Consider the following 144,179-nt stretch of genomic DNA (forward strand, 5'->3'; position numbering starts at 1 on the left):
AGATTGTTGGACTGTTTGGCCTGAAAACTGGCAAGTATCGGTTCTGTTTCAGCCCCAGACTGTTCTTTTAAGGCAAAACTGTTGAAACAGCGGCTGGACTGTATAGTGGCCACGGCCATGACTTGTAGCGTTGAGCCGGGGACCATCACTTGAGTTTTTTCAGTTTATCACTCTCCGTTTCTCATGTTTGATTCAAGACTTTTTGTTTCTCCCTTAAAGACTATGGAGTGGTACCGGCGGCCACCACACCACTTGCCGCAACGACCATGACTTGCAGTGACAACCACCAGGTGACATTTTAGTTTTTGTTTTGTTTTTTTTTTTTTTCTTTTTTCAAGTAGTGTGAAGATAGATGATCCCACCCCTTTTCCCAGTTCATCTAAAAACCTTATGATTTCTAGTTTTTTCTTTACTTTTCTTTTCTTTTGAAGTATAATTCCTGAGTTCTAGATAGATTCAAGTAACCAAATTAAATGTGTAGTTGTGACCCAAATATTATATGCGGATGTATGAATCGTAAAACGAAGCATGAGAATGCATGAAGGAAACTGGGCTTTAGTTTGTTCCTACATCACCCGACCACCTGGTGTCCTGGTGGTTTGAAAACTTTCTTTGTCAAATGTCTGGATTTCTGGATTTAAAGTCTAACAATCCCTAACAAATTGATCTCTGCAACAGAGTCTACCTCTTGCAGCGGCGACCAAAACCGGCTAGCACCACTTGGCGTGGCAATTGGAAGTTTGGAACCATTGAACAGGAATGTTTTCTTTCTTTGGGAACATTGCAAGGTTCAAAGTATCAACACGTATTGGCCGACCCGTATTGACCAATACGTATCATGCCAATGGCTTCCTGATACGCCCCTCCAGAGGTTGTATCAGGTCAGACCATGGTTCAGAGGATAGCCGGGACTTAAACCGACCCCTCTGAACCGGTTTTGAAAAAATAAATAAATAAAACATAAAAAAAGCACTGTTACAGGCCAATATGCCCTACCGATACTTATCGGCCTGTGTCGATACTTTGAACCTTCCGAAACAGATCATGGGGTTTTGGTCTCACTGTAACTTATCAATTATATATATATTTTTAATTATTTATATAACTATATATTTATTATTATATTTATTTTTTTTATGTCATTGGTCAAATCATTCAACCCAGATGGTTTAACCAATGACCTGAAAACCGGAGGCCAAAACGGTTCTCTTTCTGGATCAGTTTTTCAAACTTTGATCCAGATATTGGTCCACTGACAGTCCTACATGTATTCTTATCTTTCAAAGATCCCCAGGCTGCCTTCTTATCTTCGTTTTGCCTTTTGCCAAGAGCCAAGAATACGCATCTAGTGCTGAACAAACTACATGCATTTAGAAATATTAACCATTTTTACATTGTCCAGTCATTGAGCAATCTCATTTTATTGGTGAAGAAAGCCCCTCAACAATCAATTGGGCCGTGGTTGCCATTTGGTTATATCATGGCATAGTAATTGAATTTCGGCCTAATTTCAAAATATCAATACAATACATTCGATACATGGGTGGCATGGCATGAATCCGTTGAGAACCTATGGCAGCAATAATAACTGTTGTTAAAAGTTTCTAATCATCAATGTTGGCATAGGTAAATGAATTACTATTTAGACCATGTTTGGTTCGTTGCCCGTAGCTTCATTCTTTTAATTCTTTCCGATTTTATATTTAGACCATGTTTGGTTCGTTGCCCGTAGTCTCATTTTTTTTAATTCGTGTCGATTCTATAAAAGAATGGGCAAGAATAAATGAGATACAGGTGTTTGGATATTCATTTCTTGCCACAGAACCCTCTCGACTTTCAATGAACCCTCGCTCTCTGTACAAGGTAATCGCTCGCTCCTCTCTCTCTCTAGAAGGTAAACCCTCGTCCCTCTCTCTCTCTGTACGAGGTAAACTATTGAGCTTCATCGTATATTTTCATGTATCTATTTTAGGATGTAATCTTTGTGCTAGTTTAGGATAGTTGTCAAATTGGTTTTAGTTACCATAATTTTAGGAGTCGGTGATTTGTTTCCTAGTTGCTAGCCGATATCCTTGTGAGGGAACTTTGTATATATGTAGCTTGTAATCGTTGGCTGAAAGGACACAAAAGCTTTCTCCATTATCTTTCTCTTTCACCTAAAATTTCTCATGGTATCAGAGCCGTTTTCAAGCTCTGGTTGATTGATAATGGCGGATGAAAAAGAGAAGAAGAATGAAGGTGAGGGCAGAAGCAAGAAGGTAGTCTCACCATACTACTTGACTGCCAATGACAACCCGGGTAATATAATTACCCAAGTTCAATTGAAAGGAGACAATTACGAAGAATGGGCTCGAGAAATGCGGATGACGCTCTGAGCTAAGAAGAAGATTGGATTTATCGATGGGACTATATCTCAGCCCGCTGATGATTCACCAGAATTGGAAGACTGGTGGACCGTAAACTCGATGTTGGTTTCATGGATTCTCAACACGATAGAGCCAAGCTTGCGTTCTACAATCACGTATATGGAGGTTGTGAAAGACTTGTGGGACGGCATCAAAGAGCGTTTTTCAGTGGGCAATGGGCCAAGAATTCAGCAACTCAAAGCAAATCTCGCGAATAGCAAACAGGCTGGTCTCCCAATCATGACTTATTATGGCAAATTGAAACAAATATGGGAAGAGCTTGCTAATTACGAGCAAATCCCGACATGCGTTTGTGTAGGCTGCAACTACAACATCACTGCGAAGCTGGAGAAGAGACGAGAAGAAGAAAGGCTCCATCAATTTCTGATGGGCTTGGACGACGCAGTGTATGGAACAGTGCGTTCCAATATTCTGGGCTGCCAAGCTTGAACAAAGCCTATGCCATGGTGATACAAGAGGAGCGCCTGAGAACCATGACCGTGGCAAAGAAGAAAAAAGGGAGGCAATGAGCTTCGTTGTGCAGGCGCAAGTTGGAGCAAAAAGAATGGGATATGACACAAAAGAAGAATCTGGAGTGTGCACGAACTGCGGACGAACAGGGCATGAAGCTGAGAGTTGTTTTCAACTCATCGGCTACCCAGACTAGTGGGGAGACCGACTGAGATCTACTGGAAATGGGAAAGCACGAGGCCGAGGAGCACAAGGCAAAACTGGTCGTGGATGTGGAGGCGTACAGAGAGCAAATGCTGCACAGGCGGTAGGGCAAACTTCTGAACCAATCCACGCGACAGAAGGAGATCGTGCAACATTCAGTGGGTTGACTAATGAACAGTGGACCACATTTCTTAATCTCTTGAATTCTTGCAAACCCAGCACAAATGAGAAGTTAATAGGTATGAATTGGATAATTGATACAGGAGCATCACACCATATGACCGGCAACTTGAGCCACTTGCATGATATCAAAACTGTGACTGGTTGTCCGGTTGGATTGCCCGATGGAAAGCATGTCATGGCAATAAAGAAAGGGACAGTCATTTTAAATAAACACATAAAGCTTACTAATGTGCTTTATGTTCCTCGTTTGAATTGTAACCTGATATCTGTATCGCAATTATTAGAGGAGTCAAATTGTAATATCCAATTCACTAATAAGTTTTGTGTTATACAGGATGGTGATTGGTGCGGGTGAACTACGCGAAGGGCTTTACTACTTCAAGGGCGCGGGCTCAAGCAAGGTTCACAAGGCAAATGTTGAAGCTTCATATGAGTTATTTTACAAGAGAATGGGTCATCCCTCCGTGAAAGTAATTAAATTTCTTTATGATTTGAACATTAGATGTGGGAGTGGAAATAAGATTTGTGATGTTTGTTCAAGAGCCAAACAGACAAGAGGTGCATTTGATTCTAGTGAAAATAATCTAAAGAAATTTTCGACTTGATTCATTGTGATTTATGGGGTCCTTACTCTGTATGTTCGTCTTGTGGTGCCACATATTTTTAGACTATTGTTGATGACTTCTCAAGAGTCGTTTGGATTTTCTTGCTTAATGACAAAAGTGAAGTGGGCAAAACTTTACGTAATTTCTTCACTATGGTTGAACGCCAATATGATAAATTGGTAAAGATAGTTAGAAGTGACAATGGTACTGAGTTTACATGCTTGAAAGAATATTTTTCTGAGCAAGGTATAATACATCAGACCTCATGTGTTGGAACACCGCAGTAGAATGGACGTGTCGAGAAAAAACATAGACATATACTAAATGTTGCCAGAGCTCTTCAATTTCAGGCTAATCTCCCTACTGAGTTTTGGGGAGAATGTGTTATGACAGCTGGATATTTGATCAACAGGGCCCCCTCCACTCTTCTTTTGGGAAAATCACCGTATGAGATGTTGTATGGGCAGAAACCTAGCTACAAACATATACGAACGTTTGGGTGTTTGTGTTATGCACGAAACCTAAATCGTACCAGGGATAAGTTTGCTAGTAGAGTCAGACGTTGTGTCTTTGTGGGATATCCATTTGGCAAGAAGGGGTGGAGAGTTTATGACTTGGAGAATAATGAATACTTTGTTTCTAGGGATGTGGTATTTTCAGAAACTGAGTTTCCGTATGCTGTTGATGATGAAAAAGTCAAACACAACGATAGTCATCTTGATTATACCCAGGTGGAGAATGAAGTGTATGACGAGGAAGAATGTGAAAGCAAAAGAGGAAGGGGTGATAGTACTTGTGAGGCCATGGATATAAGACCGGCAGAGCTAGGTTGTAGCAATGGGGATAGTTGTGGAAATGATGAGCAGGATGAAGTGGAGCATGATGTAAGGGGGGGGGGTTCTATGATAGAAACGAATACAGGGAGTGAGCAACTTGGACGAGGTCATCGAGTGAAGCAACCTTCCACTCGTCTCAAGGATTATGTTATACACACAACATGGTGTTCCAACCAAAGTCTAAGCCCTTCTGCTAGTTCATCTCGCCAATCTCACTCCTCAGGTACTCCCTATCCCATAACACATTATGTGAATTGTGATAAATTTTCTTTGCGACATTGCTCTTTCTTAGCAGCTGTCACAGCTAGTCATGAGCCACAGTATTATTCAGAGGCTGTCAAGGACCCTCGTTGGAGAGAAGCAATGAAAAAGGAAATTGAAGCATTAGAAAATAATAGAACCTGGACAGTGGTGGACTTGCCACCAGGGAAAAAGTCTCTTAGAAGTAAATGGGTCTACAAGATAAAATACAACTCAAATGGCACAATAGAGCGGTACAAGGCGCGTTTGGTGATATTCGGAAGCAAACATGTTGAAGGGATAGACTATAATGAAACGTTTGCACCTGTGGCAAAGATGGTTACAGTTCGTGCATTCGTTGCAGTTGTTGCGGCTAAAAATTGAGAATTGCATCAAATGGATGTACAAAACGCATTTCTTCATGGAGATCTACAAGAAGAAGTCTATATGAAGATGCCTCCTGGATTTCCTTCGAGATTGCCTGGAAAGGTGTGCAAGTTGCAAAAGTCGCTCTATGGATTGAAGCAGGCCCCTCGTTGCTGGTTTGTTAAACTGACGACAACTTTGAAATAGTATGGTTTTTCCCAGTCGCAATTTGATTACTCTTTGTTTATGTTTCGATGTAGACAGGTACAGTTAAGTATTTTGGTTTACGTGGACGATCTTGTCATCTTTGGAAATAATGGCGATGCCATTTGGAAATTCAAGAAGTATTTGAGTCAATGCTTCCACATGAAGGACTTGGGAGTTTTGAAATATTTTTTAGGAGTGGAGGTCGCAAGAAACCATGAAGGTTTTTTTCTTTGTCAGCGGAAATATGCTTTGGATATCATATCAGAAACTGGACTGTTAGGAGCTAAGCCAGCTGGTCTTCCCTTAGAACAAAATCATAAATTAGCACTAGCAGATGGTCCTTTGATGATAAAACCAAAGAGTTACAGGAGGCTAGTGGGTCATTTGATTTACTTGACCATTACCCGTCCTGAGTTGTCCTATTGTGTGCATGTGCTCGCTCAATTTATGCAGACCCCCCGTGAAGAACATTGGGAGGCGGCTTTACGTGTGGTGCGATATTTGAAAGGTAACCCGGGATAGGGAATTTTCCTTCCAGCTGACAGTGATCTTCGATTGTATGCTTATTGTGATTCTGACTGGGCCAGTTGTCCATTGACACGACGTTCTCTCACCGGATATTTTGTTTTATTGGGACAATCACCAATCTCGTGGAAGACGAAGAAACAACATACAATGTCCAGATCATCGACTGAGGCGGAATACATGTCTATGGCAACAACTGCATGTGAATTGAAATGGTTGAAAGGGTTGTTGTACTCATTGGGAGTTGGTCATTCTGATCCTATGAGATTATACTGTGATAGTCAAGCAACTTTGCATATTGCTGCGAATCCGGTTTTCCATGAGAGAACTAAACACATTGAAGTGGATTGTCACTTTGTTCGTGATGAGATTCAGAATGGGAATATATGGCCCTCCTATGTCCGAACCTCCGAGCAGCTTGCTGATATATTTACAAAGGCGCTGGGCAAGCAACAATTCGAACATCTTCTTCGCAAGTTGGGCATTTCCCATTTGCATGCACCAACTTGAGGGGGGGTATTGAGCTTCATCGTATATTTTCATGTATATATTTTAGGATGTAATCTTTGTGCTAGTTTAGGATAGTTGTCAAATTGGTTTTAGTTACCATATTTTTAGGAGTCGATGATTTGTTTCCTAGTTGTTAGCCGATATCCTTGCGAGGGAACTTTGTATATATGTAGCTTGTAATCGTTGGCTGAAAGGACACAGAAGCTTTCTCCATTATCTTTCTCTTTCACCTAAACTTTCTCATAAACCCTCGTCCATCGGATGATGGACCAGACGGTTCTACCTGTTTTCTATGATGTAGATCCATCGGATGTTCAAAAACAAAGTGGAGGCAAGCTCTTACAGACGCTGCCAATTTGTTTGGGTGGGATCTCCGAGATGTTGCTAATGGGTAATCTTTCTAAAACCTGTTTATTTGCTACTTAATATCAATACGACATCATCAATTTTTGAGAATTGAGTAGTTGCATGTTCTCATCTCATCATAATGAATAAAGAAAGAAAAAAATGTTATTAGAGTTTCGTTTGCTTGCAGTTCATTTGCACTGTATAAAACTGCAAATGGGCCGAGTACAAATTGAGTGGAATAAAATTGAAAATAAAACATTTAAATGAGAAAAAAAATCAAGAAGAATGCTTGTTTTTTTCTCTTTTTTGTTTTTTGGAGAAGTAAGTTGGGAAGCAAAATGATGTGGTCTGCACTTTATATGAGAGATAATGAAGGTAGAGGAAAGTGGATCAAATTTCACATCTTCCAATGAGTGCAAATAAGGCAATAATCCAAGCAAATCATAGTTATAAACAAACACATGCAAATCAGAACCATTGATATTTGATTTGGATTCGCTCTGCAAGCAAACATGGTTGAAGTTTTCTATTATCTGTTAGATATCCAAAAGAAAATGAAAATTGATACCAGTTTTTTGATGAATAAAACTGATAAACAATTGAGGTAGAAGAACATTCTATATTGAAATAAGATCTAATATCGTAATCATATTCTGTTCTTTTCTATTTTGCTTTCAATCCATTATTAAGTATTGATATGGACATTAGCATTTGGCTACAAATAACCAAAATAAATGCCTCAATAGATTTTGTTTCTTGGGTCTTAGGCTTCATTCAATTCCATATATTTTTATCCTGTTTGTGTATTTTCCATCACATTTGGCAAGCGTGAGGCAAAGTTCATTCAAAGAATTGTTGACGAAGTATCTACTAAATTGAATAAAACGATGTTGGATGTTGCTATCTACCCAGTTGGAATAGATTTACGCGTAGATCACATATATTCATTGTTAAGCGTTGGATCTGATGATGTCCGTATTATAGGGATCTGGGGCATGGGTGGAATAGGCAAGACAGCCATTGCCAAAGCTGTTTATAACTTGATCTTTCACAAAATTGAAAGTAGTAGCTTTCTTGAAAATGTCAGTGAAGTTTCACAACAACGTAATGGTCTAGTTCAGTTACAAGGCCAACTTCTTTTAAATATCCTAATGAGAAGTGGCTTTAAGATTAATAATATTGCTCGTGGAATAAATTTGATTAAAGAAAGTCTTTGCTATAGAAGGGTTCTTCTAATTCTAGATGATGTAGATGAAATGGACCAATTAAAAGCATTAGCTAGAGAACACAATTGGTTTGGTCCTGGAAGTAGAATCATCATAACAACCAGAGATGATCATTTATTGGATGTGCTTCAAGTGGATAAGAAATATAAGGTTAAAAAGTTAAATCATGATGAATCTCTTGAGCTCTTTAGTTGGGATGCCTTTAAATCAAATCATCCTATAGAAGGTTATGTAGAGCTCTCAAACCGTGTGTTGCATTACATTAGAGGACTTCCTTTAGCTCTTGAGGTTTCGGGTTCTTCTCTTCTTGACAAAAGAATATCTGAATGGGAAACCGTGTTGGAGAAACTTGAAAATATTCCACCTGATAAGTTCAAAAAAAAACTTGGAATAAGTTTTGATTTGCTAGACGATAAAAACAGAGATATATTCCTTGATATTGCATGCTTCTTTGTTGGAAAAACAAGGATAATGTAACTGGAATACTGGATGGTTGTGGTTTCTTTCCAGAAATTGGAATAAGTGATCTTATTAGTAAGCCTCTCCTAAAAATCAATCTGAGAAATGAGTTGATGATGCATAATCTAATATGAGACATGGGGACGGAAATTGTTCGAGAAGAATCTCCAGAGGAGTCTGGGAAACGTAGCAGATTGTGGTGTCATGTGGATGCTCATTATGTATTATCGAAACACAAGGTAAGAGCTAAAACACTATTTTTTGGTTTCTGTATCAAGTTTATTGGTAAATTATAAACATGGAAACTATTAGTTGGTTTATGTTATTTAGTTGAAGCTAGAAACACATGCATATGCATAGATAAGCCCTTATAATAGTATAAAACATTTCAATTTCTAGCTTCCAATCTTACACAGCCCACCATGTATATATATATAAAGTACAACTGCCACCCTCCCAAGGAAAGGGTGTTGAGCCTCAAAGTATCTTGGTATTACAACTTTGCCCAAAACAGTTCCTCCTTAGTAATCCCTTGCTTTGCTAGAGTGTTGGCTAGTCCATTTTCTGATCTTCTAGTCCACCTATAGTATACCCAACCTTCCTTTTTGTTTTATCAGCAACACAAAAACAGAATTTGATTAAAATGAAAAGAAACATATCTATTGTATCTGAACCCCATTATGGAGTTAATCCCCCAAGAAATTACAAATGTGCCCAACACATCTATTGTATCTGAACCCCTTGCTTAGCTAAACTATCTGCCAAACTGTTAGCATACCTCAATCTCCCTTGTTAGGCACTTGATTTCCCTTACAGTCTATCTATGGATCGAGATTCCCAAGCTATTTGTTTGCACCCACCCTATTACCAACTAAAAATCCCCCTCCACCTCAATTTGTTGGAGACCCATCTGTTTAGCCGATCTCAAATATTGGAGTAGGGCTATTACTTCATCTTTTAGTGAATCACCCACCTCAATTGTTCCTAAATATAAAACCGGTATTCTTCTGTAAAAGCAGACCTGTAAACTACCATAGACCCAGCAAAGTGCATATGGTCTTGTCTGGTCTAATAATTAGCCCAGGAAAGCATGTATTACAAGATTCCAGAAACATTTTATTAAGGAAAATATAAATAGTTTATTCTTAGATCTAGAGGGCCCTATGACCGACATTTGTCAGACCTCATTTTTCTTTCTTTGTCTCTCTCTTTTGGAGGCTCTTTCTCAGACCTTCCTCCTATTCCAGGTCTCAGATAACTGGCTTACAAAAGAGCTACGATGGTCTAATCCCTCACCAGAGGGTACATAGTGTAGCCCCTTGGGGGGTTTGGCCATTTCTTGTCTTCTCCAGCCCATTTCTCCGTAGACTTTTGGAGTCAACCACCATGGCCATATCCATGGAACTTATGCCTTCTCCTTCTCTTAACACACCTCCAACATTGGATGAACCTAGGTTACCTACATCAGTTTCACCCTTTGCTGTAGTGAAGGGGTCCCACTTTTTTCAATAGTAGGCTTTGAGGAAAATGAACCTGCTATTGCACTCCAACCTTTGATATGTCATCAACTGAAAGATAATTAAATAAATCAAGCATTTTCAACCAATGTACAACCTTGATGGTCATGTAGTCAAATAACTTCCTCTTTGTAACTCCCCAAATCGATCTCTCTATCTATGGTCAAGCATTTTAGAAGCTATCTTATGGCCCATCTTCTATGGTCAAGCATTTGACCATAAGGTATTTGACCATAGATAGATAGACCATAAGATATTTGACCATAACTTCCTCTTTCTTTCCAAATCGACCATAAGATAGCTTCTTTTGTAACTCCCCACAATATTCTTCCCTCTTCTTCAATTGTCTAAAGAAGCTTGCTTCTAAAAGGCCTACCACATCTAGGGGAGGTGTCTACCTGCATGCAAAGAAAGAAGAGAATTAATCCTAATATAAGACAAAAAAGTACAGGAGGTTAATAGGTGAGTTTCTGTTTCGCCCCAACCCAAGTAAAGGCTACAAATATGAGTTGAGACGTGCCAATTTGGACTTATTCTTTGAAGCACATCCATAATGTTGATTTTATTGGCTATCTAAAGAAAACCACTACAAATTATTATACAAGAAAATAAGGCTTGAAAACATAAAGCTAGAAATAAGGGCAAATTTACCCATGTCTTGATAGGCAAACCTTTATAGATTCTATACCAAGAATATTGCAACTTGAATGGGACCAAATCAGACCTGGCTCCATCCAACCTAAGCTTTAGGCTGTAGTTTGAGATGGCTTTGTAAAGAGACTGGGCTGAATGGGTCCTAGTATCTTCTCTTGTAATATCTTTTCTTTTCTTATTAGCTAATGGGCCTCTCTTGATGGGCCTGTTATTTCTTTTTGTTTAATCTCTTTATGTTACTGCCTAGCTGGCCACCCACTTAAGGGCATACTTGTCATTACTCTAACATTAATTCTTAATAAAAAAGGATTAGAAGAGAAAGGGAAAATAATTCGAACCTTTCTTCTTCTTCCTTCTTTTTTCGCCATCTTCTTCTCTTGTACTGCTGCTCTTACTTTTCTTCTTCCTTTTTTCCCTCTAATATTCAAATTTACACCTAATATTTGAGGACTGATTTACATCTTGGTATCAGAGCAGGTCTATTTCTTCCTTTTTTTTTTCTTCCTCTTTTCCCATACATCCTTAGATTAAGAGAGTGTATGGAGAGATAGGTTCTCTATAGTTTAGAGGATCTCTGGCCTAGTTGGTAGAGGGTTTGGAGAGTTTAAATCTAGCTGGATATTGCCAAGAAGTGGTGTTGTTTTATTGCTACCCAAAACCCTAGCTGATTAGAGATTTTTGAAGGTACAAGTAAAGGTGAAGCTTTGGGTGTGGTGCTCTATGCTTGGGAGGTGTCTTTTGACTTCTAAAGGAGGGCGGTTTAGGTTTGGAAGAGATTGGGAAGCTCGAGTAGGAGCGGCTGCATCTTCTCTCTTCCTTCCCAACAGTTGGATAGAGTAAAACCCTAGTTTTCAAGCATCTGGGTTTTGGTTTGACTTCAAGTAAGTTTATATAGATAAAATTTATGGTTCTTTGATTTTTGTTTGATTAATGGATCCATACGGAAGTGAGTTCAAGCAAGTGTTGGTTTCCGGCCTTGGCTTGGTAGATTCTGTTTTGACTGGTGTGACCACAATCAAGTTAGATGGGACAAATTATCTTGCTTGGGCATAGTCTATAAGAATTTATGTCTATAGTAGAGGAAAATTCGGGTATCTCATAGGTAGTAAAGTGAAACCCGAAGAGACAGACCCTGAATTTGAGAGATTGATGCAAGAAAACTATATTGTCATAGGATGGTTGGTCAATTCTATGCAACCTCATATAAGTCGGCATTATCTCTGGATGTCTTCGGCTAAGGAGATATGGGACAGGGGGAGAAGAGTGTAGCAATTTACTACTCTATACTGAAATCCCTATGGCAAGAAATTGATGTTATGGAGACAGTTGTATGGGAGAGTAAGAATGATGCTGAAATGTATAGGAAGTTGGTGGAGAGAAATAGGGTATTTTAATTTCTCATTGGACTCAACCTTGAGTTTGACATCATTAGGCAAAATATCCTGGCCAGAGATGAGGTTACTCTTTCTCAGGCATACGCTATGATAAGTAGTGATGAGAGTAGGCGGCAGGTTCAGTTGCAGAGTCCACCTACAGAACACTTTGCACATGCTGGAATAAAGCCAAAGGGTCCTACTGAGAAAAAGGAGCAGATATGTGAATATTGCAAGAAACCGAGGCATACAAAGGACACTTGCTGGAAGCTTCATCATGAGCTTCTTCCTGATAGGTTTAAGAATAACAACAGCTCTAAGAAGGGCAGTTAGGTAGGAAAGCCCAAGACAGCTAATGTTGCTATAGTACCTGAAGGAGGAAATCAGGAGAGTGAAGAAAAATCAACCATTGAGCAATTGGCAGCAATGAATGCGGATTTTGAAAAGTATGGGTAGCTACTAAATCACTTGGAAGCTACTGTTTCTTCATCTCACTCTTCCAACAACAACACATCATCTTCATCTGCATTTGCTCACTCAGGTATTCGTGCTTCTGCAAATCATGCTTCAGTTTCAGGTAATCATAAAATCCCTTAGATTATTAATTTCGGTGCATCTGACCATATGACCATCCTGTCTAATCTCTTCTGCTCATACCACCTTCTCTCTAGCAAAGAGAAAATATCCCTTGCTGGTGGGTCTCTTGCTCCCATCTCTTGTAAAGGGGATATAAAGACCTCTGACACCCTTTATTTATCCTCGGTCCTTCATGTCCCTAAACTTAAAACAAACATTTTATCTGTTAGCAGCTTAACTAAATCCATGAATTGTAGCATAACATTTTTTTCCACTCATTGTGTTTTTCAGGACCTGCAATCTCAAAGGATGATTGGGAGTGGCCATGAGGCAAACAGAGTATACTTGTTGGACACACCGGATAGAGCTTTAGGACCACCTAATGGAGTTGCCTTAGAGTCAGTTTTGTCAGAGTCTGTTAACAAAGTCTTGTTATGTCACTTTTGGTTTACTCATTTGTCTTTTTCTGCTTTGAGTCATTTGTTTCCAAATATGTTTAAGGGAGTGTCTTTATCGAGTCTTCATCGTGAGTCGTGTGAACTGGCAAAGCATTATAGACATTCTTATTCAGTAAGTAATAAAAGATCTCTTTCTCCTTTTCATATTGTTCACTCTGACGTGTTGGGGCCATATCATTTGCCAACTATGGGGGGTTACAGGTAACTTTATCCTTTTTATTGATGACTACTCTCGTTACACTTGGATTTATCTCATGAAATCTAAGGATGAAGTACCAGTTATTGTGCAAAAATTTCATGAATTCATCATCACCCAATTTAACACTCGGATCAAAATATTCCGTTTTGATAATGCTAAGGAGTATTTTGAGAAAACCCTCTCCGCCTATCTTGAAACTTTTGGGGTTATTCATCAAAGTTCTTGTTCCTACACTCCACAACAGAACGGGGTGGTGGAAAGGAAGAACATGCATGTGGTTGAAGTTGCCAGATCCCTCCTGTTTGCATCCCATGTTCCTATAAAATTTTGGGGAGATGTTGTTCTTACTGCTACTTTTTTGATCAACCGTATGCCCTCCCGGGTCCTTAACTTCAAAACCCCCTTTAGCCTTCTCTTCCGAATGAGGATATTTTTTCTCTTCCTCTCTATGTTTTTGGGTGCACTTGCTATGTGCATGTTCACAATCATCAAAGGCACAAGTTTGAACCTAAGGCTTGTAAATGTGTTTTTTTTTGGATATGCTTCTACACATAAGGGATATTGCTATTTTGATCCAGTTAGTGGCACCCGCTTTGTATCTCGGGATGTCACATTTGCTGAGTTGACTCCTTTCTTTAGCATTTCTCCTGAGGGGGAGAAATCTGAAGAGCCCTTTGCTATGTCTCCAGCTGTAGCTAAGATGACCTCAGTCAGGGTTTTGTTATCTCTAGCCGCTACTTTTGATTGGCCCCTACACTAGTTTGATGTTAAAAATGCCTTCTTGAATGGGGACCTACATGAAGAGGTCTATATGTCTTTTCCTCCAGGGGTGTATAGGAAGGAAATGCAAGGCAAGGTGTGTAAACTACAAAAATCTATTTATGGTCTCAAACAGTTTCCTCGGGCTTGGTTTGAGAGGTTCAGGGCTGTTCTTGTCTCCTTTGGTTACACACAAACTCAATCTGATTATACCCTGTTCTTGAACAGAAATGGCTCTCTGGTGACCTTAATAGTTTATGTTGATGATATTGTGGTCACGGGAAATGACACTCAAGAGGTTAATAAACTAAAAAAATTTCTTAACTCTGAATTTGAGATCAAGGATTTGGGAGATCTTCGATATTTTTTGGGCATTGAAGTTGCTAGATCTAAGGATGGTGTCTTCATTTCTTAGCGTAAATATGTCATTGACCTCCTTGCTGAGACTGGTAAACTTGGAGCTAAACCAATCTGATAAGGGGGTGTTTGAGAGACTGTTTGGGAAGTTGTTATATCTTTGCATGACTCGGCTAGATATTTCCTATGCAGTAAGTGTTATTAGTCAATTTATGCATTCTCCCAGAGATACTCATTTAGTTGCTGCAGAAAGGGTTCCGTTTTACTTGAAAGGTACTCCAGGGAAAGGTATTCTATTTGCCAAACATGGACACATGAAGCTTGATGCTTTTACTGATGCTAATTGGGCATGATGTATTGATGATAGGAGATCCACCTCAGGTTATTGTGCTCTAGTTGGTGGGAACATTGTGTCATGGAGGAGTAAGAAACAGTCTGTAGTTGCTAGATCCTCAGCTGAAGCAGAATACAGGGCAATGGCACATGGTGTGTCAGAATTACTATGGCTACGATCCCTTTTAGAAGAATTGGGGGTTGACTGCGAGAAGCCAATGATGCTCTACTATGACAACCAAGCAGCTATCAACATTGCACATAATCCTGTTCAACATGACAGATGGTTGATATCTTGACCAAGGGAGTTCGAAGAGGGAAAATGAAACACTATATAAGCAAGTTAGGCATGATTGACATCTATGCTCAACTTGAGAGGGAGTGTAAAGAGACTGGGCCGAATGGGTCCTAGTATCTTCTCTTGTAATATCTTTTCTTTTCTTGTTGGCTAATGGGCCTCTCTTAGTGGGCCTGTTATTTCTTTTTGTTTAATCTCTTTATGTTACTGCATAGCTGGCCGCCCACTTAAGGGCATACTTGTCATTACTCTAACATTAATTCTTAATAAAAAAGGATTAAAGGAGAAAGGGAAAATAATTCGAACCTTTCTTCTTCTTCTTCTTTCTCTTTCTACCATCTTCTTCTCTTGTACTGCTGCTCTTACTTCTCTTCTTCATTTTTTCCCTCTAATATTCAAATTTATACCTAATATTTGAGGATTGATTTACATCTGGCTCATATAAGCTTATATTAGGGATCAAACATTAAAGAGAAAACTAATGAAAAAGAAAATAAGATATTACTTAGCTTGGGTTGAGCTTAAAATTAAAGTTCATGCAAATATGAAAAACATATATTCCAACAATAGACATGTTTTAATGCATATTCTTTCATGCATTTTTATGGGGTTCAGTTGTTAAAATCTTAATTTCTCACTATAGAAAAGAAAAAAGAACTCAACTTGTCATTAGAAAGCACTAAATGCAAGTCCTACTTAACCTGCCTAAATTGCACCCTACTTGACTCTACTACTCAGTTACACTTAGATTGAGGAATTATACTTGAGCAAGTTGCTAATATGTAACCTCTAAGACCAAAAGAAAACATTGCTAAAACAAACAAAGAACCTGATAATATGTAACCTCCAAGAAAACAAATTAGGATTTGCTTCTCAATAAGAGGGTAGTACATCTCTCTCTCTCTCTCTCTCTCTCTCTCTCTCTCTCTCTCTCTCTCTCTCTCTCTCTCTCTCTCTCTCTCTCAGGTCCAAATATTGCTTGGTAGTGGGTACATATGCAAGCTTAAGAGTGTTAATAAAATACAGAATCCTAATACCAATTTAAATAGTTTCTACTAATATTAGCTTGAATGTTTTTGAAAACCATGTTCATGGTTATTTTTGTTTGCATATTGAGCTGAATTATTTATCTTTAAATTTCCTTGTAAGCAAGTAGTATGGATGCATTTTTGTGTAATGGATATGTCACGTAGCAATGTAATTTTTTTTATTTGTTTTGTTATAAATATGTCACATAGCACATCTAAAGATGCATTTTTGCAGCATGGCATGGGCCCGCATGGGCTTGGGCCGTGGGACGTGCCGGGCCGACACCCAAGTTATCCCAGGAGAGGGCATCACGGCACAACCCGCACTTTATGTGGACCCGACACTGCACGTTTTACACCGCTAACCCTTATATTATTATTTTGATTAATAAAAAAATGAATGAGAATGAAATTTGTAACCAAACAGGTTAAAATTTTACTCTCATTCTTGCCGTAAAAAAAATCATTTTTTGGAAAAAAAGCGTTTGGTTCGTAGCAATATTTTCTCATTCTTTCCATTTTTATTCATTTTTTTCCATCTTAGAATTTCATCTTGGGTAAGAATGAAAAAGAATGAGAGTTGAATCAAACATGGCCTTAATATTCATCCAAACTTTTTGACCTTTTTAATAGGCTGTTCTAACAGTTTCGGTCATTGACATATACCGGTGATCTAAACTCATTATATTTATGGATTTTTTTTTCAAAACTTATAAAAAGAAAATATGTTTTACATTGTAAATGATTTTCATTGTAGGAAAGAACTACAATAAGGATCCATGAATGATCTATAAATGCATTGATCTAAGAATAATTTATATCAAAGATGAATTTTTCTTAATTTTTAAAAATCAAAATTTAGAAAAAATGATTCATTTCACATGTTCTAAATGATTTTCATGGTAAGAGAAAACTATAAGATGGATCTATCGATGATTCATCACTCATTGATCTAAGAAAAACTTTATGTGGTTTGTAATGATTTTTTAGTACATTGAAAGCTCAAATATTGATGAATTATTAGTAAAGTTATTGTATGATATCTATATGTTTTAGAATCCCGATGTTGTTCATTATAATGTATTTCTTCAAATAAAATATTAAAATATGTAGTTCTTGTGTGTTTATATCTTATCCATAAGACAGCTTTGTTCTTTACCCATTTTATCTCCATTTAATATCCTCAAAGGAGATGACCATTATATTTGAACCAACATTCTAAACCATTGAATTTGTGCCTCAAGATCAGTCAACTAATATTGAAAATCAAGCGATGTGCATTTATTTCTAGTAATTTTGGCCATTGAAGTGTTACAATGATAGATGTATCATATTAACCCAAAGACCTTCCAATCAAGTTGTTTTTTAAGTCCACTAGACCAATGTATTTATCTCAACCATCAAAATGATGCACCAATATTCAATTAATCTGAGCCATTCAAAAAATAAGGGTGCACCTTGGACTGAACGTCTTGACTGATTTAGCCTGTAAATTTATATGGGTTGGGTTTGAATTTTTTATTTTTGATTGGACCTGAATGCAAAACCCCAAGTTGGACTTGAGCTTAACCCTTAGGTAACTTGAGCAATTGAGCCTAACCTAACTTTAACTCAATCTGAACCAAATGTATGTAAAGTTTCTCATCAGACCTAATAGTCTCATCTAAACTTGATTGACGAACCCAAGCTTAGATTGGGCCTTCGCCCAATTCAAATATATGAAATTTTAGTTTGAACTGGGTCCAAGAGTTGGACAGATTGGGCTTGAACCTTAAGTCCAATGCTTAGGATAGGCTTTTAAGTTTTAAACGTTGATTTTAATGGAATAACAAGAACAAAAATTATAAATTAGAATATAAATATAATACGGACATTATAGGGTTTATTTCTCAAAAATTTAATGTCGTGGGTCAAATTGTTCGGTCCAGATGGTTAAACCGTTAACCAAAAAATCAATGGTCAAAGCGATTCTGTTTTTGGGGTGGTTTTTAAAACCTTGCCAAAAGCCATAATCAAAATTGTGGAGCCACACTCAAAATCCACATTTTAAAATCATTAAATAATGACAATTGGGCCTATTTCTAAAGATGATCAAATGACAATGATTTTGTTCAATATTAATTAAAAGAGAGATACATCTACCGTTCTAGCTAAAACTCCATTAAATTTCAGTTACAATTCATTTAAGTAGCTTATTTAAAACAATCAACAAAATATTAAATTTGTCCTTAAATTGAAATCTGAAAACATTAGCACAGGGACAAAATTTGTCCAAATAAAATTTCAGAAAATTTTGAGGGCTATTGATACTTTTTAAGTAGTGTAGATACATACTTATTGAATCAACACTGAAATCTAGGCTATCAAAGTGGTCACTTAAGAGCAAACAATTAATTTTAGCCATCCAAATAATGTACTAAATTAGTCTAAAAATTAAGGCCATTGAAGACCTCCAAAGGCTAAAGCAATGGACTAATCTTATCCATCCAAGCGATGTACAAAATCTCAAACTAATCAATCTAGTTTGCAAGTTCCCTGTTCTAGAACTGGTTCTTATTTCTTAGCCATGCAAATATTTATTCTGCAGCTATATCATATTAGGCCCAGCCTAGACTCTTCTGCCTTATGGGCTGCAGATATCAGGGATAGCTATAGGTCTATTGCACAAGTCTGGATCTCTTCCCAACAAAAAAAAAGCAGTCCCACAATATCCCAACAGCATCTGTGTCCATACATCTAACCACCATGTAGAGGTGTAAGTCGGCTGTGCCGCCCGTGGCCTGGCACGATTTGGAGCCGGCCTGGCCCGGCCCAGTCCAATTGTCTACGGGCTGTGCCATGGCCCAGAACAATTGTATGGATTGGTGGGCTGTATCAGGTTTGGGGTTTTAGGTCAGTGGGCTGGGTCGGAATGGCCCGCTCTATCATGTCGTGCCACCCGTGGCTCGTGGGTTGTCACGACACACACGCACACACACACACACACACACACATATATATATATATATATATATATAATATTAATAAAATAAACAATTTTTTAAAATTTATTTAATTATCGTATATATAAACAATTATATACATTAAAATTCATATAAAATTAAAATTTTTTAAACTTTTAAATAAATAGATTTGGCCCGATCCACAGTCATGTCTTGCCCAAGGTTCAACCTACAAACCAGCCCGGCCCGTTTTATACCTATACCACCATGTATAAGATGTACGGACCTGATTCATGTTGGAATGGCTTTTGTTGGGAGTAAATCTCAACTCCTATTGGACAATGAACCTTGTCATGGAATGCAAAATCTAAGGCTGTGTTTGGTTTGAAGAAAAATGTAAAAAAAGGAAGGAAAAAGTAAAAAAACCTTTATAAACCTTGTATAGGTTTTCCTGTCTTTCTCTACCTTTTCCTTCAAACCAAACATTACCTAAAAGCTTCTAACATCAATCCAAGATCAATGCGGCCTTGACCCAAGTTCACGAAAAAGCTTAAACTAAAGCTATCAATCAGTCTTGAATCAATTATTAATGGGTTCTATAAAATAGATCCAGAACTGTACCAATTATTTATCCCAATTAGACTTTGACATTTATAAATATAATTAATATGAATAACAACTTGAAACTCCATTTTTTAACAATATAACTATTCAATGGTTCGAAGCAACAAGAACCGATCTTGGTCCAATTAATGAAACCACGAAACCATAACCGACATAATCAAGTCGGTTGGGTTATATTGAATAGACCCAACCCATTAACACCTCTATCCGAAATTGGGAGAAGAGAAGTGGTCTCACTTTTTAAGCGTGGTTTAGGATTGAAAACGAAAATGTTTCAACCCTAACTGGATTAATGCTAGGGACTGTGGAAGCCAGAAACGAGCAACACAGACCGAACTGACTTTGTTGTGATGGAAGACATGAATTTGCAACCCAAACTTGATTAGTGCAGTGGCTCTAGGAGCTCGTTGGGTGAATTGGCCATGGCTGCAACTATCTAAGGAAATCCGTCCCAAAAGTGAACAAGTATATCACTTTAGAGTGATTGGGTGTTCTGTATATGTTTTTTTTTTCTCTTTTTGCTGCATCTTTTTCAGCATATAGCCAATAATTGCCCAGTTCTGTCTCCACTCCCAAACTAATTTCTCCACCTAATGAACCAACGTCATAAACCGAAATAATTGATGTTGAAGCCCATGCATCTTGATCGACATATACTTGGATTATTCCAAGAACCAATGTAGTAAACTATGAACCTGGGCACTTTGGGTCAGCATGACCCAGGAAAACGTTGTCAATATTGGGGGCTTCATCTAGATAGTAGTCATGGGCTCCTAACAAACTCACAAAACAATTTAAAAGGAATATTTTGGGTTGATGCACAATCTTTTAGGAGTGTTTTTTATGTATTAATTTGTGTACTTTTTGTTTTGTCATTTATAATGTATAATGTATAATGTAGAGAGAGAGAGAAAGGGAGGAATGGGTTCATTCTGAGATTGAATGATTTCAAGGTCGGCCTTTATTTTCCTTAAATACCCAATAAATTGAGATATAATATAATAATAAATAGAACTAAGAAGATGTCGACAAGTACAAAGATGATGGTTTTTTGGAAACAATGTGCTAGGATTACTGTTTGGGAAATGGTGGTGTCCTCATTTCATCAGAACTGCATGCACTGCAGTTACCATTGATTTCATGTATATAGGACCTGGACCCACCATCAGTTTTCATTGATTTTCAGCTCTCATTTCTGACTAACCTGAAATTTGAAATTTAGTTGAAACCCGTTTGGAATAAATCCTGATTTGATACTTGAAATTAATAAAACTGTTTCCTTTACAGTCTCATGCATGTGGTATTTGAAACCAAAGAATCTTTCAGTAGAAAGCCACAATGAAACCCTTTCCAGCTTTCAAACAGCCTACTGCAAAACTAATGGCGGAATGCCTGTGGCATCTCAGACAAATTTTATCAAATGATGGAAGCAGCAGCAGAGACACATCAATCAAACATCTTTTCCTTTCAAGTCTGACCATGCAGAATGCTGCTGCTGAGGATGATCAGTCTGGGACACAAGGGAAGTTAAGGCTGTGGATTATTTCTGCTTAATTACATACCCAAAACACAGTAAAAGTTGATGCATTGTCTGTCAACAACCGGTTTTTTTTTTTTTTTTTGTAAAAAACGAAGATATAATATTAACGATAAGAAAAATGCACATGAGAGTTTTGGGCAGAGTTATAGCAAGTCGAGATATATACCAGATTTACAAGCTAAACATATAAGAATATGAGCAGCCTGATTCTTTTCTCTATTTACAAAAGCAAAAAATAATTGGTTAATCTTCTTAGCTCGATAATCTTAGTTTGGTGAAGGCGTTCAACCCATGTGGTAGGATTTGTTGGACTGCAATAGCAGGTTCTGTCACCAACCGGTCAGGGGTCTGGTTTGGGACATATCAAAGGTTGGAGTTTAATAGCAGGTTCATTGTCCTCAAAGTCTACTATTGATGAACCTAGGTAACCTAGGTTCATCCAATGTTGGAGGTGTGTTAAGAGAAGGAGAAGGTATAAGTTTCATGGATATGGTCATGGTGGTCGACTCCAAAAGTCTAAGGAAAAATGGGCTGGAGAAGACAAAAAATGGCCAAACCCCCAAAGGGGCTACATTCTGTACCCTCTGGTGAGGGATTAGACCATCGTAGCTCTTTTGCAAGCCAGTTATTTGAGACCTGGAATGGGAGGAAGGTCTGAGAAAGAGCCTCCAAAAGAGACACAAAGAGAGAAAAATGAGGTCTCACAAATGTTGGTCATAGGGCCCCTAGATCTAAGAATAAAGTATTTATATTTTCCTTAATAAAATGTTTCTGGAATCTTGTAATACATGCTTTCCTGGGTTAATTATTAGACCAGACAAGACCAGATGCACTTTGCTAGGTCTATGGCAGTTTGCAAGTCTGCTTTTACAGAAGGAAGAATACCGGTTTTATATTTAGGACCAATTGGGGTGGATGATTCACTAAAAGATGAAGTGATAGCCCTACTCCAATATTTGAGATTGGCTAAATAGATGGATCTCCAACAAATTGAGGTGGAGGGGGATTCCAAGTTAGTAATAGGGTGGGTGTAAACAAATAGCTTGGGAATCTCGACCCATAGAAAGACTGTAAGGGAAATCAAGTGCCTAACAAGGGAGATTGAGGTATGCTAACAGTCTGGCAGATAGTTTAGCTAAGCAAGGGGTTCAGAGATAATAGATGTATTGGGCACATTTGTAATTTCTTGGGGGATTAACTCCATAATGGGGTTGCTCTTTTCTCACAACTCCTGGTTGTACTCTGTTTCTTTTCATTTTAATCAAATTCTGTTTTTGTGTTGCTGATAAAAAAAAAAGGAAGGTTGGGTATACTATAAATGGATTAGAAGATCAGAAAATTGACTGGCCAGCACTCTAGCAAAGCAAGGGATTACTAAGGATGAACTGTTTTGGGCAAAGTTGTAATAGCAAGATACTTTGAGGCTCAACACCCTTTCCTTGGGTGGGTGGCAATTGTACTTCATATATATACATGGTGGGCTGTGTAAGATTGGAAGCTAGAATTTGAAATGTTTTATACAATTTTAAGGGTTTATCTATGCATATGCATGTGTTTCTAGCTTCAACTAAATAACATAAACTAACTAATAGTTTTCATGTTTATAATTTACCAATAAACTTCATACAGAAATCAAAAAAATAGTGTTTTAGGTCTTACCTTGTGTTTCGATAATACATAATGAGCATCCACATGATACTATAATCTGCTACGTTTCCCAGGCTCCTCTGAAGATTCTTCTCGAACAATTTCCCTCCCCATGTCTCGTATTATATTATGCATCATCAACTCATTTATCAGATTGATTTTTAGAAGAGACTTACTAACAAGATCACTTATTCCAATTTCTGGAAAGAAACCACAACCATCCAGTATTCTAGTTACATTATCCTTGTTCTTTCCAACAAAGAAGCATGCAATATCAATGAATATATCTTTGTTTTTATCGTCTAGCAAATCAAAACTTATTCCAAGTTTTCTTTGAACTTGATCAGGTGAAATATTTTCAAGTTTCCCCAACCTTTGATATATGTCCCAAACTGAACCTCTGATCAGTTTGATCACCAAGTCGGTTTTAAAAATCATGTCCCAAGCCTATAAACCCCCTAACTCAGGTGTAGGAAGGATTTGATCCCAAATCTCTACTACAACCAATAGGAGACTTCACCAAACAGTCGATTAGCACCTTGCGAATATTATCATCTAAACACCATTAAAGGAGTGTTTGATAATATAATTATTTTTTGTTTTTAAAAATAAATTCAACTGCCATATCAACAAAAACATGTCATGATTTGGCTTTATTTTTAAAAACAAAAACAACTACTGTATCAGCAAAAACAATTGGTTCATATTCTATTTTAGGATCACTGACAAGTGAAATATGCAGAGCTGGACCAGTTTAAAACAAAACCAACAATGTTGTCAAATACCGCCTAAATTGGCCCAACTCTAGGTATTTCACATGTCAGTGGTCTTAAAACAGAATGCAAGCCAAACATTTTAAACCTTGAATAAAATAAAAAATAATAAATTTCCTTCGTAAGTATCGACTTAATGAAATGGTCCCATTAATGTGCACCTGGGAATTCATGGTTGGTACAGGACTACATGTGATGTGATGTGAGTGCTCCTTACAATGTACAATGCCAAGTGGGGATGCAACTGATTGGGTTGGGTTTGAGATAAACCAAAGCCCAAATACAGGCAAAGAGTAACTTAACCCTAATCCAAACCAGATTTTAGAATTTTTAACAGCGACCCAACCTGAGTTACTTCAAATTGGATGGATTTGTTCACAATATTTTCAACCCATCATCGATCCGATGACTAATCACAATTTTCAATTTGGGTCAACAATCAACATTTAATGTGTTCTTTTTTTTTAAATCTTGGCCAACGAACTATCAACCCAAATGGTTGAATTGGTTAATTGGGCTTTTATATTTCATTTTTAGTTTTTATTGCTATTCGTTACGGCTTGACGCCTTGACCATTAACCCTGATGAATGAACCAGTGACCATCCACTCGGAGGAAAAAGGGGTTCGATCATGGAACTGGGTTGTTGCAAACATTGGTGCATATATGACAAAAATAAAAAGACAAGCATTTAATAACACCAATATATTATATACTTTATATCATAGCACTGAAAATGCATGTACTAAACTACTCTGCTTAGGATGGGGACGAGTTTATCTTCATGTGCGCTAACCACTAAGCCATAAAGTACAGTTAAAAGTAAATTGCATTTCATGGCTAAGTACCAAGTTGAGTCATGGGTATTCTGTCATGGACCCCCAAAAAAGGAAAAAAAGAAGAGGAATGGGCACCTTATGTATCTCTGATTGGCTACACTCTGGTCCATGATTCATCACGGAAAGGAACTGAGTCAAGACTTTCTTTAGGTAAATGAATCTGGATCAACAGTTCTGTACTTGGCAAATTGGAACCCCTTTTCTGAAATTTTGTAGGCTTGTAGATAGTACAAAATATATAATTTATTACTTCCAGTTCATTTAGGTTGTAGTTGGTTTGATAGAAAATAAGAGAGAAATAGAAAGTTGAGGTGACCCGGTACAGTTTGTTTATGTCGTAAAATTTCTTAAAAACTTTCCCTCAATTCTCTGTTTTTTTTTTTCTTATTTATCTATCACTAGTGGAATGGCCCGTGTAATGCACGGGGTATTTGATATTGATGGTGATGTTTGACTATGCTTTTAAATCTCGGGTACTGATGAAAGTTCACATACCGTTCAGGTCCTAAGGCAATTATATAATACATAAAAAAAAGACTATCCTCACAAAATGGCAAGATCTGAATTTTATAATTATAAAATGTTAGTTGCAATTCTATGATCCATCAGATTAAAATATTAATGCACAAAATCAATGATAAAATTACATTCAACAACATTATATATAGATACAGTTCATCCCAATGAAACGCAAAATTTATGGAGAATTGGAGATGCCACTCTTAATCGATCTCCTGTTTTGTAACAACTTAAAACCTATAAAATAATTACTATTAATGGTTAGAAGTAAATTAAGCTATTATGTTAATTTACTTGATTAATTATTGAATAGCAGAAGCCATTATCTAAGATGACTATTAAATAACTTACATTTAAGCCTAAAAGCATTTTCTTCTTACTTTTTAACTAAAAGGAGATAAAGAAATTAATTGGAAACAAAATTTATCAACCAAACACTAGAATAACATGTATGCGAACACCTTTTAGGCACGTTGATCACCTCCACACACATGATAACATATAGTGCTAGTGGCCAAATGCCCTTATAAGATGTGGGCCCAAGTGGCAAACATGTCTAGGGCCCATGGAATGAAATTTTTGTATTTTGTGTAATTTTTGTCATATTTTTTCTTTTTTTATATTTTTCTATAATTTTTTGTTTAATTCTACAATTTCTATTTGTTTTTCTGTAATTTATGGTTTTCTTTGTTATTGTAATTTTTGTTATTTTTCATCAATTTTTATGATTTTCTACATTTTTGTGTTTTTTTTTGTTTTTTGTAATCTATATTATTTTCTTCATTTTCTATGTTTTTCATAATTATTTTGCATTTTTTCTTTAATTTATGTTATTTTCTACATTTTCTATCTTTATTTGTATATTATGTATTTTTTATAGTTATAATTTTTTAGAATGTATGTGTTATGTGAAAAATTAATGGGTTGGGCAGGTTGGGTTGGGTTGGGTTGAACCCAAAATGGGTTATTAACGAGTTGATGGGTCAAGTGCCCACCCAATGGCTTTCTAGAAAGGATAATGGTTTTTTTTTTTCCTTTTTGCCAACTACTATCATGCACCCTCATATAGAATTGGGATATGTTGGAAAAACCCAAAAACTAAGGGGTAGAATTGTATGGTAGTAGATATAAATTCTTATTTTATTCTACAGTTTTTGTTCATTTTTCTATAATTTATGGTTTTTCTTTGTTTTTTGTAACTTATGTTTTTTCTTCAATTTTTATGATTTTTTATATTTTTTGTAAATTTTCTCTATATTATTTTCTTCATTTTTTTGTGTTTTTTTTCATAATTATTTTGCAATGACAATATATACAATAGAAAAAAAATAAGATAGTTGAGGGTAAAGTTGGAAAATCAAATCAGGGTCTTTTGACCAAACCAATTGCAACATTCTCATTTTTCGATATGGTATAGATTTATAATTTATGTTATTTTTCTTTGACTTTTATGATTTTTATATTTTTTGTAAATTTTCTATGTATTTATTTGTTTTTTGTAATTTATATTATTTCTTCATTTTATGTGGTTTTTCATAATTATTTTGCAATGACATATATATAATGGGAAAAATAGAAAGTTGAGTGTAAAGTTAGAAAGTAAAATCAAGGTGTTTTGACCAAATCAATTGCAACATTTTCATTTTTTTAGTAATAAATTAATATTATGCCTATAATAGGATTCTTATTATCTAACTAAAATTAATTTTAATTCAATAAGAAGTGTCTTTTGTATTCTTTTCAAGTTTTGGTGTTTATATGATTTCACATGCACTATGTTAATCCTAAGTGAGGTTCATGAATTTTTAATTTTTATTCTTAATAACAAGGTGAATTTATAGAATAATTGATTGATATATGATTTCAGAAAAAACATAAATAACGATAAATTATTGGTTATGAGATCTCCAATCACCATTTAGTAGCCCTTATGTTTCATGTATGTAATTGATGAGAATTTATACACAGTTGAAATGAGTTAAATGAAAATAATAGGTAGCAACAAGGTCACCACCAGAGAGCGTACGTGGCCATTTATGATAAGATCAAATACTTAAATGATAAAAAAAGAACATTGGAAAACAAAAATTGTTGATGGTAAAGATGGAAAGTAAAATTAAGATACAACCACGTTAATGATTTGCATTCTCATTTTTTATTATTGGAAAAAGTTTGATGGACAGCGTACGGTTCATGAATCATAGTATACTGGAAAAACAAAAATCATAAAGGGTAAAAATGAAAAGTAAAATCAAGCTTTTTGACTAAAAATTAGCGTACGGCCTCATGGATATGGTAGTCAAATAAATTACTGGGAAAACAAAAATATAGAGAGTAAAAAAAGGAAAGTAAAATCAGGTTTTTTGGCTAAAAAGTTGTTAGCACCCTCATTTTTATAAATGGTACGAAAATGTATGGTATGATATTCTTTGATTTTTAAACGTTGTGATATTGTATATTGGGAGTGTATGTTATCTCCTCCTATATTATCTAACCCTTAAACTTTCTTATGAAAAATAAAAAGAAAAAAAGAAATTAAGAATATTGTGTATTTTGTTCATATCGATATTTTGAACCTTGACTTTTGTATTTAATTTTTTATTTCAACGGGGGAGCGATTAATTGTTGATTTGGTTTGGATACGATCTTCATGCTTTGATTAGGTGTCAAATTTTTTCACATTCCAATTAACTATGCCATCATCATCGTCATCATCCTATATACACGTGGCTAATATACCCATTTGTTTTTTTTTTTTTGGTCTTTGTTATATTTTCTTGAAGGCCAAGAATAACCACAGCTTGTTTTAAGGAGCTTGTAGCCATCATCATTCATCATCAATGGGGAGATTTGATTTGGAAATGTTAAATAGGTGGAGTTTGATACAGATAGGCCTTGACCCGAATCCATCCCAACTTTATCAGACCTCAACCCGAACCACCCCGTCCCATGACCAAATGAGGAGATAGATGTATTGGGCCCATCCTTGAAAGGTGTTGGCCACACTGAAGCCCAAATTCACAGTATTAACAAAAACAGGAGACAGTGCACTTCACTTAATATAACTACTATAGAAAAGGAAAAGCACAAATCCTTGGCTAAGAATCACTGATCAGAATGACATTTTCTGGACCCAAAAAACATGGTTCAGTGGATCAATGTATCTGTATCTGGCCAGTAATTATCAGGCCCAACTTTTTACTGGTCCAGGTCCAGGTCCTAGTTTATTCTCACAATGGTTTCTATTAAAACTGTGGAAGCGAAAAAGAACCGGATTGCCCTAAAGATAGCAGAAAGGTGCCAAGATATCACATGAAGACAACCGCTGAACAGCCTCACGGGGTCCAAATCCCATGTATGAGCAAAAGGTCCTCTTTGCCTTGGCATTCGTCTGGCACCGTACCACTATCAATGCTTTTTCAAAACACTTTCTTGACTGAATGATTCCACCTTCTCACATTCAAATTTCAAAATACTTTCTCTTCCTACTAGTCTGCTGGTTATATTTTTCAAATGAGATTAGTGGGTGGCTTCATGTTGAACAGTCTCAATCTGCTATGTAAGCTTATTGGGACTTTAGGTTCATTGAGCCTGCCTGCACATTAAATTCATTGACCTAAATTATATTCTTGATTCAAAATAAAGCAATTTCATAACCTATGTAGATTAAACATGGTTCAAAGTATCAATACGTTCAAGCGTTTAATTGCTTCAATACTCAATTTTTTTTCTTCTCATAATTTGCATATATTTTTTTAACCCCAAACTCCATTTTAGGTGAAGGGGTGGTTCAGTTGACATGTTAACTTGTTTGTTCCAATATAGACGTGGATTTGATTCTAATTTTAAGGAAGGGAAAGAATTGTTAGTGGTGTGTATCACCAAATACACAAAAAAAAAAAACATCTAAAAACCCATTAAGTATTACAAACAATTCCGGGTTGATGAGCATAAGCCATTGTTTTCAAAACCGGACCGGACCGGACGGTCAGACCGGAAAAACCGAGAACCAATCACCTGATCGGTTCTGTTTTCCTCCAAAACCATTTTTTCCCTAAAACCGTTGATTTTGGTCAACAAACCACTAAACCGACTGATTAACCGTTTGAACGGTTTGACCGCTTTCCAATTTTTTAAATTTTTTCATTTTTTTATCAAAATGGGCCGGCCATTCAAATCGAACGATTGGACCATTCAAACCGGTAACCGGACCCTAACAGGTTCGGTCACCGGTTCGTTTTTAAAAACCATGGCATAAGCTTTGGATATCTTATAAGCTAATTAGCGATGTTTATATCCTAACAACCTAAACGAATAAATTAATGCTGAATTGGTTGGTACTTCTAACCAACCTAAACACGTACTATGAACCTGGCAATTGTCGGCAGCTGAACTACAAAATAGAAGAGAATTTTTGTTGAAACTTGAAACACACAAAGTAATAAAGAAATGCTTTGATATAAAGGTTGTTAGCTGTTTCCCATTTGTCATTTAGTATTTGATTCAATGGAATTACTTAGAATTGCTGTACAATTGAATTAGAATTCCCTTTTGTCATTTATTATACAGACTTTGGTTTCTGCTGTCATTTCTCGGGCAGTGTTAGGGCTGTCAATGGATCGGGTCCGACCCAACGAACCTGCACCGATTAGACCGGTTCTGATTCCAGAGTTTGTCCTGATGGGTTGGTTCCGGTTCAACCATGTCCCGAATTGATTAAGACCGAACTGAGCCTATATATATATAATAATAATTAATAATTAATAAATTATATTCATGTTGTAATATTTAAACAATATGTCTAAAATGGTTATTCCGGCAAGTTTCTTTCAAAACCCTACCAAAATGCCATTTCACATTTGCTTGCCCCTTTCATTTCTTCTCATTGAAAGGCAAATTCTAAAACTTGGGAAAATAGAGAAAGAAAGTTCGAGCGCTGACCTCCAATGCCAAATAGTGAACTGTGATTCTGTGAACAGAGAAAGACGGACGCCGAATAGAGAAAGAAATGCCGACGTTGTCCGTCCATTCGTCTGTCAGCAATCTCTCATGGTCAGTGAGTCACAGCACAGGTATGTATCCTCATTCTCTCTCCACCATTGTTCATAGTTTTATACGATATAAATTGAATGCATTGAATATCTTATAATTGTATCTGTTCAATTTATTTAATATTAATAATTGATTATCCTTTTATCCTCATTTTTTATCAATAAATTTAAATATAAAAAGATAAATTTTATCCTAAAAAATTATAGAAATATTACTGAGGCTATTCGTACTTTTTAAAGTAGTATAGATATGATTCCATCACCATTTTAGTTCATTAATTTGCAAAATATAAATAGAAAGTTTATAATTAACAATTTACTATTTAAAATTTATGCGCACTTAAAATTGGGGAAAAAAGTTGGTTGCTTGTAACTTCTTTATTAGTTCAGTAATAGGGATATTATTATCTTTTTTTTCAAAATACTTATTATAATCGGATCCATCGAATAAGACCCGATTATCCTAAGAACCGATCAATTCGGTTATGAGTCCCAAATTACAGACCCTATAGGGTTTAGATCGGTTTGGAGTTCATGAATTCTTTTATCGATTCGGGACTACCAGGTTCCGACCCGTTGACAGCGCTAGGCATTATTTGCCCTGTTAGCTAGGTTTGAGGTCCACAATTGAATTAGCATGCTTGTTGGGTAAGGAGAAGATAAACAAATAAATCAAAGTAACAAATTAAATAGAGAGTGTAAGAGCTTCCGAAAATCAAAGGATTTACTCTATTATGATGGAGAGAGAAATTGTTCAATTCATATAATGTGCAATAAAGATTGTTCAATTCATTTTACAGTGGTAGTTGGTACTGAATATGATGGAGAGAGAAATTGTTTATGATAGCAATTCAACTAAAAGTGGACATGAACAGTCCTTTTTCTTTTTACTTCTTTGGGCAATCTTAAAAGCTACACCCTTTGGAAAGGGTAAGAGAGAAACTTGGTCCCTCAATTAGGGTTGCAAGTCAAGTTGCCTAACTTGAAGAATTTCAACTTTATTAAGTTTGATTTAGGGTTTAGGCCCAATGGAAATTTGACACATCTTTAATCCAATCTTACCCAGGTTGCACCCTTACCCTCAACCATATTGCTACATTTAAGATTCTTTGGTCATTTATACTTTTTCAACAAATTCAGATTTAATAAATCCATCCCCTATTTCAAAATTATTGGATATTAGAATACATTTTATATGTAAATTAATCCACTTATAGTACATAGAAGGTAAACCTTGGGTTTCGGAAGGATATGATACCGTAATAAGACCGAAACTGATTATATACAATTCAATCGTGCTATAATACTGAAAAGCATGATGCCGTAAAAATTAATAACCGATCAACTGGTATCATAAAAGTCATAGAAACCAATTAGCTGCTATTCATCAAAATTCACAAGGTATTGTGATTGGTTAGATACTCCAGTATATATAATACCTATTTTTCTTATAATACTCCAGTATTCATCAAAATTCACAAGGTACCAAAATTTACATGTATGTATGGTTTTTAAAAATGAGCCAGTGATCGAATCGGTCAGGGGTTCGGTTACTGGTTCGAATGGTCTGACTGTTCGATCTGAATGGCCGGTTCGTTTTAATAAAAAAATTAAAAATTGAAAAACTGTCAAAACCGTTCGAACGGTTCAAACGGTTAATCGGACGGTTCAGTGGTTTGCTGACCAAAATCAATGGTTTTGGGAAAATAACAGTTTTGGAGGAAAACAGAATCGGTCAAGTGACCGGTTCCCGATTTTTCCGGTCGGGTCCGGTTTTGAAAACAGTGCATGTATATATATATATATATATATATATATATATATATTGTTATATTATTAAAATACTCCAGTACAATACATATTTTTCTTATAATATTATCATATTATGATGTTCAAATTAATACGTTAATTTAATAAATAAGTAGGTTTATTATCAAATTACAGGGTAGAAGGATAGTGTCTAGTTTGGAACTGATTATGCACATTTACTTATAGGATTGAGACCAAGTTTAGCCAATTCTAGAGATAGGGTCTGGACCAGACCTGACCCATTGACAGCAGTAAGTCAGGTAGCCAATTCTAGAGATAAGGAATAACCCGTTAACCAAATTTTTTTGAAGGTGGGAATAACAAGTTTAGCCAATTCTAGAGATAGGGTCTGTTCAAATTAATACGTCACCTTAACAACAAGTTAACATCTAGATTAGACTCTTAGGGTTACCACTTGAGTTCTGGACAATCAATCATTTACATTTAGCGCCTGTTTGGTATTGATGTCGTTGCTCAGAAAATGGTGATACATCAACATTATATCAGAAAAACAGTGCTCTAAGAAATGTTTGTTGGTTTAAAATCATTTTCCATAAAAAACTGTATTCCAAGCCACATCTTAGAAATCGAGAAGGCATGGTTTGGAGCAATACTGAACTTTATGTTTTCTCAGGTTGCACCTCATTGCTGCCGGCGAGGATATGATGTGGCAGTGACGTGAGCTTCTTATAATGGATATTAGTGTTGAAAACAGACATTAAGCATTGGTACCAAACAAAAAGTGTTATTGTTGCTTTAGGAAACGTCCTACCTAGTAGCAACATTTCCAAACAAAAAAAAAAGATACTTCCAATGCACACATCAACAGCACTGTTACTAAACAAGGTGAAGGTGATGGAGTTTTTTTTTTTTTTTGATGATGATATCAACATTGGTGACAACATGGAACAAGAATAGATCAAGTAACGAGTAGGACAAGGATTGTGCTTAGGCCAACAAATAACCAAGAGAGCTCCTCTGATTGACTTTTCATCAGAAAGGTAAGATGGTGGAGCACACACTGTGGGAGGATTGGATCCTGAGAGAGTCACTTCAAAAGAAGTAAATTTAGTGATGAAGATCGATTCTACTGTGGAATTAATGTATAGTTCAAAAAAATATTTTTCAGAAAAAAAAACATATAACTAAATATCAGCCATTATTAAAAAAAAAAAAAAGAACGGCATAACCAAATATCAGCCATTATTTGAAAAAAAAATGGCATCGATTTTCATGTGGAGATGTTTTTGGAAGAAACGGCATCAGTTCCAAACACCAGCCAAATGACTCGGTCAATTTCTATTCAAATCTTGCCAGTAAACTTCTTTATTGTTACAGAAAATGAACATTTGATTCATTAATTGTGAATACGAGGATTTGAACATAAGAATCGGGTGAGTGATGAGTTGGAAGGCACGTACAGTTCACATGGGTGAGCAGGATGAGTTGTATTCTGGTAAATGTGTCGCTCGTACGTATGCAGTCGTTTGGTACATCCTCCACCGTACATGTGCCAGGTGACGATGCTTCATTGGATCCAGATTCATGTCAAGGTACATGCATCCTACGTAGGAGAGATGAATGGTATTGATTATTGATGGGGTACGTACGTACTCCTGGCCAAAAAGTGAACAAGAAATTGAAGCATGGGCACTTTATGTACCTTCCAGTCGTTAGTACATCCCGGTCCAGTTCATCATGGATTGGGACTCTGATACGGCCCAATACTTTGAAAGCAAACCCACATATGGGATTGTAGTTGTATTTGCATTACTTCTGGTGTTTTGCTTTATGGAAGTTCAATTGAGCTGAGTTCAAATTCTGGTTTGCTTTTGTTTCATGTTTTGTTTGGATTGGGTGGAGTGAGATTGGAAACGTAACCATGTGGTTCCCACTTTTTCCAATTTTTATATGGCCTTTTCGAGATGCAAAATTCGCATTATTAATGGATACAAATAAGATAAGATATGCAAATTTTGAATATGATAACAAGTACAGTTTTTTAACTCTCTCTCTCTCTTTCACAGGTAAAAAAGGTGTGGGAACTTTCTTTTGGAATAAAGGACAGAAAAGAGTTAAAGCATAAATATATGAAAATGCAATTTCTCGGAACCTTCTATGTTGAAACAAACAACGCCTTCCGACCCTTTCATCAAGTAATTGGAATTTATCTGAAATATAGATTAAGGCTGCATTTGGTATTCCTTATTTTAATGATTTATCTCCTTTTTGCTATTAAAATGCCTCTATGAATACGTCTTTAAAATAAGAAATGTCAAATGCAGCAATACAATTTACGGCCGAAGTAAAATAAAACGGCCTAATCCTTCAATGGTGGTCTCACTCTCAGTATCAGAACAGAAGCTCAACATCGCTCCCTACAGGCCCATTCTACACCATCAAAAAAAAAAAAAAAAAAGAAATCATAATGCTCAATGGTTGGTCCACTCTTGATTCTTCAAAAGCATTTTACTACAAAAATTTTAAATTGTATAATTTGAGAAAACATATTTACTGGTCTAGATCCAATGCTTTTCATTCGTGGGCTCTATTAATCATGTCTAAGAACCAATCAAATATCATGGTTTAAAGTATTGACACTGCGATATGCAAAAGTTCATGTATTAGGGATATTCCCAATGTATGGATGGATGTTATATGCATACAGATTTTTCTTTTAGGAGATTTGGGCTCGTGATATTTATCGATAAAAATTGATCTAGGTGTGCAGCTTTGAACAAGGCCATCTATGAGAGACTGTTAAGCATTGAACATGACCACATGTCCTAAATCTTAGTATTTAGTATTCTGGAAATACTTTGAACCATGCTAAAAAGAACAAGAAAGACTGAAGCGGTCCATGAAATGCGTCGTCCTACATGCATCCTTCGTGGTTCTGTTTCTGGTTAAGTAATCAATTTATACTCATTGTAATAGGCCAGCTTGTCCGGACTTAATTAAAAAAAGAAAAAAAATAATAATAATAATAATAAAAGACGAGAGTCGTCGAAGACCTCGGATTATTATGCGTCTAATCTTCCCAAGGGTCCATTTTCCACCACAAGTCCGATTTGACTAAACCCACCAAGTTTTCAAAAAATCAAGTTCTGTTTTGGACCAGATCCACTTCACCTAAATGCCTTAATTAATTGGAAGTTTTCAAAGTTCAACTTTCTTCATCTGGGCTTGTTTTTCTACCACAGTCAATGAATTAGAACCAAGGAGGGATTTTGTGTGGCTATTGGCTAAGCTCTTCCCACCTGGCCAACCTAGACCCAAGTGATAAATTTTCAACCCTTTCATTTAAGAGAGCATAATAATAAACTTATCGACCTAGGCCTCATTTTTTTCAAAATAATTAAAGCTAAAAGGGCTCCAGTCCACCAATCAGAGGACGAAACGTGACCCAAGCCCTGACAAGAGGAGTTTTCTTAATAATTGTGCAACTCCTTGTAATGACAAAAAGTAGTTCATGTATAACCATAACACCGCCCTTCTGGGTGCTCTTTTTTGTAGGAAGATTCCTTCTATGCTGTGGTGAGCTTTCAATTCAGTTTCCATCTATGGAAAAAGTCAAAAGGACATACATGTGAAGGAGTTACTGGGGCATCTGGATGTCGGGCGTACCCGAATCCATTTATACCTAAACCCCGATCAGTTTATATCTATTTATGCAATGCAATTCTAGAATTGGAGCGGGTTGATATGATTAGGTGCCTAATGCCTACCCAATCTTGCCCACTATTTGGTCTGACTTTTGTAGAGCCTAGAAAAGTTAAGACTAGATATATTAGATTAGGTATTAAATTTAAGGGAAAATTTCCAATCAATACCTTTTACTTTGGCTCAAGTGATAATTTGGTCTTCCATCTTTAAAATGCGATAATCCAGTATCTGAATTTTCAAAATGTGACAATCCAGTACTTGTCATTAACTATTCTGTTAATAAGCCATTAAGTGACATTTGAAAATTTAAAAATGTCCTTTGAATGTCATCTAATTCTCTTTATTAATCATCCAAACATTGACAAAGAACTGAACAATTCCAAATCCTAACCTCTTCTGTTCAAACAAGTTGGAGATTGTTTAGAAAAATCTAGAATTTGGGATTGTTTGTTTTATTATCAATGTTTGAATGATTGATAAAGAGAATTATATGGCATTCTTGGGGTATTTTTGACTTTTCAAATGTCACTTAATGCCTTATTAACGGGCTGGCTAACAACAGGTACTGGATTGCCACATTTTGAAAGTTTGGGTATTGGATTGTCACATTTTAAAGTTCGGGGACTAAATTGTCACTCGAGCCAAAATAAGTGATACTGATTGAGAATTTTCCCTAAATTTAATTAAGTTTCAACAGCCCCCATAAGAGCCAAAGCTCAGGTATGGAGCTGCATGATCTGCATAGCAGTCTTGGTGCCCATTACTTGTCATCTGCTCCATTAGTGTGCAACATCGATTTGAAAATAATCCAACTTTTTTTTCTTTCTTTGAGCAACATGGCCGGGTGGAGAAGTATTACAAAGCTTAAAAACAAAGTTCGAAATATTGATATGTATTGTAGCGTTACATATTGGTTTTCAGGGTCATGGATACTATAAGGGTTCATTTGGTTTGTAGGAATAGGGGTCTGGAATTGAAATTAGAATGGCCTATTCCGATTTCAACCATTTGATTGGGTGGAATTGGAATCCCATTCCCTTTATTCCCATTCTTGGTGGAATGGTATTCCCTCATTTGAGGGAAAGTTCATTCCCTCCCCCTCCCTTTGGAATGAGTTTTCAATCCAGCTGCTTTCAATTCTAGTTTGGACTCCTATTTGAACCAAACAGGTTGTGGAAATAATCATTCTTATTCCAATTCCAAAAAATTCTGATTCCGATTCCGATTCCGCAAACCAAATGCACCCTAAATAATAAAAGTTAGATTATTTTAATTATTTTAAATGCCAAAAGCTAATGTGATAGTGCTTAGGGAGCAACTTAGCATTGTTTCGCCTTTGAGCTGGGCCCATTCATATTTGATAAAAGCCCAACCTGAATCCGCTCAAATTGCAGGCCTAGGTGTGTCCACTGCCAAATTATTATACAAATTTTGCATATCAAGAATATCAGTACTTATAACCTTGCTGACTTGCTCAAAGCAAAATGCATAAGATCATACGGCTAAAAACCATTTGATCATGGTATTATATTTCCTAATCAAGACCTATTGAAGATCATGGCAGTAATGAGGGTCCCCGTTCTCCAAAAACCTAGGTACTGTATGAGCATCTATGTATTCCCATAGTTGTCTGAACTAGGTCGGGTTCCGGATGACCGGAACCATGTTTGACCCGATGATGAAACATTGATGAAAGTATAATTATACGATATGTGCTGGATTAATTAGCTGAAGACACCGTCCACAGCAGTAGGTAGTGACAAAAATTAATCTCCTCTGGATTAATGGACCCTGGCACCCTGCCTCCACTTTTGCAGGGTAAAGGGTGGGAGTACTGGACCGAGAGTGGCCCATCTCATGGTGACCCATCACTTTTACCTTTTTGTTGGATAATTGTGACCCATCACAACGTCATTATCTGGGGTGACAAACTTGATACGTGGCCCGTTTGGGGAACACTTATTTCAGTACCGGATTCACTGTTATGGGATAATTAGGTTCCATGAATCTTTGCTACGTGTCGAGCTACCAAGGACTGTGGAGTCACATCAGAAAATGTCTTCATTCCTAATCCAAACATACTTGTGAAGCTGGCAGAGCGGAGGCCCTCCAGCTTCCACAGCATCTCGGACCAATCTCTGGTTCACATTAAAACAAGCCCCTTAGACAATATAAGATGTCTCCTTTTTTGGTAAGCAAGGTGGCTGGATCTTCACGTGGGCACCATGTCACTATGGGCCCACATGAAGACCCAATGAATATCTTCACGTGGGCATGTCCAATGTGGCTTTGGGTATCCAAAGGGATGGCCCATTACTACCTTTTCTTGGTTCAGGTACCCATTGAAGAGCCCCTGTTGGAGACCCATTACTACCTTTTCTTGGTTCAGGTACCCATTGAAGAGCCCCTGTTGGAGACCCATTACTACCTTTTCTTGGTTCAGGTACCCATTGAAGAGCCACTGTTGGAGACTTGGAGAGAGAGAAAGAAAGATCTGAACCCACAAGCCCACAACCATTGAAGAGCTACTTTCTGGGTTCCATTTATACAGATTTTCTCTCTCTCTCTCTTTGGGAGACTTTTTTAAGGTTTCTGATACTAAATGCTTCTGTAACTATCACCTGGGGATAAATTATCCTCTTCGCCAGATAAACTTCAGTAGCTACAAATCTGCAAATTATTCAGTTTTTTCCCATCCAAATTAAAAAATAAAAAATAAAGGTTGTTCTTAGAAATTAATTTTCAGTTTAGTTGTTCAAGAGAAATTCCCTCACCTACGACGTGTGAATGCTTGAAGATCGACCAGAAGACAGTCAGAGTGCATAAATCAAGATTTGGGCCCGATACATTTCAGCTCAGTTCTCGAATTGGATAAAGACATTGAATCAGCTCAATTCCTGAATTGGCCAAATGGGTTGGTTGACCTTACCAACTAAAACATTGAATAGTAGTAGTTGATTAAAGGAATTATATATAAGCTTTAAGAGAATAATAATAATAAGATAGAAACTAAAAAAAAAGTTTTATTTCTAGTCCAATTATGTGAAAGAGTAATTCTCATAAATTTCTTCATACACAACGTTTTCAAGGTAGACCAGATTACAATCAAACTGGATGAATCGAAATGGACAGCCTAATTGTTTAGGCTCAGTTTGAAAAGAGTATAAATACAAATATATACAGTATAAATACATATAAAATAATATTAAATTCAAAATTTTGTACTCTACGAATTTGTATTTATAGCCTTAGTGTAATTGCATATTCCTTACATGCAAGAACCAGTTAACGAGTTAAAACACCAATGGTCAAAAGAGTTGATAAACCAAATCAAATACATTGAATCACAATTAAGAATTAAGGTGGGGGAGGGGTGTTTGCCAATGTCAGCAAACAATGTTTTAGTTGGTTTTGGGTTTTTTTAACAAAATAAACCGCCATGTCAGCAAAAGACTGCGGTTTTTTCTGACATGGCAACTGTTTTTATTTTAGAAAATAAAATCATTCACATTGGGAACACCCCCTAAATCAGTATTTTGTATTTAAGGCGAGATGGCACCAATGTGTTGCATCTTTCAGCCCATAGATTAGTTCTTTGCTGGTCCAAGCTCTTATCAGTTTGACAAATATTAAGATTACAGTCTGTAATCATCCTGTTCATTGGCAGCTCAACTTGCAGCTAATCATCTATTTTCTATATAAACAAATTTCCATCATACTGTTTATTTTAATTAGTAACCCCACAATTCAGAAATAAAATTAAAATATGCACCAACCTACATACTTGCATGAACTTAGAGGTGGGTTGTCATTCACAGAGAAATTAAAAAAAAAATACTAGTTGGTTCATCCATATGTCCCTTTAGAAATAGTAAGAATTGGCTTCCCCATAAGTAAAGAGTCGTCGAATTCATTGACACTTAAGGTGGTGTTTGGAAGTGTGGGCATTTTTTGGAATTGATTTTTAAGAAAAAATGTTAATGTTTCTAAAACCCGTTTTTTATTAAAAAAAGAAACGCTTTTATCACGTAGGCAGTGAAAAATACTATGCTGTGGTAAAGTGATTTTCATCACCATGTGCTGACAGGTAGGCACCATATAGGATATACATCAGTCAACAATTGGGGGAAACAGTTCACTGAATTTGGCGTTTCATGCATTGATGGGGTCCCAATCTACGAGACATGCCTGATTTTTCAATAAACACCTGAACCAAACATTCATATATATAAGGGTTTGTTGAAACACTTATATAGATCCGACATGATACCATTTTTTTAAAAAACAACTACAATTCCAAACATCCAATAAGTGAATATATCCCACAATCACTCAATTTTCATGGCTGATGTGGGGCATTATTATTGGTTAATTAAACAGCTCCTAACACAACCATTTAGTGCAACTAATCAAGACTCGCTCAGGCCAGCATGGTCGGGGCTGGTCATCCAGATCGATTGATCGGGCGGTTAGCCTTTAAGTTATATAAATATTCAATGGTGGAATATAATTTTTTTTAAAGATGTGCATGGTAAGCTGGATCAAGCACGAGAACATAATTGCATATTGTAGTACTACACACTTGAACTAATTGAGTTACAGAATGGAGCCTACAGTAGCTTTTGTCTTGGCACATGGCCAACTAGGGAACCTAATCCAATGACCTTGGGCCAATATGTGCGTTGGGATCCAAACCCAAATGCCAGTCCAGATAGCTTGTTATTGCTCAATTTTGGAAACTGTTTTGCTTCTACCCATCATGTTGATTTTCGTGCTTGGCATTGTGAGCCAGCCCAAGTGGCTTTGGCATTGGCTCGATGTGTTTGGTTTGACGAATCATCATCCCCATTGTCTTAATTTCCTTCTAAGGGGTTAAGGGTGGATAAATATTCTAAGTACATCGTCTAAAGTTGGTATAATAATTCAAGTTGAGGTGACTGTTTTTTTTTTTTTTTTACTTGGTTATTCAATGAAAAGGGCAGAGTGGGGAGTGAGTACCACCTATTTGTGAAAATGGGTAAAACGAAAAGAGCCTTGCCCAAGTGGAGATAAAAGAGTGGTTCAAGTGGAATTACTTATTCATGCACATTTCATTTGAATAGGTAAAAACATTAGTAAAATAATTCAAGTTGGAGAGAGAGAGAAAGAGAGGAATTAAGGAAGCTAACAGGCCAAGAAGAACCAATTGGATGTCCTATGAAAGACATTCAATGCAAGAACCCAAGTGGGTAGGAAGAGTTAAAAAGAAAACATGGAAAAATAATTGGAATAAGTGTGTTAGCAGTGAACATGGGGAGAGATTTGTACGACCATCTCCTCAAATTCTAAGTAGAGAAGTTAAGGCTGTTGGCAACAAATATAAAATAATCCCAAGTGGGATTTATTAAGGGATTTAATCTTCAACAGCTTCAATTGCTTCTAGTTCTCTCTTCTTTCTTCTTATCAGTATTCAGAAAGAAAATAGAGAGAGAGAGAAAAATAAAAAGGATGAAGCTTCTCTGCTTCTCTTTATTTCTGCCCACACGTCATCGTTCCTACATGTAATCCACGCGGATTCAATGCACGGCCCAATCCAATGTTCAAAAGAAAAGAATCGAAGTGAAGACCCATGAACGAACAACGTACAGGCATGGGTCCTTTGCATCTGGGTCCCTTTCACTCGTTTCTTTTTGTGGGCCCCATTCTCAGCCCAGGAGGTTGACTAGACCCTAATAACCCCGACCCCAGTACAATATTCCTTCTTACGCTTTTGTGTTTTGTCACCACGCCACAGGCCACACAGCCCAGCCCAGCTTCCTCCTCAAAACTCAAAAGCTTCGGCTATTAGATCTTTCTAACCCAACTTCTGTTGACTCTTATGCCCAATCCATTAACCTTACGTGTATGTGTCTGATTTAAAATAACGGCTGAACTGGCTGAAACTGAATTACTTATATTACTACATCCCCTACCCCTTATAAGACAAAGCAATAAATCATGCAGTTTAGTCACTTCAGCCATTGCTTAACAAAATTCATTACAATCAACTCATCATGTCAATTCCAACGGTCAAGATCTCACAAAGTGAGAGCCAAAAGAAGAGTGAACCCTACCCTTTGGTGCACATTAGAATCTGCATTCAAGGTTTGGTAAAAGTTTGACAGGGCTCCTAACCTTAAAATCTAGTCCTAACCCTAACCCTAATATCAATCCCTAACCCCAATTACTAGTTAGTCAATCCTAACATAAATTTTATAGTACATCTCAACTGTGTATTGAAAACATTTCATGTACTTGTTATTGAAAAATGCTCCCAATATACGATTGGGATGTGATGTGGAGCACTTGTGAGGCGTAGATCTGAATTCACCCTAACATCAATCCCTGATCACATTATCAGTTAACTAGCTACGTCTAGGTCACCTCCCAATATGTATGATATATTCATGATGTGAATGCAAATTTGGCCAGCTAGAAGGACATAACATAAACCTAGTTTGCTTTTGCATTCGTTCATTTACAGTGTCCTGTTTGGTTGTAATGGGTGCTAATATAGTCAACCTATTTTACATAAATCAACTTTGAGTGCATAGTTTACTTTGCTCTTTTTTAATATAAAAACAGTTGAAAAAGTAAATTTGTTTTTTTTTTTTTCAAAGTTTAATACACAAATGTATTCTTACCAAACACCTAGTATAAAGTCACTTGGGTTCTGCATTTACACTCTTACCAAAAGCAAGTAAAAGTTAAATAATTAACCCAGAAAAACAAGTTGTTTATTGTTAAGCTTGAGGAGGGTTTCCTCAAAACCCTGTACTTCATTCTAAAATCTGATGTCTGAACCAGGGGAATAAATAAAGAATGATCCACCATTGCCAAAGAACAGGGTGTAGACAGCTAGGTAAACTCATTAAACAAATCAAAATTGCTTAATTACACGTTAAGCACGACTAAGTACAGTTGATCAAGATTACAAAATGCCCCACTTGGACAACTTGATCCACTTAATCTTCAACTAATTCCACATTAAACAAAATTAAACAATAGCCCTACCCCTATCTAACATTTTTCTTTCAACAAAGCAAACCCCATTAGGCCATTACCCCAACTCAACGCCCAATGAAGGAAAGGAGTAAAGAAGTAAACAACCTTTTCTTTTTGTCTGATTTTTTTTGGCTGAAAAAACCAAACACAACCCCAAAAGAACAGAGGTTTCCGGTTTCCGGTTTCCGGTTTCTTGCAGTATAGTAGGTGGGGAATAACAGGGAAGAGCGGTTTTGGGGACGGATTCATTGCATTTGGGAGGTGGGGGATTGGGTGTAATGTATTTGAAGGTGACGCCTTAAAAATAAAAGAGGTGAGGGGGAGAGAAGTGGCTCAGCCATATCAAATCAGACACCGTCTCCTCCCTTCTTCGTTCTCTCTTTCTTTCTCTTCTTTTTTCCCTGGGTTTTCTGGGGTTTCTGATGAACATCGGCGTTTCACCTTTGTAATGCATTCGGTTGTTGAGGAGGGTCTATACCTGCTTCTTTGTGTGTTCTTCTTGGTGGGTACCTGTGTTTTGGCTCTCGGTAGGGGGGTTTTTGGTGGGAACCAGTGCAGATTCTTCTCCCCAGCGGATCTTCAACTATACCCATGCCGACCCTCGTCAACTACGCTGGTAAGCTTCGGATTTCTTTTGGGTTTTCGTTCGAATTTGTGGTGCTAGCTAGGTTGAAATGGAATTTATGGTTGTTGAGTTTTTGTTCTTGTGGTATGAGGTAGCTTAGGTTTGGATTGTGTTGGGTTTTAATATGTTGTGATTTTAGGATTCTTATTTGTAGTTGGGATGCTGTTAGGGCTTTGTTTGTAGATCGCGTTTGTTTTCTTGGTGATTTTATCTTCATTGTGGATTGAATTCTTTGCTGCGTTTTCTCTCGAATTTTATGATCATTTTGGTATTAGATGTGGATTTATTACAGAAACCCTTTGAAATTGTTGTTTGTAGAGCTGGGATTTAGTTATATATTGATAATAACAAGAAACCTGAGGGGGTCTTCCTACTATGGCTTTCCTGGGTCATGATATGAGCTCTGTCTTTGAGATCTGAGCATCGTTTACCCCTCTTTTCTTCCAAGAAAAGAGGTCTTAAGATTATGTTTTGATAGTTCTTTTGGTTGCATATCCTTGTAAGAAACTCATTATTTGATAGTTTCAGGTCTTCTTTCTTAAGTTTGGCTTGTGAAAAAAAAAAAAACAAAAAACAAAAAATCTTGTGGAGGCAAGTTTATCTGAGTCAAGTTTCATTTTTTTGGATTCAGGAGATGAGGATTTCTGCTCTGGGGGTTCTTTATATGCGAATCCTATGGATTCAAGTCTGCTGTTGTCTCTTGGTCCTCATGTGGACGTCTACTGCCCTCCTCGCAAGAGGTCTCGTATCAGTGCGCCCTTTGTTTTCAGATGTGATAAGTTTGAGCAGCAGAAGCAGTCCTCTATTGAAGTTCTTCCGGATGAATGCCTCTTTGAGATCTTCAGAAGGTTGCCTGGAGGGCAAGAGAGGAGTGCCTGTGCTTCTGTGTCAAAGCGCTGGCTTGTTCTTCTGAGCAGCATCCGGAGGACTGAAATCTGTACCAGTAAAACTACACAATCTGCAAAACCTGAAGCAGGGTTGGTTCCAGATATGGGAGACGAGTCTTCAAAGCTTGATAAGGAGGACTCTCTTCCTGTTTCCAATGAGAATGGTGTGGCCTCTGTCGATGTAGATTTGGAACTTGAGAGTGAGGGACACCTCACCAGGTGTTTGGAAGGGAAAAAGGCCACTGATATCAGGCTTGCTGCCATTGCTGTTGGAACTGGTAGCCGCGGTGGGCTTGGTAAGCTTTTGATCCGAGGAAGCAACAGTATTCGTGGAGTCACTGATTTTGGCCTTTCAGCCATTGCTCGTGGTTGCCCTTCACTCAAGGCTCTATCCCTGTGGAATGTCTCCTCCATTGGGGATGCAGGTCTATCTGAGATTGCTAGTGGATGCCACATGTTAGAGAAGCTCGATCTCTGTCAATTGCCCTCGATATCTGACAAGGGTTTGATGGCAATTGCCGAGAACTGCCCCAATTTGATTTCCTTAACAATAGAGTCTTGTTCAAAAGTCGGAAATGAGAGCCTCCAAGCAATTGGTCGATGCTGCCCAAATCTGCAGTCCATTTCAATCAAGGACTGCCCACTTGTGGGGGATCAAGGAGTTGCTAGCTTGTTATCTTCAGTTTCTTATGTTTTGACAAAAGTAAAGCTCCAGGGTTTGAACATCTCTGATGTCTCTCTTGCTGTTGTGGGCCACTATGGCAAGGCTGTTACTGAACTAGTCCTCACTGGCCTACAGAATGTGAGTGAGAGGGGCTTTTGGGTCATGGGTAATACTCATGGTCTGCAAAAGCTGAAGTCTATTACAATTACCTCTTGCCGGGGGGTAACAGATCTAGGTCTTGAAGCTGTTGGCAAGGGTTGCCCTAACCTGAGGCAGCTGATTCTTCAGAAGTGCTTGTTTTTATCTGACAATGGGTTGATAGCTTTTGCCAGAAATGCAGCATCTCTGGAGAGTCTGCAGCTGGAGGAGTGCAATAGGATCACCCAATCTGGAGTTCTTGGTGCCCTCTCAAACTGTGGAGCAAAGTTAAAGGCACTTAGTTTGGTAAAGTGCATGGGTATTAAGGACGTAGTCTTGGGATTGCCACAGCTCTCTCCCTGCAATTCCCTACGATCTTTTTCTGTTCGTCACTGCCCAGGATTTGGTAGTTCTAGCTTGGCTATGGTGGGGAAGTTGTGTCCACAGCTGCAGTACGTAGACCTGAGTGGACTTTGTGGGATCACAGATGCTGGAATTCTCCCACTTATTGAGAACTCTGAGCTGGGTCTAGTGAAAGTTAACCTTAGTGGTTGCATGAATTTGACAGATGTGGTTGTTACAACCATGGCTAGGCTTCATGGTGAAACACTTCAGCTGCTGAATCTTGATGGTTGCAGGAAGATCACTGATGCTAGCTTGATGGCAATTGCAAGCAACTGCTTGGTGCTTCGTGACCTTGACATTTCTAAATGTGCAATCACTGACTTTGGCATTGTTGCTCTGTCTTCTACAAAGCAGCTCGACTTGCAAATACTTTCTCTGTCAGGTTGCTTACATGTATCTGACAAGAGCATGCCATTTCTTAAAAACATGGGCCAGAATCTGGTGGGCTTGAATCTCCAGCGATGCAATTCAATCAGCAGCAGCACCATCGAAATACTTGTGGAACATCTATGGAGATGCGACATCCTTTTCTAGGTATGAAGGAAGTAGAACACCCCATCGCAGAGTTAAAAACACAGTTGTGGAGGATGGGGTCAATTGCATCTTGATGTTCCAGATTTCCAGCACCACTTGCAGATAGTAGCAGCAGCCATACATTCAGCTTTTCCACGTAGTTTTTGGGCCGTAAGCAGCAGGCCTTCTGGTATAGTGGGGACTCGGTTGTTTCCCAGGGACAATGGCCAATCACCCTCTCCCCTGTTTTTTGCAGTTTTCCTGTTCATAGGAAATCTGTTCCAACACTTAATCCCTGGTCATGAATCCCTGACAATAACAGTTACCGGGTCCTCTGGTTAGGATTTCTGATTTCACTTTAGTAGTTGGTTTCTTTGGTTTGAGTCATGGTTTTGTGTTGCTGGGTGATGTCACCTGGTGTTTTAGCGTTAGCCGGCGTTCTTGGTCATGCTGGTGTGCGTGGGCTAAGCTTTCTCTGTTCAGGTCTTTCCAAGTCTGTTTTCGAGTCTGTCCACGTTGGTTTTACCGAGTCTGCCATGTGTTTGAACCAAGTGTTCTACGTGATGGTTGGGTCTCTGTTTTCCTTTAGGATGGGTCGGTCATGTTCTTGTGGTTGTAGTTGCTTTTGGCAGTTCTGGGTTTAGCGCCTGAGATTCGTGGGCTTTGGCCTTGGCAGCAGCTTCTTTCGGTCTGCTATGATAACCCTTCAGTGGGTTGTTTTTTTTCCCCAAGCCCTAGTTTTGCAGGCCCCCCTTGTTGTGGACTTGTACTATGCAACTTCATTATGTAAAATGGAATGAATATTTGCTCTTCTTGTGTTGTATATTTTTGCTTGCCTGAATGGTATGTGTGCTCTGCAACTCCAAAATTTTATGATTACACCTCATCTCCAATATGACATGACATGGACAGATAACTGAAGATCAAATAACAAGGTTAAATTGAATGAACTTCTCTAAAGACTACTTGATTCTTCTATTCTGTCAAGCAATTGATGATCTGGGAATGGAAGTGTATATATAGACTCTAGAGTTGGGTTAAGCCATTCAATCTGTTTGAGACGAAGGGTCTTCCAAGGTTGCATCTGGGGTTCATCTGCACTGCATTTGCAAAATTGGCCATTACAAATATTATTCCTATTTCTTACCCAGTAGGAGTGCGCATTGTCTTCTGAATTTGGGATTGGAGGCTGTCTTCGACTTCACTTCCTGTGCCGATGTGGGAAAACAGATGATGAGATGAAAGCCCGTAATCTCTTCCGTGAAGCAATTGGTGTTTCATTTGGCTTTGAAGCTACAGCTTGATAGGACGTTCATGTCTTTAGAGGAGCCAGGTGTCAAGCACAAACTAACTGCTTTAAAGGCAATAGCAGGTTAAGTAGAGCTCCATTTCTCAAACTCCACATGGCCAGCCAAAGAAATTCTGCTCTCTTCCAATGAATGAAGAGCCCATCTTGGCCTTTCAGAGCCTTTCAGAGAAGGAAAGAACAATGGCTCCTTTGTGGTCCCTTGCTAGAAAAAAAAAAAAAAAAGATAAAAGAAAGAAAAGAAAAGAAAACTCATCTTCATATCATCCATATTCCACAGAAGACAAAAACCCTCTAGAACCCAGAATCATAACCCTGTATACAGAAATGGTTGTCCAGCGTTCAGTGAATAAGTGGTGGTGGGGCTGGTTTTCCTCTCTAAAATATACTCCAACGTTTCCATGGAGGAAAGGTAATCGCCCATTATCCGGAAAAAAGAGGCCCAAATCCGGACTCTGGAACAAACCAACCCTCTTTTTACCATAAAATAAACATAAATTCCAATCAATGGATATGAAGTGCTGTGGACGGTGTTGACCAGAACAGAGATCCGATTGGGTTGTGAATGGTGGTGGTATTTCACTATTTCTTTCCTAATGCAATCTCTAAAGATCCATTAAAGATACACAGTATCTATAAAAGAAATACATGAAACATAGTCCAAAGATGTCATCTTCAAACTCTCCATTTCTCCCCAATCCTGAAGTCATCTTCAATTATAGAGTCCCCGGAGCTGTAATCACTTCTCACCTCAATGGCTGGTGGTGGGGGAGGTCGAGCACCCCACCTTGTCATTTGGTGCAGACTGCTGGTTCGGTACAGTCCAAATAGCAGGCCTATTTAGGTCGACCCGGATCCGGACTCATAGCATTGGTTCACCTAGGCTGGTATTGAGTGTTGAGGCCTCTGATTTGGGAGAACCCAGTTCAACCGGATGGTCTAGCCAGTTCCCAAAACATTGCTTACCCCCACTGACCCATGAAAATTCCTGTCAACGCAGGTCATGTCATCATCATCTACCAATCCTTGTCCCAACTAGATGGGGTTTGGCTACATGAATCCTGTTTCAGTGCTATATCCGTTGTAAAATCATGGACGTTTAAAATTCATATCTCATTATTTCAATCCAAGTCCTTTTCGGTCTGCTCCAAGCTCTTTCGGCCACTAACTTGTAATAGATCACTTTTTCTAATAGGCGCCAAGGCTGACCATGTATCGGTATGAGTACCCTTCCTATGGTTTAACCACATGTCAATCTCTTATCCACATCATTCCATACAATGCAATTGAAATATGTTGAGGGTTAACGGGCTGCGTCAAACAGAGCCTCTACCACAGAATGACAGAATTGTCTCTGTTTTCAAAGCTATAAGCCGCTTCTTTTGACAACAGGGCTTTGTGTCCAACCAGGCTCATAAAATAGGAACCTGAATCACCTCTTACCATGGAACAGCAAATCCCAAAACCCTGTTTTCTCCAACTAAGATTGCAGAATCACCCTTGACAGCGATGTTAAGGTAAAAGTAAAATATCAGATGACAGTTTTGTAGTTATATGAATTCTAGGACGGTATCTTAGTGAAACAAGAATGTGATCCTCTAACCTGATTGGAGGCTTTAACATACATTTTCCCCGTTATCTAAACTCTAAAGAGTTCAAATCAGCCCCCCACAATGTTCCACAGCACATCTCCACCGTGTATTGAGAGCATGGTTTGGCTGGCCAGAGAAAGGCCCACAATTTGCTAGACTTGATGCGGGCCAAGACTTATAGCCCAGGCACAGGACTGGAAATTTCTAGAATACGTTTTTATGTTCAGTTGGACTTGAACTTAATACCATTAAGTTCACTTACTGAAGTCATTCAGTTAAGGCATTTAGACAAAGCCCCTGATCTAAGGCAAATGTCGTTGATTACCCATCAATGCATCTAGTTTCTCCACGTGCTTCTCTACTCAAAAACAAAAGTTTGACTTCAAAATATTGCCCTGATGCAGGCCCAATTAGTTCTTTTAAGATTCCGACCTTTTTCTTTTGGGGCCAATTCCCTCACTAAGGTCAGGACCTCTTAGCTTGGCACATATTTGGACAAATCATTGGAATTAAAGTAGGAGTTGAAGAGAACATCCTAGGAATGTATTTTAAAATTATTTTATTATTATAAGTATGGTTAGGGTTTCCTTTCTCTTTATTAATTAATGAATTACATTATCGTTTTGATTCATGTTAGTAGATAATGATATTTTGAATGGAGTTTAGTCACTCCATCTCTCTCTCTCTCTCTCTGAAGTCTGAACCATATCCATGATAGACCAGAACAATTTGACCCTATTATGCAAGGTCTGGGCCAGGCCCATGTTGCAATGGGTTGGCTTTGGGTCTAGTTTTGGTCTCAAAGGACCAGATAATAGTTAGATAGTGACCATGCCCACTCTGTAGTCTGTTCCTAACTGGTAAGGAGCTGATCAGATTGCAAATGGGCAATGGGTTATGGGCTCCTTATCCAACGACTGAACAAAAGTCAAAAGGCCATGGATGGCACACCCACAAGAGAACCCAGCACCACTCTTGAAGACTCTCAGCCCATCACATACATCTGTAAACAAAGTGGGGCCCAACTCATGATCCAATTGTTCTAATGGGTCCCACTTACCTTCCTGATCATCATCTAAATCTTCTTCTATAGATAAAAAAGCAGCAGGGGGCATGACAGAGTCACAGAGAGGCAGGTGAAGAAGAAGTAATAAGGGTCAAATCAAAGTTACGGCCTACGGTGATGCCCATGCGCAAGTCTACTGCTTATCATCGCCTGCCAAGCAGCGTCTCTGATTGTCTAAATTTAGACAATTAGAGTACGTACGCTTAAAAGAAAAGACTACGTGATTAGACTTCTCTCCTCTTCCTTTTTCATGCATCAATCTTTGGGTTATGGGTCCCATGCAAAGGCAATGCACTAGATCGACGGTGTAGAGAGCATTCGGGGTTCTGTACGGAGTTGACCAAGCCGTACGTTTGGCATTACTCTGCTCTTTTAATTGTTGTTATCCCACTGTTATTACGTTCACGTTGGGGTTGGGTAATGAATGGGTTAGCTGCTTACTTACAACTACAACCTCCTCCTCTGCCGGTCTGCCCTCAGACCACCAGTTGGTCTTTTATAGAAAGAATCACTAACTTGACTGGCTGACTGGGACTGATGTCTCCACGTTCACGTTCACAGTTCTAACTATAGATTCCAGTAATACTCAACCACTCTTTGAGTCTTGGCTTATTAGAATCCTTCTATCCTCGAGATCCAAAACCCTACTTTTCCTCAGACTTCAGTACCATGTTTCGGCCCACAAACCCAAAAGCATTGGATTCCAATCCAAAACTTCACATTCAAATCTTGGCCCTGGCCCCCTGGGCCCATCTCCCACAGGGTTACCTAATTTACATTTTTCACATTCAAATCCCTATATTATTTTTATTATTTTTTTCATTTTTAATTCGAGTAATGAAAGATTTATTGTGTTTTTTAGGGGTAACTAAGCAGGACTATTTAAACAGGTTTCTGCCAATTTTGTTATCTAATTAAGCTCAACTTCCAGGTATTCAAGGTTCTTGTGTCAACTTTGGAGTAAATTGATATATATATATATATATATGGAAAAGAGTAGCTAATCTGTTTTAGATTTATGTTTGTCAAACAGATGCATGGATCAGGCTGGCATCTTTTGGCACAACCCAGTCAGTAGTGTTTGTACAAGTCACTTTAGTCCTTAGTACTGGCATTTCTTTTTTGGTACAAAGAAAAGAAAACGGGGTTTGATGGTAGCTTAGCTTCCTTCAACCCTTGATTCCTCGAGTCCCACCCACAGAGAGAGAGTCCTCTAATTCTACGTTTCTTCACTGCACCAAACCCATCTCTTTTGATCTCCAGATTTCATTCAAAACCCTCTTGAACTGATTAACTTTTTTTCTCTCCTTTCTATAAGAAAAATAGTTGTTGATCTGCTGAGTACTTATTTATTGTATTCCATCTCTACATCTACATCTTTTAAGGAAAACGCAAGCAAAGTGTAAGAAATGACAATTGATTAATCCCTTTTTGTTAAGAGATATTACCATCCATAATTCCGTATTGCATCCAACCATTCATTACCCATTCAAGGATGCATCGTTTGCAGCATATTTTGACCATCCATGACCCATCAAGACTGAAGAGAGTTTGGTAGATAGTTCATCACCTGCCCTCAAAGATCATACAGGTCTCAGATTAGAAAAGAAGAAACCAAAGAAGCCTCTACCCAGAATCCTGTTGATCACAGACACAGTTGATGTAGATACTCATTCCACCCATTTCAGCTGGATGCTTCCCTACTCAGTACCCACTGTGTACACCACGTCCCTTCTGTTTTGAGCGTACAAGGAGACATCTTTCACCATTTGATTAACCATCGCTAGGCTCTTGTGTTGGAAGCATGAGAGGAGCAAATAGGGAGGGATGGAATTGCTGTTTTTTGAAATCAGGAATATATGGTACGAAACCCAAAAAAGAGAACTAACGAAACAGTACTTTTCCTGTTCAAAAAACTGGACTATTAACTGATTCTAAACCTTCCCCACGTACTTACTACTGTTCCTGAGGAACCCTTTTATGGTGCGTACACGTTGCCCTCTCTGAACACCTGAGAACTGAGACTGAGAGCAGAGAGACTTGATTGCAAACACCTTCTCCATTCTAGATGCCAAAGCTATCCCTATACATTCTCTAGCTTAAATTTCTGAAACATATATTTACATGTTCATGTCAAGCAAGCACGTCAAGATCTGCTAGAAAGACTGACCCATCCCTCTTGTCCCCTCAGACCCAAGCTTTCGCTAGGCCTAGGGTAATGGGTAATACAGGCCAATTGCCTGTTAGGCATTCCCCTTAGGAGGGATGAATGCTTCAGTCTCTGTAGTGGTGCTTTTCTCTGTTACACGGATGATGCACCGTCTTCCCTCCACCTATTTATTTCACCATGTGCTCCTCCTTCTGTGAAGTAAACCAAGAAAAACAGGCAATATAAGAATTAACCCCAGATAGACAGATAGATATTTCTTCTTAAACAGACTGTTCATTGATTGAGGAACTAAATGATCAGTTGTAGTTCCGATTATTGTGGCTTTTTCCAGATTAGTCTAACACAAGGTTTCAGATGGGTGGCTAGCTCTACTTATTGGGTTTCTTGTTTCTTGTCATATATGGGTGTCGTTTGCCTTGAAGTCCATTTCCACTTAATAGAAAAATGTTCTATATATATATATATATATATATATATATATATAGGCCGATTAATGTCAGTTTGGTCATTACACAACTGAGGCCACTGGGTGGTCAAGTCAGTTGGAAAAAAGGATCAAGACTCTCTCAGTCACTCCTCATGTCCTCACTAAAAACCGAATTTCAGGTCAGGAGCTACACTTTCCCAAAAAGATATATACATAGATTGAAAGATATTTCCCTTGGGGGCCCCCTAAACTGAGATGCATTTAATTGGTGAACGAGAAATATTATCAGAGAAATGTCTCTTTTACAGGCAACAACCCTCACCCATGTCTCAACAATCTCAGTATCTTTCATCAAATTGCTCGCTTCTCAAGTACCCAATCCTTTTTAAAGTTTTGATGAGCCTCTTTCACCTCACTCCTTCCTATCCTATATCTGTTCTTCTGAAATAAAGCATCAAAGACTGATGGCTTCATCGAGAAACAATGCAAATGGGCTTAGTACTGCTTTGCTAATTCTCATCCTATTTGCCACTTTTCTATCCTCCGAACCAGGTAACAATTAAACTCAGAACAGTTCAGACTTTGTAGGTCTCCTATTTCTCATTTTAAATGAAACTGCAAACTGGGTTCTTTTTTTTTTTAGAGATTTGATAAGACATAGAAAGAGAGGATTTGGATTTCTTCCACACAAGTGTTGCTTCAGTTTCGTTGTCCTTGCTTTATAATCTCATTCTTTTCTTTTGCTTCTCTTTCTGTATTTGGCTTACGGATAGCTGAGTTAGAGTTCTCAAGCTATGATGAGAGCTTGAAGCAAAGAAAACTGGTGTTGGGTTCAAGACCTCCACGCTGTGTTAACAAATGCCTGAGCTGTAGGCCTTGCATGGCTACTCTGGTTATCCCTCCTCACCAAAGAAGGGATTTCAGGACATCATCTCAAGAAGAAAATGGCAGCTATTATCTGCTCTCATGGAAATGCAGATGTGGAAATAAGCTCTTTAAGCCCTGATATCTATGCAGTCGTTATGTGATGTCTATATTGCTAATTAGTATAGATACTGGAAAAATTTTTCCATTTTTAGGACTCTCTCTCTCTTTCTTCTTCTTCTTCTTCTTCTTCTTCTTCTCTGGTACGTGTATGAAACAAGGTACATTTTGTTTTGAATGGTTCCAATCCATTGGATGGGGAGATCTTGGTTCATATCTATTGTTTTCTTCTATTTGAAGACATTGAACTGAAATTTTCTTTAATGTAATTTAAACAAATTAATTGCTTATCCAAGACATATACAACAAGTGACTTTCGAGTAGTATCAAACCTCTGAGAGCGCTGGTTGAAGTGAAATTGAATTAAACCATCATTTTAAGCCCGCTTTCTGTGTCAAAACGGAAAAGAACTAAAATGAAACTTTGTTTTTTGGGCCTAAAACTAAGAAGGAACCTTGTTAAAACACTGCATTAAGATCTCTCAAGAAGCACTCCAAAAAGGTATACTGCTTGCGCCTACTACTACTACTCTGTGTGTGTGTGAGACAGAGAGAGGGAGAGGCTTCTTTCTTTAAACTCTAAAGCTACATTATTAAGAACATCACTGCTGTGAAAGTGCTCTCTTTTGCTCTCTTTTTCTCCCTCATTATTTTAATTTTAATTCTTTAGCATTTGATTTCATATGAATCATGGGATTTATAAGCTTTGGTTTAATGGTGTTGATTCCTAAGGAGAGTTGTCGAGCAGTTTTACATTAGTTGCCTTTGAACACCAGCACCATCTTCATTTGGTTGATCAAGCTCTTTTCCGGTGGAATAATTAAAAACTCATTTTGTGTGGCCAATTCAGAATCCACGAGTGAACATATAAATCAAACATCTAAAGCCTGTTCTATTCATTGTATTCCCATGCAAGGTTCAAAGTATCAATACGTATCGTATCGGGAGCTTCTCGATACGTCCCTACAGAGGGTGTATTAGAGTTTTGACCGGTTCAGGGGGTGGATGGACCTTAAACCAGCCCCTCTAAACCGAATTTGAAAAAAAAAAAAAACTAAAAAAACTAAAGAATACCCTTATATTTCCATATGTTGATTATGACATTTTTTCCATCAAAATTACTAAAGAACGTGATTTTAAAGTATATATACCTCGTTTAGGCCCTATATTTAATATTATTGATGTACATTTATGATTTATTGGAGTATTTATATTGTTTTCATATGTTTCCATGCGTATCTTAATTTTTCGTCTATATCCATGCATATCTAAGTATATCCCAATACGTCTCTTAAATTTAACTTTCTAACACACTTAGCATTTTTGATACTTTAAACCTTGGTTGGGATAATGAATGGATAAAGAACGATTCACCTTGATCTCATTGTCCACTTTATCAAAAGTGCACAAAAGTCAAGTTGGGATTGAACTCAAACCTCCCCTATTAACAGAAATACCACACATAGGCAATGTTAAAAATGAAAAACAGTGTTCAGTGTACATTTGCAACAAAGGCATAGTCATATTTTCTGAAGGCAATGGCTAATTTCATTAAGAATGCTTAGAATCTCAAATACAATCCATGAGAGTGGCTAATTTCATTAAGAATGCTTAGAATCTCAAATACAATCCATGAGAGTACAATCAGCAATAGTAGACAAAAAAAAAAAAAAGAAAAGAAAAGATAAACCCAAACCAAATTGCTGACAAAGAAACAAATCCTGAGCATGGGAGAAAATCTCGTAAGAACTCTGCAAACGGCGCAAAAAGATGGAAACGCCAATAAATGAGGACCGACCTCCAACATAGTCAAAACTCAGCAAGGAACTCCTGAAAACGGGGATACACAGAAAAAATATTGCCAAAGTCACCCCCTTCCATGGCAATCACAACTAAAACTTCAGACTTGATAGGTGAAAAGGAGAATGCCAATCATTGTCTCACCCAGGCTTGGACGTGACAGACATCTTGCAAATGTAAACTCCATCCCAAAGGAAAATTTAATTAAAATAGTTGGCAAACTGTCCCTAGGCATGAGGCAAGAAAAAGGCCACCTCCCCACTAAGTGATGGTGGTCCGAAAAAAGTGCGAGAAAGGGCTCCTCTGATAATTGAAAGGATGGATAATGTCAGAGACTGAACGGAAAAGATTAGGATGCGTCAAAAAAATTTATGCCAGAACAAAGATATTCCTTCTCACGGAAGAACAACTCACTAGAATACACCACACCAGAATGCATCCCATGGAAGAAGATACTCCCAAATATAAAAGCATCCACATATATCTCCCTAGAACAGACGTCACCATACAGATCGATGTTAGTAACGACAACATCTTCAACCGTTTTGAAATCAAAGCCATTTAAGAATAAGTCGTAGAGGAAGAACCACTTCTTAGAACAAAGATGGAGTCATCGTATCCAATCCATGCATGGAGAAACCAATGGAAAAAGACAACAATCAACTAACAAAAGAAACACAAAAAAAAAATCTCCACCATGTCCAACAAAAACCTGTTATAACAGAGGAAAAACTCTCGCATTTGCGAGAGGAAGACTAGCATCAAGCGATGCAAGAGGGATACTGGCATCAGGCGATGCGAGAGGGAGACCCCTCCTACACAGGGAGGGGTTTTGAATCGACTTGATTACTCTCTCTCTCTCTCTCTCTCTCTCTCACACACACACACAGAAGTTCACTTTCGCTCTCCTATGACTTACAGTTTAGAAGACGTCATAATTTCAATGTCTATGCTAAGTATAGTTAACATAACGGGTATGTTTGCATATTCATTTAAAACGTGAAGGGAAGTTTTTTGCGGAGGTAGAAGTACATGGGGGAGGATTTTAAGTAAAAGGCAAGAATTATAACCGATCACTTTGTAACTACTCAGTTATTAAGCCTCAATACTAAATCAAATGACTGTGGTCATCAGGTCAAGATGAATTTATTGTCACTAAACTAAATGGACTTAGCACAAAGTGGAGATGGTATCAAATGAACCACCAGCAAAACGTTTTAAGATTATAAAATATGAACTGCCATTACCCAGTTATCCCTATCCTCTCAACCATGTGTTTCTGTATGATGAATTGTCACGTAAAGATGCATCATGGGCCTTGTATTCCATTACATAGCTATGGGGAAGCTTTAACTGTCTTTTGATTGCATCCCTTAAAGCCATCACAGCCTGAAAAGACAAGGAAAGACAAGATTTTACATTTTAAAACCAAACTTCAATGCTTGTCATATACCAGCCCAGAGCCAGCAATAGCACTTTTGTATTACTCACCTGGTGATCAGATGCATTCCGATTCCAGACACTCAAAATGTCCTCATTGAAGCGAACACTTAACACTGCACCACATATGTTGTCCCCATAATCAAGTTGATCTCCGACCAATGCTAGAACCTAAGCAGACATCCCAAAAGAATGTTGTCAGCACCAATTTCATAACTACATGAAAAAGAAAACAGATATCAATAACAAAAAGGTCAAATTTTCAGGTGCTGGAGTTTGTGAAACTACTACTGTTCAAACAGCAATTCTATTGGCACACAATAGTGGGAAGTACCGCCATCAAAGAAAAAACAATACAGACATTATTACTTCAAATTATCATCAGATGCTGAGCAATAAGGACAAAAATCTAGTATGGTATTTCTACATTATGCAATTGAGGAAAATAACCAAAGAGAGCATAATTACAAATTTACAACCATAAAATCTATAATAAGCCCCAATTTACTTCCATTAAATTTTCAATTTATTGTTAGAACATATGCATAACATGATTTTGACTGTACCTATATCCCATCTTAAAGGGGATATTGAGTTCTCACAGAATCTTGAAGATTACCTTCTTGCTACCAGCCTAAATTTGCAGGTAGTTACAAGTAAAACACTAATAAGGTTAAACCTATAAACCTATCAGATTCTCAAGGAACACACTAAGTTGCTGATGATGAAATTAATTGTTTAAAACCAACTTGCCTTCTTTTTTCTACTCTTTTCCACCTATGAGAGGAAATGACAAGGGCAACCTTCACGCTAATTAAAGTGCTAGATCACATGGTTATATTTGCTAAATGAGCAGTTGTTTTTCTTGGACAAGGATCCTATTGCTTGGCACCAAACCACAGTTTTCAGGAAGAATACATTCTTCTAACATGATAAAATTAATTTCCTGACTACTGCATGGGAACAAGTTCATCTCCCTGTAATTTTTACTCTTGAAATTTTAAATCATTATCATACTTGGATTGCTAGGATAGTTGGACATCAATAACAGTCAAGGTGCTGCCTAAACTAGCTTTAGGTACTTCACCACAAACAGCCTTTGAAATAAACAACACATCAGAATTTCATCTTACCAGATCTTCCCAGAAGCGACCAGACGCTGCCTTTTTGAATCGTATTATCCACTTTCCACCATTGCAGTTAGCAGCATCCTAACCACAGAGTAATTTTCAAGTTGTTCAATATTGAAAAGAGTATAATTCAAATAATCTCAACAACAATTGATGCAGCATCTTTTAAGGAGGGAAACAAATAATATTGATGAAGCATCATTTGTGAGATCTTCAAGTTGAACAATTCAAGAATAACAACAAACGTTATGATTGGAGAGAAAAATAAAATGGCATGGCCGGGTTTTAAATTCTTACCTCCCACAGAGGGCGGATACCTTCCTTGAATAGATGCAAGTCAGTTGGACTTGGCAAAGAAGAAGGATGAGCCAGATGACAGTAACAAACCCAAAAACCTTCAACCTAGAAATAGTATATCCGTTTGTCAGCAGGAATATGTGTTAAAAGCTTATATTTTCAATTAGTGGTAGCTAGATCCACACGGTGAACCAAGAGGAAAAATCACTTGCATTAAGGGTAGATAGTGACCACATCATACCCCCATTGATGCTTCAACAAGGAACTTACCGTACTGAACTCCACAATTTTCTTTATGTTGTCCTCATATGATGTTTGGGACCGAACTCCAGGTGTCCGACGGGTGTACCAAAATACAAACTTATGCTGAAATTTTACACAATTAGAATAGAATAGTGAGATCAGTTAAAAAAAAAGAATTATACACAATAAAGAAAAATATAGAAGTAATCCAAAATATAAACAATGAAGGGCACAACACAAGCCCATCAGTACTTAGTTGTTGATCTCCACCACCCTTGAGTTGGATTAAACTTAATTTCAATGGTTGTAGTTTGGGTAATCCAGGAGCATCAGGTGTGGGGGGGACTGGGAAGTTCTTAGAAACCAGGAGGGTGCGATTATGACCATCTACTCAAGGCCTATGAGTCAAGGAAATTCAGTGAAAGCATAATTAAGGGCTCTGTTACATGGACTAAGATTAGGGTGATTTTTCAACATTACAATTCTGAACTGTCATCAGATGGTTAAGGCAAACAAGGTTCAAAATTTTGACACAATACACCCTGTATCAGAAGTATCGTATCGTATCGGTGGGTGTCCAATACTCAAAATACAAGGGCTTTGGCCTTTTGATCCATTTCAGGATCATGGTGCTACAGACACAACATAAGAGAGATTAGAACTCTGGCAAGGAAGATGAATGCAAGATTCACATGGATTCATGGATCAGCCAATGGAGCTGCTGATTCTCTTGCAAGACAAGGGATGAACAGATATCAAATGTTATGGGGACCATCCAAGGGACATACTAGTAATAGGGGGCAACAATGTAAGGACTATTAGTAATCTGGGATACATATTCTCAACAAATTGTACATAAGTTCTTTTTTTTAACAAAGTAATAAATCAATTTCTATGTTATCCATCAAAAAAAGGGCACACCACATCTTCAGCACAATTTTCTAGTGAAAATTATCACCAGTACAAAAAGGTACACATTAGTAAATACATAAAGGGATGTGAAAACTGAGGTTCATCAAGAAAAAGGAGAATAAGAAAAACCCTCAACCGAGGTCACTAAAGGCTAATAGAGCATGAGAATTCCCAGTATTGCCCACAAAAACATGCCTACCTTCTACATGCAGAAAGGGATGTGAAAACTGTAGCTATGGAAGAATAAAGTAAATAGGGAGAAAGACAACAGACATAATGTATGACCTTAACAAATTACTCTTCCATCCAACTTAAAAAAAAAAACTCTTCCATCCCTCTTACCTCATGTCTGTTGAATATCCAGAGTTCCAGACTTCTTAATGTGTCACAGAATTGGTATTTGTGTTCTAAACCATTTAAAAGAACATTGGCAGCACAGAACTATAGAGGAGAACCCAAAAACAAAGCTTCCAAAAGATGCTACTAGCTTAATAGCATATCCTTGTGAAAGTACACCATAAAGCATGAAATGAGATAAGAAAACCAAGAAGTCTTTGAGAGGTGCAATAAAGCCTCAAAATCTAACAAGTCTTGCACTGGTTGAGATACAAGTGTTATATTTGATTTTGACAAGGGTTCACACCTGCTAATAAACCAAAAGTTTATAAAATTCATTAGAAGTTTATTATTTCTGAATTTTCTCCTATAATAGTACTTCTCTTTCTATCCATCCTTTACACTGTTTTGCCAGGTTATAATAACTCAGATACCATACAGCCTTGCCATATGTATTGGACACTTCAATTTTTAGTCTAAATTGCATGTCTGACACCTTGTTTAGCAGTGCCCTTGCAGTATCTGGGTATTGTAATTGCTAGGCAACTCAAAAAAGAGAGTCTAGGCATATTGAAACTTGGTTACCAGCTGACACTTAGCATGACACTTTTAGTAGCATCTCAATGACTCTGCATGCTGAAGTAAGCAAGAACCTTGATGCTTAGCACATGCAAACAATATATCATTAGATAAGTCATGTCCAATAATTACTCAACTAAACCTTGGCCCAACCATGTTTTTTTGATCAATTTTAAAATTTTTGAGATTACCAATATATATATATATATATATATATATATATATACCTTGGCCCAACCATATGGGATCAGCTACATGATTCCTCTTGCACCATTCCATTCCATCTTGTTAAACGCCAAATCTGTTGGTAAGTTATGGGCGATTGGGCTCTCAAATCATTTCTCACTACTTCAACCCATCCTTTTTGGCCTTCCCCTAGCTCTTCTAGACACTTCAACTTGTAACAGATCATTTCTTCTCACTAGTGCTGTCGATAAACTTCCCTACCATGACAAATCCTATCTTAATCAACTTTCAATCAATTTATCACCTAGGCTCCTAGAAATATGTTCATTTCCAATCCTATCTTCTCTAGTTTTCCCACTCATCCTGTCATCCATCTCAATACTCACATTTCTGCTACACTCATTTTTTGGACATGTTATTTCTTGACTAACCAACAAACTAATTCATACAACATTGCTGGCCTCATGACCACTATGTGGTATTCTCTTGTCACATAGGATTCCAAATGCACCCCTCCATTTTTCCATCCAGCTCTAACTCTATGGGAGACTTCCTCCTTAGTAAAAATAAAATAATCATTGGGCATTACTAAATATTTGTGACATGTCCTCGTACCATGGTTTTGGAGGTTTCATGCAGACAACCATGTACATCCAAATATTGGGTACTCATAGCATGTATCAAGTAATATTACCTTTATCTATCTTATTTCTTCTCAAGAAGTGTTACAGTGAGGGTGCCTTTCTATAAGAGATACGAAATGCCCTCTCAACTGTAATTTATTGTACATACGGTGGTTCAGGACAACTCTGCCAGTGTGAGCTTGTCTTACACCACCAGTCCCAAGCCCAGATAAAGGAGGAAGGTTGTGTTAGGTTGGTAGTCAGCATATAACTTTTTGCCAAACTCTTGTGGTCATGGATCCTAAATTGTCTTTTCATGCTCATGAATAAGAACAGAATAGTTAAGCAGAATTCATGTAGTCATCCCATATAGTTGAGATAAGGTTTAGATGATATGATGACGATGTGGTGATTTGGGACCCAGAACCTAATTAGTCTTGCTTCAGAAATTAACAAAATGATTAGTAAAATCAGATAGCATAAGCTATAAATTAATTTTTGGAACTCTGATAGTATCTTTACACACAAATACACAGTTATAGAGTTGGGGCCATCTAATCAATCTATTACTGATCTTTCTTATGTATTACTTATTAATCACTCCCATCATGCACAGACGGATTTGTTCCAATAACCCTCAAAACCAGAAAAGAAATTCGAAAGTTTCAATTTATGACACTGAATACAGGATTCCAACTTCACAGAAAATTGTCTCTTTGTTTATGTTCTTTTTTCATCTCATTTTTGTAATTGTTTTGTTGAAACACACTCTTATTCTAAATGCTGCAAACCACCTCAACCTAATAAACTCTTAAACATAAGTAGAAAAGACCAAAAGACCATTATTATGTATTATACTCAAAAGTCCTAAATCCTGATGAATATAAATTTGCCTTCCCAGACTGCCAATCTGCACTGATTGTGGAAACTTCTTTAGCCAATGTCTTCCAGTCTTCTTCAACAAAAAAGTGAAAATGCCTTGAGCGGATAGTACTTATAAACAGTGTGCTTAAAGTTCCTTAAAAAACATTATTCGTCTACATCTGCAGGCGCTTCTCTGATTCACCTAATAGCATATTTTTTTTCCCAAAAAATCTACGTAGAAAAACTAGTCTACTAACCTCCAGGAGAAAGTGCACACGAAGACTATCAGAGAGAGAGAACACAATGAATGTTCTGAAAAATGTAAAGGTACAAGAAGTCAGAATATTAAACTAGGAATCAGAAACTAGCTTACTCAGGGGTAGAACAGGTCAAATCTGGAGGCCTATCCATATGATGATGTTCATGGAAGTTTTATAAACGTTTTCAGAAATTTCAAAAAACCATGTCAAAATGTACATAAGGAAATTCATTCCAAACCAAAAACAATTAAATAAATAAATAATAACAGAAACAACTCCTGGAGCCCTAGATTCGTTGTCCCGAAGAGAAATGGCATAAATTTGAACGAAAGCAATTGTGTGGAGATAGAAAAAGACCTTTAAAGGATGAAAACCGGCTTTGAGTTCGCGTGCTTGCCTTTCTCGCTCTTCTGCTTCTTTTTCAGAAGCGGCCAATGCATCCACAAGTGTCTGACTCTGAGGATTCGAACCCTTTATCTCCGCTTCCTTCTTCTCTGAAATCTCCATTGGCCTCTTCACCGGATCTTTATCCCAACAACCCTAAAAACCTAGCCTCTTCTTTTCCCCGCCGATGAAGAAGAAAAAGAAGAAGAAGAAGAAGAGAAGAAAGAAAAGGAGCTTCCGTTCCGAGCTTAAAGAAGAACGAGTCGAACTCGGCGTCAGTAGCGAGTTTTTTCGGGTGAGATAGTGTCAGACTGTCGATGCAGCGCGTATTGCTTTTTGTCTTTCCTGAATCCTGACCAATGTTCCCATGCCACATGTCCAATCCATCGGCGCTACATCATACCGTTTGTTGTACATTGACCTTCAACAATTGAACAGATGGGGTTATCCCATTCAATCGGCAGTACATCTGCTCCTCACACTTGACGCCTCACAGGCGCCTCACACTCACATCCTATCATGCAATGGAAACATCTCCAATACTTACTAGTTATTATTCAAGGGAGATGTTCCCAATGCACGGTGGATGTGCCTGTGAGGCGAGCAGATCCCATCACTTTAACAGCCAGCCAAAAGGTTATTAAATCACCCAAAAACATGGTTCAAAGTATGATAGAGGTGGAGGTGGATTAGGGTAAATCACATCTTCACCCTACAAAGATCCACTCCATAACGCCCCACAGCACATTCCCGCTGTGTATTGAGAATATCTCCCAATGTTGACATCATCAGGGCTGGTACTATCATCAGAAGATGTTCTCAATACATAGCGGAGATGTGTTGTGGGGCGGAGATATGAACTCGGATTAGGGTTTCAAAAAGTATGACAAAGGTGTATCGGTTCGATACTATACTCTCTTTTAATACAAATAAAAAGGAGTTTCTATAAGGGAAAATTCCTGATGAGTACCCCCTATTTTGGCTCGAGTGATAATTTGGTCTTCTAACTTTAAAATGGGACAATCCAATATTCGAATTTTCAAAATGTGACAATCCAATACCTCGAACTTTTAAAATGTGACAATTCAGTACCTGCCATTAATCAACCGTTAAGTGACACTTGAAAAGTTAAAAATGCCATCTAATTCTCTTTATCAACCATCCAAACATTGACAATAAAATGAACAGTCACAAATTTTAAATTCTTCTAAACAATCACCAACCTTTTTGAATAGAAGAGACTAGAATTTGGGACTGTTCAGTTTTTTGTCAACATTTGGATGGTTTATAAAGAGAATTAGATGGCATTCGAAGGGCATTTTTTGACTTTTCAAATGACACTTAACGGCAGATTAACAAACTAGTTAATGACAGGTACTGGATTGTCACATTTTGAAAGTTCGGGTATTGGATTGTCACATTTTTAAAGTTCGGGTACTGGACTGTCGCATTTTAAAGTTTGATGACCAAATTGTCACTCGAGCCAAAGTGCAGGGTACTGATTGGGAATTTTCCCTTTGTAAAAATACATGTAAAGGCCAAAATCAAATGTATCGTATTGATATTTTGAACCTTGCCAAACATCTATGCCTTTGCATTTTTCTGTTTTTTTTTACATTAAGACTACAGGGAAATTATAACAAGCAATACAAAGAAAATGAATTGAGATGCCAATGACCAAGGCCATTGATGCCATTTTTTGAGAAAATTGTGTTGCATTGGAATGTTATTTTCTTAAAGAACAACAAAAAAGATGTTTTCTCATACCACACGCTTTTTGATTTTCAAGGTGTGGTCTGAGAAAATGTTTTTTAGAAAAAAACATATAACTAAATAGTAAGAAGCATGGTCCAAAAATCAAAGGATTTCAAATGCCACATTGATGTGGCGTCATTTTAATTTTCAAGAAAATGGCTTGCAAATGGCATTGGTTCCAAACATAGGCATTTTTTAATGCCACATTAACATATTGTTGCTATGTTGTTAGCAATAGTGAAAAAAAAGAGAAAAGAACAAAAAGGATGTTTTTAAGACCACACCTTTCCCTATTTTTAAGATGTGGTATGAGAAAACGTTTTTTCAGAAAAAAAATATATACATAATCAAACAACAAGCGTGATCTGAAAAACATATTCTAGACATGGTGTTAATGTGGTGCCATTTTTTCAGAAAACACCATTGATTCCAAACACTAGCCATGTATGAGGTATAGAACAAGTTAATGAGCCACCATACACCAACCCTTATAATAGAGATCGCACCATTAAAGTTAACTTTCAGCCAATTAACAAGAGGCCTGGACCAAGAGCTCTTATGGCTTGGAATGGGCACTTGGCACTTCAGTAAGAGAATGCAGAATAGTCTTTTGCAAGCATGGTTTTGAAAATCAGGCCGGACCGGGCAGTCAGACTGGAAAATCTAAGAATCAGTCAGGTAACTGGTTCTATTTCACCCTAAAATCATTTTTTGGCCAAAAACTGTTGATTTGGTCAATAATCCACTAACCCGAGTGGTTAAATTATCGATTCAGATAACGGTTTTTAGCTTTTTTTTTATTTTTGAAAATTCAGAACAAACCATCCATTTGAATTGGACAATTGGACCATTTAACTCGGGAACCGGTCCCTCAGAATGGTTTCATGTCTGATCCGGTTCTAAAAATCTTGCTTGTAAGTCAAAGAAATATGCTCTAATAGAATTAAGAGCATGGGGGTCAAACGAAGCATTGTCCATCACCAATTTACAACGTGCCTTCAAAAAACACATCAACGAGCAAGAATTTGATTTGAAGTGGGGTCATATATATGGGTTTGACTATGATACTTGAAGGATATGATATAGAAAAACTTGCATCCAATGAAACAATATCATAAATATCGTAAAAGAGGTAAACAATCAGGTGGTGCTTATCACAATTCACGGAGGTGCTTAAGTACTTTGATTGGTCAAAGCTTACCATAACTTTCCGGTGTCATAGATTTTTCCTTTATATATGTTTTGGTGGGGCTCCAAGTCTAGATAGGATTGTTTTCTTTTTTGGTGGGACGCTTTGCCTTTGTGTTTGGAATAATTTGTAATTTCTATGAAGCAAAACAAAAAAAAAAAAAAAAAAAAAAAAAACAATTTGTAACTTCTCCTCACTTTATAATGTAAAAATATCAATCCGTTCTACAAGCTAGAATTTACATATAAATGTTTGTTTATCCATTAAAAAACCATTATTTTGATATTTTCAAAAACATATATATATATATATATATTTTTTTTTTATTTTCAAAACAAAAAAATACGATGTAAGTCTTTAAGAACCTGTTTTTCGCTTTTTTTTTTTACTGATGTGGCAATTTCAAAAACAAATTAAAACAAAACATTCTCCTATAAGCATCAACTTCAGTGAATAAAATGTAAAACCAGCAAGAAGAGATTCAATTCTGCACTTGATTAGTAGAGATCTAATAGAAGTACATATTTATGCTATTATACAGTGGATACTTGCCTTGGTTTTGGTGCAAATCATAAAAAATAAATTTGATTATATAATGTTAACTTATATCTTTACTCTTTTCTTGTACATGTACCCTTATACTATTTCATTTAAAAGAATAGAGACATTGATTCACATTTTTTCTGCTCCTTTCATCTCCAACTGAAATTGGATGCTTGCAATAAAGATTATATTCTAATGCTTTTTCAATATTGGCAATTTCTACTTGATCATTCTTGCAGGTATAGAATCACCATTGTAGAATCTGGACTGAATTTGCCAAATGAGGGGTGGCTCAGTTGGTACTTTAGCTAGTCTGTCCCAGCAGAGACGCAGATTTGATTCCTACAAAGTGACTTTGGGGAGGGGGTTCAGTCATCAGTGTGGTGCTGTGCTATTTCAAAGGGCCCCCATGGGGGATTAGGGCATATACCAAAGAAAAAAAGACAGGTGAGAGAATAAATCTAACACAAATAAAGGGTGTGATATAGGAGGATAGGTGGAAAATAAAAATTTATGAGGTGGAGTAAAGTGACAAATTCTCTATTAAAATTGAGGTTGAGTCAAACCCGCGCCAAATTGACACATCTACATCCCTACCCTGCAATAAATTAAATAGAATGCCAGCTGAGGCTATTTACTATGAAACTGGGGATCCCTAGTTGTCTGTGATCCCTTCAGTAAATAAAGAAATATGTGTGTCCTTCCTTCTGTTGATTGAATAAAATACTTTTTCTTTTGTCAAATTCAGTGGACATATATACTTCTTATATTGCTTGATAGCTTAAATCCACCATGAGAAAACTAGGCAATCTGCAGAAAACAAACCACCTGCATTTCTTATTACTTGGTAACTATATTGGAGAAAAATGGGTCAATGGATAATCTTGTACTCTCTCCTATCTATCCAATTTCTGGTCATCTCCTTCATCCAGATCTTGCAATTAATAGAAGACCCCATTGGGCATGGACTAACAGAAGCTCCAAATAAGACCAACCAACGGTCCTGTCTAAAAATTGCAATGTTAGCAAAATGATCAAATGCATCGATTGGTTATGATCTCCCTACCAGCAGGCCAACATTTTTGGCTGTACTTTCCTCCAATGACAAGAAAATAGAGGCAGTAATATCAGAAAAGCAAAAGCAATAGAGACAAGAGAAGGCAATTTGATGAGCAAATCTTCTATCATTTCCCATTGAAACATCAAAATTTGATGCAGTATAAATATCATTTATGGATAGACAAATAACAAGTAAAGCCCCAATATGCATGCTGCAACTTTGTCCCTCCCATCTCTTCACCTCCAAAAGCAAGTCCAGCCGTAGCAGACAATGTTTTTCACATACCTAAACAAGTAAAACTGACTACACTTGAGATCCAAACAAAAAAGCTCTCTTTCTCTCTCTCTCTCTCTCTCTCTCTACTAATCAGAAAGCCTGTCAGAGCATCCATAGAATGTTGTGAGAAAATAATAGGAGCTGTGGAGAAAAGGACTATTTCAGGGTATCCATGCTGCATTTTGACATGCATGAAAATGCTATCTAGCCCTGGAGGAACAAATAGAAAAGACTAAATCATAAAACCCAATGAATGTCTTGGAAATTAACTTTGTTCGCTTTCGTGTGTGCGTGTGCGGGTGCGGGTGCATTTACGTGTGCATGTTTGAGGGGGAGGGAGGACGATAGGGCATGCTTTTAAATTGCACTTAAGAAAGAAAAAAATGAAAAGTAAAATTACTTCCTAACAGGATTAGAGAATATACTTTTATAAACAAAAAATTACTAAACAATATCAATATTATAACTACTTTAAAATAAACATTCACAATAGCTATTAAATTTTCAAGCAAAAGGGTATATGAATATATGGAATGATAACTAGTATAGTTTTTTGAAGAGATTTCATGTGGCCTGGTATTTAGAGAGGCTGCAACCATTTGGCAGTTTTAGCTCTGGAGAGCTTATATAGATGGGCATACCAACAATGGTGGTAAAAATAATTGATTGGCAGAAACTATCTTTAGGTTTTTCATGTTCTAACATGGGTGATGACTCTCAGTAACCTGAGGGGACAGAGAAAACAGTGGGATCATTAATATCAATATGTTGTGAGAATGTGCAGGCTGAGATTAAAGAAATGGTGGATAACAAGATACTGAAGGGAATGAAAACATTACAGTTTAGCATGTTTTCAAATGAAAACCCGTTAGTTCTCCTGCTGAATTGACAAAAACAATGGGTCTATTCCACCATGAAGTTTATGATGGAGAGATTCAGGTTAGACCTGACTAGACAATGATATTTTGGACCATTAATGGGTTAATAAAACTGTAATTTGGTAAATAATTGTTGTCTTGGGAAACAACTGCTTATATATAATCAAATGGTATCCTATGTATAAACCAAAATGGATAAATTTGCTGTTAGTTTTTCTTTTGGGTAAAAAATATGATAATTAGGTTTATCAGATAGATTTCATCAATTACTTAATTTTCTTTTCTTTTCTTATCTCTTATTCATCTTCCTCTTTATTAATTTATGGTAGGATCTGAAACCATAGACCAAATCATTTCAACCCATTGAATAGTGAACCCACTACTCCACAATTGCCATCTCAATCATGTTTGTTGGATTATCAACAAACTGACTTAGCCTGGTCATGCCAAAATGAGCCAAGCTTTTCTAAAAGCATGATGTACATATCTAAAAAGCCAGATGTGATCTGATCTCCAAGAAAATAGAACAACTTCTTTCTTAGGTATAAGCAAGGGATAATAAAACCAAAGTTAATTTAATTAACTAATTTTCACAGTTCCATATTCCCTTGATCCTTTCAAATGATGGCATCTTTAAACAAAATAAATAAAAAAAAAAGGAATAAGATGGAAGAAATAAAGAAAGACTGAAAGAGAGGATTTCCTTGATGTGGTAGAGTTGTCACAACATTCTTTTCAAGGGGACAGGCTGTTCTCTTTTTTCAGTGTTTTTGTTTTCCTCTGGGCTCACACCCCAACCACCCCAGACACACACAAACATTGATAAATTTGCTTTCCATTCTAATAGTAGGGGCTAAATAATCCGACCCATGGATCAATGTGGAATTGACAAAAGTGAAGCATTAAGACCATAGAACCAAGTGAAGGGTGAAGGGTGTGATTAAATGAGGTTGTACTATTTGATAATAGCAGAAGTGACTGAAATGAATTACTTATTATTTCATCTTTTAGTGGAATAAATGAATCAGGATGTTAATATTAGCCATTTGGTCGATCCCAAATAATAAGAGTTGCAATACCTGTTTTTGAAAAAAAAAAAAATCAAAATCATAAAAAGTATCTCCAACAGATGATAAAATGAGAGAAAATAGATTAAAAATGTTAGGCCACGAGACAAACACCCGTAAGAAAAAAAATCATATATTGCAAATTGATAGGAGGTTGAAGGGTTAGAGGGTAGAGGTAGATAAAAAATAAATAAGGAATGACTTGGGGGTTATTGAACAACATGGCTAGTTTTATTCACAAAGACAAAAATATCTGCCGCATGAGCAAATTTAACAATAGATGTTCATGTACACGACCTCACATGGTTGGGAGGCTTGGATGGATGATGATAATGAATTAATGATGCTTCTATTTCTTTATTATTTCTGTCTATTTCTTATCATTATACCCAGCTTGATATAAAAATTAAAGTACAAATTCAGAAATGCTCCTTGTTTCCCCATATCCATTTTTTCTTTCTCACGTTTAAAATTATGGTGGGACCATTTCAATGGTAGCTTGCGACCCGTTAAGGAAGTCCACGTGGCAAGTTAGAAGCCCCCTAATAAGCCTTTGCCATACATCAAATGCGTTAATGCAGTAGGTCTCCGTCTACCAAAAGGCCCATGTCGTTTCTCAAAAATCACCATCCGTACTAAGGTTTGGTCCACCGAAGTGTGAGGGCTATTCTGTCAATTCCGGGTTGCTCACCTATTTCCTCAGCTGCTGCAACGAGGCAGGCTTTGGTAGGCGAGAGGTCGAAATCTAAATATCGAATTAGCGAGCGTCGAGCGGACGAGCGAACTACGAAGGAGGAGAGTGGAGAGGAGAAAAATAAATTAGAAATTTATAAAGAGAGGTTCATTTTTCTTTTTCTTGCCCCATTCTCTCTCTCTCTCTCTCTCTCTCTCTCTCTCCTTCATTTACCGTTCTTTCATGGCGGCATCTATGGTTTCGATTATCCTTCTCTGCATCTCAGTCATTTCTTCGCTCCGTTTAGTCTCGTCGTCATCTCTTTGTCCTCCCCAGTCTTATCTCTTCTTGAGCAGTCTTCAATCTCGGTGCCCTCTCTCGATCTCCCGGTCATCAGCTGTCGAGGTAAGGATTTTTTTATGTTTTCATTTGATGTATGTATTCTTATTGTTCTTGAGGGATTATGTTTGGACCTTGATTTTTTGGTTGGATTTGATTGTTTGGCTTGTGGGTTCTCTTAGAATTCGTTTTTTTTTTTTTATTGAATTTGGTCTCCTTGCGTTTGCAATGAAAAACGAAAGACAGGAAAATAATTTCGCGTTTGGACACGTTTTACCGTTTTCAATTCAATTGTTCTTTTCGGTTTCTTGGGGGGTAACTGTCATTTTTTCTATGTTTTATTGGGTTCCTAGATTTTGAGGCAAGGTATTGCGGGTTCCGTTTTGGGGTCCAGTTTTCTTGTCTCAGATTGGTGGTTTTTATTTGTGTTGACAGAGGGAATTCGGTGCCTGGAAAATGGAGAATCAGAATAAAGTGTATTCATTGACTTTACAAGGGTTTTAGTATATTTGCCTGTTTGAATATCTGTTTTTCCAATTAAAATTTGAGATTGTGATGAGATACGAATGCACCTTTTGGTTGTTGCTGAAGTGTGACTTCTAGGTTTTCGTTCCCTTTCATATCCGTGGAGTTAGATCTCCAATGAATGATCAGAGGTAAGGGCTTAATTGCTTATCAAACGGGCCCTTTTGGTGGCTTGTTATGGAAGATTTGAATTGAGCTCCTTCATAACAATATCAATATGTGTAATTTCATCTAATTCAATGAGTGCCATTGAAGTTCTCAGCAGAATATATTTTTAATATACCCATGCGTTATACAGCCAAACTCTACATGTAGTTCTTTCTGAACATTAAATGGCTAGATTTTATAATTAAGCCATTCACATGTAAAGCTGTGCAGTCCTTAGACAATTGGATGATAAATTGTTCCAGTGCTAGATGTGTTTCGACCAAAAAATTTAGGGGACCTAAGTGTTTAGGAATAAGTTTCTCACTAGGATTTGTTTTATTGTGTTTTGAGATATAAATGTCAAGATATGTTGTATGGATCAGAGTGTTGGGCAGTCAAGAAACGATATGTCCAAAAAATGACTATGGCAGAAATGTCTATGGCTCTATGCTGAGATGGATGAATGTAAAAACTAGAAAGGATAGGGTCAGAAATGAAGTCATTCAAAGGAACATAGAAGTAGCTCCAATAGGTGATAAAATGAGAGAAGTAGACTAAGACGATTTGATCATGTGCATAGTAGAGTAGAAGCTTTGTGTAGTAAGAAATGGTTGAAGGGGCTAGAGTAGACCAAAAAATACATGGGGCAAAGTAGTAAGAAATGGTTTAAGCACTAATAATTTAACAATGTATATGATATTAAACAGAAAGGAATGGCAAAACAAAATTTGTGTAGCCAACCCCATATAGTTGGGGTTGGAGGATGATGATGATGGTGTCAAAATATCTTTAGATGAAAATTCTTATACACACATTCCCTAACTGTTATACGGCATTAGGTTTATCCTTGTATGTTTTGTCACTTGTAATGTTTTGGCATTTCTTGGATGGTCCAGTACCATTTTGTTGAATAACTGACATCAAACCCACTAATGTCGTATAGTTCTTATGTTACCTGGTTACAAGATTTTCAAAGGTGCTGCTCTCTCTTTGGAATCTCTCTTCACTGCTCCTGCTTTGACTTTGAGATCTCAGAACCTTTTATTTTTAATATTGCACACCTTGATTTTGTAATCTAGATAAATCTATAATTGCTCACCTGATTCCAAGTCAGTCATTGGTTCAATCCAAGTGATCAGTGTTATGGAGTGGAAGAGAAGCCTGAAGCTGAACTAAATTATTGGAGTGTCAACTGTTAAGTTTGAATTTTGAAATGTTCCAATCTTCTAGATCATTTCAGAGACAATATTTATATTGGTATATGTATAATTTGTGCATTTACACAAATACGAGTGCACATGTCTACTTTTAATTTTTTTTTTTTTTTTGCTTCATGGGGCTACACAACAGGGGGTAGCCCATCCCCTTTCCCTTAACCCCCCCCAACCCCTGTCTACTTTTAAATTTATTATGGTGTGAATTACTTTTAAATTTGTTAAGGTTCCTCATCCTTATGTGAAAAATTTCTCCAACATATTCCAAATGGTAGGAAATGAAGAGGTCTTAGCAAACAAGTATAATGAAACATTAAAAGGACAAGTGACTAGAGACTATTTCGCTGTTCACTCGATTATTGGGAGGTTAATTTTCTATTAAAGTTGCTAAAGTGCTTATTGGGGCAATATCATAGTACCATGCAAGGACATGCTAGGATATGGCTAAATGACTCAAGAGGGGCTTTTACAATTAAATTCTTGGGTTCCCTCCCTAATGTTGGTTTCCCCCATACATTTATTCTTGAAGCCGTGCTGTCAAATGTGCCAGCCAGAGATTTTACTGTTACACCAACAATCATTGCAAGGATGTTAATCAAATCTATTAGATAAATGCTTTGCTTAAAATAAAATATAAGTTTAAAAATCCTAGGTGTGCTAAAATATTTTTTGATGAATGTACGATATATGAAGTATCAGTAATTAGTCTAAAATAAAAAGAGGGTCAGTGGTATACTTGAACATATGTGTACACACACATTGAGAGCCTCATATGGCACTTTACTCCTCCAGGTGCTAGGAGGCCCACTTACCTTTGAGGCTCTTTGCTTTTAGTTACCTTGCAACTGATAAAGTGAGATTATGAATATGATCCAAGGCGCAAAAAGTGAGCAAAAATATGTATCAGGAGTTACAATAACATGGTATGTGAAATCAGATAGTAATATCATGCAGTATATGTATTACAGCCATGAAGCCATGAACTTTAAATGAGCCATATGGTCATCCTTCTTGTATGGAAGTCCGAATCATTAATTCAAGTCATGTGAAAGCTATAGTTAATGTTCATAGGCTGGTTTACATTGGCTTCCTATATACCAGGGTCATATTAATTGGCTATTAACTTAAAGTTTTTTTTTTGTTCTCTTTACCCATCCCTTTCCTCTATTTTCTAATTTGAATATTATCTTTTACTTTATTAGGTTTGTTATTATCTTTAAGCTATTGGTTCATCATGTTGTTTCAGTATGCATTTGGTATGGTGGCCATGCAAATGTGACAAATAATAACAATAAATAAATAAATAACTGAGTTTTTAGCCTTGTAGGAGGATTTTGCAGTTGTAACGAGTTCTTCTAGGCATCAGATCTGAGATTGTTGTTTCTTTACAGTGATATGGACTGAACCTTCTCCTGTCCTTCTGGAACACCATGTCAAGTATGGAACAAAGGGGAGGGGAGATACTGAGTTAATGTAACTACTCTTTTGGTTGGGGAGATGTGCTACTGTATCTATTTATTAAGACAACTTTGAGGAGGCTGATCCTGAATGCTAAGGTGTTGAAGTGATCTTGGTTGGTGAAGACAAAGATGGTATATATTTATCTAAAAAAGAAAAAAAAGACAAAGATGGTATATTGCATACAAGATGATGCTTATGCAATCCTCTTAATGTGTCACAGGTTATTCTTAGATGGGGGACATGTTGATGCGATGTTGCTAATCATGCCTGGAATTGCAATGGCTGAAGATGGTCCAAACATGGCATTCACAAAAAATCATATCACTGCTATCCAATTATCTACTCCAGTTCTATTAGCTGTCTCATTCAGAAGGCCTAGCCTGTCATTCATGTTTTTCAATTCTAGGCCTTCATCTGAGTTTTTTGCTAACTTTTTCACCCAGTCTCAGATGCATTAAGGTGCACCTTAATCTCATTCAACTCTCAACTGGGTTGTCTAGAGTTCTTTTAATTCTTTGACTACCTAGGTGCTTGCTCTGGTAGAAAATGCTGAAATAAAGGAAAAAAAAAGAAAATATTTTATAAAGGTTGCTGAAAATAAGTACATTATGAGTTAATGTGAAAGCACTAGAACATGGTACACCACAATTACAACATCATTAACTGCCAAATAAATGTAATTACATGGATTCTTTACTGACGCCTGGGTAATACCAGCAATTTGAATTCAAAACTTATTTTTCAGATATCCTATACCCGGTAAAGAGTTAATGGGTATCTTTCATTTGCCATCTGGCAGCAGGTTATGGGGCTAAAGGTTTGCATGATCAAAAGTTCCTGCATGGTCATGTTTTTTTTTTTTTTTTCCTGATAGTTATTTTAGTAAGAGAAACAAGAACAAAAGAGATTATAAGCAGTGTGCCACCTTATGGTTTAAACAAAACAAACCCGCACATGCTATACAGATATACAAAGTGCCACTGTTTGTCAATCCTAAAAAAGAGATGTGACAGTGCAACCCCAAACCAAAACAGAGAACTACTATTCATGTTAGACAATTTGGATGGTTGACTAACCCTTACCTAGGGGTGGAAACGAATCGAGCCTTTCACGAGCTATTCGATCTCGGCTCGTGAAAAGCTTGATTCGGCTTGGTCTAAACCAAGCTTCGAGCCCAATACATAGGCTTGTTTTCTAATCTAGCTGAGTTCAAGCCTAATATAGCTCGGCTTGTAAGGCTTGCAAGCCTAATCGAGCCTATATATAATAATAATATTATACATATAAAAAAATAATATATACATAAAAAATAAAATATTATTATATATAATATTTTTAGTTTTATATGCATAATAATAACTAGCTTTTATAATTCTTAAATTTTTATATGTAAAATAAAAAAATAATTTTTTATATTTATAATTTTAAATTTTATAGGAAGTTTGGCTCATAGCCGAGCTTGAGTCAAGCCGAACTCGAGCTCAACTCTCTAGCTCGAACTGAGCTCGAGACTCATGGCTTTCTGGCAAGCTGAGCTTGAATAGCCAAATATTCGGCTCGGCTCGGCTCGGCTTGAATCCACTCTTACATACCACAAAATATCTTCCCTCCTCCACAATAACTTGGAGCCAGAGCCCCCACCTCTTGGGTCTACCATTTCTTGCCCTTTCCTCCCCTACCTCTCCTCTAGCACTTCTCCCATTACCTCTAGAAGCAATGTCAGGGAAGCAGTCACCCAACCAGTGCTTAGTTCTTTTTTTTTCTTACATCTTCCTCTCACTTTCTCTGGTTCCTCAGGGAAGCTCTCAATAGCATTAGCCTCTCTAAGTATCTAAGCAGTGCCCACCCTATCTTCACCAACTGGAAAGATACACCCATCAACTTCTTTCCTCTGCATCCAGTTGCAAGAATGTAGCACATGCCATCTCCCTGCTGATAAAGAAGACCGTCCAAAGGTTTGGCACTTGCATTTTGCAGTAAACCACCATTTCTATAGGGAATGATTTTATTTGTATCATGTGCATCTTGTCCAGTTGGATATTCTCACTATCCTTACTCTCCCCCTCAATTTCCTTGGTGGTTTCATCCTATTTTCCCAACTGCTGTTAGATTCACCAAACAAATCCACCCCTTCCTGGCAAGGATCAAAATATCAATATGATATTGCCCCATTTCAGGCATATTGTATCTGTATCCAAGGTCATGGAGACTCATTGGTTCACCAAAATACTAGGGGTTTGGGGTTTTTGGAAGTTTGGGATGATGGAAAGCATCCCTCTCAGACTGTTAAAAAAAATCAGTTATTGATACACACCGATACCCAATTTTTGGTATGTATATCGATATTTTGATCCTTGCTTCCAGAAGGAAAGTTCCATAGTTGGGTCTGCTAGCCTTCTTCTTTGAGTCAGTAATTAAACATGAACCATCTGTAGCAGGTTCAACCTCGTCTGCAATCTCAATAAGCCTGAAACTGCAATGTCCTCAGTTGGAGGAGTTGAAGACCAGGGAAGCAGCCTAGTTTCTTCAATGTTTCACACCTTGGAACAATTTTTTTTTTTTTTTTTTCTGTGGATCACTTATCACATAGAGTCTATCTGTAAGCAGTTCCATGCTCATATTAATTCAGCAGTATCATGGGGTTTTGTTATTTTTTATTGATCAGAAACACAGAAAATTTTATAATGACTTGAGAACAGATTCTTTTTTATCAGCAACACAATTTCATGGAGTTTTGTTCTCCAGATTGTGATGGATGAGTGGTCTATAGTTTTTGCCATGGATATTGGTAGTAGTCATTGTATATGGCCCCTTGAGGAAGTACACAAGATCAATTATAAAGGTTACTTTCCAGATAATTTTTTGATAAGTGCTACTCTGAATAATTACAGAGTACAGAGTACAGACTTTCAGGGGTTGTAGTTTCTTTTAGAAGCCATGCTGATGAGGTTTTTCTGGTATACTCCAACTCCAGACCAATTGGCAAGGATACTTCAATTGGAATTAGTTTTGGGCTTTTGTTTCAGGCTCTTAGGCTGGTGTCCTCATTGAGTGATTCTTGGATATGCAACATGCAGCATTTGGACCTAAGATTCTCATAATTTGGAGTGAACTTTTTGTTCAGCTGGATCCCAATAGTGCATTATACTACTGCAGACAGGTTTTCTAGGAAGAGTACAGGGGATGGAATGATGGATCTTCATTGAAGATCCCTGGTGGGAGATGTAGTTTCATTTTGCTGTTTGTTTTCAGATATTTGCTTGTTGGTTTGTTTTTTGGTTCTAGGCTTATAGTTAAGCTGCCTGAGCCTATCTCATTCTTCCCTCATCAGGGGCAGTAGTATTGTGCTAATATTTTGATCTTTTTTCTTTCCTGTCACTTCAGTGTATTCTCTTTCATTCTTCCTGATTAAAAAAGAGAAAATTTAATATTCATGCATGTGCCAATTCAGATTCAATTACCACATTGTTGATGGGTTTGCATGGTCCTGCAGCCCCCTCTTTGGTTGGAATATTACACTTTACAATTTGGGCTCAACATTAGACTGTTTTTCTTACTTTTTTTTTTCTTGTGGTGATAATGTTGAAGCTAGAACCTTAGTTTAGATATTTATCTGAAGAGGAAATGAAAAAATGGATCAGCATGTGTTAATTCTGAAGAATGTAAATCTTGTTGTATTGGTTGAGTGCAAATGGAAAAGATTCTTAACATGATTTCCCCCTTTTTCAAGGCTGATGGAGAATTCCTTGAAAGAGTTTTAAGCTCCAGCCAAAGGAATATGTACACTTCTGTACTCTTCTATGGTTCCTGGTGTCCATTTTCACAAGGCTTACGATCCACATTTGACACCCTCAGTTCCATGTTTCCTCAAGTAACACATTTGGCAGTCGAACAATCTTCAGCCATGCCAAGGTGGGGATCCTTGTCCTATTTTATTTTTAACACCTTAATGTTATTCATTTCTAGCTACTTGGAATTCATAATTTGATGGTATTTGATGTTCTTCAACAAGCTTATGATAAATATTGATCCTTGTCCTATTTTATTTTTACACATGATATTTGATGTGTTTCAACAAGCTTATGATAAATTGATCCTATCAACCATTCCATTCTGGACCTTTTTGGCAGTTGACCTACTTATATGGTAGCCAAGAAGTTGTAGATTGGATAACTACCATAAACCAATCATAACAGTTTTAGGGTGTAGAAGTCTCCAAAATTATTTTGGTAATAGTAGAAATCTCTAAAATAGGTGCATAGGTTAGTGCTTCCAGATGGTTGGTACAGTTGTAAAGAGCCGGGAGGGGGGGAGGGTGACTATCTTACTGTTTAGATACTATTTACACTTTTGGGTGTTGATCTTCTGAGAAAACTCAACTTACCAGATTCTCCTGTACTGTTTGCAATGTAACAGTGTATTTTCACGATATGGAATTCATAGTTTGCCCTCGATAGTGATTGTGAACCAGACAGGAAAGCTGCGGTACCATGGTCCCAAGGACCTTGCATCCCTTGTACACTTCTACAAGAGTATTACAGGTAGGTGGTTTATCCAGATGGAAGGGGATGTATGGATTTAGTTTCTCTACTTTCCTGGTTGTATGGTGCAACTCATTCAACATGAATTCTCTAATGCAGGACTTAAGCCAGTTGATTATTTCACCGAGGATTGTTCTAGCACCCTGGGAAGTGAGAAATCCCTTCTTCAATTCTGGGGTGGTTCTTCTACTAGGGACATTCTAGCAAGGGAACCATACCTAATGTTCTCTATATTGTTCCTTTGCTTAAGGGCAATCGTATACTTCTTCCCTGGGATGTTATCCCGTCTTAAAGCTTTCTGGGTCTTGTATGTTCCCCGACTAAACCTAGGAATTTTTGGGGAGACGAGCCAATTGTTAGAACGTGCCCTCCATGTGATTGACATGAAGAGGGTGTGGAGCAAGCTGAGATTGTGTAAGACCAGGAATTTTCATAAAGGGGCCAAGAATGCCTTGTATGGGCATCTTCATTAACATCTGTCTCGTTGGGTGTGCCATCTTCTGCAAGAGTATCCTTTGCAGGGGGAGTTGTGAGCTCGTGTAAGTTAAGCCTGCAACCTCAAACTCAACTACGGTGCTAATTGGGGTCGAGGAGGGCTTCATGGATTAAATGTGATAGAAGGACCTTATTGAATGGAATAGAACAGAGGCTGATCATGCTCGAGGGTAGGTAGCCTTTTGTCCTATACTTTGTTCTTGTCTGCCTTTTCCCCTTTCTTTTATACCTTTCATTTACCTTGCCTTTTATTACTAGTGGTTAAAATTGAAGCTGTATTTTTGAGTTTGGAGGACGCAAGCAATCATGTAAATCTGAGAACATCCATATTCTGTATAATATTTCTTTCTTGGAAATCATCTTTCTTTTGCAGTTCACACTTTAGAAGATTGTAAGAGAACACTGTAACTTGGGGAGGATCCCCAAAACATCTATGCGTTGTTTTTTATAATTAGTCTTTGCCCATCTCTTTTTTGCATGTTTACATGTTAGTAAAACAGCTTTCTTCAGGGCACTTGATATGATGAGGGATGGGTTAGCTCTAGCGCCCCGCGCCCCGCTTGCACATCTCGGTGTGCATTGTTAACATCTCCAGATCTCCTGTACTTGTCATGGGGAGAAGTTCCCAATGCACGGTTGGGATGTGCTGTAGGGCACGCTCTTATGAGAAGCCAATGCAAATTCACACAACCGGGTAGCCCAGCCCCCATACCTATGCGTAAAGCTCTGTTAAGGATATCGAGATGTTTTGGAACATAATATAATGAAATGCATAATAAGAGATAGGACACCTCAAGTGGAAAATGGAAAATCTTCTGTTAGGATTAAGAGATAGGACACCTCTATGAATACTCTACTCTTATTTTATAAAGTAATGAATGCACCTAAAAAAAGAAATTTCTCTCAAAGCCTTCATGCAAATAGAACAAACATTTGTATATATTTCATTTCTGTCCAATCAAAAGAGTTTTTTAGTTTTTTAGAAGATAAAAGTCAAAATGCTTATTTGATGCCCTTATTGAAATTTAAAAGGTCTGCAACATAATGCAATACTATGGTCCCAAACATCCTCTTTGTTTCTAACTTTACATGAGATGGAGAGAGATAAGGTGGGGGAGTAGTCTGAATGATTTGTTCAAATTTAGATTTTGTTTTTTTTTTTTTAATGTTTTTGGAAAAGATGCTTGAAATGTAGGATGGGTTTTTGATGCGAGAGAGAGAGAGAGGACTGTGCCTATGGTTTTCCTTTAATGGGACAATTCCTTTAACCTCCCTCCCACATACTAAAGGAATAGTCCAGCTGATTTATATATAGTTTTATACAGGTCAAGTGTACTTGTAGAAATCGTCAATAGTTGGGTGGATAACTTGTGGGGACAAATCCTTCTCGGTGCAAGCTATAAAAGTAAATGTAAACTACGATCGATGCATGACTGCATTTGTTTTTAAGGCTGCGATTGGTTGCAATGCAAACGCAAATATGTACATTACATATTTGCCCATTTTTTGGTTCATGAATGTGAATCGTGTTTACATTTTAAACCGTTTTTGGTTCACATTTTAAACCGTTTTTGCATTCATCTTGTTTTTTTGAAATCAGTGCAAAAGTGTGGACCCATCATTAAATGCTCCAATTATTTTATGCTCCAATGTCTTAACTTTGGTCAAAAAGTTAATTATCAAAAGAACACAAAATTGTATCCAAAAAATAGGTACAGTAATGCTCTCTTCTCAGAGTACAAAAGTGTCAGAAAATATATTTTTGCTCTGATAATCATTATTTTTTTACGTATCAAACAAACGCTCGCAAATGCAACCCCGGTTCGGCGTTTATATCACAAACAAACAGAGCCTAAGGCTCAGTTTGGAAGGAGTACAAATACAAATATGTACAGTGCAAATACATACAAAATACAAGGTTTTGCACTCTACAAATTTGTATTTGTATTTGGAAGGAGTATACTGTACATATTTGCATTTATACTCTTTCCAAACTGAGCCTAAGTGTACTAGATAAGATGTTAGAGGGGGAAAAAGGAGAGTAAACTTTTGGCTTAGACTGTTGCCTTATTTGCTTAGAGAGTAATAAAATGGTGTGGTCCTCAGTCCATAAGCAAAAGAATAAAGGAGGGAAGAAATGGAGAACAATTTTACATTGCTTTTTGTAATTCAAAATTTACACCTCAGGGAGATGCAAATGGCACAATTTTGACATAATTTTACTAAGTGTCTTCAAACCGTTGTTGATCCGGGCTGTTGAATGGTTTGAGCCACCCATGATTTGTATTTTACCTCTTCTACCTATTCCCCCCCCACCCCACCCCATCACACCCACCCACCCACCCAAAAAAAAAAAAAAAACGAGAACACTTTACCGCCACCCAGCTCCGCCGCAATATACTAATAACTCTCCTAGTTTACTAGAACAATCCAACTAATGTACCAATTGAGCCATCTCTCAATTAGGGGTGCTCACGGTTTGATTAACCGAACTATGGAGTGATTTTCTGGACCGAATCAACTTGTTTGGATTTTACATTTAACCGAACTGAAACTGAACCGATGCAATCAGTTAACCGTGGTTTGGTTTTTCGAGTTTTTTATATCCTCAAAATTTAAAAAAAAGGGAACTGGGAGATAGGGAGAGTGGGAGTCTGAGAGAGTGTCACCGAAGCAGGAGGGGTCACCAGTGTCGGAGGCCATTGGTGATTCGGTTGGAGGGCGGAGCGCCGAAGGCCATCGATCCATTGGGGAAGAATGAAGAAGAGAACTGAGAGAGAGAGAGAGAGAGAGAGAGAGAGAGAGAGAGAGAGAGAGAGAGAGAAGGGAAAGGCGTGGCGGGTGTCAGGCTGTTGTGGAAGCAGGAGGGATCACCAGTGTCGGAGGCTGTCGGTTATTCAATCAGAGGGCGGAGTGCCGAAGGTCATCGCCCATGAGTCCGTTGGGGAAAAACAAAGAAGACTAGAAGAGAATTGGGACTAGGAGAGTGGGAGTCTGAAAGATTGAGAGTCCGAGAGAGAGAGCTTAGAGAGAGAGAGAGGGAAATAAAGGGAAAAGGGAAAGGCATGGGTGTCAGACAAGCTATTCGCTAGTCTGGTTGTCAGTCTGCTAGACTAGCGAACTGAAAAGTCTTAGTAGATTTTCAAAAAAAATATATATAATATAATATATAATATATAATATTAATATAATTTCTATAGTATTATATAAATATATATTACTGTATATATATCGGTCGATTCGGTTAACTACCATTTTTTTTAAATGGTTAACTGAAATCGAACCGAAACTATTAGTTTTTTGAAAACATCGAACTATTCGATTAACCAATTTTTCAGTTCGATTTTGATCGGTTCGATTTTTCGGTTTTTTTTTTTCTCACCCCTACCCTCAGTTGAGAACTTGTTAAGTGTTTGTGACAATAGAAAAAGTGAACCAGGTTTAGTCCATTTTTGTGTTGGGTTCCTTTCTTATGAGGTGGGGCCCACTCACTTTAAGTAAAGACAAAAAGAAAAAAAGTAAACAATAAGAGAAGGAAAAGAAGGGGTTAAGGAAAGACCATCATTCTCTCATCTCAACACACTCATTCATTGGGTGACTTTTGGGCTTGAGATTAGGGTTTTCTTGGAAGGGTTCAAGTAAGAAGAAGCTGCTATGAAGGCCATACCCACACTAAGATTTGTGTTGCTATTCATCTCCGAAAAGATTGTCAACAGTTGTTTGTTCTCTCCGAGGTGAGAAGATTATTCTTGTTTTATTGTTGTGAACCACTATTTTTTGTGAGGATTTGAGCTGAACCAAAAAGGTTTTCTCTCGATGATATCATCTTCTAGTTGTTGCTATAGAGGAATACATTGTAATCCCATTATTACTGTCAGAGAGGTTTTTCATGTTAAAAATTGGTGTTGCATGTTGATCTTTTGTAGCTTTGATGTTTCTTTATTATTCCTACCTTATTGCTGTTATTCTGAGTTGCTGTGACTTGAGTCGACTACCTCATGCCTGGGTTGTGTAGAAGTAGTCAATTACTAGGAACAAGGTACTACGACTCCAAAATACGGCATTTTACCATCATAATAGCATATTCTAAAGATGCAATTAGCCTACTAGAAAGCTTACTTGAACTACTTGATGTAGCTCTGGAATGGGTTCAAACATGATAACATGCTTGAAAGAGCACATGCATAAACTGCACCTTTTCATCTAAGGATTAAGCCATGAAGATAGGCATAGGAGAAGTCTTATATATTATGAATTCACTACACCTAAAGGCAGAGCTGTCATGGTGTTCAAAATTCAAGTGTATCTTCTTAGACTTGACAAACTGAACATGGAAAGAGTCATGAGCCAAGGGAGAAAACTCTTGGAATAATGGATCTTGTGGTTATTTATTAGCTTTGAAGACTGGAAAAGCTGTTATTTCTTTGATTGTTGTCACAAAAATTGAGCCAATGAATGAGTAATAGGATGGCCTGCAAAAAGTGTTAAAATCTTATCATTATTTATTCCAAAGGGAGATAAATTTCAGTGGAAACGGGATAAAAGAAGGAAAGAAAAAGGGTCTTGATTGTATAGTGGCCCCTCACATGAGAAAAGTGCCATCTGACTGATTTGACTGATCGACACACAGATTCAATCGGTAAGGGACCCTCACATTAATTATTTTCCCTGATTAAATTAAGGGATGGTGTATTGATACCAAAGAAAAAGCAAAAGTTAAAGGAAAATAACTGATTCTCTATATAAGTTGTTTATTGTTTTTATTAGTTTCTTGGATTTATAGAGTTTTTCTTATTATTGAAAAGAAAAGAAAAAAAAATGTCCGATTGTAAAGTTTGATTTTGCAAATCAAGTTTCAAGGTGTTGCAAAACCAAAGAGTATTGATTATTGGAAAGATAATTTTAAGAGATGTATTATAATATGTTTTGAAATTAAGATACACATGAATGCGACATGAAAATTCGAATTAATCCTAAACAATATATTAATAAGGCTAAATATGAATTTTAGATTACTATAAATAAGCTATTACACATAAGATATGCATACTTACTTTTATGTGATGATGTGAAGTGTGAAGTACGGGGACTGACTTATTAAATGTTGCAAAATGATGAATGAAATAAAAAATACATGTATGATGAGTATTTCTCAATTCTCATAAAATCAATATAATTTGGGTTAATATTTATCATGGTTTTAAAATTGGATCGGACCGGAAAAATCGGGAACTAGTCATCTGATCGATTCTATTTTTCCCTAAAATCGTTGATTTTGGTCAACGAACCGCTGAACCGGGTGGTTAATCGTTCAAACCGTTTGAACGGTTTTGACCGTTTTTTATTTTTTTTTGAAAATTTTTATTTTTTTATTATGTTGTCAAAACGGGCCAAGCATTTGGTTCAAACAGTCCGACTGTTTGACCCGATAACCAAACCCCTGACCGGGTTCGGTCACTAGGTCGGTTTTAAAAACCATGATATCTATAGATACATAAATTTTAATAGTCATTTTTTTATATTAGTTAACAAATATCATCTAAGAAGAGAGAATGTAAAATCTAAGATCCTGAATACATATAAATGTGACAAGGAACTAAAACATCGGGGTAGGTTTATCATCTTTCAATCTAATGACCAGTGTTTAGATTTACTTATTTGTAGTTTTACACCAACAACATTATAGGTTATGCCAATTAGGCCCCGTTCACTTTTTGGTAAGTTATTTACCCAGGTAAGTGTTTCCTAGGTAAGTACATTTACCCATTTTCTTTTATTTTTCAAGTAAATAAGGTAATAACTGTTTTAGCCACAAAATTCCATTATTAAAAGGGACATTTTTGTCCCATTTAAGTGTTAGAAACTTTACCCCCAGGTGGAAAAGTTATTTACCCACCTTGGATATGGGTATCACTTAGGAGTGAGCATGGGTTGGTTGGATTCAGTTCCATGGCAGAACTTGGAACCTACCCTGTAGGGGTTAGTTCCAAGTTTTTGGAACCAGAACCTACCTTGCAAAGGTCAGTTCCAAGGTCGGTTCTAGCCTTGGTGGCTCTGGGGTCGGTTCTAGGGTCTACCCGTGGAACTTGTTCTTTCTTTAACCCCCTCCCTTTCAAAGAAAAAAAAAAAATAAGAAGCATGTTCTTAAAAACTTGATTTTCAATAAATATAATATATATTTTAAAACTTATATTATCTTTATTGATTACATTGAGTAACTTAATGTGTAGATTATTATTATATGGTTCAAAACTTATAATTTAAATTTAAACTTTGTAAACATTAGATTTTACATTACTTATTATACACATTCAAATATTAAAATGAAAACAAATGATAAAATAACTTAAGTAACTTAATGGTAAAGTGAGACTATGACCTTTGTAACCATCAATGCTTGGGTTCAAATCTTCACATTTCCAAAAGTATTTTGGGGTTTATTCCAAGGCAAGATCGATTCCAAGGCAGATTTCACTAAGGCCAACCAAGGTCAGTTCGGGTAGGGGGCTGGACCTTACACTGTAACAAATTGGGTAGGCTCGGTTCAAGGCCGATTTGAGGTTGGTTCCATTTGGTTCCGAGTAGAATCTACCCATTTACTCACCCCTAATATCACTTACCTAGCGGGGGGGGGGGGGGGGGGGGGAGGAGTTTTTTACCCACCTTGGAGATGGGTATCACTTATTTGGGTAAGTGATACCTAGGAAAATAATTTTTTCCTAATCCCCACATAAATATTAAAAGAGAACCTGGGTTTCTTGGCCAATGGAAACCAAAATCCCATTGACCAACTTTCCGTCCTCTCAAAATCCCAAAAAAGAACACCCCCTTAGGGTAATTTAATGGCATTGAAAATTCAACTAACTAGACAAATTTGAATTTGAAAATTTGTCATAAATATATGAGTTAATAAGAGAAAAATTATAAGAGTGAATTATAGATAATAGTGAAAGAAATGGTTCGACTATGATATGGAAAAGATATGATATCTGAAAACATCTGATGAGTCAACTAGAATCATAAATGTAGTAGTTAATTAGGTGTTATTTATCAAAATTCATGGGTGAGTTTTGATTGGTCAAAACTCTTCAATACCATGTCTTTCATACATCATAGATTTTCCCTAAAAGAAAATGTAGGAGAGAGAGTGCATTAAAAATTTGTAACATTTTGGTTGGAAACTGGGTGGAATCAAGTGGAGTTTCAGCCATTCCACGTGCTAGTAACCTAAAAGCCGATACATATAAGAGCCAGCACATATCTATATTTTAGATATTGTTGCAAATAGATATACACATAGTTACAATTAGGGGGTGTTCGACAACATGGCTGGTTTTGTTTTTGAAAACAACTACCATGTCAACAAAAACAATGTAATTTTGCTGATGTGGCAGTTGGTTTAAAACAAAACCAACCATGTTATCGAACACCCCCAAATTGAACTCCAATTTTATTAATGTGAATGGGGTTAAAATCATTTTCCCTTCTGAATATTGCAGTTACAATTTCATTCCTTTATGGCAAAAAACAAGGTATCTCAACCCTTTTTACACTTTAGACAAATGTAGCCTTAAGAGAAGAGTATATGAAAATAAATCACAATAACACCACATGTGTAAAGAAGAAAAGAATAAAGTATAAGGGAAATACTCTCTCCAGTCTCCACAAAGAAATGTAACTCTTCTTGAGAGTGGTGCCTCTATTAATGTGACCATCTCTTCAGCACTCCTCCAATGGAATGACAAAGAACAACTTTTCTTACAAAAAACAGTGAAATAAAGTCATCTATATATCCAACAGTTTTATTCAATGGATCATGAGTGCAAAGGAAAGAAAACATCTCGTAGAGACAGCAATAAAGTGTACTACTATGTGTGATATGCTAGAAAAGCTCCATTAGTTTCAACTCTAACCAGTAATAACACCACACTCACTCCATAATGGAATCCACCTAATACCCACCAAACCCCATTTTCATGCATACATCAGGGTTGAAAAACTCTTGCACAAATGACTGAGATTTGGCACAAAACACACAGTGCACAAGAAACATAGAACAACTGAAGTGGAAATGCCCTCAAGGACAAGATACATTTTTTCAATGTTTTCCCCTAACACCCCTTGTACATAACCTATACGAGGTGTGTGTCTGTTACAGTTTAATGTTAAATCGTCCAATCAAATTTTGATTAAAGACAAATCGTGTATGTGATACCCATATCTATCTATTGTTGTATAAAGTAAATATTTGTTTTGGATTCAAAGGCCATAAAAGTTAAATCCAACTACTATATATTATATATGTGATTAATAATTGATATTTATTACTTGCTCTCATACTAGTATTATATAAAATGAATACTTACTTTGGATTCGGTGTAAGTTATTAAAATTAAAGTTAAATCCAAATACTATATATTCATTTATAATTAATCATTATTTCATGCACGTGCTCTTTTACTGATATAGTGGAAATAAGAATGTAGCACCACCTTAGTAAAGTAGAATGATTTTCCCTTCTAGCTTGGCAAATTGAATCAGCAGAAGAATACATCACATAAAGTTCAAATTTTTGTAGCGCAGCTACAGAAGTATCTACTGACCACAACACATTTTTGACCACATTCACTCAGCCGCACATTGGGAACATCTCTTATATATTCATATATCGCCGATGTTCTCAATGTGCAGCTGTACAAATGTGGCCAACAATGTGTTGTGATCAGTAGATCCAGGCTCCTAAAAAGCAGTTACATAGACACCCCATATCTCCCATCTGAATACAACCCTACTGGATAAAGACACAACATCCCACTCCCCTCCATGTGATAAACTGAGTGTTGAACCAGAACACTTAGAATAATAGTGACAACCACCTTGTTGATTGTCTTAGAGCTCTCTCTCTCTCTCTGATAGAGCATTCCTCACATCAACCTCACAACATGTTTCAGCCACACATCGAAAATATCTCCTATATTTATATATTATTATTTATGGAAGATATTCTTATGGTGAGATGTGATTGTGAGGAGCAAATCCCAATTCCATTGAGTAATGATTTTAGTGAGTGGGCTTAATTCATCAGCTTCCTGCCTTGGATGTTGACTCGTTCCAAAGGCAAGAAGACGATTGTGAATATGTTCTACTTTCAAGCCAACGAGAGATAAAGTAATAAACATGTATGGGGATTACCCAGTGAAAGAGCGGTCATTGATTGGATCACCACTCAGCTTAGATATGGGTAGATATTCCCAATCATACTAATAGGACAAGTCCCACCCCACCACTAGCATCTGGGGCCAATCTCTGGCCATCTGATATGTCCAAAACCCACCTTGGTCTAGACATAGGCATGGACCATAGATGAGCCAATAAGAATATTAGGCGTTGGCAAAGGCCTACAGCCTACCATCTCACCGTGGAACTGTGGAAGGAACAATTGGAATAACCAAGCAGATTGCCATTGCAGGTTCAACCTGCACATCTACAAGGATAAGTGCCCCAATCTTTACATCAGCATATTCAACCTGATGGCAGTTTTATCTCCCCGGGTAAGTGTGATTCTTAGGGTAGGGTGGTGGCTAGGGGTGTCAATTGGACTGGATTTGGTCCAATCTGGTCCAGTCCAGTGCATCACAAATGGACCAGGTCCAATCCCAATCCAATGAATATTTTAGACCATTTTGGATCAGTCCAGTTCAATGTTTGGACCATACACCTATATTCCTATCTTCTATCAACGGACTAGATATTGGCTCAATCCAACCCAATCTAATATAATTTTATTACGGATAGACCAAGTCCAATCCAATCTAATAAATACTTTGGCCCATTAAGTTTGGACTGATCCAATTTAGGTGACGTTCGGTAGCGTATATATATTGTAGACGGGACCGTTTTGGTCTTGTTCATGGTAAGATATGGCGTTCTGCTATGTGTGGATGGTATTCGTCCACAAAATAGCATAGATAGGGACGAGCCACACCCCAATTTATCGTCCATAATATTTTTTTTGTGGATGGTCCACACTATGTGGACAGTTTGTGGGAAGGTTTCAGTGCAATGCATCTGCATTACATTAGTCCAATTACTCTCATTTTATTTAATCTTTTAATAATTTTTAATTTTTAATTTTTAATATTTTATCAATAAAATAATAAATTTTAATGTTAATTCTAGCACAAGTCCGACAGTTCTCCTTCTCAACTCTTTTTTCATTATTTAAGTATTAAATTTTTAATATTTTATCAATAAAATAATATATAAAATATTAATTTTTTATTTTTTAATTTTTAAATTAATATTTTTTAATTATTTAAAAAATGCAATTGTTGTCTACATATTGATGCATTTTTTTCAATTTATTTACTATATAAAATATAAAAATTAGATATTTATGATCGACTGTGTAGATCTCCTATAAAATGTATATGAGGGACATGGAATCAAAAAGTGTGGTGTGGACCAATCCACCACACATACAGAACGCCATCATGGGTGTGGGCTGGTCCAATGCACACAATCTATCCACAGTTCAAAACAGTTATGGACTATGGTATGGTGTAGATTGGTCCCTACCCACACCCACCAATTTCTCATCCACACTACAGAACACCCCCTTAATATGTCTTGTTGGTCCATTCAATCTATCCAAATTGATTTTGGTTTAGGCTGAGTCCAATCCAAATTAAACCCGGTCCATTGACACCCATAGTGGTGGCAGCCAATTTTGGTAAAGTTTAAAGCTGCTTTACCAATCCAAATGGAAGCAATAACTATTTTGAAAGGATTGTAAATTGTTCATAAATGTGGGTTTCATCTAGGAGTGGAGTCTGGAATTTTTTTTTTTAATAGGAAATCAAAATAAAAATGGAATATAGATGGGGATTGTGGGAATTCTCAAGGCATAGGGGACCATGGCTTCCCTCCACCACTTCCTAACTCTGCCCCTGGTTTCATCGGATTCAAAGTTTCAAAAGCAATTGTCTTCACCAGCCATAGACCTTATCAATTGAGCCGGTTTGTATTTGCTAAACAGACATGCAGTGGAACACCTGTTAAACTTAATGGAAGTATAGGAAAAGTGCAGCTAAAAAGTGTAGCAGGTCCCAACTCTCTCAAGTGCCAGCAGGCCCATCACCATGGAATGGATCCCCAAGCTCTCCTATTTCTAAGAAATCCACATGCCACGAGCCCATGCAGCTTGTGAGATGCCTTCGTGTCTAGCCAAATACTTGTATGTGCCACTACAAACAAGTTTCAAATACATGTATCAAGCATATCGTATGGTATCAATAATTCTCTGAAACCTCAAATAAGGGATGTTTTTGAATTTGGCCAATTCTCGGAAACCTCAAATAAGGGGTGTTTTGGAATTTGGCTACTTTCAGGGGATGTGGCCATGAATTTAGTATTTTACTTCTACTTTTCTTCTTCCTACTTTATTTTCTTCTCCCTTAGAGCTCAATCTCTCTTTGAGTCTTGACTCTCAACATCATTCCAAGTACACCATACCAAGCAACCGGCTCTCTTTTTCTTTTTCACGAGAATCACTTTTTTATTAATCTCTGAGGAAAGAAGCTGGAGGGAAAAAATCACTTAAGGTACCAATTTACATATTCAATCTAATGATTCAAAGTGCTGATATATATATTTTTTTTCTTAAAAATGAACTATACAACAAGGTAGTCATCCCTCAAACCCCTAAAACCCTCAACCCACATGAAGATGAGAAATCAGTTAGACACTTTATCAGCAGGCTAATTAGCACTTTCAAAGTATTGATACCCTGGGTACACAAAAATCATATATCCAAAGTTCTTAACAATTGATATTCTATTTTTTTTATTTTTTTTAGTTTGATAAATTCTCAGCTACATATATTAGGATTGATATTAATGCTTGAGGAAAATCAATGATGCTGAAAATACATCATACGGGAAGAGCTTTGGCCAATCAAACCTCCCCCACCCCCTTTGATTTTGATAAAAACCACATGTTTTATAATATTTGTTGATTGGTTATAAATTTTCCAGTATCATGTTTTCCTTATATCATACTAATGGGGACCCATGTGATGTACAGGCTTTGTTCAGCGAAAGCTAAACAATAGAAATAAATAGAAGTATATAATTATTTTATATTTTAACTTTTTAATAACCAATTCGATCAAACTTGACTCGATCAAACTTGACTCGAGTTGGTCAATTTTCTAGTATTTTCGATCAGCTTTGGTCTAGCAATTTTTCAACTTGACCAAGTTAGGTTAGTTTCGATTTGGCCATTTGTAAATCGACCAAAACTGAATCAACCCGACCATAGATATATTAATATTTTATATTTTAAATATATTCTTTTTAATACAGGAAAGTGGAAAAATTCACATATTTCTTAGTATAAAATATTTTATATCATAAATTTATTTTTTTAATTTTTTTAACAATACCACTATAATTTATTAAATTTAAATTTAATTTTTATGTTTAAATCTTTTGAACAAACAAACCAAACCAAAAATAGACCCAAACTAATACAACCCAAGTTGCCAAGTTTTCACTAATGGTCAATCAGCTTTAGGTGACAAACTCCCAACCTAACCAGGTCGATTTAGTTGGCGAAACAACTTGCAAACGAACTGAATCAATCCTTGAACACTCCTAATTTCAGCTAAATTAATAGTCTAATCTTTAATAAATAACAATAGTTTAATCTCTAACAATTATTGAAAATAAAATACACAATTATTGAAAATAAATTTATAATGAAAATACAATAGATATCTAATAAAAATACAATAAATACTGAAAATATATTAAATTAGTCAATAACTAGTGCAATGTCAAATAATAGTTTAATCTCTAATTAATGTTAATCAATAAATTATAAAAGATACATAATTACTAAAAATAAATTTATAACAAAAATACAATAAATATGATAAATTAAATTCCAAAAGTTAAATAATAGTTATTTAATCTCCAATAATTATTGACAATTTACTGTTAAATAACAAAACAAAAATAAATTAATAAAAATTTATTGAGAACATATTTACAAAAAAATATAATAAATAATTAGTGAAAATAAAATAAATATTAATTATATTATATAAAAAATATAATGAATATACACTATTATTGTAAAATTATTACTAATAAATATTATTTTTTTGAAAAGTTATTTTCTATATTTATTAATTGATATAAGTGAAATTATTTATTTAAATAATATTTTTATTTAAAATTTTAAAATATTAATTATTTATTGAATTTAATAATCTGCAAAATTATAATTAGTATCATTATTACGTAATTCGTCATTAACTCTATAAAATTAATATTTTATTATTAATATGAATATTATGAAGTCTTATTATCTTCTAATTTTAAGAATTTTTTAAATTTATTACATAATTTCGTTATTTTAGTTATTTAAAATTTAGTCATGTTAAATATTTCGTTATTTAAATATTCAAATAATATGTAAAATATATAAAAATTTTCATTATTTGAATTTTATTTATTTTAATGTTATGATGTAATATTAAATATTTTGTTAGATAATTATTTAGCTATTTTTTATTTTTTGTTATTTAAGACAATTAGTTATTGTAATATTTAAATATTGTTTTATTTTTTAATTTTAAATTTGTATTACTTGAATAACATTTAAATTTAATAATTTGTAAAATTATAATTTATATTGTTACTACATAATTTCATGATGAATTTTCTAAAAATATAAAACTATTAATAATATGAATATTATTAAATCTATTATAATTATTTTTTTTTGTGTTTTGAATAAATATTTTAAAGTTAGTATATAATTTCCTTATAATATTTAAACAATTCTGAAAATTTTTAATTGAAACTTTCTTTAGATAGATATAGATAAAAAGTGGGGGAAAGGATAAATAGGAATTAAAGATAGTTTAGGAGGGAATCTCTATACTAAATTATAGATGATTTTAGAGATAAATAGGAGTTAGAGATAATTTAGGAGATAAATAGGAATTAGAGACAATTTAGGAGAAAGTGGTGCCACTTGGCTAAACATTAGAAAAGCAAATCTCTCATTATTTATGATTGTTAAAAATAGTTAAGCCTATGTTATTTTCTTATTGATTTAATGGGTAATTATACAGAATTAAAAAATAAAAAAAAAACAAAAAATTAGGAAGGGAGGTTTGGAGCAAGGAGAGGACCCCTAATGTTTAAATTCATTAAACAGCTCTAATCTCAATATTTATCATTTTGATAACCTGAAAAAAACGATACATATTGTTTGATCTAACAATACAAATTGAGAATTATGTACCTATAAGAAAAGAAAATAGAAAATTGAGTAATTGACTGAGAAAGGAAGAAGGAATAGAAAAGAAATATCTAGGAAGATTGTCATTTGTCAAAGGAATTTACGTTGGCCTCCTTTCCCTTTTGTCACTATTTGGAAGGGTAAGAAATCAAACTACCTCCCTGCTTTTCTTGGTCGTTTCATGTTCACTCCAAGAGCAAAAGGACACAATCAGTGCGCTGCTCTTGGAGGAATACAGTACCCCACGACAACTACCTTCTTCTTCAAACACTTACTGATCATACCCAACTCCTATTTTAGTCTACCTTCGTTCACCCTTCTCCCTCCTCAGCGTCAGCATGGAGAAGGCCTCGACTGAGATTGATCTAGATGAGTGGGAATTCCTCTCTGATGATGGATTCCTTGACCTCCATCACCATGAGGAGGAGGATCGGAAGAGACTCTCCTTGAAGGAGACGATGAGTGGATTTTATCCGAAAGATCCATTCTCCATGAACTATTTCATCTGCCCATCGCCCACGACTTGTCGACCTGTCTTCGAGACGCCCAGCAGCTCAAGTGATCTGACAAGTGGGGATCAGCTTCTTCCGGTTCCAGTTGTGGGGATCGGTATCATTCCAGCAGCGATATCGGAGAAGATCAAAGCTCCGAAGCTGGGAGCGATGGCAGCAGATCAAGACACTGCCTCGCAAGTCTTCTTCAAGAAACTGAAGGAGAACGAATTCGTCGACATGAATTTCATGGACTCGCCAAAGTCCACAAGTGTTGGAATTGAGCCTCAAACAGAGGAGAAAGAAGAGGCAATTAAGCAAGAGACGGTGAAGAAGGAAGACTACATGGATTCAGTGATCAAAGAAGAGATCAATTGGGAATGTGATGCTGGTGGCCTTGGCATTTGGAAATGGAGAATTAATGGAATTGGTTCTCTTTGCTCCATAGGTGCGGTTGCTGCCACTATCTGCATGTTCATCTTCGGAAGCCATCAAAGACACAAACACCATCACCAACAGCTTCAGTTTCAGATCTACGCCGATGACAACAAGGTTTGGTTAATTGGTTATCTGAAACTGGATTGCTTAATGGACCAATATCTTGTGAAATCTAAAAAGCTAATCAATCCAAATTTTGGATGCAGAGTATCAAACAGGTGGTTAACGGTGCGACTAGATTGAATCAAACACTTTCTGCGGTGAGCGGCGTTCCACTGGCTAGAGCTCAGATATCCTTTGGCGGTTACTATGATGGCCTTTAAGTTGGAGGAGCCGAACTTGGCTGGCAGTTGGCACCATCGATCCATAGCTATGTTACAGTATTAGTATTTGCTTGCTATGTTAAATTGTTAATTGAAGATGATTCATATAAAATCTTCACACATCTGTACATGGAAAGAGGTTGGTTTAGTTCACATCTGCTCCCCACTATTTGGTTTACTTTAATTGAGTAATTTTACATATAAAACCTTGCTATGTTAAATTGGTTTACTTGATGTATGGGGCGCAGATCTGAATTCATAAATTCTGGCTATTATAACTTATGGACATATATGTTCCCAATGTGCTCCCGTGCTTTTACAGTGTGTGCAGAAAGAGTTTTTGCTTGAATGGAATTTGGTTCTGATTAAACATATTGAAGATGACGGTGTAACTGGTGTTTGGAACCAATGTTTTTTTTCTATTTGATATCATTGTTGTTGCTGCCACAGTCATGTCAGCATGTTGATCCTAATAATAATAAAACACTAAAAGGGGCATTTTCTCAAACTATACCACCTTTCTGATTTCCAAGACATGATTTGAGTAAATGTCTTCCAGAAAAAATGCAAACCAAACATCAAGGCACTGATGTGGGGCTATTTTTTGACGAAATTGCATCAGTTCCAAACACCAGCTTAATCTAATGAACGTCAACTTCTCAAGGCATTTGATTGTTTCTTCGTTGAATTTGAGGTCATTGTCGTTTTGGGGTGATCTATACGGAGAGATGTGTATTATCACCTTTGAGAGTCACTTTAGCGTATCATAATTATCATTTGTGTTTCTACCTTCGACATCAATTTGAGGTTTCTATAAACAACCTCCAGTACATGCATGTTTGAAGTATGCATGCCAATCATATAAAGGTCTGGACACAATCTGGTCTTGTCTTGTTTTCGCCCTTTCAAGGAAACCCTGCTAACCTCTTAGACTCCTAGTTTGGTTTGGGTAAAACATTGTCAAATGGAATTGAATTCGATCCATTATAAACACAAGAGAATAACATTTTTTTTTTGTTTTTTCTTTCCTTTTTTGATAAATGAACATTAGGGCTATGCTTAGTTCTACGGGCATTTATTAGAAAAATGCCGCCACATCAGCACCACATAGTCATTGGCATTAGACCTGTTCATGGGCCGGGCCGGGCCGAACCGGGCTTTGACTCTTTATTAACAGAAAACTGTTAGACCCGAGCCCGAGCCCGAGCCCGAGCCCGGCCCGACCAACGGGCCTACAACTTGGGCCCGAAGCCCGACCTAATAAAAGAAATTCAAAATTTTCCGACATTTTCTATTTTAATTTAAATGTTTTTTTCCCCTATTTAAATGAACAATGGGCCTACAAGTGAATCAATGACCTCAAATCAAAAAATTTATTCAAATAGACATCACATAGGGTTTTTACTTAGGCTTAACTATAGGTCGGGCCGGGTTTACTTAAGTTTAACTATAGGTCGGGCCAGGCCGGGCTCAGGCCGGGCTATTTTGGCAAAGCCCGAGCCCGGCTCGAATTTTATGCGGGTCGGGCTTTTTGGCCCGAGGTTAAGCCCGCGGGCCAAAAATCCTGTTCAAGCCCGTTCGGGGGTTGGGCCGGGCCGGGCCAGCCCGTCGGGCCACCCGGCCCATGAACAGGTCTAATTGGCATTTATTGTTCATGAAACTACTATTTGGTTTCAGCGTTTATCAAATAAATACTAAAATCCTGAAACACTTGGATTTATGTGCTTGAGGCATTGGGGGAAATTTCAAATCCTGCTTTCTCCCAACACCCTAATGTTTACTGAAATGAAATGCCGACCTGAAGTGTTGAAAGCTGAGGTGGAAGATATCTTCATGGGGGTGTTACTTGAAACACCCATGCATGAAATGCCCAACCAAACAACAAAAGCAATAAATGATTTTTCTTTTTTTTTTTTGTCGGCAAAAAACAAATCAAAGAAAACACCATTGAAGGATATTTCTAAAAATATTTACATCAATGTTTTTCAGTTAAACATTTATCTGAGAAACACCCCATCTATAAACATCTATAAAACCAAACACATACTCATGCAATCGATCTGAAACTAGGAATGAACATTGGTCAGGCCTTGTGGCCTGCCCAGGCCTGATAATACACATCTGGGCCTGATCTCATCCAGTCATTTGGGCTGGTCCATATGAATTAATAGTATTTATCAATACAGTAAAATTGATTATTGCAATTTTGTTAACTATATTCCTAATTGGTTAACATGTAAAATTCGTATTTTTAACTATTACCTATTATTTGTGGAATATCACTCACTTTCATTATAAGAACCGTTGTATCATGCATGAAAAAATGAAATGAAAGTAAAAGAAGATAACAAGCAAAGGTATATATATCTATAGGTTGGGTGCGTGCGAGGAGAGGAGCCCATAATGTGGCAGGTTTCTCTTTTTTTTTTTGTTTTCGTTCTTTGTTAACTTGTATAAATAATTATATAAAATCAAATATTTGAACTATAATATCTAGTATTTTAGACATACAAAAGAGATGATGCTGCCCAGGATCGAACTGGGGACCTTTAGTGTGTAAGACTAACGTGATAACCACTACACCACAGCATCTCTGATGAATGCTTTAAACGTTCAATAAAATATATTATAAATGACATATGACCCATTTAAACAGATGCTACAATTTACCACAAACACTTGTTACCCTGAAAGTATTCAAAAACAAATGAAACGACACCACTGATTACCGATCGATCGACGGAAACTGTTAACCAGAGAACAATCCAATTTCAGTTGGATCGGTAAATATTATTCATCCATGCACATGCTGGCAAAGTACTAAGATTGAACACAACACGTACAGGCTGGCTTTAGAACGTCAAACCAGAACCGTAATATCTCTTTCACTGCCCCTTCCTTGTGTTCTTCCTCTGGAGATGTCCTGAGCTTTGAAATGTCCTTGACATCTGAGCATTAATGCCGGTAGCTAGTGCCCTAGCTGAGTGCCAAAAGCCTTGGTACTGATCATACAAATGATTTAAGATCCATCCTTTTTCTCTTGGTAGGGAGGAGACTACGTGCTTAAACTCTCCCTTGATCAGTTCCTCTTCTTCCTCCAAATATATATTTAGGACAAGGGCGAGTTTGCGTGGTCGACATAGAGCTTTGCCCACAAGGGTGGAGTTAGGATTTTTTATTAAGGGGAGCCAAAATCTAGAAAACATGGATAGGAGGGCCAAAAGCTAGAAAACATGAATAAAGGGATTAAAATACAAGTGGAACTTAAATAGATTTAAAAGAAACTTTGAAGGCATAAGGGGGACAATGCTCCCCTCCGCCACCCCCTTTTACGGTCTGAGACAGGCTTAGCCTTGTTTACGTTTGGCAGGCTTACGTTAGGGACATCACCGTCATTTTCGTCCGTAAGATTTTTGGGAGAATTGATGTTATCTTCAGGCATACCACCAAAAGCTTAACGTACTATTTGAGGAGGGGTGATCGACCTCCTTGGGTGCCTAACCTTAGTACTCCTAGACCTTCATCCCTTGCGGGGCGGTCCTGGTTAGTGGCTAGCATGGCTACCAGGGTTCCTCATGGGCTCACACATGCTCATGGGGACAGTGTTGGATCGGCACTGTGTTGCCGACACTCAAGGGAGGCTTGGCATGCGGGCCTGGCTCAAGCATGGCCCAAGCTGAGTGAGCTACCCCTTTGCCTCTAATGCACGGGTGTGTTCCGGCCCAAGCGGTTGCTTATCAACATGGCACACAGGTGCCAGTCATCATCGGCATACAGGAGACCCTTCACATCCGTGCCAAGTCACCTCTTCGGCGCACAGTCGCCTTGCATTATGGTCATCCCCCTTTAGCATGTAAGCGGTGCCTCCCATGGACCGGTCTGAGCTAGCCGAGTGCCCCGACCATTGGACTTGAGGTCATAATCCAGTGCTAATGACTTTGGTGGAGCCATCCCATCGGGCAACTCCTAGCCTCTAAGCGCATTAAGGCTTGTCCTGGCCTACCTTGGCCTGGACGCCGCACGGGTTTCTTCCGCTGTAGAATACCCCCGTGACAGTTGGTATCAGAGTGAGCTAGCTAATTGCTGCCGTAGTTGGTTTTCAACAGATTAGCCTAGAGCCAGTTGAAGCGGTCATCACGACAAGCAGTAGCATTGTGGGGTGCGGTCCCTAGGCACTTCCACCCAGGATCGAGCAGATTTCAAATCAGGCCTGGCAAGAGGCCATTCATTATTCGTGTCCCCATTCCAATGACCCTAAAATAGTTTCCCTTGCGGGGGCAGACGCATTGGTTGTTGTCCTCATGCGGGGGCAGACACGTGAGCCTTGTTAGGAATGTGGGTACACTAGCCGTTGGAGCATGGCGGCCCTACACCGGCAAAGTATCAGGTGGACATGCTTAGTTTTCAGGTAGAACACTTGCAGCAACAGAAGCTCGTCACAAGGCGAGTGCATGTTCGGCAACATCATAGGTAAAAGTTGTCACCACTCGCACAGATTGCGGTCAGGTCTCCTTGAGGCAGTAGTAGTGGGGCCCCCTCGGAGTGAAGATGTAGCCCGAGTCGCCGAGGCGAAGCGTAGTTTCGAGGGCCAAGAGAGCATAAGCCATGGCTAGGTTTGACTAACCCGAATCGGCGAGGTAAAGTCTACAAGCCAGAATGGTGAAAGGGTACACAGGTCATCGCCAACATGAGGAGTAGACCTATCAGCGTATTCAGTAGCATCACTGAAAAGCTACCAAGAAGACGGTTGAGCCTTGAGGTAAGATGATACATGGGGCGGACCTCTGCGAAGCACCACACACATTTCTTTGAGGGCCCTTCTTTCACAGTTCAATGGCATAGCCATTGCGCGGTTTGAGTAATCTCAACACTGGGGGTGAAGTCCAGGCAGGCCAACATGGTGAAATGGTTCCGTCCCCATAAATGGACACCAATATAGGTGAGACTCGGGTTGGCCAGGCGAGCCCTGAAACTGGTAGAAGAGTGGATGGCACAGGACATAGACGCCCATTCACGAAAGGACTCATTGTCGAGGACGACAATGAATTGAGTGGGGGAGCCTGTTACGGTCTGACACAGGCTTAGCCTTGCCTACGCTTGGCAGGCTTACGTTAGGGACATCACCGTCATTTTTGCCTATAAGATTTTTGGGAGAATTGATGTTATCTTCAGGTAGACCACCAAAAGCTTAACGTACTCTTTGAGGAGGGGTGGTCAACCACCTTAGGTGCCTAACCTTGGCACTCCTAGACCTTCATCCCTTGCGGGGCAGCCCTGGTTAATGGCTAGTATGGCTACCAGGGTTCCTCATGGGCTCACACATGCTCATGGGGACAGTGTTGGACCGGCACTGCGCTGCCAACACTCAAGGGGCTTGGCATGCGAACATGGCTCAAGCATGACCCTTCACCTCACCAGCCCCTTGCCCAAGCTGAGTGAGCTACCCCGTTGCCTCTAGCGCATGGGTGTGTTCCAGCCCAAGCGGTTGCCTATCAACATGGCACACAGGTGCCCATCATCATCGGCATACAGGAGACCCTTCACATCGGTGCCAAGTCACCTCTTTGGCGCACAGTCACCTTGCATTATGGTCGTCCCCTTTTAGCACGTAAGCGGCGCCTCCCATGGACCGGTCTGAGCCAGCCGAGTGCCCCGGCCATTAGACTTGAGGTCATGATCCAGTGCTACTGACTTTGGTGGAGCCATCCCATCGAGCAACTCCTAGCCACTAAGCGCATTAAGGCTTGTCCTGGCCTACCTTGGCCTGGACGCCGCATGGGTTTCTTCAGCTGTAAAACTACCCCCGTAACACCCTAACTCTGCCCCTGCTTGTCCAGATGAGATGAGATGAGATTAGAAAAATGATCAACAAGACAACTTGGGATTTGGGATCCCACTATTGGTAGTTTGTCACACAGTCCTCAGATCCTCTCAACACTTCATAGGGAGCGAGCATCTTTCCATGGAAAGCGTATTAGCTGGAGACAAAATCATATACACCCGGCTGAACTATTTATCACAGTTGAACACGCTAATACTCACTGACTACCTATTACGGTTGAACACACTCAGACGGGCCGGCCTGTTCAATTATGAGTGTGTATGATTTTGTCTCCAGTTCATCTGAACTGCTTTCCAATGAAAATATAAGTATAGAGATGTTAATTTCCATAAGTGAGTTCTTTGTAGAGACACTACTCCATTCTTTTTTGTCTTATTTGCCTAGTTAAGTGTGGTGTACCTAGAAACAAATTGACCCGATTCAATCAGGCCTTTCCGAACTAAAACATGAGCCACCTGATTCGCTTGTCTAAAAAGACCCATTTGTTCCATTGTCAGTCTTCTGTGGATTCCACAGTAATGCACTTTGGCGTGAAGTGATGAAAACATGAAGTTGGAAGCAACAAAGATGTGGAGGGTGTTTGGTTCTGTTTATGTTTATTGAGGGTGCTAAATAGGCACCACTTCAGCATTTTCTCTCTTTTTCTCTTTTGCATGCATCAAAAATGAGAAAAGTACATCAACTTTGGCTTATGTGCATGCCAGTCGTTTGTGGAAGTTATTTTTTAAAGCTTCCACAAACAGCCAAGCATTTTTTCACTGTTATACTGATGTGGAGCCTGGTGGCAACTAGTGCCGCCTAGTTGTCATAAACAGTTTTAATTATTGCATTTCTTGATTTTACCAGCAAATAAAATACAAACGTTTATTCAATAAACATAAACGGAACCAAACACATACGTGATTTAAACCCTTTACCTCCCCAGATTTCCCATACAAAATTATCCATCTCTTTTATCTAACAAAAGGTCGAACAACTTATGGGGTTTAGTAAAATGCAAATTATAAACTATAGGGTAGTAGTAAATTCGTAAAAGTATAGGGGGTGATTTAGTAAATGCCCCTTTTTAATGAGCCAAAAATTGACATGTAACCAGTGTTTTTAAAACCAAATTGGACCAGATGGTTGGACCAGAAAAATCAGAAATTGGTCACTTGACCAGTTCCGTTTCACCCCAAAACTGTTTTTTGGCCAAAATTGTTGGTTTGGTCAGTGAACTGTTTGACCCAAGAAAAAAAATTGTCGAATTGTCGACCCAGACAACGATTTGACGGTTTGACCGCCCAGGTTAGCGATTTATTGATTTTGGCCAAAAAGCTGTTTTGGGGTGAAACAGAACCAGTCCCAGTTTTCCTGATCCGACCATTTGGTCTGGTCTAATTTTAAAAACACTAATTTTTTTTGTCAAAACGAACTGTCCATTCTAACTAAATGGTCCAACCGTTCAATCAGGGAACTGGTTCCAAAACGATTCCCTATCCAGTCCGGTTTTAAAAACCTTGTATGCAACTATGAATAAGATTGTTTTTTTGGTAGACATTGAAACAATAAGGCCACAATGTTAACGATTGCATGAATATGATGTATCAACAAATAGGGGTATAAAGGGAGCGAATTCAAAGCCAATCACATCATATTCAAATTAGAATCCAATTAAAGCAATTGTAGTTCAAATTCAATTCAATATCCAACAAATCTATATCTATTCTACTTATAAAAGTGAGAATGAGGAGGTATTGGCTTCTAGAATTTTTCTTTACTGAAATACCCCTCCTCTTGAATTTAGTTCATCTCCATTGAAAGGGCAAAAAATGTAATTAAAAGAATATCATTAATTACATTCAATTACCTCTCATTAAGTAGTCTCACATTTAAGTCATTAAATAAATAACATTCTTTCTCATTGAATCCAAAATTTATACTTTTGTTTATCATCATTAAATTCCACTAATAAATGCATACACAACAATTATTAATAGAATGAAATTTTATATTTTTAAAATAAATGCTAGAAATGAAATCATATTTTCCATCTAGGTCATGGGTAAGTACTTCAACCATGTGGGTCAAATGGATAATTTCATGATATCATAAATAAATAATACAAATTTAGAAACATAAGAAATCCAAAAAACTTATAAAAGTTGAATGAGGAGGTATTGATTATAGAATTTTTCTTTACTGAAATATCCCTCCTCTTGAATTTAGCTCATCTCCATTGAAAGAGCATAAAATTTAATTAAAATAATACCATTAAGTACATTGAATTACCTTCATTAAGTCTCACATTTAAATCATTAAATAAATCACATTTTCTCTCATTGAATCCAACATTTATACTTTTGTTTATCATCATTAAATTCCACTAATAAATTCATACACAATAATTATTAATACAATGGAATTTTATATTTTTAAAATAAACATAGAAATGAAATCATATTTTTCATCTAGGTGGTGGGTAAGTAGTTCAACCATTTGTGTTAAATGGATAATTTCATGATGTCATAAATAAATAATAAAAATTTAGAAATAAAAAAGACTTTTGTTTGTCATCATTAAATTACACTAATAAATCCATACACAATAATTATTAATAGAATGGAATTTTATATTTTAAAATAAACCTAGAAATGAAATCATATTTTCCATGTAGGTCGTGGGTAAGTACTTCAACTATTTGGGTCAAATGGATAATTTCATGATGTCATAAATAAATAATACAAATTTAGAAATATAAGAAATACAAAAAATATAGAAAAAAATAAATTTTGAAAAAAAATTGGATGCATTGCTATTATTATATATTTGTCATATTAAAAAATAACAATGATAAAATAGATATAATTTTATTAATTAAGGACATCAAATATACAATTTAAAACCAATGGGAAATTGAACCATATTCTTATCTAGGGGGTGTGTTAGTGGTTCAACCTTTCAGGTCAAATAGGTTAACCCATGATGTATAATTAAAAATATTTTTTTTTTAAATAGATTAGTACAAGAAAACATGAAACAATTTTGTCTATAATATTATATATTAATAATATAAACAAAGATAAGTATGATAAATAATAATTATTTTATCAATGATTTAAATGAAATGTAAAATGAAACCATTTCCATATCTAGATGGTAGGTAGGTCAATGAACTAACATTCCGGGTCAAATGGGTCAATCTATGATGTCATAACTAAATAAAGAATATTAAATACATACATACATACATATATAAACTCAAAGAAAAATATAAGTTTTGTATAAAGCATTTTGATACAATTCTATTGTTATATATTCACCATATTAAACAAAAATAAATGTGAAATATCGATGATGAAAATAGAATGCATGATTTAAAATCAACTGAAAAAGTAAAATGATTTTTCCATCCAAGTGATGGGTTAGTGGTTAAACTATCCATGTCAAATGGATGCTATTATTAAATAATAAAATACATAAAATTGTAGAAAATGTAGATTAATGTCATCATCATTTGATACTACCACGTGCAAAAATAAATGTAAAAATAAGAATTGCTTTTATTGATGATGCAAATGGAACACATGATTTAAAATCAATCGAGAAAAAGGAAAAAAATGGTTTTTTCATCCAAGTGGTGGGTTAGTGGTTCAACTGTCCATGTCAAATGGATCAACACATGGTGTTATTGTTAAATAATGAAATTCTAGAAAATATAGAAATTTGTAGATAATTTTGGGTACATTCTATAATATTATATAGTTATCATATAAAAAAGTGTGATTAATGTGAATTATTTTCATTAATGATAGAAATGGGATAAAAATTAGGATAAAAAATAAAAAGTATTAATGTAGAACACATGACCCTTTTAACCATGTCAAATGGTTCAATTATTTAATTAGCTATGTCATTGTAGGCAAGTGGTTTGCTAGGGATGCAAATAGATTGGATTGGATTTGAATTAGGGTATATTCGAATTCGATTCGATCCGAATATCTGATCGGATCTCATAAATATTGCTTGGAATATGAATCTAATCAAAATATTGGATATTTGAATCTGATGCAATTTGATTTAATTTACAAAAATAATAAATTATTAAAAGGAGAAGAAAATATAGTAGTTGAAATAAATAAAAAGAAAAAAATATAAGTATTTTTCAACTATTTTCATCATATAAGAAGTTTACAAAAATCCAATATAAATAACATATTTATAAATAAATAATAAATAACATATATATTATATATAAATGATATATATATATATAATTGATTTGACCACAATATTAAAAACCAATGTTCAAACAATATATTGGAATTGCATTTCCTCTTGGTAAATAAGTAATTTTTATTATATCATAAATTAAACAATAAAAAATAAAAATATAGAATATTTTATAAATTTTATAGAAAAATTTGAGCATACTTAATATTATATATTCTTCATATTAAACAAAAATATATTTGAAAAATAAGAATTATTATGGAAACACATGATTTCCTATTTAATTATAAACAATAATATATTTAGTATTTAAGTTTAAAGCCTAGAAAAGTAGTTATGGCTTTGGATGTAATCCACGTAAAACTATTTCAAAAAAAATCCTTACAACTATCCATATCTTCAGCATAGCCAAAAATCCCAGTTGTCCAAGTTTCATCAGCTAGGGGCTCATAGCTTTGAGGAAAGGGCTGACCACACTCACTGCATCTATGAATAGTCAACTGCATAATAAAACAGTCGACCGTGGTCACATTAAAAGTTCAAGATTTTTTGCCCAAGCCCAAACAATTTGAAACATCACTCTGGAGGAATCACAGATGTTGATGCCAAACCTAAGGGCAAGAACCTATTTTTGCATGGACTCTCCAAAATGGATGATGTCTCCACATTAGACACATTAAATTCTAGTACTCCACAATTTCTTGAGGGATACCTCTTTGTAACATTTTCCTTTTTGTCCTAACCTATTTAACATAAATTAACAATTAATGTACATTATGAATTCCATTTTTCCTATAAAACATCATTAAGTAGCAAAAATAATCTCATTGCCCTATGAATTAATAAAGGTGCACAAAGTTAAAATTCAAAAACATACCAAATAGATTTGAAGGTGATTAGTGTCCTAATATAGTACCTATGTAAAAGGCAACATTACTAATTCAATATCAGATTCTGAAGATAAAACATTAAAAATGTGGACAACATAAGTTCCATCTGAAATGATATGGATTTGAAGGTGCCTGACCACATTCTCACAGATAATTCACAAAATGATGAGTTGGTAAAATATAGAAGTACTTAAAGCTGTATTATTATGATTATTGGACTCTAAAATCTATATTGTGCTACAAGAATTCAACTCAACTAGGACTTATCATAACTATATGATATGGGTTGGCTACATGAATCCTCTTCTGCCATTTTGCCCAATTCATTGCCTAAAGCTGTAGTACTATGATGGGGACCCAACTCTTATGAACATGGGTTCTGAATTATCATTAATATAGGAAAACTAATTTGAATGATAAAGAATAATATGTTCAATTAGCACCTATTTAAGTCTCATAATCTTCCATTACTTGTTATTAAAGTTCTTTATAGCTTTCATTGTTTTAAATTTGGATGGTAATGAGTAAAGGATACTACACCTTCATTATCACCAATTCTAATTGTTGTAAACTTGTACTAGTTGTTGCAAACAAAAGCTCTTCATAGCTTTCTAAATATTCATCCCTGTCTGTGCTTCTTTAATGTTTCCAATCTTTCACTAATTTCCCCATATTTCACATTATTTCAGAACTGCCGTCAATAGTTCTCTAAATATACTCATTTCCACTAGGTGTGTACCTTTGAACCTTGCATCTACTTGCATTCAATTATAGAATTGCAAGTCATTCATTAACATGCCATTGAAATAAAAAAACCAATTAAAGAGATAAGCTCTTGATCCAATTCCAAATTTCTAAAATTTGTGGGAGGGGGGACACTAAAGTATGTACCTTATGTTACATATTGCTCTGTAATGAAGGCTAGGCATTTAAATGTAAATTGGGAACATACCTTTTGCCCACCAAACAACTAATGTGCAACAATTCAGAAGACCCAAAGATACTTCAACATGATGTAATCAGTGAAGCAACCTTCTTGTCCCAAATTTGACCAAGTTGAAAGCCAATAGGAGTTCAACACTACCAAATGGCTCCTCTTGACACTTAACAAGCAATGACTCAAACTTGAAATTAGTATTCAAAACCACAGACTCCTACAAGGCTCTTACAAGTCAATCAAGTTAACAGAAAAACACAAGATCAGATATAATGAAACTATCCAGTACCTAACTTACTGCAACATGACTTCGTGTTTTGAAGAATACATCCTGATTTCTTTGACATAGACCTTTACTAATCTGATTTATTATACGATTTTAATAGGGCAATTCAAATCAGATTCAGATCTTTCTTCATGGATTTATTATGGCCAGTCTAACTTAATTTACTTTTACTGCTAACCGGCCCTAAAACTACCCCATCCAGCAATGAGAAACTACCCGAGCAAAGCAGCAAGTCAAATTTTATTATGCTAAAAGCCTTGAACTGAGGATAATAAAACAATTCATCAAAATGATTCGAATGAAATCTCTATTCCATGCAGCAGGTCAAAGCTAACACATTATGAACAACCCAGAAGTGATAAAAATGAAATCACAGGAGATTAGTCCTATTTAAGCAATCCATAAACAGGGAAAGGAAACCAACCAATGATGGAATTTCCTTATCCAATTGGGCCTGAAAATTGGATACACTAGTAATCTCTCTCCTTCAAGATTCCAAAGTGCTCCTTCTATATTCTCTCCGACATAAGGTTTGATAGAACCTGGAGAGGGCTCCAAGTGCTAATGCATTAAACAATGGTCCAGTGGGTCCCAAGTCCTAATCCTGTCTTATGTCACCACATAGATGGAAAAAGTGGTGGTAGCTCTTTCCATGGTATGCCTGAATTTGAGTACTTCCAATATCAAGGGCTGGGCTGGGCTGGGCTCATGCTAAATGGCAAATCTGTTTATTTTTGCTCTCACATTAAAAAGCAACATGGAGTAGATTTTTGCAATTATTATATCAAAAATATTAAGTATACCTTTCCATGCATATTATTTTTCAAAGTTACACTTGGCTAAAAATGATTGGATTGGATTTGGATTAGTTACCAATATGATGATTTTATAATTTTTTTTTTTTGTTTAATGCCCTATTTTACGGTGTTTGCAGTTGACATGGAATCAACTCAAACTTGGGCTAATACAGTATTGTATGAATAACATAGGCAGGCACGTGTCACAATTAAGCATCCCATGCATGTCTCGTTGTTCCACGATATAAAAGGCATGATCATGTATCACATGTAAGGGATTACGCAGAAGAATGCAAAAGAATAGGTTGAAGCATAGGATGTTGATTGTATGCACAAATCTTCTTGTTGTGGAGCTAAGGGTGAGATTGAATCCATGTTACCAGAATATCTTGCATGGTATGCATCAATTAGTAGACCTGGAATCCACCCTCCTAATGGCGGAGTTGATAACTTATAGTGTGGACTTGGTGAAATAGAAGTGAGCTCTCATTCTGTTATTCTACGTCTCCCATGAAGGATATATACAGTATTAATCTTACCTTTATTAAGTTGACAAAAAGCAACAAGTTATTAAAGAAAATTGAAGTAATTTTATAATTTTGTTATAACTTATAGCATCAACCGAAATATCAATACAATCTTGTGTAATATAATGAAAAAAGAATTTACGGTATTAATCATATTGTATTAGTGAATATAGATAGCATCAATTCTTTAAATGTTTTGTTGTAGGTGGATCAAAGAAATGTAGCTTGTTTCTCTCCTGGACCGATGGCGGCTTATGTACCTTCTAAAATGCCTCATTGACCGAAGAGCCAAGCTAGCGCAATAAGCAACAAAACTTGCACGAAGGGCGTTTTCTTCTCTGCCCTCTCCTCTACACAAGGATTTACAAAACACACTGCCCCTGCCTTTGATTTACAAAAAGGAGATGAAATTTTTTATCTGTAACCAACTTGTTTATAGAGCTCCAACAACTCATTTTTCCCTTAATTTTATGAAAAAAAAATAAATAAATAAACTGGATTTGTAGTGCTAAGGAGGAGAGTTGTTGATAATCCTTGCGGCGTTTCTCTCTTGCCAGATAGATACACTAAAACCTTTTATGTTGTATTTTCTGTGATGATCGGCCACCAGAATGCCGACGAATGACACTCTCATTCCGACCAGATACTCGCTCATCTTCCTTCTTTTCATCTATGTCGTTTCCGTTTACTGTGGGCTTAACCCTCAGCTTTATTGATTCACTTTGAATGTCATAATGAAGTGAATTTAGCTTTGTATTGTCCTAATTAAGTTAATATATAAATTTCTCAAACTACCCTTGTAGTTTAATTAACTGTATTTCTACTGTTTGAAAATTAACTCTGGCAATTGACTAATTCTACCCAAAATACTCTTCCCACCTCCATTCCCAAAATACCCTACCCCTACTCCTACTCCTACTCTTTATTAGTATTCTCCTCCTAGAGACTACTACTAGACGGAACGAAATGTGAGGAATCTGCACATTTCGAAAATTTAAAGATTGTATTGAGAGGTCTGGTTGTATGCAATTTCGAAAATTTTAGATGATACAACGGAGAATCGAGTCAACTCAGATTGTTATCAATCTAAGGCACATACTACATGTATGAAGGACCTCTTGCGGTAGTTTCTCAGAGATGTGAACCACACAAACTCAATGGAAGAGAAAAAAAAAATTTAAAACCTTAAAAGAAGTAATACAGAAGCCACAGAAATAACCACAAATTCCTTCGATCTGCCGCTGCAAGTCTCTCTGTCTCTCTTTCGTTCGTCTCTCAGAGCTCGAACTTTAGGTAGCCATCCTTCATCTCCCCTCCCCTCTGCAGATGAATCCCCTTCCCTCTGCTTGAAGCAGATCTGGGAGTTACAGATCAATATCACATTGGCGTTGGATTGTATATTGCCCACATCTAGGAGTTGCAGATGCCATTTGATAGATCATCTGAGATCTAGGAGTTGCAGATGCCATTTAACCAGACGCAGATGCAGCGGACGAGCACCGCTAACTGGTTCCCTGGCAGCTAACGGAAACCATACTTGGTATGTCACAGACGCTAGCGGACGAGCACCGCCAACTGGGTTTGTATTTGTACTCCCTTCTGTCCAAGCTCCCTGGAAACTAGCTAGACGAGCACCGCCATAAGAAATTGAGAAGAAACCATGGCTTCTGAAAACCCAGTTGACGGTGTCTCTTTCTCCCAGGGGTCGAGAGCACTGACCTACTTCCTTCCATGTCTCTCTTTCTCCCTTTCTCAAATGCTACCAAACTCATGCAGCCCCACTTCGAACAAGCCCTTCAGAGTCTTCCAACTGTTAACTGCATAGTCTCCAATGGCTTCCTCTCAGTTGGACTCTGCAGTCAGCGTCCAAATTTGGTATCCCCAGGCTCGTATTCTACGGTATGAGCAATTATGCCCTGATCCTCAATCGCCTCGTGCGTCGGGATCGTCCAACTATGGTTTCCATTAGATCGTTATATCGTCCAGCTAGCTGTCAGGGAGCTTGGACGCAGATGCAGCGGGATGATGGCAAGCGGTGTATCGATGATTCAGTTATTCTTTAAAAGGTAGAGGAGTAGGTAGGGTCCGCGGTCCGCAGTCCGCTAACATTGCAGCGGAATAGCTGAGACCTGAGACCCATGAACTTACTTAAAGGGTAAAGTTGTCTTTTTATTTTTTTGTTGACGGAAAATTAAAGGAGTCAGTAAGAAAGGTATTAGTTAATTGTCAAAAACAAGTGTTAGTCAATTTTCAAACAGTAAAGTTACATTTAATTAATTCACTAAATCATTAGGATAGTTCTATTGAAAACGGTGAATTGCATTGGAGATTCATATTGATTTTCATTTTCTATTTTGAATTTATTATTTTTTCGTATTGAGTTTAGGAATACAAGGAAATCCCAAGAAAAGAAGTTTAATACTACGACAGTTGTTCTTGACAATCTGAATCATGTTATATAATTCATAATGCGAATAGCAGCTTTCGATCCAAAGTGTAAGTGCTTGCGTAGTTTATGCCTCGCAATACAACTCTAACTAACTGTCTATGCTTAACGATTACATTTGTCACTTATGTGAAGACTTCTTTCCCTATATATATATATATATATATGTATATATTCTCCGTTCTCTATTGTAAAATTTAGTATAATACTATTAATAGTATTATGATATTATATGATAAAATTAATTATAATACTAAAATAATAATACAATAATATTATATATTAATATAGTATAATAGTATAATATTATGATATGACAATATTATACTATTAGTATAATAATATACTAATGTAATAATAGTATAATATTATAATATTAGTATAATAGTACTAATATATTAGTATATTAATATAATATATTATATTAATATAGTATACTAGTATACTATATAATATATTATCAGTATATTATTATACTAATAATAATAGTATTATTGGCATAATAATACTATTATAATATTATTATATTAATATACTATTAATATATAATATTATAATTACTATTATAATAGTATAATAGTATAATATTATAATAATATATTATTATATTATAGTATATAATATTAGTATATACTAATAGTATATAATATAATATTATAATAAAAATATTATACAATTATAATATATTATATAATACTAATATTATAGTATATATTATATACTATATTATTATATTATAATAGTATAATAGTATTATAATATACTAATATTAAGTATTACTATTATATTATATTACTAGTATACTAATTTAATAGCTTTATTATAGTATATACTAATAATATACTATTATAGTATACTATAGTATATTATACTAATATTAGTACAATATTATGAGTATACTAATCTACTAATACTATTTGTGTATTAGTATATACCTGCGATCCGTATTTCATGCTAAATTTGATCAAGTCAACATTTCTAAATCAGTAATCCATCGTGCCATCTAATCACACACAACACATTCTCTCTCTCCCCCTCCCTCACCTCTATTTATTTCCTTCTGCTTATTCAAACCCAGAGGCAGCAGGAAGAGAAGAGAAGAGAAGAGAAGAGCTCGCTACGCAGAAGAAAACACAAAATCCAAGAGAGAAGGAGAACGATAAGAAGAGAGAAAAATGTCGTGGCAAACTTACGTTGATGACCACCTCATGTGCGACATTGAGGGCAATCACCTTACCGCTGCAGCCATCATCGGTCACGACGGTAGCGTATGGGCCCAGAGCAGTTCATTCCCTAAGGTTTATTTACGAATCCCCATTTCTTCTTCTCTGTCATTGTCATTTCTATACGATCTAATCCGACTCCGATTGGTTACAAGGTTTCCTACCACTTTTAGAGAAGCAATTGAAACATGATGATTGTTCTTTGCTTCAATTCTGTTGTTGTATATTTGATTACCAATCAAGTAAACGTGCATCATTTTCTTGAGTAGAAGGGCAGTCTAGTAGGCATTTTTTTTTTCCATTTTAAATTTCAATTGGGTGATTCTTCTCCCAAAATGTCATCGTTATTTCGTGTAGAAATTTCTAACAATGCAGAAATGGGTGTTCTTTTTGTTGCATATTTTTAGTTTGAGACCGAGGAGATTAATAGCATTATGAAAGATTTTGCTGAACCAGGCTACCTTGCCCCAACTGGCTTATTTCTTGGGGGCACAAAGTACATGGTAATCCAAGGAGAGCATGGAGCTGTCATCCGTGGGAAGAAGGTGATTTGATGTTTACTTTCTTCCTTCTTTAACACTGTCTGCCTTTAAATCTTTCATAAAAAACTGAACTTTGATACAGAGGACACTTGTAAATTCTCTTAATTAGACTGTTGTCAAGAAAGATTCATCAACTCCTGTTTAATACTTGTGTATTTAATTTTGCAGGGATCTGGTGGCATCACCATAAAGAAGACCAATCAAGCTCTAATTTTTGGTGTCTATGAGGAGCCCGTGACTCCAGGACAGTGCAACATGGTTGTTGAGAGGTTGGGGGATTACCTCATTGAACAGGGCCTGTAGGTCTCCATATCAAGACTCAAGAGTCTCTCCCTTGTCTTTGTTTTTTTTTTTTCTTTTTTCCCCCATTTTTATGTAATTCTTTTTCATTTTTGCGTCCTCCCTCCCCATGAAGTGGCAATGGAGATGGTGTAGATAATAATTGTTTGAGGACGGTAACAGTCATTTGGAGTCTTAGGGGTCATCATCTTTTATTTTCATGTCTACCATATCTTCTGAATTTTGTTGTTGGTCATTGGGTTCTTTTTAATGGCCCTACAATATCAATTCCCAATTTTAAACTGTTTTTGATGAATCATGATCTATTAATCACCTGGAATTAGTACCAACAGTTATATTCTAGCAATTTAAACTGGTTTTGATGAACCATGATCTACTAATCATCTGGAATCAATGGTGGTGGAAATGTTGACGGTGTTGTTTTGTGGTTAATACTTAATAGCCACTCTATCACTTCTTTCTATCTGGCGGACTGGGTGTCAAGTACTTAAAAATAAACTCTCTTTCTCTTATAGTCTTATGCTACACATATAGAAAAGAGTAGTAGTATGTTTCTTCATTCAATCAAAGATCACCTTTTTAGTTTGGCATTAGCTTCAGCTTTACCACCTTCTGGGTTGGTTTTTGCTTTGGATCCCCTTCTCATTACCAACTCCAGTAACGCCTTTGGATGAAATTGGTGCTCCTGTGTTCATAATTAGTTTCTTAAAGCGAGCAGGAACCGAGGGAATTATCACTGGACTGACATATATTTCAATAGCAGTAAGGTTTTGGCATCACCATCACTCGATGTCCTCCTCTTTCAGAAGGCTATAGGCGTATAACAGACTCTTTGGTGGGAGGAATTCAGCAGTGTATGTTGATTGGAGAATTGTAATCCCAACAGTCGTTAACAGGGATATAAGTAAATATTTACGAGTATTACTCCCAACATGGGTTTGCCGTTTCCGATTGTTTTCATGTATAATAAATACAATTGAAAACATGGATTTTCCATTAAGTAACCACATTGCGATAATAATTTTTTTTTCTACATAATTACTATTAAGTTTTCAAGAAAAACTAATTTTTTATATAATTTTCATGTTCATAGGCATATACATTACTGTAGTATATTACTATTATAATACTATACTAATATACTAATATAATATTATTATATTAATAATAATATTATAATATATTACATTATAACATATTAATATTTTAAGGATATTACCATAATAATATCATATTAATAATATTATGATAGTAATATTATAATACTATTATTAATACTATAATAATATTATATTATATTACATTATTACTTAATATTAATATATAATAGTATAATGGTATAATATTATGATATGATAATATTATACTATTACTATAATAATACTAATATATTAGTGTATAATATTAGTAATAGTATACATATAATATAATATTATATTATAATAGTATATCAATATAACATACTATTAGTAATACTATTATAATAATAATAATAATAATATTATAGTACTATACAGTACTATATAATAATAATATAGTATATTATACTATTAATAATATAATATACTATACTATGATATACTATTATACTAATATATATATATATATATATTGAAATTGGTCTGTCCACCTCACCATACCTCTCCTTTCTTCAAACCCCCCTTCCTAATTTCATATTTTTTTAATTCCACATAATTAATTATTACCAATCAAACCAATAAGGAAATCACATATGCTTAACTATTTCTAACAACCATAAAGAAAAAGAGATTTGCTTTTCTAATATTTAGCCAAGTGGCACCACTTTCCCCCACTTCCTCCTAAATTGTTTTTAATTCCTATTTATCTCCTAAATTATCTCTAACTCCTATTTACCTCTTAAATTATCTCTAATTTAGTAAATAGATTCTCTCCTAAACTATTTCTAATTCCTATTTATCCTCTCCCCCACTTTTTATCTATATCTATCTAAAGAAAGTTTCAATTAAAAAAAAATTAGAACTATTTAAATGTTATAACAAAATTATATATTAAATTTAAAGTATTTATTCAAAACACAAAAAAATTGATAGATTTAATAATATTTATATTATTAATAATTCAATATTTTTACAAAATTCATCATGAAACTATGTAGTAACAATATAAATTATAATTTTATGAATTATTCAATTTAAACGTTATTCAAATAATAAAAATTTAACATTAAAATAAAACATTACTTAAATATTTCAATAACTAAAAATATTAAATAAAAAACATTAAAATAGCTAAATAATATAACAAAATATTTAATATTACGCAATAAGATTAAAATAAATAAAATTCAAATAATGAAAATTTTAAATATTTTACATGACAAAATTTTAAATAGTTAAAACAACAAAATTATGTAATAAATTTAAAACAATCTTAAAATTAGAAAAATAATTATAATGGACTTCATAATATTCATATTAATAATAATTTAATATTTTACAAAATTAATAACGAATTATATAATAATAGTACAATTATAATCAAAGCCATTTACACAGGAGGGCATGCATGGTATCTGTGCTCAACTTGAGGGGGGTGTTGAAGAGTGCTTCAGTATACAGTTCAAGGGAATTTTACATATTTACTCCTTTTATAATCAAAGTCATAAGTTACATATGTAATCTGCACATCAATTATAAAAGCCTAAGTGAGAGGCATGGAAATACAAAATCACATATTTTCTTAGTTTGGATTCAATAATCTAAATTGCAAGAAAAATAACAAAGTATATCATAACCTTGTATTGACTATGAAATATACTTTCAGAAAAATTTCTCCAATAGTTGTTAAAATTTGGAAAAAAGATTGCCTAATAAAAATATGTCAAAATTTTTGTAATACCACCCATCAAAATATTGTGAACATCTTGTATTTTTAGGGGCATTTTGTTGATATGGAGGTATATTGAATGCATAGTTTTGAAATGCCGCCCTATTTCCTAATATTCCATGTGTAAAAAAGGTCATTGCCCAATGTTGTTCCCAACTATTTGGGGTCTTGGGAGGGATGGGATTGGTTACAAGCCTAACCTTTGGCACATTATTTTTCCACAAAGTGGCTGATCTCATATTCGAGCCCATGTTCCATTTCCATGGGTACCGAAATTATTGACATATTCCCCAGTGAAAACTACCAGTGCTATATGGAGTACATGAGATAGTATCTTAATATGTGGATCAACAGTATTATTGCCCACGTAGCACTTAATGAAGATGATGACCACTTTGAGCCATATGAAAATTCTTTTTGAATGTGATGTTGAATCTTAGTTTTTGTTTCTGTAATAGATTGATCTATTAGAATCATTTCAACTTTCTGTGAGTTTAAATTTTTCTTGACTTACTACTCTATTATGTTGTTTTAACTCTTAAAGTCTATAGGACAACTTCACAAGCATGTTATTGTATCTATTAGCCTTAATTTCCTGGCTTTGTTTGATTGTTTATAACAAGAAAATAGTCTGAAAGGGTATGTATTCGACTTTTATCATTTCATAAAATATCATTGTATATTTCTGCATAATTCACAGTGTTTCCACCATGCCTATAATCTTTCCAACATGTTTCCTAGATTTGGATGACAAACATTTCCACTAACACCAACAATTTAGACCCTGATCCAGTGTTACTTGGACCCTCTTAAATGGAAGAAGTGCCCATGTTGCACATAGATACTTATGACCCCCTACTAGATAAGTTTTATTTTTATCTCTTTATTCGACATAAATGAACATCTGATACACGATATTAATATATCTTTCTTATTGAACCTTACTAGGTAACAAGATAAGCATCTAAATTTACTAAAAGGCAAAAGCCTTTTGCTATAATTATTTGACGTTAGAATGGATTCACAGGATGTGGGCTTTTAATGGTTATATGAACACCTTTTCTGGATGTGATCTCAAGTATATGTTTTCTTCATCTTGCCTAGTATGGCATGCTTCAGATTTCAACTCACATGTTTGTGTCTATGTAACACAGGGGTATCTCATGGGTACATAAGATTTTTAAAATTTCCATAGATTTTGTATCCCCACTAAGAGAAAGAAGATTGGGTAGCAAAAGTCAAGGGTATTTTGGTAAGGAATAGTCAAACCTATTTCAAATTGTTAGGTTCTAATAGTCACAGTGATATTGGAGAGTTTCCATGCTACAAGAAAGAGTCACCACTTGATGGAGAACATTTCTTTATCAGATTGATTTCTACTTGGGCACTCATACCCCAACTTCTATAAATGACATCTGACATCAACCCACGGGTGATGACTTCCTTCTTATTCAAGGGGGCCTTTGCTAACTCTGATGTGCAAATGATGATTATCAGTTCTCTTCACTTTGTTGTAATTTTCGATATTATTTATTTTTTAGTTGATTATGGGCTTCTGGACTGGCTTCCACTGCCATTAGTAATTAACTTTCTCTCAATACTTTTTAGGAAGCAATCTGTTCATCATTGGAAGATTACGACAAGCAAATTGAACAACTGAAACAAGAAATGAATGATGCAATACGTGGTGCAGACAATATCCGAAAAGATATTAGTGCGCTTACTCAAAGATATGCCATTATAGATCGTGAAGAGGAGTGTGGGGTATATATCTCTAGACTCTCAAAACCTGACTCAAATTGCTTTGATTTCATTTTGAATGCCACTATCCACCTGTCTCCTTTAAAACTTCAACAAGTTCTATGGTATGAGGCTATGAGCAAACAGAGCTGAGCCCTGAAGTTGATGTTGTCCATCATTTTTCTCAAGTTGTTTTCCAGACAAAACTATGAGAACCTCTGCTATTTTTATGTTCTAGTATTATACATTTTTTAGTTTATTTGGCTCCCTGTCAGCTTGTTTTGAACTTGATTCATGGTTTGAATGGGAGAAAGTGGAAGTTCTGTTAGTCCATCTCATGTATATTTTCTCTTTTAAATTTTGCTAGTCAAGCCTCTATGTGCAAGTAATGGATTGAGTTGCATTTGCTAAATCCATGCCTAGACTCGGCATTTTTTTCTCTCTCTGTGAGTTTCAGGTTTGCAAGCGGAAATTTTTAAATGTTGGAGGAGTACATCCAGTGGTAAGGGGTTATACATCAGTGGGACCAATGGCTCCTTTCTATGTCTTTCCCCGCGGTCATGCTTCCCATGCACAGTGACTGATAGCCCATGTTACAAGTTGTACCAATGTTACTCGAGTAAGCTATTTGTGATCATGCATATCATCCTGTTGGGTTTTTCTTTTTTTTTTTTTTGTAAACATTGGCACTGGTGTTCAGATGACAATGATCTCCAATTCCATTCCCCACCATCTTTTCATGTCTTGCAATGGATTCATCGATATCATTCTTATCAACATACTTTTTTCTCCACATATTTGCTTATTTGATGCTTACTCTTACGGACCAAAGAAATACCTTTGGATTGATATATAATAAATTGTCCATTCTATTTTGTATACATAGATAATAAGTATCCCCCTTTATGTCATCTTTGTAAGAGTCAAATCCTTCTAAATCTGCAATATATCCTGGCTCATTTCTCTTCTTTGAATAGAACTGTAGCAATTTCTTTCTATATATCATTCTAACAACAGAAAATTTACATTGAGTCATTGATATATTGTTGATCATTCCTTGATTCAAAGGATCACCCCATCTAGTTGCACTTCTATGTTGCTCTTGAATATCTTTTTCTTTCTACATTTTTTAATGTCCAATCCCACAAACTTCTTCAAGATTTTGTTGGTTTGGTAGAACTGATCCAAGGCTCTCTTTATTTTGTGCATCTATCCATGTTTCTATTAAATTTGATTGGGCTGGGCCAGATTGGAGTTTTATGCAGGCTCATGTCATGATTTGACTTCCACTCAATCAGATTAGGTATGCTAAAGAAAAGGAGTATAACCAACTCTTAGATCAATGGCGTGAAGAGAGGAAATTTTCATTAATTCATGTATTGTTGAAATTATTGCTTCTCAGTGATTAATAATTTGGTGAAACTTCTGTTTATCAGGAAGCCATTAAAGTACCCCGGAATTTTTTGAATGACCCTTCTGTTTGTCTCTGAGAGTTTTGTTGTATCAGTTATAGTTCACACTCATTTGTGAATTAGTGGTCTTCTTACTTTTCTAGTTCTATCCATTGGTGGAATTGTATAATGCTCTCAAAAATACCAGTGATATTAACATTTTAGGCTCACTGGGGGAAAAAAGAAAAACTGGAATTAAGAAAATACTAGGAACTCTTTCCCTGGATTTTCTCACCTTTTACAAAATACTGCCAAAAATATACATCTGTTTTTCAATGCTTTTTCTTTACCATAACAGGAAAGGGGCTGAAGGACCAATGACCCCTTTATATGACATGAATTTTAACATTTTTTCAACTTACAACCACATAAACCTCTGAAGCAAGGGCTTTACTCTCATTCTTATTAGAAATGATACAAGTACACTTTTATGTGTCAAAAAAAAAGAAGTCATGGCTGTTTTATGCATAATCCTCTGCACCTGAACATGAAAATCCTACAAAACAATAGAAGAAACATTTCCAAAATATGAATGTGGCAAAAATGTGTATGCTGAGATGGATGATGGAAAAGCTAGAAAGGATAGGGTCAGAAATAGAGTCATTCGAAAGAACCTAGGAGAGAAAGTAGACTAAGATGGTTTGGTGACATGCATAGATGACCATCTACAGCATCTGTAAGAAGAAACAATCCGTTGCAAGTTGAAGGGGCTAGAAGGGCTAGGCACTAGGGGCAGCAAAAAGGATATGGGATGAAGTAGTAAGAAATTATTTAAGTGCTCATAACTTAATAATCTATATGGCACTAACAGAACAGAATGGTGAAATGGGATTCATGTAGCCAACCCATATGATGATGATGAATGAATAGATTCCTTCTTCTTCCTTTAATAGAAATATGCATTGACCTGGAGAAAAATAGAGGAATTGGATTCAGGCTTTCAAATCCACATAGATGGGGTAAAGCAAATGGTGATGATATCAATTTTAGTTATTAATATATTTTAACTGATTATTAATGATCAAAGAAAAGAATGTTTCCAACTCTTGAAAAGTTCCCTAATTAATTTAATGATTCACTTCTATGTGATATTTTCTAATAGCAGAATATAATATAGACCTCTGGTAAATTTTAAGGAAAATATCAGTTTTTTGCTATTACACTTTTACTAGAGTATCTTGATAAGCCCTAGGTTGCTTTGGTTAGGCATTTTTTCCTCTAGGTGTTTTAATTTAATATCAAGTCTTTTGGTTGACTACGTTGAGGTTAAAGCAACAGAATAACTTGTAGATCCTGTATCCTATGGGAGTCCTGCTGTGCATTGATATTTTTATTCTGAGTATTTAACAGCTAAGGGTGGTTTAATCAATATGTGAAAAAATAGAGTATAGAAAGTTATAATTTCTAAGACACAAGGACCTATAATTCTATATTACTATTTTACAGATATTAATTCTATTTTTCAAAGTAACTCATAGTGGTGGTCACTAGGTTTCAGAAAAAGTTGGAAATAAAACATCAAAATAGTCATTGTTTTCCTTTATGTGTGGAGAGAAAATCTTGTCTTTATCCTTGTAATAACAAAGGCCCCAGTAACTTCAAGTACATGTGCTAATCAAGATACGTTTGAACTTACCAAAACTTCTTGAGCCTTCATCTAGAAATCAGCAGCCATTGCTTGGTGCAATGGTGAAAGCTTGGGCTGACAAGCATGAAAACACTGGTTTGGGTCTAAGAGGCAAGAAGATGCTGGAAGTTTGGTCCATATCCAGACCACCCCTCCCAAGGGTCAACATTGAGCAATAGCCCTTTCATCTAGAAACCACCTTATTGTAGTTATGATTTAATAATAAATTGTTTAATCATAACTGAAGTAATATGGTGGTTTTTTTTTTTCGGAAAAGGGATATGAAAGTAATTCGTTAAGAAATCTCTTTTTATCACAGACAAGTGCATTCACATGTGACAGTGTGAAAACAATATTCCAAAGGTTGCATATTTGCAGTACTAATCCTTTGTTGGACTGTCTTACCTGCATCATCTAAATTGAACATTAGTCTTGGCATGGTTTGCTATCTGTTTGGCTGAACTCTGGCTTATCTCATGATGATCAGAGCATTATTTAGTGACAGTTCCAAATTCGTGTTTGCTTAACATATTTTCAGGACAAGATTAATTGATCTTACTCCAGCCATTAATGTTGATTGCGGGCAGAATATATATTGGATTTGCAGAAGAAGCTAAGCTTACCAGGTAGTGAAGCTACTACTAAAGCTTCAAATGGCAGTATTACAGAAGAGGAATCCATTGGCAGCATGACCCCAGCAGATAAGATTTGGCTTAGTTGTCTCCAATTACATTGCTGAATGGTGACTAGACATGCTAATTTATGCATCATGTCTATTTATGAAACTGTAATCAGACAATTGAGTTAACACACTTGTTTGGTTGATGAATAGATCTGCTCACAATTGGATGATGCCATAGCCAGTGAATGCCCATTTTGTGGTGACCTAATGATCAGGGAGATCTCCTTACCTTTCATTCTTCCTGAGGAGGCACAGGAGGTTGCATCATGGGAGATTAAACCACATAACATTGGAAGCCAGAAGAGTCTCCCAATAGCTATTTAATGATGTCATATCCAGCAGACGCTTTGTGGTTGTAAACTACATTACCTTAGGAAGCAGAAGAGGATGATGTTATAGCAAATGAATGCCCCTTTGCAGCAAGCTGATGATCTGGGAGATTCTTACCCTTCTTGAGCATACAACATTGCCAAATGGGGATTGCTAGACCTAGAGGCTGGTTGTAGCCATACAAACAATTGTAACTCTGCATCTATGTGCCTTCTGAATTCTGTCAGCGTGCATGTTGATGTGTTTCTTTTTTTTCTTTTGTGGCGTAATCTTTTATCATTTTGACAATTGCTCTTATCTCTGTTTAATTATTGAATCAGGATACAATGTATTGCAAACCCTGTAAATTGATCCCCAACCTTTAGACTCATACGCTTTCCACAGTTCTGTATTGTTCAGACTATTTGAAATGTAGTACCAAAACAAAGATTATTTGAAATGGAATGCCATGTTTTTTCCCTATGAATTGCGTGTTATGTTAGAGATTGGCTTTGAGCTTTAAAATGGAATGCCATGTGCAGATTTTGTCCTCACAAGATATTTTCAATGCATGGCTGGAAGGGCTGTGAGGACAGTGTGAATTTGGACAAAATCTAATTCTCCTGCATCTTTTTTATTTTTTAAATGATCCTACATCTTTTGACGGTGTACTCTGCAAATTCATTTTATTGAAGATTGATGGTTTCGCGATTTAACTTCCCAATTCCCAAACTTCGATTTTCATTACTTCCCGTAATGCAAGTGATGAGTTGGGGGGAGTATTCGCATTGGCGTTATGAACTAGGCTGGGGATGACTTGAATAGAATTCCCATTTGTAATCCACAGCATATACCAACAGTGTATTGGGGCATTTGTGGGGCACAGATGTGATTTCATTAGAATTAGAATGATAGAGTTTAGGGACAATAATGGTTCAGCCCAGGGTTAGAATTTTTAGGCTCAAAGTACAATTAGGGTAGGTAATAGCTTAGAATTGATACTAATTCACGATGGGCTTTTGACATTTTAAATGTTTATAGGTTTGCAATGGAATTAGAAATCTGCATTGGACCTGTCCATACTTTTTTGTAGAATTTATTAATATAAACGTAAGTTCATTGTAAGGGTAAGGGTGGATCACCTGCCTTACGCGGGACATCTCATAAATGAAGTTGGTAGAGAGTTGGAATATGTTTCGTTGGCAGAAGATTTCTCCGTCTTTCTAGGATGCAATTAGAGGTTGAAGTCCAATAACCCTTCCAAATTAGTCCCACCCTATGGGCTTAAGTATCACTAATTCAGCTCCGAACTCTGAAAGTCCAACTGATTGGGGATTTCGTGAGCTGAGACTCCATTGTTACCATCTAGAGTACACACGTGCAAGGAAAAGAGGGAATATAAAAATTTGTCAATAAGATTGATTTCAGTCTACGGGTGGCAATTTCTGATCCAATCCACCTAAAAGGGTTGACCCATCTAACCCATCCGCCTCCAATCCACCCAAACGCATCCATTTTAAGATTCGGCTTGGCTTGAATATAGGTTTACTGACCCATTGAATCAAATAAAATGGTCAGGTTACAGTCGATTTGGGTCAATAATTACATAAAAGAAGTTAAAGTTGAAGGGATTGACCAAAAAGTACATCAAATAATTTAACAATAAATATAACATTAAACAGAACTAAGGAAACAGGACTCATGTAGCTGATCTATAACAAGACGTAGATGAATTACATGAAAGAAGTTATGTATATCACCATCATCTCAATTTTTATTTTCTCTCTCTTATCTTTATTTCTTCTTTTAATTTAATAATTTTCACTCCTTTCTCTCTCTTCTCTATCTTCTCTATTCCCTCTTTTTTTTCTCTCCTACCCTACACTACTACCTTCTAGAGGTCTTAGCTTCGCTACTTGTATTTACATTTCATCTAGTTCACAAAAACAATCAGCATTTTAAATGCTAATAACATAAGGGTACATGCTATTCACATGTGCAAATAGAAGGTAATAATATAAGCTTGGCATTTATAATCAAAATTTACTTTTTTTTATGACCTACACCAAAATTAAGGCAAGTATCTCTATTATTAGGGGTGTAAACGGATCGAATTCAAATTGGATCAAGTAATATCCGAATTCAATTCGATATCGGATGGATATTAAAAATTAATATCCGATTAAATTCAAATTCGATGAATTGATTATTTTATATAATTAATAAATATATAAAATAAATATTTTATTGATATAAAATATATAAATATACAAATTATTTATATAACCTAATTGTTATATATATATATATATATATATATATATTATATAAAATATTTTATATTATATATAAGAATTAAATAATCGATCGAATTCGGATATTTATTGAACCAAATCAGGTCATATCCGAATTCGAATTCGATTAATTATTCGATAAAAATAAGATATCCGAATTCAACCAATTAGATATTGGAATTATCTGAATTCGATTCGATTATGTCGAATATCAAATTCAAAATTGGATTTTCAAAAACCATTGACGACCCTACCTATTAATGATTTTGAAACTACCAACATTTGCAATTTTATATTGTGTGATTAAAAAAGCGCATATTGTCATTTTCCAAGAAAGAGATTGATATGGTTTTGAAACCATACGTTTTTACCACCATTTTTTCAGAACCATGAGTCGAACACCACGTAAATGTCCTTTTGTTTTTATAGCTTCCTCAAATACTAGCAAGCATGGCTTGCCACATAATTAACCATGACATGGCAGTTATATATGGTGTGTCTCATACACATCCTATCATAATGTTTCTATTTTAATAATGACTGCATATAATATAATAAAAGCACTTTCACACATGAACCATACATCAATGTTATTCACATATCATATCATGGTTCAAAAAATGAACCATAAAACGGTTACCAAAAAGACATTATATCAGAAAAAATTTACAACCGATCAATAGGTATCAAGAAAAAAAGTGACAACCAATCACATGGTATAATCATCAAAATTCAAGGGGTTTTGATTGGTGAATGGTGAAAGTTCTTCCATTATCATGCCCTCCTGCACTCAGCATCAGGGATCTCTCACCCACAAATTCTTCCCAAAAAACTACTTCAGTGTATTGGAAACATCTCCACATAAATGACAATAAAGATTTTCATATTTTCAATAATGTCCTTGTGGGTAGGGATGTGGGAAGATTTTGTGGGTAGGAGATCTGTTCTCTTCTTTCTTGGCAAGGTTGGCAATGCCATTGCAGATTTATCATATAATTTCTTAAACATAAGGGTAAAATATAAAAACCTCCCTGGGGTTGTTGAAAATCATAAAAACCTCTCGTAAGGTTTCAATTTAATAAAAGCCTCCCTATCCCTATAGTTTTGATTTTTGAAGAAACCTATAGTATCCTCCATTTGGTCATTGTTCAAGTAATGGAGACTTGAAAATTTGCCCTTACTACTTGTTACTTGTTAGAACATCTTTCTACATAATTAAAATGTCAGATTTGCCCTTCTAGACTTCGTTCTAGATGATGAATTTACAAAGTAAAATTATTTCATTATTTTCAATTTGATCCAAGAAACTTTTTTAGATAAAAATTAAAAATTCTTTTGAGGTATTTTAGTAATTTTCATATGTATGAATAGGCATAAGTTGTAAGACCAGAAAGGGTAGTGGATGGACAAGTTGTGGTCTATACTCTGAAATCTAAGTAACTGGCTCAAGTTGTAAGACCAGAAAGGGGAACATGAAGGGAAGAAAAGGTAGTGGATGGACCCCTAGAGTGGCTTCTTATATACCCTCTAACGAGGGACCAGACCAATGTAGTTCGATGGAGTTAGAATTCTGGTGATAAAAGAGAGAAATTGTTGGATGGTTGCATAGGAATAGGAAGATGGAAAAAAAGACTAATATGGATGAAGAAGAGAGAAAATGGGCTAATATCAAGGTGATGAAGTAAAAGTGGTTCTAGGGTCCTTTGAAATGGATGGAAAGCATTTATTTATAAGTTTTGGGTGCATATTTTAGAAGCTTCTTTTTTCCATTTTTGCCCTCTCGTTCTGGAAGGTTCTTTTTAGACATGTAAAACATGTGATTAATCTAACTTTTTAGAATTTTCCTATTAATTATTATTCTAGAACATTTCTTGTCCATTTATTTAAAATGTGCCTTTATTTCTAGAATGTTCATGACATAATTGAGTGCATTTCCAATTCTAGAGTATTTTAACTTGTGTTGGAGTAATTGATGCTTGAACTTTGATTTATTATTGCTAAAGTAGACCGGTTTGACCCGGGTTTAGTCTTAGGTCAACCGAATCTACATACTTTTGTGATGACAACCTCTTATAGGTATTTTAAAAAAGAAAAAAAAAATCGATATAAAGGAGGTTTTTATTAAAATGAAACATCAGGGGAGTTTTTTATAATTGTCAGAAACCTGAAGGGAGGTTTTTATATTTTACCCTGAAAATAAAACTGGAAAGGACATTTCCGTCATTTCAATCTCATAGTTTTGATTCGTAATTTTATAGCCAAACTAGGGCAAAGACAATGATTGAACTTGGGCAGTTGGGCTTGGGGAAAGACTAAGTACTCTCTTTCCTTCATATTTGGAAGGCGGGTTCGCTTTTCTATTTGTGGCCTTCTTTATTCTTTATTCTTTATTCTTTATTCTCTTCAACCACACAAAAGCTCCCTCCCTAGTCCCTAGTGTGGTAGTGCCAGCGTAGTTCTGCCCGCCACTCTCTCCCTACGTCGAAACGATGGGAGAAAAGTCCAAATCTAGTGCTCTCTGGCCTACCGTGAAGCCATTCGTTAATGGCGGAGCATCGGGAATGCTTGCCACCTGTGTCATCCAACCGGTGGACATGATCAAGGTGTACCTCCAATTCTTTCTGGCCATGGGTTTCTCAGTTTCTTTCGAATATAAATGCTTTCCTTACTGTTCGAGCTTGTTTCCTTGTTGAGTGCTCACATATTAGGATTCTTTTGATAATGGAGTTCCTTTTCTAGGAGGATCTGAGATTTTGGCTAATGAATTATGAATCTTTTCTAATTCTCCTTTCGCCGGAATAAGTGGAAGGGTTTATCAGTATGGTGTTTGTTGCAGGGCACTTTATGATGTCCCGCTTATGTTTTTCATGTTTTATAGGTAAGGATTCAACTTGGTCAGGGATCAGCAGCTCAGGTGACGAGGAATATGATCCAGAACGAGGGTATCGGAACCTTTTACAAGGTTCGGTTCTATGCAGTGATGAAAATTTGAGTTGTGTTTCTCATTTTTTCTATTGATTTATTTGTTATAAAGGAATTAGATACTCGATCTAATACTTTTGCATCACAAGATGCGTCGGAACCAAAGTTTTCTACTTGATTCAGAACCATGATGTTAGAATTGGTAGATTGAAGTGCACTCGAAGTAGGGCAAAAACTATACTACAGTATTGCATAGATACACCATTTTTTTTTGTGTGTGTATGTAATTGAATTCGTTTCTGGAAAAACTGAAAATCAGGCCTAAAATGTAGGTAAGAGTTAAAACTTAGAAGAGATGAGATTGGAGAAAGTGTTGTTTTATTGAGACTCTCTTTCAGAATCTACAGTGGTATTATATACACTATAGCTTGATACACTAAAGATTAAACATTAGCCGAATTGTTGAATTGAAGAGGATGCTTTTATTGGATTATTGTTTTAGTGGTAAGAAATGTACTTCCTTTTTTTTTCTTGTCTTTTTAATAATTAGTATCTTGTTTTTTACTTGGTAAGTTGTTCATTTGCTCCTTTTCTTTGTGTGTGTGTGTGTGTATGTGTGTGTGTGTGTGTTTTGCAACAATTGCTTGTTCAGTTGTTCCCTTGGTATTTTGATTGTCAATAGACTAATATTTTTGTGCAGTACATCTGATCAGATTGCATAATTTGCCTTAGTAGATTTCTTGCTCCCAACTGCTTAGTAGGATAAATCATGATTTTGTAGTGATAAGCTTTATAAGCTTATGCCCAAGCTCCAAGAAAACAGTTATTTCATGTTTACCTGGAACTTGCTTTTTTCTGATCACTAAATCATGAAATCCAACATTCCTTGCTCTAAGCTTTCTGAAACCATTTGGGTTCTGAACTCTCTCTCACCTTCTTCCCCCTCCCTTGTTTCAAAGAAATTTCCATACATGGTTCTGTCCATTTTCCCTTGTATTTTCATTCATATTACAATGTTCTTGAACAGGGATTGTCAGCTGGGTTGCTCAGACAAGCTACATACACAACAGCACGTCTGGGATCATTCAGGTTAGTTTAGTTTTTCCCAATTAAAGGGAGACAATGTGCACAGATCTATTTTCGGCTTTCTCAACCCCACCACCACACACACATTTCTTGTTGTCTTGTCTCAAAATAGTTTTAGTATTTTACCTATAAAAAAAGTCCAAGTTTCAATGTTGAGTTATCCAAATTTTCAAGTAGCCTGCTGGGTTGTGAAATTTCTCAGAAGACTCAAGTTATGGGAGCTGAGGATCTTCCTTGGAAATGAGAAGTGAGGAAGGAAAAGATCTTCAAAAACTGTAACTAACCTTAAGTGATAACTCGGCCTCCCCATCTCTACCACCTAATGTAATGCAAAAGCATGCTATAGTGGCAGATTGGTGGATTTTAGCAAGATGTGACCCATGGCATGCAGATTCCATGTGAGTCAAAAAATTTCCTCTGATGTTCATTAATCCTTTATAGAGTATCCATGGTTTACTGCTTTCCTGGATTATGGGAGGCAATGGATCAGTGAGAAACATGTCCATGCAAAGAGCAAACTCCATGGACATTCTCTTGGTAGGAATTTGTTTCAGCATGGTCAGGCCTATACATGGGTTTTAATTTTTTAGAAGTTTTACCAAGTCTCTGAACTCTAAAATGATTTCAGGTGAGAGCTGAATCATGTATGAGGCCTCTTAGTACATTATTATGAGGACTCTTATTGTTTCAGGAGAGAACTTTTGTGAAAGCAATACTAAGATCTTTTTTGGAAGAAAAAACTGATGCTTGACTAGGAAACAAACCAGGCTAACTCATCAAAACATAACAAACCAGGTGAGGTGCACCCCAGAAAGCAGGGCTTTACTGTGAGCCTTGGCAAGGTTCAAACCCTAATACACCAGAAGGGGTGTAATGATGCTTTGAACCTACCTATAAAAAAACAATACTTTGAACCTTGTGCTTCTTTTTTTTAGTATTTTTTTTTTTCAAAATTTCACAGGGGGCCATTTTTATGTCATTAAATTATTAAAAAAGAGTTTTAGAAATACCTTAAAACAGGTATATCATTGAGCAAAATATACGATACAATGTGCTCGATATAAGCGTATAGTTTCGATACTTTGAACCTTGGCCTTGGCCTGCCAAAGGCATGCCTAGTCATGTTCGGGTGGGGTTGGTAATGCACATCCCACAAAATGAGTATCTTATTCAAAACACTGGAAATGACACTAATCATGTTCTTATTCCTCAAGGAACTATTTTCCTTGCATCATGCAGGGCTTTGACAAACAAAGCAGTTGCTGCCAATGATGGGAAGCCACTACCACTTTACCAGAAAGCTCTTTGTGGGCTGACAGCTGGAGCCATTGGAGCTTGTGTTGGTAGTCCAGCAGATTTAGCACTCATACGTATGCAGGCTGATGCCACCTTGCCTTCTGCACAGCGGCGAAATTATACAAATGCATTCCATGCACTCTACCGTATTGTTGCAGATGAAGGGGTTCTGGCACTCTGGAAAGGTGCAGGTCCTACTGTTGTGAGAGCAATGGCATTGAATATGGGCATGCTTGCTTCATACGATCAAAGTGTGGAGTTTTTCAAGGATTCCCTTGGTTTTGGTGAAGCTAGTACAGTTGTCGGTAAGATGGTTTGGCCATATCCATGTTACTAACAAAACTATTTTGCATTCTTCCAATCGAGATAATGCCTTATCCCGATTGCAATTTTCATGAGTTTCACATGTTGAACTGAATTTGATTTTTGGGAAAAATTGTGATTTCCTAATTTTCCAGATTTATATTGCAGGGCTTCCATGACTAATTTATTTTTTGTTTTTCTGTTATACTGAATTTGATTTATATTGCATAATTGCATGTCTTCCGTGACTTATTTGGATTCTGAAGTAACAAGCATCCTTGAAGGATGTTTTTTGTGTAACCCACTAGTCCATTGCATAGCTTACTCTATTTTATTCAAATTTAGTTTAAGCATAGGTCTTGAAGTGTTTTACAGAAGAAGCTACTAGTTTTTTTATTTTTTAGTAACATGAAAATTCAACTAAAGCAACAAAAGAGATGAGATAGTAGAAGCAAGGGCACTACCAGACACAAAAACAGCGATAAATCTTACAAGACTACTAGCACACAGAATGATGATGGTAGGATTGCAAGTTAGGTACCTAATTAACTCCCTGTTTTGCCAGCCAATCAGCTACAGTGTTTGCCAAATCCAAGTCCATCTATATTCTGCAGTTCTGCCCTCACTTCTATAGCCAGCTGTGCAATCTCCCTCAATGTATATCTATATTTACAGGACCCAACTTCATTGTTTTTGAGCTATCCAATGATCACATGCGAGTGCCCTTCAATCAAAATATCCTTGTAATTCATTGATTTCACCATCCATAGTCCATGTGTTGGTGTGAAAATTTTAATAAATTCTCATGCAACATTATTCACTCAATCAAGTGATTGAGTTTTTATTATTTTGGGTAAGGCCCATTCAGGGAATCATACGGATTGTTCCCCTTAATTACATCCCCACAAAAAAGTAGAGAACACCTTTTGGTTCTGACTTGGAGAAATGAACGCATAGAACAAAAGAAAAGAACAATAGGATACTTAAAAAAGAACTTTTCATTTGCTTTTCTTTTACATCAGGCGTACAAGAATGAGAAGAAAGAAGAAGAAAATACAATTGAGAAACTATACAGCAATACATTTCTCTTTTCTTTAATACAAAGAAAATTTCCTTCTCACTCCTTTCTTCATAATAAGTTGTAGCCAATCAGATGAAACTCTGATTGTAGACAGTCTTACTTCTTGGAATTTTGCATACAAAAAGGGAACCGTAGTCAATCAAATTGAATATTTGATTGTAGACGATTTTCATCCCTCTGTTCTTCATTTTCATTTTAAGGGAACCATAATCAGCCTTTGAGATTTAGACTGTAGATGGTTTACTCCCTAACTTTGTCTTGAAAGAGGGACCATAATCAACCAAGTAGAGGCACCTGGTTGTAGATGGTTCATTCCCCCTTATTCTTCATTTTCATTTGAAGGGAACCATAATCAGTCTTCGAGAATTAGACTGTAGATGGTTTAATCCCTAACTTTGTCTTGAAAGAGGGACCATAATCAACCAAGTAAAGGCACCTGGTTGTAGATGGTTTATTTCCCTCTTTTTCCTTTCTCAAAAGTAATAACAAAAGGGAGAGAAAGAAGGATACATAGCAGAAGACATAAATAGGAAGTACAGAGAGGACTTTCCTTTTCTCTACCTGTATTAGTGAGACTTTTCCTTCCTTGCCTTCTCTTGAGCACTTCTCTTTTCTTCTATCCTTATCTTTGCTTTTCTTAAGAATCTCTTGTGAAAATTTTCTCCGAAGAGTCTCTCTGTGTGTATGTAGCTTCCCCTTAAGGAGCTTAAATAGGGAGTGGGGTGGTTATGTAACTACCCCCTTTTCCTAGGTGAAGGACACCTGTCCCTCCCATTTAAGGAGAGGGAATTCCCCACTTAAAGAGAGAGAACTCCCCACTTAAGAGGGGGAACTCCCATATGGGATAATTTTTTATAATTTTAATGATTTGGCTAGTAGACTAGCTAGCCCACTTAATACAAATTATTTGAATAATAAAAAAAATGACTTTAACACCCTGTTGGGCTAGAAAATAAAGTAATGATATTCCCTTCACAATTTCTACATAGTCCCCCTATCCCTAAGAAACCTAGATTCCTCAAGCTACACCCATCAAAGTTCAGTTTTATCATGTTTGGACTTGGGAGAAGCCATGGACATGATTGCACTGCTCTAGTCATAGGAGTAGATGCCACCTGTTGTCAATGTGGTATTGGAGTTGGAAAGGGTTATTGCTAAGCCTAGGTATTTGCAGGCTTTTGAAAAGTTTCTTAACACAGTTAGATTCACAAGTAAAAATAATCATTGAACTGTTCAAGTTTCGAAAGTTTTTACAAGATTAAAAGGGGCCGACCTATTTGGTATCGGGCCTAGTAAGAAAGTGAAGGAAGCGAAGAAGGTTTACAAAGAGGAGCAAGGTGGGTCACAGTCAAGTCAATAGAACTGATGTGTAGCTGAGCAAGCTTGGGAGGGGTCTTGCTGGAGTTTCTTTTCTGTTTTTTTTGTTTCTTTAATGTTGGGTTTCGGCATTCATTAGGGTTTTGAAGTCTTGTGAAGTTGGTTTGGTTGTTCATCTTTGTGGAGAGGGCGGGCAGTTTGGGTTTGGTTGTTTGTTTTCAAATTGGGTTTGTCTTTCTAGTTTTGGTGTTTGGCTGTGGTGGGTGTAGGGTTTTTTCCTTTCTCTCTCAGGTGACTTCTTGTCACCTTTATTGTATTCTCTAATTTTCTTTTAATAAGTTTTATTTTATTAGCAAAAAAAATTATCATCCATCATATAACATTGGAAGATCTCTAGCGTTTTGGCCCAATGAGCCACCTTGATCTTCACATTCTTGATGATGTCTCCAAGGCTATGTCCAGTGTTTTGTATAGCTGTAAAAGCTTCTCTACCTCTGTGTTTTATCCATTTAATTTTTGCCTACGTTCGTTCCATGTGATTCACTGAGTTGTCAAAAATAGCCTCATACTCCTGTAAATGAACTATGTTGTTACACTAGGTACTTTTTTGAATATCTTGTCCTTTTTAACTGAAATATATTCTTCTAAAATATTTTTAATTGTAACTACATATTTTATATTCTTTTTATACAAATATCTCTTTTTTAATCACTTGTTTTGCTCTTTTGCTAAATTCATGCATATAATGATATTTCTGAAGTATAGATGAATGTGTGGTAAAACATCATAACAACCACTATGTATCATGGACAACACATATCTACTCATTGATGAAAATAAAATTAAAAAAAAAGAAAACAACGAACATCTACTCTTAAAAGCAAAGCACAGTTTTCAAGTAGGCAACAGGGGGCTGGCTTGTCGCCTAGGTGCCCACCTAGATGATGAGTTTATTATATGTACAATGGAGTGGATCCCACTCTAGCTCTTAAACTGTGTTGCTTTCTAATTAAAGTTATTAAGTTAGCTTCTATCCTTCAATGAAGGCAAATCTAATCCACTAGCCAGACCTTTCCAGCATGGTATGCTGCTAAACTCTTGAAATTTTATGTTCCAAAAACTGCTCCAATGTGTCATCCATGATAGGGAATGCCATTCTTTTGTTTTGGTTCACCTCCCAAGTGCAAATGGTAAATTGAGCCCAATGAAACATTAAGAGATGCTTTAACTTAGAATTGCCAGGCCTGGAATGGAGGTACTGTAAAGGGAGATGCTGGTGGATGTATTTTAGATATCATTCTTGATCTGGGTTTGTCCCCTCATGCTATGAATTAAACAACAACCATCAAGAAAACCTAAGCCACCCCCTTCCATATGCTTTTACATGTTTTTCTTTTGCCTTCAGAAGAAAGAAAAAAAATAAAAGAATTTAATTTACACATTTTGTATGGCATGCAAACTGCTTCTATTTTTCATATATGCACTTGGCCTTTTCTAAGTGAATAATTATAAGCATCATATGTATCAAAAAAATTATAAGCATCGCATAGGCTTCTATTTTAAGGATTCCATTGCTTGTTGCTATAGTAAAATCTCATCCCATCCATAATTATCAAAAAAAATCTCATCCCATTCACTCTTCCCAAGACCTGGATAGTTGGGATCAGCATTGATTGGCCTTTACATAATCTTCTCACTTTTACAAATTAGTCTTCACATGTATGTGTGACTCTTTTTTCTTTCTGTGTGTTTCACAGGTGTATGTGTAACTATGCATGTATAGTAGAAATGTAGTTAAAGCTTGTCTAAGGAGAGATCTATTGCCTACAAATAGTTCCTATTAGGTACTAACAGTATTAGGGTCCAGGTGCTCTTAGTAGTGACTTCAAGGTTTAAGCATATAATTGTATATATAAACAATAAATCCCTTAATTAACATTGAATTTTAACACTATAATTAATTATTACATTATTTATTTGTGTAAAATTGCTATTCAATGTAATTGACATACTCAAAACTCCCCCAGTGTGAGCTTGTCCTTACACTGCTGTCCCAAGCCTGGATAAAGGAGGGTTGCTTACTTGCGTCAGGTTGGCAGCAGGCACTAAAACTTTTGCCAGACCTCATGACTGTGTAATTGGCATAATTAAATAAGGCCTGTAGGTTGTTATTTTTTAAATTTGTTTTTTTACTAACAACAACCACCTTGTTTATAGGTAGTTGTTGACTGATAAAAGTTGATATTGAAATTAGTGAAATATATGTTTTTCTGAATAACCGAGTTATTGTGTAGATAAATTTCTTCAACCTTTTGTTTATACAATAACCTTTACCTGTGTTCGATGTCTATGTTTTTATTGAAATTCAATAAATATGTTTTAGCAATGGTTGCTATGTCATTCCTAATTATTGCTTTACCCAACAGTCCAAATGGGAGAGAATTTTGTCTACCATTTTCTGTCATACTGAACTTACAAAGCTTGTAATCTGTAATTCTGTATGTTCTTGCAACAGTTAACTCTGACCATATTCACAAAAAGAAAAAAATAACTCTGACCATTCTGATTAACATATTGTTCTTGTAGACTTGTAAAGCTTCAATATTAGTTGCATCTTTCGCATTTTGCAGGAGCAAGTGTAGTTTCAGGATTTTTTGCTTCAGCATGCAGTTTACCATTTGACTATGTTAAAACTCAAATACAAAAAATGCAACCTGATGCCAATGGAAAATATCCATACACGGGTTCTTTGGACTGTGCCATGAAAACTTTGAAATCAGGAGGTCCCTTTAAATTCTATACTGGATTCCCTGTCTATTGCGTTAGGATTGCTCCTCATGTCATGGTATGCATCTAAAAATTTCTCTCTTTTTTTTTTTGTTATTTAAAAGTGTCTTTTTTTTCAGACCCTAAGTCATCATGGTTTCGTATTATCTTTTTCTTTCGGTTTTTGATTGGTTGGGTTGATGCTTCTGCAGATGACATGGATATTCCTTAACCAAATCCAGAAGATGGAGAAAACCGTTGGATTGTAGTGTTCCAACTGGAGTAGATCTTTGACTAATTTCCTCTTTAAATTGAAGTGGAGGCTGGTTTTGGCAACTGGGCAGCCTTCGACAGTTTCCATAGGAGTTTTTATTATGTGAAGTAAAGGGTTAGATTATATTTCTTGGGAGCCATAATGACAATCATCCATAATGATTTTTGGGGGAGTAGGCATTTTATTGACCAAGTTTGTTGGACATGGTCACGGTCGTGGTTTGAAGTGAATCAAACGATTTAAGATAACTCCCCCCATTCAATATATGTTTTAGAGTGTATCAATCAATAATTTTGGAAGTGTTTTAGCTCTACAGTAGACTAATTAATTTTTGTTCGTTTTTCATGCTAGTTTGATTGTATAAACTACTGACAACAAAATTTATTCTGAAAGACACAGTAAGTTAAGATTTGATCCTTGGAATTCTCCTGTCACATTGGTTGTTTACTTGGTTATCGTCGAGAACTGCATGCCTTTTGGCATCTCCAACAATTTCTGAGTAATTGTTACAGTAAGCTAGTAAATTTTCTGTCAGGTGATGGATGGATTACGCCTATTCTGTGATTTTAGTGGTGTCATGAGTGCCTACTTTGTTAGTTGGGACATGTGCTATTACTTAGTCCTATCATTGAGAAACTAGTACAAACGGAATAGGAAATAGGAAATAAATTAACGGGCGGTTTGATAACCAGTTTAGGGGACTCACTTGAATGACTTATTGCTTTGTTGTTCAGAGAACAGATTTTTAAATAGGTTATTGTGAGCTCCTTAATAGCTGAAGCTGAAGCTGAAGTTGGTTGGGTTGATTATAACCTTGGATGTTTTATTATGGCTCGGCTTGGAATGAGTACAAATACAGATAATGTAAAGTGCAAAATTTTGTATTTTGTATGTATTTGCCTGTACATATTTGTATTTGAAGTCTTTCCAAACTGAGAGCCTATATAACTTTTTTATTCACCGGAAGAGAAAGCACAATGCTATGGAATTGTGTACGCCTAGTCCTGAGTAGAAGTGGCGATGATGGTATTTGTAATTTCATAAACATGGAACGAGTGGCAAAATTTATTTAGGAAACCCTAGCCCCTAGGTCGGGGCCGTTGGGCATATGTATTTTACCTTTCTATTTTTATTCTTCCATAACTAAATTCCTTACCAACTTTATAAATTATAAGCTGCCTATATGCCTTAAAGATATCATTTTCCGCTGGTGGGTTTCTAAAATGGAGACAAATGGGATTTGTTTTAAGAGGAACTTGGACCCGCCATTAACTCGGGCTAGACGTGTTCATGGGCCGGGCTCGGGCCGGGCTTTTACTCTTTATTAACAGAAAAATGTTAGGCCCGAGTGTGAGCCCGAGCGTGAGCCCGAGCTTGAGCCCGGCCTGACCAACGGGCCTACAACTTGGGCCCGAGCCCGACCTAATAAAAAAAATTCAAAATTTTCCCTATTCAAATGGACATTATCTATTTTAATTCAGATGTTTTTTTCCCCTATTTAAATGAACAATGGGCCTACAAGTGAATCAACAACCTTCTTAAATCAAAAAATTTGTTCAAATGGACATCACATAGGGTTTTTACTTAGGTTTAACTATAGGTCGGGCCAGGTCGGGCTCGGGCCGGGCTATTTTGGCAAAGTCCGAGCCTGGCTCGAATTTTATGCGGGCCGGCCTTTTTGGCCTGAGGTTAAGCCCACGGGCCAAAAAGCCTGTTCAAGCCCGTTCGGGCCTTTGATAGCTTTTGCATCCTCTACGTGAATTGTGATAAAAGTGTAACATTGTCACTGAATGTTCCTAATGATTCCCGATGATGACATTATCATTTATGAGATTATTATCAGAAGATATTTTCAAGACACGGCAAAAATGTGCTGTGGGACATTGTGGGGGACTGATTTGAGCTCTTAAGTGAAACCAAATCAGCCCCCCACAAGATTGCCCCCCACAACCTCTCATAACACATCCCTGCCGTGTATTGGGAATATCTCCCGATGATGACATCATCATTTCTGAGCTTATCATCAGGAGATGTTCCCAATACACGGCGAGAATGTGCTGTGGGACGTTGTAGGGGGCAATCTTGTGGGGGGCTGATTTGAACTCTTTTTAAGTACATGATTTCATTCGTCCTCTTGATGTTTTTTCTCTTTTTCCTTATCTTTTTGTCTTTTGGGGTTTGGGAAACTTAAAATTCCGCCTCTGACAAATATTTAAACCTCCCTTGTACCTTAACGGTTTAATCCACCCCCATTAAGTGGTCTGACAAAACAATCTGACATAATGCTTTTAAGTTTCTTTTATAAATTCATTTTTTCTCGATGTGAAACTATATTGTAACAAAAATTTATATAATTAACCCTAAGACAATGATTGAAAAAATTAGAAAGAATAAGATTAGAAATGAAATTATCTAAGAATAGCTTCAATAGGTGATAAAATGAGAAAGAGTAGATTAAGATGGTTTAGGCACATGCATAGATCACCAACTGCACTAGTTTGAAGAAATGATTTGTTACACATTGAAGGGACTAGAAGAATTCAAAGTAGATCAAAAGGGACATTAGTAGAAATAGAAATAAATGATTTAAGGGGTCGGCATGGGAAATGCTACAAAATCATTTGTATTGTGTTTTTTCGTCATGTCGACCCCGTATCGGGCATACGAGACCTGTTTCGAGATGTATCGTAACCATATGGTAACTATATCATGGGAAATGCTACATCCATAAAATTATTTTTCTGTTACATTTTATTTTTAAAATTTTTGTAATAAAAAATAAAATAATTGTTTAAACAATTATAGAAAATGTTAAATTAAATAATTATTAACCTTATATTTTGTAGTTATACCTCTACTGACATATCGAGCGTATCAATATTTTGAACCTTGTTCCCATGATAAAACTCGAACCCACAAACGAAGAATTGAGAAAAAAAATGATATAGGCTTAAAATCTTATCACTTACTTAGCTTGTCTTTGGTACCATTGTTGTTTCTATCTGAAACATTTTGGTTTGATTATACAAATTGGTGAGAAATATGTGTTATCACATAACATATAAGAATCACTTCAGCTGGAAAAATGCATGTGTGGAATTAATCATCTGTGTTTATAGTTGAAACGCGAAATAGACATTTCAGGTAGAAACAACAATTTATAATGATCAACCCAAAATGTTTCAAGAAGAAACAACAATTGTACCTGATGAGGGGTGATTTGGCCCGACCTACTAATGAGCGAACACGTGGATGCGACTTGTTGATTGGACATTGACCCGGCACTTCCTACCACCTTAGCAGGCCAAGTCACCTCGGGTGCCTCGAGCACCTCGGCTAGGACCGAGGTTCGAATGGCTTGTGTTGGCCCGACCTGCCAAAGTGACATGTAGCAAACTTCTAGAAGCAAGCCAATTGTCTCCAAGCTCTTTGGGATCATGTCGCGCGTCTGTAGATTTTATCATCATCCCACCCAAATCGAACGGACACGATAAGCCTTATCAGCTAGCACGAAGTCCACCTCCTAGTGTGGAATGGACCCCTAACAGCACAGGCCGATGATCTCGGAGGTGTTTTGTAAGACCTATGGCTGCTCACCTATATAAAGGTACCTACCTCAACGACATAAGGTACGCGCGATTATTTGCTCACTAGTTCACTATCATACAATCTTTCAGTTTGCACTACAGAATACTAACTTAAGCATTGGAGCGCCCACATCAAGTAAGCCACCCCGGGCCCTCTGAGCATTCCTTTCTTACAGTTCGACCGACCAACAGACTAGACTGACATCCAATCTGCCCTCCAACTAGGAGGTTCCAGATCACACACCATCAGTACCGAAAAGAACCTTGATCCCTACTGGCAAAAAACATACACTATAGAAATGTGTGATAAATTTGCATCCTGGTTGGATGGCCTAAAATGAAGCAATTTTGTAAAACAACTTTACCATCTAAAATAGATCTTTTGCCAAACATTAATAAAAATGTTAGAACAAGATCATTTCACGACTTATTGTATTCAAGGTACAAAATATCGATATGTCGGTTGAGACATATTGGTTGTTTTTTTTTTTCAAATCCAGTTCAGAGGGGCTGGTTTAAGGTTCATCCACCCCCTGAACCGGTCAAAAACCTGATACACCCTTTGTAGGGGTGTATTGGGAAGCTCCCGATACGATGTACATTGATACTTTAAACCTTGATTGTATTTCTTTTCTAAACAATGTTTATTTTTCATGTTCCATCCAAACAGGCTGTAGGGACTTTTTTTTTTTTTTTTTTGAGGGGGGGGGGGGGGGGGAGCGGTCAAGAGATGAGGGAGAATGGAGAATGGAGAATGGAAAATGAAGGCCAAGCGAATTTTTCTATAGAACACTGTGAAGGTCAGGGTTAAAAATAAAACAATTTCTATTTTAACTTCATACAAACAATTTCAAAAACAAAACACCTAAAGAATAATGTCTCAAGTTTGGTATGGAATGTAAGAGAGAAATGGGAACTAATTATGCTTTTAACCTAAGGAGATCTATGATTTTTTTACCACTGGAATATTTCTTTGTAATACTTAAAAAGGAAAAAAAATTTAGAAGGCTAAAAGCTTGTAAAGTACAGCCATAATACTCAAGATGCAAGTGTTGTTTGTTTAGAAAAATCAGTAAAGAAGGTATGGAGTCAACATAACATGTAAAATATTAAGTGTTTAGGTTTCTTTAGGTGGACAATTAAGACTAATAAACTGTTTTGTGAGTCAAGCAATTTCCAAAATGACAAATATTATGTGTATGTAATAGTGGGATGGTTCTCATCATGAACTATAATATATTGATTATTGAATTTGTAAGATCATCTGAAATGTGACATAGAACTCCTATACTTGAATTCATGATCCAGTTATTTGGACCTTGATTTAATTAAAATTGAGGATACTTTGAAGTCCACCTTACAGATTAGTTCACCACGTCAAACATGTCATAAATGCCTTTATCTTAAGATGATTCAAAAGCCTATTTAATTCTTAGTCCAACAAAGCCCAATAGTATAAGATTTGGAGTGGATTCCACAGTGTTAATGGCCAAACTTTGTAGGGATAATAGATGTTTGTGATGAAAAATCATAATGTCTGATTAATTATCCTAGTTAGGTTCTAAGTTGATCAGATTACTCCCAATTTTGTTACTTGGTAAATAGTAATCCAGATTTTAGCTATCCCCTTATGTTTCTATTCTGCAATCTGCATGATGAAAACAGTGAGTAGGACCAGTAGGTTACTTTATGCCTTTCTTTAGTGCTGTAGCACTAGCACTCTCCTAAGGATAACCTGAGCTTGGTCAGGGGAGAGGATTTTTTCTGCCCTAAACCTGGAGAGAAACAGATTCTACCCCTTCTCAGCCAGATCACAATGACAAACTAGAAATAATAGTCACATGTTCAGCCACCTAAAACAGAAAATAATAGTGGTGTAGTCACATGTTCATGTTCAGATCACATGAACAAACTAGAAATAATAGCCTCAATATGATGAACCAAGCCTATTCAAGTTTAAACAATTAAACCTACACTAAAACTTAGGATAAATTAATTACAAAGACCCCTATATGATGGGATTAGTTACAATTACCCCTTGAACTTTCATTTGGAATGAACACCCCCTAAACTTGTATTTGCGATAAAGGCCTCCTAAACTTCCACTTTGTGACAAATACCCTTGCCCATTAATTTAGATGACAGAATGCGTTTAAATTATCAAAATACCTACATAAATTTTCCTTGTTTTCTTTTCCTTGCCCTTTTCTCTTCAACCCTAGTTGATAGGGGTACAACTTGGGTGGGCCCAACCCAAGCTTGAACCGACCTAGCCTGAAGTTTTATATGGGCTAGGCTTGGATTTTTGGTCCTCAGGTTGGGCTCATGCTCAATAATTCTTTTTTTTTTTTGTTGGGCCCAGGCCTAGCCCTTAGGTAGCCCGACCCCAGCCTGACCTAGTCCCAACTTGAGCCCAACCTGACTATATACATATGTAGAAATGTGTTTGCATATATATACATACATATTTGTGTGTTTGTGTGTGTGTGTATATATATATATATATATATATATATATATATATATACATATGCCAATATACTTGCGTAAATGCATAATGTATAATTATAGAGCAGGTTCGTTCAACAACCTGAGCCCGGTCCAAGTCTGACCCAACCCGAGTGTATCAAATTACAATGCAGGCTAGGTCGGGTTGGGAAGATCAGGCTCGGGCCTTAGGCCCAAATCTTAGGGTTGGGCTTGGGTTGACCATAAACCGGACCCAACCTGCCCAACTTGCACCCTACTAATTGACCCAAAAATGACTCCATTTTCTCCAAATGAAACCAAGTAAAATGACAAGATTCATTTCACTAACATAGAAAACAAATTTCTTTAAATTCTTATTTTCATTTTACGGACATATTTGTCTCTCTTTATCTTAAAATATAAAAATTATCAATTTTTTTTCTAATAAATTAAGAAAAACCAAACGAAAACCTTCGATTTATATTTATAAGAAAGAAACCTCTACTATTTTCATTTAAATATCGAATCCAATTATAAATCTACAAGAATCTATTAGAGCAACCAAAAGAAATTCAATGTTATATATAGAAAAATAATTGAATCATAAACCGCTCAAATAAATAAAAAAAAAGATAGTTGGAGGATTTAAAAAAGAACTGGTGTTATATTTAAAAAACAATTAATCATAAATCACAAAGTTTTAAAGAGCTGAATGAAAATCTTTTTCAAAGTTAATTGATGGTAGGGGATATTTTATCACAAATGAAACTTAAGAGGGTAATTGTGACTGATCCCATATAATATAGGGGTGTCTTTGTACTTTACCCAAAAATTATCTAAACTCTTGTCCATCCCTAAATTTCAGCGGTTCAGCCATGTTCAACCATTCGGCTAATACCAAACCGCCTGGAGAGTTGAGACTCTGGTAAGGCTCTTCTACAGTTCTACTTGTCCCAAATCACATGCCAAATGGCAGGTCATTCAATGGCCACGTGTCAGTACAAGAGGGCGAGTGATGTCTGATTGAGTGTAACGGCGATTGTGGCCAACACGTTTCCCCTTCAGCCCAGCCTTCTATAATATCTGAAAAGGCGAAGCGAAGCGAGACGAGACTCGAGAGGAGGTCCAGAAGGAGACAATTCCACAGAAATCAATTCGGCAATGGCGTGTCTCCCTCGCATGAGCATCCCGTCCCAGGCGTTGCCATTCGCCAAGGGCCCAACTTCGTTTCTGCTTTCTCCCTTCCCCCGCCCTCGTCTCCACTTCTCACGCTTTTCCTTCACCTCCTCCGGGTTTTCTTCCCCATTCCATCTTCACCATTCCTTTCGGGGGTTTCCTTCCCAATCATGTCCGATGTCCTACCGTCGTCATGCCACCAACCCCGGCAGTTCGTCACCGGAAACTGACCCACCTTTTGAAGACGACCCGATTCCCGCCACCGGTAAGCATTTCGATTTGAATATTTGGTTGTCATAAAAATAAAATAAAAAACCTGAATCAGTTCATTTATGTTCTTTAAAGCCTTTTAGGGTTTATCTGGTTTCTGACTTCAAACTGTTTGATTACATGTCTTGATGTATGGAGTAGATTGGAATAATCTGATATGATGGCAGCCAGCTTTAATTCCATTACTTATGAGGACTGAGAAGTATGTTATGTATTCACATGAGCACGTTACGAGAAATCTCTTAACTTTGTATAGGAAATAGGAGGGTTAAATCCACTTCATATGCCAAATAAAAGTTGAACGAATATGAAATGAATTCCCTTATCCATACAGATGTAGGCTGCTATGCTCGGAGAATTCCAAAAGAAGGATTTGTAGATTCACCATTGTATTTCAGTTAACTAGTTAAATTGGAGGGTGTTGTAACAACATGAGAACAATTAGTGAATAGAGAAATGAGTTTCCGATTGCGGGTGGGTACTGGGTTCACCACCAAGGATTGGCCCTGAGCACACACACTACTGCAATTTGCAATGGCTATGGGTGGAATACCTGCTCATGTTTAAGGTTTAGGCTAGCTGTTTTTTGTTGCTTTCATGTGACATTGTATTGGTCGATCAGACTAGATTTGGGTGCATATTCAAAATCAATATGCAGAGAGATACAAAGTGCAACTCCGGTAAGACTTTATAGATGATTTATTAGTGAAAATTAATGGTAAATGAGGTAATTTGTCAAGCCAATCTGAACTTGACTTGGGTGGACTTAATTCTTACCTTGACCACCTCCTACCTCTAGAAAATAGTTGGTGAGAGCAAATCAGCAAAACCCGAATATTTGATGATAATTTGAAAGCAAATGCTGTTACTGGTATAGCTGCAATAAGAGTATTATTTTTTGATTGGTCTGGTATAAGAGTAGTTTTTTAAATGAAGAGTTGAAGGATGTCTATATAGATTCCATTGTGAGAGGGTGGCAGATTTTGGCTTCTTTTCAAGTCATAGACAGCTGGCACAGCAGGACTTGTTCCCACCATTTAGAGGCAACTGAAGTTAAAATTTGATGGTGACCTAGTAATCTTGGCATTAAGGAGTGAAGAGGTGCCTGTATGATCTGCTTTGTGGGAATCGGTGGTAGCATTTTGAGAACCTATTTGGGAGGAAGATGCTGTAAGAGCACAAATCTTAATGCTACTTCAGGGCCTTAGAGTGGCTTCTCTTTGGGCATTGAGAGGATTAACATTTGAAGGAGGTTCTTGGTGGTAATTGATTAGACAATTACTTTTTTGAGATAGACTATGGCAGTTAAACATATTACATCAGGGACATGAGATCCATGACTACTAAAACATGGTTTTTATGTGTATTTATATTTTTAGTCTTACTTATATTAAAATCTTTCTAGCTTAGTTCATTTGAGGTCACCAGTCTGCGTGTGTTTGTGTTTATTCTTATCATTGTTTTATATTGAAATCCTTTGATTCTGAATTATCTTTTCATGGTTTTAACCTTTTCATTTTGTAATTGTCCCATAAGATTTGTAGGGGACAGATCCAATATAAGTGGAGTATGTCTTGACATATGTTGAGATTTCATACCAAATAGCATATAAATGTGCTTGTAGACATGCCTTAAGGTGTTTTTTATATTTCTGTCTTTTTGTTGTTATCAAAATGGAAATACCACAAAGTAGCCAGAAATTGGAGAAACCTTTGATTAAATTTGCAAGGTCTGCAGTGCTTCCTGAAGAAGCGCTCAATTGAATGTGTTCCCAGAAATATTCTCAAGAAAATGGAAAACTCTAACTTTTGGGCATATTAATTAGCCTTTTCTCCCCTCTATATGGAAGAGTTGTGTCTGTCTCCAGAAACTACAGGTATCTTTTTTTTTTCTTTTTTTTTTTTAATTTTTTTCTCTAGTTTCTGTTAGCAGTGAAAAGGTCAACCATGGCGCTCTTATCTTATGTTCTGGACCTTATGGTGGTACAACCTCTTACTGATGCAGGCCAAGTTAGCCTTAACCGCATAACTATTTTTTTATTTTTAGTAAAGAAAAGAAAACTCTGTTAAAAAAGAGAATATACAAGAAGGGAGAGTATTGAATGAACATTCTGAGTCAAAAAGCAAAAAAATGTCTCCAAGTAGATCCAACAAGTCTTTCCATAACTCTAAATCAACAGAGCCCTTGTGAACATAACTTCAGGCCCATACACATGCATCCCTATATTTTCTGCAGACCCTAAGTTGATGAACCATTCCTGTTCTTCTGTGACTGTGGCTTTAGTTGAATCCCAATTATGTATGCCCGAGATGGCAGAGAATATAGGAGAATATTCTACAGGATAGCCTGGTGGATATTTGTATTTTCTCTCTTTTGTAATTTCCACTGAGCAGCTTCTGTTATAACACAAGGTTTTTTCCTCCTTAATGACTCTACTCCTGTTTATAAATAGTCTTTCACTCCTCTTTTGCCAAATTAGTGAAAGAATTCAGTTTGAGCTTACAACCATTTTGCTTTCTGGAGGGAGAA

General features: G+C 36.4%; 6 protein-coding genes, 1 long non-coding RNA gene, 1 other non-coding gene and 2 pseudogenes across 14 annotated transcripts in view; 8 read left to right on the forward strand and 2 right to left on the reverse strand.

The window, feature by feature from the left end:
• The first annotated feature begins 7,787 nt into the window (after positions 1 to 7,787).
• On the forward strand, positions 7,788 to 9,506 carry LOC104595468 (disease resistance protein RUN1-like; annotated as a pseudogene).
• A 33,538-nt stretch (positions 9,507 to 43,044) lies between these two features.
• LOC104595393 (EPIDERMAL PATTERNING FACTOR-like protein 8) lies at positions 43,045 to 53,524 on the forward strand. Of its 2 annotated transcripts, none has more exons than XM_088899150.1 (2): positions 43,045 to 43,185; positions 53,136 to 53,524. In XM_088899150.1, the coding sequence occupies exons 1-2, from the start codon at positions 43,161 to 43,163 to the stop codon at positions 53,366 to 53,368; spliced, it is 258 nt and encodes an 85-aa protein (XP_088755276.1). In that variant the 5' UTR covers positions 43,045 to 43,160; the 3' UTR covers positions 53,369 to 53,524. The 2 variants fall into 2 exon arrangements, with proteins under 2 accessions (XP_088755276.1, XP_010254419.1); XM_010256117.3 differs by lacking the exon at positions 43,045 to 43,185 and adding an exon at positions 52,137 to 52,914.
• LOC104595392 (EIN3-binding F-box protein 1-like) lies at positions 43,047 to 46,624 on the forward strand. Its single transcript, XM_010256116.3, has 2 exons — positions 43,047 to 43,185; positions 43,826 to 46,624. The coding sequence occupies exons 1-2, from the start codon at positions 43,161 to 43,163 to the stop codon at positions 45,820 to 45,822; spliced, it is 2,022 nt and encodes a 673-aa protein (XP_010254418.1). The 5' UTR covers positions 43,047 to 43,160; the 3' UTR covers positions 45,823 to 46,624.
• LOC104595394 (eukaryotic translation initiation factor NCBP-like) lies at positions 51,806 to 62,703 on the reverse strand. 5 transcript variants are annotated; one of them, XR_016082993.1, is made up of 8 exons: positions 62,373 to 62,699; positions 58,283 to 58,378; positions 58,013 to 58,117; positions 57,719 to 57,796; positions 56,637 to 56,756; positions 56,393 to 56,534; positions 55,560 to 55,633; positions 54,869 to 55,448 (listed from the first exon to the last, which is right to left on the reverse strand). XR_016082993.1 is itself a non-coding variant. In XM_088899149.1 (7 exons), exons 1-6 carry the CDS (start codon positions 62,520 to 62,522, stop codon positions 56,403 to 56,405), a joined length of 681 nt encoding a protein of 226 aa, XP_088755275.1. In that variant the 5' UTR covers positions 62,523 to 62,699; the 3' UTR covers positions 51,806 to 52,126; positions 56,393 to 56,402. The 5 variants fall into 5 exon arrangements, 4 of the variants coding, with proteins under 4 accessions (XP_088755275.1, XP_088755273.1, XP_088755274.1 ...); XM_088899149.1 differs by lacking the exons at positions 54,869 to 55,448; positions 55,560 to 55,633 and adding an exon at positions 51,806 to 52,126; XM_088899147.1 differs by having other exon boundaries at positions 54,869 to 55,633.
• Positions 62,704 to 69,880: 7,177 nt separating this feature from the next.
• Positions 69,881 to 79,027, forward strand: LOC104595395 (5'-adenylylsulfate reductase-like 7; annotated as a pseudogene). The gene is made up of 4 exons (XR_016082649.1): positions 69,881 to 70,245; positions 77,257 to 77,438; positions 77,943 to 78,067; positions 78,167 to 79,027. The product of XR_016082649.1 is annotated as a 5'-adenylylsulfate reductase-like 7 (transcript).
• A 14,045-nt stretch (positions 79,028 to 93,072) lies between these two features.
• Positions 93,073 to 94,500, forward strand: LOC104595396 (uncharacterized). The gene is made up of 2 exons (XM_010256119.2): positions 93,073 to 93,921; positions 94,014 to 94,500. Exons 1-2 carry the CDS (start codon positions 93,217 to 93,219, stop codon positions 94,128 to 94,130), a joined length of 822 nt encoding a protein of 273 aa, XP_010254421.2. The 5' UTR covers positions 93,073 to 93,216; the 3' UTR covers positions 94,131 to 94,500.
• Positions 94,501 to 96,649: 2,149 nt separating this feature from the next.
• On the reverse strand, positions 96,650 to 96,722 carry TRNAV-UAC (transfer RNA valine (anticodon UAC)). The gene has a single exon. It is a non-coding gene; the product is annotated as a tRNA-Val (tRNA).
• A 14,414-nt stretch (positions 96,723 to 111,136) lies between these two features.
• LOC104595397 (profilin-like) lies at positions 111,137 to 112,427 on the forward strand. Its single transcript, XM_010256120.3, has 3 exons — positions 111,137 to 111,365; positions 111,698 to 111,835; positions 112,001 to 112,427. Exons 1-3 carry the CDS (start codon positions 111,243 to 111,245, stop codon positions 112,133 to 112,135), a joined length of 396 nt encoding a protein of 131 aa, XP_010254422.1. The 5' UTR covers positions 111,137 to 111,242; the 3' UTR covers positions 112,136 to 112,427.
• A 13,019-nt stretch (positions 112,428 to 125,446) lies between these two features.
• Positions 125,447 to 134,582, forward strand: LOC104595398 (mitochondrial dicarboxylate/tricarboxylate transporter DTC). Its single transcript, XM_088898756.1, has 6 exons — positions 125,447 to 125,706; positions 125,982 to 126,065; positions 127,053 to 127,114; positions 128,351 to 128,712; positions 133,739 to 133,953; positions 134,087 to 134,582. The coding sequence occupies exons 1-6, from the start codon at positions 125,593 to 125,595 to the stop codon at positions 134,141 to 134,143; spliced, it is 894 nt and encodes a 297-aa protein (XP_088754882.1). The 5' UTR covers positions 125,447 to 125,592; the 3' UTR covers positions 134,144 to 134,582.
• A 6,526-nt stretch (positions 134,583 to 141,108) lies between these two features.
• The window catches only part of LOC104595400 (uncharacterized), a 7,610-nt gene continuing 4,539 nt past the window's right edge, over positions 141,109 to 144,179 (forward strand). The window contains exon 1 of the long non-coding RNA XR_016081970.1: positions 141,109 to 141,645. This is a non-coding gene — a long non-coding RNA (uncharacterized LOC104595400). The remainder of the gene's footprint in view (positions 141,646 to 144,179) is intronic.

This window comes from Nelumbo nucifera, chromosome 2 (assembly GCF_055504915.1).
Source record: "Nelumbo nucifera cultivar China Antique chromosome 2, China Antique-T2T, whole genome shotgun sequence".
Lineage (NCBI taxonomy): Eukaryota > Viridiplantae > Streptophyta > Magnoliopsida > Proteales > Nelumbonaceae > Nelumbo > Nelumbo nucifera.

Excerpts from the sequence above, each read along its gene's own strand:
- LOC104595392 (XM_010256116.3), top strand. The coding sequence starts at position 43,161 with ATGCCGACCCTCGTCAACTACGCTG. Across the intron at positions 43,186-43,825 it reads GACCCTCGTCAACTACGCTG|GAGATGAGGATTTCTGCTCT; the intron begins GTAAGCTTCGGA and ends TTTTGGATTCAG.
- LOC104595393 (XM_010256117.3), top strand. The coding sequence starts at position 52,827 with ATGGCTTCATCGAGAAACAATGCAAATGGGCTTAGTACTGCTTTGCTA. Across the intron at positions 52,915-53,135 it reads TTTTCTATCCTCCGAACCAG|CTGAGTTAGAGTTCTCAAGC; the intron begins GTAACAATTAAA and ends GCTTACGGATAG.
- LOC104595394 (XM_088899149.1), bottom strand. The coding sequence starts at position 62,522 with ATGGAGATTTCAGAGAAGAAGGAAGCGGAGATAAAGGGTTCGAATCCT. Across the intron at positions 58,118-58,282 it reads AAATTGTGGAGTTCAGTACG|GTTGAAGGTTTTTGGGTTTG; the intron begins GTAAGTTCCTTG and ends TACTATTTCTAG. Across the intron at positions 56,757-57,718 it reads GTCGCTTCTGGGAAGATCTG|GTTCTAGCATTGGTCGGAGA; the intron begins GTAAGATGAAAT and ends ATGTCTGCTTAG.
- LOC104595396 (XM_010256119.2), top strand. The coding sequence starts at position 93,217 with ATGGAGAAGGCCTCGACTGAGATTGATCTAGATGAGTGGGAATTCCTC. Across the intron at positions 93,922-94,013 it reads TCTACGCCGATGACAACAAG|AGTATCAAACAGGTGGTTAA; the intron begins GTTTGGTTAATT and ends TTTTGGATGCAG.
- LOC104595397 (XM_010256120.3), top strand. The coding sequence starts at position 111,243 with ATGTCGTGGCAAACTTACGTTGATGACCACCTCATGTGCGACATTGAG. Across the intron at positions 111,366-111,697 it reads AGAGCAGTTCATTCCCTAAG|TTTGAGACCGAGGAGATTAA; the intron begins GTTTATTTACGA and ends GCATATTTTTAG. Across the intron at positions 111,836-112,000 it reads CTGTCATCCGTGGGAAGAAG|GGATCTGGTGGCATCACCAT; the intron begins GTGATTTGATGT and ends TTAATTTTGCAG.
- LOC104595398 (XM_088898756.1), top strand. The coding sequence starts at position 125,593 with ATGGGAGAAAAGTCCAAATCTAGTGCTCTCTGGCCTACCGTGAAGCCA. Across the intron at positions 125,707-125,981 it reads AACCGGTGGACATGATCAAG|GTAAGGATTCAACTTGGTCA; the intron begins GTGTACCTCCAA and ends CATGTTTTATAG. Across the intron at positions 126,066-127,052 it reads GTATCGGAACCTTTTACAAG|GGATTGTCAGCTGGGTTGCT; the intron begins GTTCGGTTCTAT and ends GTTCTTGAACAG.